General features: G+C 33.0%; 1 protein-coding gene across 1 annotated transcript; it reads left to right on the top strand.

Annotated features, from left to right (window-relative positions):
• Positions 1 to 51130: 51130 nt before the first annotated feature.
• On the top strand, positions 51131 to 138738 carry LOC118201630 (condensin-2 complex subunit H2-like). Its single transcript, XM_085822001.1, has 4 exons — positions 51131 to 51173; positions 104950 to 104986; positions 127082 to 127234; positions 131857 to 138738. Exons 2-4 carry the CDS (start codon positions 104966 to 104968, stop codon positions 131941 to 131943), a joined length of 261 nt encoding a protein of 86 aa, XP_085678127.1. The 5' UTR covers positions 51131 to 51173; positions 104950 to 104965; the 3' UTR covers positions 131944 to 138738.
• Positions 138739 to 144179: the final 5441 nt, after the last annotated feature.

The raw sequence follows: 144179 nt of genomic DNA, 5'->3' as shown, positions 1-144179 counted from the left end.
TTCGGCTGGCAATAGGGAAGTCCAGAATGCAAATCCTGGGGCGGTCATTCGCTGATATTTTCTATTTCAAATAAATACCTAAAGGCTCAACCAACTAACCAAGTGGTTCCCAAACTAAAATGTGGTAGACGATAATTCTTCACCACCAGCAGGTGGCGATTAGGTTACCACCTCCCCAACTGCCTTTTAAATGGGGAAGAATGTACGGAATTTTCTTTTTTCTCAACGCATGCTTTCATGATGTAATTAGAAGCACTTCTGGATGGCAGTCTTTAAGCCCAGATTTCGAATCCAGGATAGGTCATTTCTGATTTTTTTTTTTTTTTGGCTCCTAAATAAACCTAATATTATACATCACCGTTCTATGGTGCTCTACACTCATCTACAATAGCACAATCTCAAATAGAGCTACCAGTGCTTTAATATCGAGATTAGTGTACATAGTGACTCTGAAATTGCAGTTTCGATGGTAATGGTTCAGAGGCACATGTTCTACTGTAGTGTGGATTAGGTTAACATGTCTTTCTGGAGCTGTTTCCAAAGCAGAAGGGTGCTGATCATTCTACAGATTTAAGGCGAATGATAAGGCCTTTACCGAAGCTTATAAGTTGGGTAAATCAATGTCTACATGATCTTTTTTCTGATTACATACTTTTTGTTTTGTGTCATATGGGGACAAACTGTATACTAGTTTTTATGCCTGCTTTGAATCAGACACTAATTTTTGTTTGCAGCACCACTATAGGGTTTGCAGTCATACCCTGCTACACGACACTTGAACCATTAGCATCTATGTTCACATATTGCTCAATTGATTTATTAGTTATAGCTTATGTGCATACATTTCTTTGTCATATGTGTATGTATTTTAATATGAATCTTTTGTAAAAAATAAATTAGACTTACATATATGCATAGGCAAGCTAGTTTGCTATACGAAAATAAAATAAAATTAAAAACCCTGTTCCTTAGACCATATCAACTGGCTGTTTACCCAAGTCTCATATATTGCTATAGCACCAGATGTTAAATTTAAATCGACCACTTCATTTGAAAGTTATAAAATGGACATTTGTATACTATGTTATCTTTTAGTACATGCTCAGCTGTTGAATTTTTATGGCAAAGGTCCTGAGGGGTATCTGCTTAAAAGAAGAGATGCCCTTCTTTGAGCACTTTTTGAATGAAACTGACTTGTATTCATATTAAACATAGGGAAAACTGTAAAAACAGAAATGTAGCTAACCCATTTGATAGAATTCAAACCTAAATTGTATCACCTGTATTCTGTGTCTTATCTACGAGTTCTCGTATTCGAGAACCGACACCGGTGGGTATTCTTCTAAAGCAAGATTTTGGTTTATGTTTGCATATAGATATTACTTATGCAGTAGATCATTATCAGACATATAAAAATAGTGATATCATTGAATGAAATTTAAAAAAATAATAATTCCATTTTGCTACAAACTTCATACACAGGAAACAAGAGAAATAATGCTTTGAATTTTGCTCATCAGAAGAAGCATTAAATAATACAGCACTTTTGATGAGCACAGTTAATTGGTGTGTATATGTATTTTAATCAGTGAGCTGTTCTAAAAGATGTTTCATGGAATGGTCAGACTTTCTTAATTTCTCAACCAGACTAGCAGCATTGTTCATCTGACATGAGACAAACTTAAATTAAGATATACATAATTTTTAAAACAGGGCACATAAATTTCTATATAATGGCTAACATAAATTATATTTTATGTTAGCCATTATATAGAAAACTGGCTATATAAACAGAAAATCTAAAAAATACAGCCGCCTATTCCACAAACAAAAAAAGGACAAATAATCTTAAAATGAACTCAATGATTGCAGACTATAGTAATAACAATTTATTCAAAATGAATGTAGATACAATATTTTACTTTTAAACATGTCAAGAAACTTGTAGTGATCATCCAGCTAATTCAGTTTGCTTTTAAAAAAGTGTGCATTGAAATTAAAAAAAAAAAAAAAAAAAAAAAAAAAAAAAAAAAAAAAACAAGAATTTAAAGAAAAAAGAACAAGAGCTTTTCATTATTAAAAACTGTTATGACCTAGAAGAAATCTAATCATATCCTTTCACATTACCATCCATGCACACCAATCACATAATCATCCAGCTAGTTGGAGAAAAATGGTTTTAGGTAATGAATTATTTTGCTTTTTTAATTCCCCTGATATGAAACTCAGCCAGATCAGGTTCATGAATTTAATTGTAAAATACGGGTATTGAGAAGCAACTGTCATTGGCGAAGGGCTTGGGCATATTGTAGATGACAGTAGGAATCTGCCCCATAGTTATCCCTATGGGACGGACGGATAGAGGACTAATGTCAATTTCAAAAATATGTCTCTGCAATAATATTTTATTAAATTAATTATGTGAGGTTTGTTTGGTGCATTATGAAAAATGAGCACTATTTATGAACAACTTAAGATACTTAACAGTAAATTATCATCACATACATCACAAAAAAGAAATGTATCTCTTTGAGTGTGCATATAGTGAGCTTGGATATATATATATATAAAAGTATATTTTATTTAGTATTATAATATATTATTCTTTTTCATATTTTTATGTTAAATGATAATTCTTAAATAGATAAGAATGAATGAATTTATAAAAACAATCATCTCAACCTTTATAATAAATGACACCTAAAGGTTTTCTCAAAATTTAATAGTTATTCCCATACATGTTGATTTGGCATCCATAGTTGTTATGGCCAAACTATTATAATGCAAATAACAGAAGAAAAAAAAAATACAAAATGCATTTTAAATGAGAACAGGCCACATCATGCCAAAATAATTTGTACTAAAATTCCAATCATAAGCCAAAATATACAAGTATAAAATAAAAAAATTAAAAAAATATTGTTCTGACATCAAATACAAAACTGCTTACTTTGCTTATAGTACTTAACATTTTATTCAGGGTTAAATTAAAACATCAAAATTCTCAACATTAGAGATACAGAAAATATATTAAAAAAATGTATATGATATAGTATACAATCTCAGCATGCACAATTTATCAATTAAATTTGACTTCCTTTATACGTATTTTTCAAATCATGAGAAACAGTTTTTGGCTGATTTTTGTGATGAAACATTAGAAGATATTTTCCAAGAAGGGATGCTTTAAGGCAAACTGGCTTGCATTCATATTACACGTGGAAAAATCATGACGACGCTTATGCAGGCAGTCCATTCACCAGGATTCAAGCTATTAGTGTTCAGCTTCTCACCAGCTTGTCCACTGGCACACAACAGCCTCTTGTAATACATTATCTGCAGACATGAAATCCTGTATTTATATGAAAAGAAAAAGTTATACATTCAATATTAATTACAAAACCCATTTTCATACATGCCTACTGACAAATTATAAGTAATCCTCAACTCATGATGAGTATTGTTCCAATAGTTCCATCATAAGTTCATACTGATGTAACTCAGGGTCTTAATAAAATTATACCTTGGTATGTTTGATTATATTGTTATGAATAAGGCTTCTGTTTTACATGAAAATGGTTTAAGGAGGTATAAACTTATGTGACATTTATAAACAATTTATTTGCATACATTCACATGAATTTTATAAAATTAATACATATACATCCCTTTCATTAGTTGATAAGAACAAAAATATATACAAAATTCTTTTAATTAAAATAATGGATAAGTAACTGTTACTTATTTGAAAGAATTATTGTAAAATACAACTTAGTGAAAAATTATTATTCAGGTATGATCAGAATCCTATAAAAACAATGCATGTATGCATAAGCTGTTTATATTTTTCTGTAAAATAAACATTTGATCTGGACAACTGCATACTTTTATTTCAAGATGCTTTTTTTAGTTAGGACTACCTAATATACACTAATGTTTGTGAAAATCACAACCATGAAGGAATTATGCACTTTGAACCAAATTTACATGAAATGTAAAGTGAGTTAAGACATACAAATGATTAGAATTACAAAGGGATTATGCATGCATGAAACGAGAACTGGCAGTTGTAAAGGACTGTAAAGTTGTGCTGAAATCTGTTTATCATCCTCCATCTGCAGTGAACATTTAATTTGTGCTCAGTATGCCTCGTCAACAGCAGAGGATGCCATACCAACAAGTTTGAACGAGGCAACATCGTCTGTATGCAAGAGGGTGGACTTTCATATCAAACAATCACAGCCCGCACGCAGCACAATGCCACAACAGTGATGCATGTTTGGAAGAAATGGACAGCGAGAACCAAACAAGGTGAAATCCTGGCAATGGGGCACACAACAGCACAGGACGACAAACACCTCATCTGCATGGCTGTGATGGATTGTAGAGCATCCTCTCGTATGTTAGTACAATATTGGAGCACGGTTACAAGTGTTCGTCGCTGTCTGCTGCAACATGAACTGCATGTAAGGGTTCTTCTACGCAGGATTGCCCTGTCGCTGAGTAACATATGCCTCCGACTTCAGTGAGCACTGCAACTCAGTGTGTGGCGTGCTCTGTGGCAACAAGTTGCTTTCTCCAACAAATCTTGCTACAATCTGGAGTATAATGATGACAGAGTATGCATTATTTGATGCATTCCAGGCACTATATTTTAGGGGAAAATATGCCTGTGCACAAGCCTTCTTTAAGGTACAACAGGTTTTGCATCTTCCCCAGATATGTTGCTCAATCAGCATGCCTAGGATTTCATTGGTCAGCGACTCGCACGTACAGCTAGTGGGCCACACACTGAAACTGAACTTTCACATCAATTCAAAGCCATTCCCCAGGATTACATTCAGAACCTATACGATTCAATGCCACGATGTGTACAGGCTCTCGCTCAGCATGACAGAAACCCAAAGTACTGATTTTCCAACTTTCGTTTTTTTTTTTTTGTTTGTTTGTTTGTAAATGTGATCGTTTACTTGTATCACTATTGGTAATATGCGGAATAAATTTCATTCATTTCCGACAATTCCTTCATGGTGTTGCATTTTTCACAAACATTAGTGTGTCTACAGCATCCAGTGCCTGCTCAGCATCCTCTCGTATGTTACTGAAGATAAATGACTAACTGAAGACAATTTTTAATCTCTATTGAAATGCCCGTAATGATTCATTGCTAAGCACAGAATCTTAAATAACACTTGTCACTCCTAGCAATGCCTCATTCTGCCTCTAGTCCATCATCAGAAAACTCCATCAACCTGCTGTGGAGGAAGCTCCACGTTTATAAAATCATTGCCATCATCTTCAAAGGCAGAATTACAGATGTTCTGGGAATCCCATATTATCTTTAAATTCTTTCAAAGCTTTTCTCAAGCCTTTTCTTGTACAATGCAATCATAAAATGCTTGTTAAAATTCTACTCAGTATCAACTGTAACCTCCAAATGCGGCTTTATGAATTTGTGTCCATCATCTATACAAATTACACTGACCAAAAAAAAAAAAAAAAAAAGCATTATCTAATTTTTAAAATTACATTATCTTTCGGCTATGCCGAACTGGATGACGAAAGGGGCAATTCTCAGAACCCGCACATTTCCAGGAAACCCGTTATCGCTCAGATTGGGACCACGTGATCCTTCAGAAGCAGAACTTTCATCTGATTGGTTCATTTCTACCCAGGACAGAGTTTCAGCTGAAACATTTTTGGCGAGGTTTGAAGAAATATCACATAGCCGCTACATTGTTTCTGTAGCTAGGTGGGATTCTTTTTTTTTCTAAGAATCCTCCCATTTAAACCAGTGATACCAAAAACTTGTTTCTCAGGAAAGTCCCGTCTAGCAGAGACTGTTGATAGAAGTAAATAACCGCTTTAATCAACACTCACTAATAATATAGTAAAATCACAATGACCAAAATTAGCCTCAATCCACTATGTCTAATCCGTTTTCAAAACACATGTTTCACTTTTGTGATAAGAGGAGAGTGGAATGTGGAAATGAACATGAGCTCAGCATAAGAGCGTATAGGTAGTGATCACTTTAGGTTTTCTACAAATGACATTCAGTGGATGAGTTGAATGTTGCCTTTTTTTCCCTCTGAGATAGCTAGATGGCTTAAAGTACAGTCAAAAGTCTTTAATCTGGAATGATCTATAATCCGGACCTCAAAGCTACAAACTTTCTGCACATGCTTAAACGCATGCGCATATGCGTTTAATGTATAATGGACGGTATAAGCTAAGCTAAAATTATCTATTTCAGTTAATGTTGCAGATCGCATTGTTCCTTATTCTTCTAATTGGATCCGGCTTATTATTTTTTGCAGACTGTTAGAGCAATTTTATAAAAAGTAAGCTTGAACTTTCGATTATGTCAAAAAGAGTTTCCGATTCTGGAGATATCAAAGGTTTTACAAGCGAAAGCACGTTTTGATGTCCATGAAACAAAAAGTGAAATTGCTGCAAAAAATGGTTAAAGGCATGAAGAAAGTGACAGAGAGGTGATTTGTTTCTCTAACCATTCCGAAATCTGTTTATAATTTTCGCGCTGCTCTGCGGGAGAGGAGGGGGTACGTTGCAGCGCACAATGAACTGGAAGTTGATCTGTCAGCACTATCCTCATCTTCAGGGCAGATGTTTTCATTTTATTTGGCTTATAATTCCTCACTAAATGCAGTATTTCATCTCGATGTACTCCGTCTTTGATATGATTTAAATCAAATTCATCATTATAAATATCACGAATACACATGAAATAGTTTTCTGGTTGCAATTTTCTAATTTCAACTATGCGTAATGTATGCTTTACACATGCGCACGTTGAAAGAAAAGTTTATTAAAGTAAACAAATAAATATTAAACTTTTTTTTGTAAATTTTGATACCCTTTAGATCATAATTGCTCTTTATTTCATATTTTTAATTTTATAATTTCTGCATGCCATCTTAAAAGATTTAAACTGATGAGCTATAATACAAAAAAACCGATAATCCGAAATCGCCGAAGAGTCCAAATTAAAGACTTTTGACTGTTTATGATAACCAAATGAGCACCACAGCATTTAATGGGTTAATATATGACATAATTACACAGATTGGAATTTGCTAGCAAGTTTGTCCTTGAAACAGAAAAGAAAATTAAAAATCCTGCTCCAAAGGACATTCCAGCTGGCAACTTTATGAAATTTATATACTACTGTTACGAAATAATTTGATCCAGTTTTGTGAAATTAACAAAATATATGGCATTAATGAACTATACAATCATCTGATGCATATTTTAACTTTGAATGTCAAATCAGAATAGGGTTTTTTTTTTTTTTTTTTTTTTCACTGTGGCTGATTCTTACCTTTAGTCATAAAGATGATTATTATGATGCATGTTGCTTTATCGAAGACCTGCCAATGATGGATTACTATATTTCCACCCCACTTTACAGTGCTGAAATTTATTAAAAATATTTCCCTCATTTTCCACTTTTTTCAATAAATTAATTAGAACGAGCTTTCCTATAGTTTAAAATGTATTTGTTGATGTGGTAATCATTGTCTTACTTACAAAGACAAAATCCTATAAATACATACAAAGGTTACATTGAACCTTTCTTCTTGTAATTTTTTACCTTAATGCCAAATTAACACAAGAACTGTTGAAACACAGTGAAGCAAACACAAACTGACATTCATTCTATGATTTCAGCTGCATACTCAACTTCTTGCCTACGACTCTGCAGTTGTGCAATTCTAAGATGTTTCTTCAAGTAAAAAATTGGTCGATGTGTACATGGATACCGAGGATGTGTAATTCTTAAAAACGCACCAAGCAGTCGGTGATTTTTCATTGTTTTTCTTGAAGTCCTGTTCTAGATATTTTTGCATGTTTACAGAATTAATTCAAATTTGTAACCGGCGATATGATGAGTTAGCGATTTTCTAAAACACATGAAAACAATCGATTTGGCGACTTGGCAATTTTTTTAAAACTCGCCAATCTGGACCGTAATATCTAGTTTTACCATATTGCTGTTGTGAAAAGACATGTTTGAAGATGAGTACAAGTTTAACAATTTAAAAATACTGTAATCCTAAAAACAAATCATATGGACCATGGCAGACAAAAAAATAAGAAAGGCACTGCAAAAGCATATGGTTAGACATGGCCAGAATCTCATAAAAAATAGCACACATTAGCTTCTTGGCAAAACATACTTTGGCTCAACTTCGATGTTAATGTTTCTGGTTAAGCATAAGCAACATTAAAACTGGTTTGCAGTAAATGCTGCCAAATGAACACATAACTGAAATATTTGCTGATATTAAGAAAAATATTAATTTGTTCAGCTAGACATTTAGCACCAATGCTCATCCAATAACAACAACAAAATTGTAAATTTGTTCACAGAATGTAATAAGAAATTTGTGTAAATAAGTACATAAGCAACAACAACAACAAAAGGCACATCAATATCACTGCCACACCATACAATTACGTTTGAATAAGAAAACAGAGTTATGCGCACAGCATTGAAAGAATACCTTTGAAGTACACCATATTCATTTCTTATCCTGAATCGAGCAGAACCATGTAATTATTTAATCTGCAACTACATTTTGAAATTTAATAATACACACAAATTATATACATTTAATACACATTTTGTACTGAAATTAAATAATTACAAATATAGTTTTTACTAACCTATACATGCAGAAATTCAGGGAAAAAAGATCGCATTTACCAGTTTGCTTTAAAAAAATGAATTAACATAAATAATGTATTTTCCACTAAAAATATGTAAAATTTATAATGAAATACTTCGCTATTGTTAGTTTTTTGTTTTAAAGTTATAAAGATGTATATCCGTAATTTATTACATACAGAAAATCATTAAGAAATATTTCGAAATCTAAATGCATGTGCATAACATTAAAGCCTTTAAAAATAATGTTTAGGTTTTATTAGCAACTTGTTGGGTGTACTTTCCAGTTTTTTCCTTTAAGAAGTGATATTTCTGATTTATTCACAATATCATAATTTATTAAAGAATCATTTAAAATATATTTAGCCTGAAATTAATAGCAGATAATTATCTAAAAAATTGGTCACAGGTTGCATTTTTTTTTTTAAATGAAAGTTTTAAATAGATTCTTTTCACAACCAACAACCTTATAACAACAAGAATATAAATATTAATAAAATAAAACAGATTTATGTGAATTCAGTGATTTCAGCTTATGCGCGTTCCATATTTATGAATCTCAAAGAAATTGACTTACATTAAGCTGAATTACAGAAATATGTCTATACCTATATTTTTGGACACATCTTTCCACATGTTCAGTTGTGTAAATATTTTACTTACTTTTATCGCTATATTGCCCACAAATTTGTAAATTTATGCAAAAAAATTTGAACAACAGAAAAGTTAGTTTATCTTGATCAAATGCACAAATTATATTCTTAACAGTTCAAAAAACTTAAAAATGAATATTAAGTAATACATAAAGAAAATTATTACTTTATTTAACACCTTTATAATTCATAAAAATAGTAACAATTGGTGTCCTACTTTTCATGAAAATTATCAAACGAATTACCTAAAACGTTCAAATTATACAGTTTAAATCCTAGCATACATCATTGTATATTAAGGAACAAAGATACCAGCTATAAACAGAAACATTAAAATGTATTTAACATATTTTGATTATTTTTAAGTCCTTTTTTTCACATCTGAAAAGAAAACAGCATGACATTGTGATATTTTTTACCATAGTTATCAAATTACACAAAAAAAAGAAAATCAATACTTACGCGTGATAAGTAATCCAGGGAATCATTTTCGAAAATCTATTTGTGCATCCATATACAACCCAAGCTGACATGCTTCAAAAAGAAAAGAAAAAAATATTGCAATTACAGACTTCCTTGCACAAGTCACAGCGATAACAGGAACATGGCCGCGAAGCTTCACCGTTTGAGTTGAACCTTCTCTCCCTCTATTCTAACCTCCTTGGGTGAATCAGATGTCAGTTTTGATTTTGATATTTTTATCATTTTCTGTTAAAAATTTCCATATCTTTGTTATTTAAGAAGATCTGTATTATGTTTCAAACTGATTTAACAAAATTTTAAAATCGTGTTTTGATCAAATATTTAAAAGATCGGGAAACGAGCTACAATTCTGCAAATCGGAACCCGGAAGTGTGTTGTACGTCATTACCGGAAGTTTATCTACGTCATCGTTACATTATCTTTGCTGACCAATGGCATACGAGCAGGGTTAAAATAGTTCTAACAGTGGTTGCCCTACTCTTTGATTTATCACTGCTTGGCAATTACAATAGGTAAATAATATCGTAAACAAGCTCAGCAGTTAGGGACACGTTATTAACCGGACCTCTTCTCGCTCCTCCCACTAAATGGAACCCTCTCATTGGTTATAATGAAAGTCAATCAGGCATGACGTTGAGATGAAAAGTTTGGGCTCCGGGTTACTAGAAGAAGTACTTTATGTATGTCATAGTAATGAAGAGCAACTCAAATATCGCCAATTTGTCGTGATTTTGGGATCTTCGCGCATTTTCTTTGTTCTTTACTGAAATTTTTTGTTCGTATGCAGACAGAAATTTTCCATAAGCTAATCATTAATTTTAATGCTTTAACGTATTAAACGCTATTTTATAAGGAGAAGCATTTACAATATACTCTGAAATATTTTTTAATCACTTAATACTATAACAATAATTCGTATCACTGAAATAATTTTTCAGTATTTCCTGAATTAAGTTTTTATCAGGATCATCAAAAGTCTTTCGATATGAAGCATGGTTTATTAATCTTTGAACAAATGTAGTTTCAAAATATTAGTCGTAATTTTATTTTCTAACATCTCATAGTTAGATCTTTTATAATTTTGAACTTACGTTATCTTTTCTCAAATAAAATTCGTAAATTGTGAATGATCAGAATAGCTATTACTCTACACCGATTTCAGGAGGTTTTTATAACACAAAACAAGTATAATAATAAATGTTTAATAATTTTAATTTATCTTAATTTAATTTGATCTGTTTTTATATTGTAACAGATTTGCAACAACAAAATATCCTTGATTCAACTTACTTATGTAAACTTGTCATTGTGATATATAAATTATACTTTATAATTGAGATTTTCATCAAATTTCTATGCACCTCATACAACTAGTTAATAATAAGTAAATGGTGTATCATGTTGTATATGGTTAAACTTTGTAAAAAATTAAGAAATCATATTGCATGGTTTCAAATTATAAATAAACTGTTTAAATCTCCTTTAATTAGCAAATTAAAATGGTTTGGATAAATTTATGTTACTTTTGTTTTGGATAAGTAATTATCATTTCTTTTAGAATTTTCTGTTCAATAGCTCATTTTAATAATTAAACATATGTTTGATTTGGATCCCATCAGTGGCCAAGCAGTAAAGTTACTGAATACTAATAGTTTGACCTGAGTTGGATTTCAATCGAAAGGGTTGGCTACATGAGCATTTTTGCAAATTTCCAATGTGTAACTTGGATACCACTCTAGAAAGTCCTCCACAAAAGCACTCCTCCCTTTTGACAAATAGCACTCACATGCTGAAGAATTTTCTGTTGAATAGCTAGCTTCATTTATAAAGCAAACTGAACTATGTTTGATTTGAGATTAATTAAAAAATGAAAGGCAACTAAAAGCTAATTATCATTTATTTTAATTTTTTAATTTTTCTCTTCAAGTTAAACAGCAAAATACAACTAATAAGTTAATATAGTATAGAAACTAATACATAATGATCATACTGGGTATTTTCTGGGCACTTGATATAAGAAATACAAAAATAAACTGTTGATTGACTCCATAAAAATAAACAGATTTAAAGATTTTATTCCAGTTATTGAAAAATTAGTATATATATTGATTAAATGTGTGCAAATTAAAGATTAAAACTTTAACGTGAAACTGATTTAATAGCAGAGTAGGTAACACTGATTTCTTGAATTTATGGGTTCCTGTGCTAAACGAGAAAATGCTGACATCCTTAGCTATTTATAATTCATTCTAAGGAAGCATTAGATCTTTGTATAGTTAATTTTCTTTTTAAAAAAATGTACATTAAGATGGTAAATAATGATTTTATGTTTCTACTGGGTTACTAGAACTTGTATTTTAAGGTTATTTTAGTAATGAAGATCAACTCAAATATTACCAGTTTGTCCTGATATATTCTGTGTAGATGTATTCTGTTCCTTTCAAAATGTTTGTTGATCATTTACTTGTAAGATAGTTATAAAATAAAGTATTTTCTCCTGTCCTTCCACATGTCTTCATGGTGTAATTGAAAACAGACTCGATGCATATTCTAGAGTTTCAGGGTTCCTGTGAGAACATTGCACATTTTTCACACCTCCTGCTTTAAAATAATCTAATGATGTCACATAGTACTTAATTGTTCAAAAGCTAGTCAATAATTTTAATGCTTTTTGCCATTTTGAAGGGAGAAACATTTATATTATAATGTGAAATATTTTTATAATCACTTTAAATTATTGAAAAATTAGTAATTATATTTGCTATTTAATAGCTGATTTAATAACAGAATTGTTAGTGCTGTGGTTTCGTTAATTTTGGTTCCATTTCCAGCTGAGGAGATGCTGATGTCCTTAATTATTTATAATTCATTCTAAAAAAGCATTAGATCTGTGTACAATCAAGTTTCTTATTCAAAAATGTACATTAAAATGCTAAATAATGATTTAATGTGTCTGAGTTAAATTATAAAAATAATCCAATTTCTTTGTGATGATCTTGCATTTCATTATTAGCTTAAAATGTATTATGACATGGATATGTATTAGTTTACTACTCACACATTTAAAAAATAAATACCTTAAAACTCCCAAAGACTGATATAATTAAAAGTTCAAGATAGTGTGGTATCTTGATATTGTGCTTACATCAAAATTTTAACTAAGCTTTACACATTTGAGCAATATAATCACAAATTAAATAACTGACCTAAATTTCTGTAACATAACATTTAATGATTATGAAAAAGCACACAGTGACTTAACTATCTAAAGATAAAAATTACCTTTATGGCTGGTATTCTATTTAGGATCCAGAAAAACCACAAAGCCACCTTTACGGCTAGCCCATTTCTAATGATTTCAATGTGCTTTGAACTATTAATGTGTGGATGGAGAACCCCAACATACTGATTTTTTTTGCTCAAAAGACTTCTCCTTATCTAAGCAATTAAAATTTTTCTAAAAGACATATATTTCATACATAAAATATCAGTAAATGACACATTTAAGTTTTTTTTTATATATACATATATTAGATTTATTTAAAACATTTTAATGAACACTATATATTATACTTAGGTTCAAGTCATAGAATATCTAAATATTAATTCTGATTATTGATTTAGTCCCACACGTAGCTGAGTAGTTAAGACTGCTGAATGCTGGAAGTTTGATCATAGGTGAAAGTACTGGCTGTGTGGTTTTTCCTGTGTGTAACGTAAATGTGAGCCATTTTTCCTTAGGGGAGGGAGATAGCCCTCGTGTTCTTTGCTGTATTCAAATATCCTAATCTAAACTTTTATTCATTTTTTTCCATTTAGTGAATATGGCAGAGATAGTTATAATTCTTATGTATTACAGTGCAAGGATAAATTGTTGTTAATAAAAATAAACAAATAAGTTTCATCTTTACCCTCCCCCCTGTGTGTGTGTATGCATGCATAAAATTTTGATTTTTCCATCTAAATTTGTTTTTGCGTTTAATTATTAAACTTGAAATGTCAGTTTAATGCCATGTATGTAACTCAAGTGCATTTTTATCCAACCACAACTTTTTTTTTTAACTGCAGTGTGTGTACAAAACTTATTTCATTTTACTTTGGATTCACTAAAATTTTTAATTCGATACTGCCATTTTACCTCTGCAAGATGATTGTTTTCAGAGATAATCAAATCTTGAGCTTATGAGAAAACAAATCACTTGTGGTAGTTCTAAATTTTTTTTAGCTTAAGGAACAATGTAATAAAAAACATGAGAATTTCTTAATCTTTTTCTTGAATCTTCATTGGGCTACATTTTGTTATTCTATTGAAGTATTTATCATCCTTGCTGCATAATACAGTCAAAATTCATTAATCCGGACTCGTCGGGACTTCGGCGATTCCGGATTATAGATCATCAGTTTAAATCTGGTAAGATGGCATGCAGAAATTATAAAATTAAAAATATGAAACCGTAATTTATGAAATAAAGAGCAATTATTATCTAAAGGGTATCAAAATTTACAAAAAGAAAAAGCTAAATATTTATTTGTTAACTCTATTAAACATTTCTTTTAATGTAAGTTGTTTAATATGCTTCGTTTCATGTGATAATACTTTCTCTTTAATGCTATTAAACTGACATAATTTCTTGTTTAATTACAAAGTTCCGCTGTTCAAGTCCTATAATTGGTGTGTCGAGAATACCGACTAATTTGTCAATTGAAATGTTTTCGTTTTCAATAACCTCTGAGTCACTTTCTTCACTATCGAAGCGAATTATAATGACGAGGAACTTGATTTAAATCATATCAAAGACCGAGTACATCGAGATGAAATACTACATTTAGTAAAGAATTATAAGCCAAATAAAATAAAAACATCTGCCCTGAAGATAAGGATAGTGCTGACAGATCAACTTGCAATTCATTACGCGCTGTGTCGTTTCCTTTCCCCGCAGAGCAGCGTGAAATTGATAAACATATTTCGGAATGATTAGATAATCAAAGGATATGTCTTTGTCCATTTTTTGCAGCAATTCCACTTTCTGTTTAATGGACTTCGAAACATACTTTTGCTTTGTAGATCCTTTACATATTAGTAAATATATATCGGAAATTTTATTTGACATAATCGGAAGTTCAAGCTTACTTTTATAAAATTGCTCTAACAGTCTGCAAAAAATAATAAGCAGGATTCAATTCGAAGATTAAAGAACAACGCAATCTGCAACATTAACTGAAATAGATAATTAGATAATTTTAGCTTATACCATCCGTTATACATTAAACGCACATGTGTAAACGTATTATACGCATGCGCACATGTATATTCGCAGCCGTAAAGGTCTTACGCGCACGCGTAAACGCCTATGCGCATGCGTGAACGCGACGCATACGAAGAAAGTTTTTAGCTTTGAGGTTCGGATTATAGATCATTCCGGATTATGGGTGTCCGAATTAACGACTTTTGACTGTAATTGCCAGTTTTCAGAAGTTATAATTCAGTGTAGTGTAATATTTAATTTATCTTTCACATTAAAACTTCAAAAATAATGAGCATCCTTTTTTATATCTTTATTTCATTTTGATTTTTATAATAATTAAGAGATAGAAGTCTTCAAAGGAATATAACTGCAATTTGTTTTAAAATTTATTAAGATCTATAAAGAAGGCAATACAAGAACATGTCACATATGCATAAGAATTTTGGTCCTTGTTCAGTAGCAAGAGGCTTAAAAAAGGAAGAGAACGTTCTGAATGGCTTCCCAATGTAATTATATCTTCAAGATTTTGCCATCAAGTAATTTCCTGAATTCTAAAAATTACGTCACCTGTACTTCACCAGGTGACTAGTCCTGTGTTTTAGACACCATACACTGACAATACTGAAAGAGAATTGTCATTTCATTAAGCTCCAGAGTTTGAATGCTGTTTTCAACTTTGAATTAACAATTTATTTTATTAATTTGATCTGAAGTGTATGAAATCGGAAAAATTTATCTTATATTAAAATAAAAAAAGAAAAACAATATTTTTATTTGCATGCATAAAAGACCTGGGCAGTTTGGAAACATACACTAAAGTTTTAGCATTTTGCTAAAATATGATTAAATAAAAATAACCTCGACTTTACAATATCCTGATTTAATGAAAAATTTCATGAATTATGTCACACTTTGATTACTGTTAATTGTTTGAAATGATATTTTTGCATCCTTAATTGACAAACTTAATGACTATAGCACAGGGAATTTAAAAAAAAAAATTACTGAATTTAATTCAATGAACTTTTCATTAAGTCACTCGTGGGCAAAATTAAGAGAATTTGCAAATTATGTTTATTTTTAAGAAAAGTTTTGAATCTAAGGTACTAATTATGCCGCCAAAGAATTATGCAAATATTCAGAGTCGAATACGTAACCGTGCATGTGCGTATCTGCGGAGCTATGATCGTGAAAAGAATGTCAGCGCACGAGGGGTTATCAACAACACTGGATATTAATCTGCATTGTGATTGCACCTGTATGTATTTGTGTATATTTGATATCTCCTTTTTTAATATCTAAATTGTATTACACTTCATTTGTATTCTTATTTCATTGCCCCTTTGCTGTGTATATCAGAGACTTCGAGGATTTTTTCATCCCTCCATTTCATGTGTTCTATAACCACTAGTTGGCACCACATTACAGTAAATCACCTATCTGCATGTTGGAAAATTTTTTATCACCAGTTCGGACTAGCATCCACTTTTGCGATGGAATCAAAGAGTTAAATGCAATGGTAGCCACAGTAATTTGCTATAGAGTTTCGCCGATTACGGTGTGTATGTGTAAAGCCAATGGCCTAGAAGAGTTCTCCCAGATTCGGGTAAAAGCCAGTTAGTTACATGCCTGTTTCAAAGCCACGCTCGGCGATTAACGGTAGATTGTCGCCAGATCAATCAGAAGCGCAGGTAGTTAAAGAGCTCAATGTGACACCCAGTGTCGTCAGCAATTTATGGAAACAGTTTCAGGACTTTGAAAAGTTCAACCAAGATCCACAACCAAGGTCCAAAGCCGACCAAAATCCACAACGACAATTGAAACTCACTATTTGCCTCTTTCAGCGCTGCGACACAGAACTGCTACAGATTCACAACTCTCACCTGATCTCTATGCTGCCGCTGAAATCCGAGTTTCACGGTTTACAGTTGTCTGAAAGCTTCATGAGATAGGACTGTATGCCAAAAGACCTGCTATTTGCGTTCCGCTCACTTCAATACACAGACTTCAGTGCGTGCTTTTTACACGAGCCGAGATATGCCTGGCCATTGATTCTTATTGTGCCTGCATCTGGAAAGAGCCTGGAACACGATACCATCCCTCCCTCATCATGAGAAAGGATCATTACGGTGGTGGAGGTGTAATAATTGGGTAGATATTATGCTGAACGGCCCCACACCCCCCTTCATGTGTTTGACAAAGGCTTTCTGATTTCTATGAGGTATAGAGAGGCAATCTTAGATCGTATGTTTCAGGAGTGCAGTTGGTCCGGTGTTCCTGTTAATGGATGACAAAGCTCGTCCACATAGGGCTCAGCTGGTCAACAGTAACCTGGAAAGGAGTTTTACAGAATTCCGCAAATCGGAACCTGGAAGTGTGTTCTACGTCATCACCGGATATGTACCTTTGATATCTCTGTTGGCAACAAAGCTTGGCAAGCATTGAGGTTTGCAGATATATGCGACGACAAACGCTGAGAGTTTACGGAAGTTAGCGGGTCTCACGTGACCGATGGCAACACTAAGAGGTTACCGTAATTTGCGCCAAAATTGAAAAATGAAGCCAAATGTAATTTTTCGAAGTAAGCAATACACGTTTTCGCCATTTTGCTTGCACGTGCTGTTGTGGGGGAAGCAAGGTACGTAGTATTAGCGCTGATATTTTGTGTTTTAATTATCTTATTTTAGTTATGTGTTTGTCTAAGCAATCTGAAAAGATGAAAATACTCATAATCGAGGATTCTATGATTAAATATTTACAAGAATATTTGTCTGCGAATTTACCTGATTACGAAGTTGATTTTCGTTGCTTTTCAGGAGCTAGGATTGAAAGGTTGACACGTGAGATTGCCTTTATGAACAACCATTTTCATTTAGTTTTTGTCCACGTTGGTACCAATAATTCAAATGACGATTTAGATGAAATTCATCGTAAATATGGTTGTCTATATAAGGGAATTGAACGATTAAACCCGAAGGTCATTCTGTTTTCAGGTGTTCTCCCACGATGCCCGGATTTATATCGAGATTGTAACACGTATCACCTACAAGAACTTAATAGGAAGATACTAAACGTAAATTCTAGATTTCTCGCAACATACGAAGGTAAAGATGGGTTTTTCTTTTGCAGCTGTTTTGACTATTCTTGGAGTACTTGTTTATCCAGAGACGGTTTACACCTAAATCGGAGAGGTAATCAGCAGCTGGGGAAAATTTTTGTAAAAGATATCAGGATAAGTTTGACTGTTGCAGAGGTAAGCGCACCATTTTGTTCTACATCCCTTAGCAGTTTCCCAGCATTAACCAGTATTCCTTCTGTTCTGAGTACTCATTTGGGTAGTAATGTTGGTGCTTCTGTTTCCAAACCACTCTTTTCAGATGTTGTGAAACGTTCTTTAGTTTCCAGTGTTCGGGTTTGTAATTCTAGAAATTTTTTGTCCCCTGTTTCTTCTTCTAAACCGCTTTATTCAGATGTTTTAAAGCATGATTGTTTTACTAGCTCTGTTTTGAATACTAATCCCAGTATTCCGAGTTTATCAGATTTTCCACTTCTTGAATATTCACTTGGCACTAGTGTAAATTTTTTGGATCCACCTCCTAAGCCACTTTACTCAGATGTTTTAAAACATGGATTTTCTAGTATGATTTTGGATAGCAGTTCCAGTGTTTTGGATGTATTGGATTTTCCAACTCTCGAATGTACTGTCCACACTACATCAGGTGTTTTAAATTCTACTGGATCTCAACGTCCTGATACTGCAGCTATTTCTGAACTTCCTGGAAATTCAGTGTCTAATTCTCAACCTGCAGGCTCTTCGGATTCCAATTCATCATCATCTCATCTTGGTATCAGTTTCAATTCTTGTACTTCCATGGCGAATTTTCCAGTTTTTAAGGGTTCATTTGTTTGCTCTGATTCAGATTTGCAGAAGGCTACTATATCTGTATCTAAATTTTCTTTTATGTCGTTAGTCACTTCTCAGCCTACTGGCTTTTGAGGCTCTGTTTCATCTACTCAGCTTGTCACCAATTCCAATACTTGCCCATCAGTTGTTGGTTCTTGTGCAAATTTTAATTCTTACCATCCATATTTTCATTTTAACAAGTTTTCTATTCTTAAAAATTATTCAGAATGTTCTAACATTAAGTTTGGGGATGCAAATGATTCTAATCAGGGTGAAAGTAATGTACAGAAATCTGAAAATGGGTATGTTGAAGAAAACTACAAAGTTATTACTTCTGTTAACCCAAATATAAAGACTATAATTTGTCCATGTTGTAAGAAAGATTTCTCTTGTAAAGAAACTTTTATCAAGACACAAACGTAACTGTAAAATTTTAAATAAGGATAATTTATGTACTACCATAAAGAATGATGAAATAGAAAATAAATATCCAAGAACGTGCGAGGTATACATGAAGTCATATGCTTCAAGACAGTCATTTTTTAATCATAAAAAAAAGGTGTAAATCTGTGTCTTCTGAAATTGATTCAAAATCATATATATATTTGTGACAACTGTGAAATAGACTGTATAACCCACAGTAACCTTTTTCATCATAAGAAGTTTTGCTGTTCTAAAAATAATTTAAATATTCGTAAACCGTGTGTTTTTCCTGATTGCAAGGCATCCTTCCAGTTTATTAGTGATCATAATAAACATTTGGCTGAATTTCACAATTCTGAGATGGATGTGAAGGAGCTTACATTTTTATCAATGGTGGAGTTTCAGCTGTGGTTAGAATGTCATTCTAAGGAAACATTCAGTTCTTTTAAGAAGTGTTCTGGAAGTAAACATAAAGTTAATAAAGCATACCATTATTATTGTTGTCACTTCACTGTAACACAAAAAAAAAAAAAAAAAAAAAAAAAAAAAAAACAGTGTCAATTTCAAGTAGAAAAAATCTTAGTTTCTTTACCATTAGGCTTCAGATGTCCATCCAGAATTTTAGTTTCTGAGGAACAAGATCTTGCGACAGCTATTTTTTATTCAGGTCACAATCATGAGCTGTCATTTGAAAATACCAAATTTCAACAGCTTAGTCAGAATTGTCGTGATCAAATCAGAACTTATGCTCAGTTAGGTGTTTCTACCGATCAAATTCAAGAATTTATCCGAGATGGAAGTGGATCACATGATAATAGAGAGAGCTTAAGTATTAAAGATAATTTTGTAACATGTAGGACTATAAATTACTATGTAAAGCGTGTAATGATTTCTTCTCTTAGTGATGATTCACTTTCTGTTGCTGCCATAGTTGAGAAACTTAGGAATCGTATGACCCTATTCTTATTTACAAACCTCAAGGAAAACCAACATTGTATGGTCCGAAAGGCCTTCACACACTGTCTTTTGCACTAGGATTGCAGACAAAGGAGCAAAAAGAAATGATGATTGAAGGCTGTAGCAGGATTTTATGTATAGATTCTACTCACAAAACAAATCAGTATGGTTTTTATTTGCTAAATTTAATTGTCCCGGATGAATTTGGTAGTGGTTACCCCGTAGCACATTTTATTTCAAATCAGTTGGATCAGGATACGATGTACAATTTATTTCTTAGTATCAAATGTGTAATACCTGAGCTTAATATTAATTGTTAATGACAGATGATGATAAAACTACACATCCTGCATTTGAAAAACCATTTGGTCCAGGTATTAAACATATACTATGTAAATGGCATGTACATCGTGCACGGCAACGTAGTTTATTTCGAATGGTTTCAAGTCAAAAACTTAGGGATGAAATTTATTTTAATTTAGTTATATTGCTTGAAGAAACTAATTCTTTATTTATTTCTATGATGGATAATTTCCTTCAAAAGTTTCGAGCTGTTGCACCATCGTTCGTAAATTATTTTGAGGAGTATTATTATCTGTGGTCAATGGCATGCAGAAACTTCCCTCATGCATTCATAGATACTAACATGTATTGCGAGTCATTTCACAATAAATTGAAAACTGTACTTAAAACGTAAATTTAACAGACGCCTCGATAATTTAATTAATGTGCTTTTAAAAATTGAAGAAGATATTTACATGACTTATAAGTATAAAGTTGAAATTAACTGTAAAGAGAGCATCTACCCGCCAACTTATAATAAATGACATGAATCTGGAATGAAAATACCTGATAGTGATGTAACAGAAACACATCCTTGTTTGTGGTCTATAAAATTACAGACACGTAAAAATATTCAATATACAGTTAAGCGGTTGCATGAACTATGTTCAGAAACAGATCATTGTTATTCAAAGTGTATTAACCTCTCCTGTCTAAATCTGTGTCATCATTTATATAATTGTAATTGTCCAGACTTCAGCACACTATGTAAACACGTACATAAAATACACTCAATTACATGCAGGCAACCAAGTCCTTCTGTAATTGCAACAGATATCTTTAAAGAAGAAAACTCCTCCCCTCTAGAATTGATTAAAAAATCTAATGCTATTTCAGATACTGTTGTGTGTAACACTGAACCTAAAATTAACACTTGTAAGACTTTAATGTCTGAATTATTAGTTATGTTGCTGCATCCGACAATCCAAAAGATATTAATACCTAGTATAACAAAGAATTTAAAAGATATAGTTTCTAATTGTAGAGGTGCAATAAAATCAAACCATTTGAAAGATTTTTTTGATAAAATGCCATTTACTCAGGTTGCTCCAAATTTAAAATTATCACGTCAAAAGGTATAAAACGTAAAATTCTAGATTATCCCGATACTTATAATAAAAAAAAAAATGTCAAGGAAGGTTTGTTAGGGTTATCAAATAATATTAATTTGAATGATCATAAATCATCACAGGATACCACAATTAAGGTTAAGGGTAGCAATTTACTTAAATATAATTCTGTTACCTCTGAGCTTGTATCTGATATTTCAAAATGTGTTCTGTGAGCTGTGGAAACACTTCTAACATTTCTCGATATAAAATCTCTTGATCCTTATATTTCAAATGAAGAAATTTTAGCCCTGAAGACTGTAAATAATAATTTTTAGCTTGGCTGGCTTAGTGACAATATTATTGATGCTTTTTTTTTTTTTTTTTTTTTTTTTACTATTCTTCATAATACTTCTTCCATAGCTGCCAAATGTTACCATACACCATTTTTTCAGTCAGGTAATAAAACTCAAAATGTATGGGAAAAAGCTGATTTTGCATCTGTTGATTTCTTTTTTATTCCAGCTCTTATCAATAATAATCATTGGGTTTTACTTGTTGCAAAGATTAGAGATAGAATGTTTCAGTTTTATGATCCACTTGGTTTTAATGCTGTTCAAAATTCTGTGTATTCATTAATTCATTTGTGGCAAAGTATCCTTAATAATGTTTTAGATATATGTGATAATTGGTATTGTTCGTTTCCCAAACACGCTATTCAGAATGGTGGCATGAGTTGTGGAGTATTCATTTGTTATTATGCTTATCAGATTAGCAGAAATTTAGATGTTAAACAGGCTTTCAATTCATATGAATTTAGGAAGTTTATTTTTACACAATTAGGTGGAGAGATTGTGAAAATATAGATGTTAAATATATAATTCATTTGTTTTAAATATTATTTAATTTTTGTTTTCTGACCTATTGATATAGCATTAAACTCACGTAGATAGTATTTTATCTTGTGTTTCCTGTGCCCTAAGCTTTTTTATATATTTTACTGTCGTAACTTGTAAATTCAAAGACTGCATTTAGTATGAATTTTCTTTTTTCTTGCTTTAAACCTTGAATTGAGTGTCTGTAAAATTTTATTCCGAAATGTATTGAAAATTAAATTGGTCTTGTCTTGTTATTTTTAGTAACACTTGATGGTACTTAGCTTCAAAATTGGCTGTTTAAAGCGTTGTAACATAGTTTTTATATAGGCCTTAAATTATCATTTTTCTTTCAACTAGCTGATATAATTTTCTTTGAATGTTCAGAATTGACGTTACCAAAAGAGCAGCTATGTAAAAATGTTAGTTTAGGGGAACCAGCATGGTAACGAGCTTGCACAGTACCTCTTGGGTGGCATGGAAACCTGTGTATTTTTATATTGTCTCAATGGATTTGAAAAAAAAAAAAATTTAAGTATTCTTTATAGTTAATGCTTAAGTTAGATTTTCACAATGTGTTATGGGTTAAAATACTGTTTTTATGCTTTTCTAGTACTATAACCTTTTAACAGTGACAGGAGGATAAAAGCACCAAAAATTAACCCACTGTGGTTATTGCCTATGCGCAAAAGTAAATTCTTCTAGCTGTTGCCTATGATCTAAAGTGATACTTCGGTTCCTTTGCAAAGTAGTATAAACACAAAGTAAAATCCAATTGTAATTCAAAAAGTAAAAACTCAAAATATATGAAATACTAATTAAGAAAATTAGAAAATGGTGAAAGCTTAACTTGATTCAAAGTTAAAAGTTTATATGTATGTAGAATAAAGTTTAAGCTATCTCAAAACATATTAGAAAAAATACTACAAAAAATGTTAAAAAACAAAAACTACTACTAAGCAGCGGTAAATGGGAAAATGCAAGGCGACGCTGCTTAGCTGTAGTTTTTTTGGGAGGGTAGTATTTTTTCTAATGTGTTTTGAGATAGCTTAAACTTTATTCTACATATTAACTTTTAAGTTTAAATCAAGTTAAGCTTTCTAATTTTCTTAACTATTATTTCATATATTTTATGTTTTTACTTTTTGAATTACAATTGAATCTTTACTTTGTGTTTATACTACTTAGCAAAGGAACCAAAGTATCACTTTAGCTCATAGGCAATAGCTAGAAGAATTTACTTTTTTAATTTTATTTATATAAATATATTTAATGTACATGTAAAAATTCTTTTTCATACATTCTTAATGTTAAATTTTCATTTTTGTCTTATGAGAATATGTTTTTGTACACTTGTTTTTACAAAGTTTGCATTGTTTTTAAATAATCAAAGGCAGAAGTGTCATAAAGCAATTTTTTCAGGTAAGAAAATAAAACTTGCTCTTATAAGAATTATATATTCCGATTTGAAGATTGCATTTCAAGTTTGATAGAATGACCAGTTTGTTTTTTTATGAGCAATTTGAATAATTTTACTAAACAGCTTTTTAAATCTTGATTTTTGCTGGAGAAAAAGACGAAACTCTTTCGCATCTATTAATTATAAAAGTCAACTAATTTCTGGTCAGGACAATAATTACTTGGTTTGTTGATTGCACTTCGCTTTTAATAGAATTCTATTTTTATTTTTCAAAGAAGAAAATGTATTCAATAATCCCCCTGAGAAAATTCGTAATATCTCAATTTTTATTATTACTAATATTGGGAGAGTCAGCGGTGGTCCTAAACTGACTGAGTAGTCTTAATTTTTCACTTGTCAGATATACTTTCTTTACTCATTAGCAGATGTTATTTCGTTGACATTTTTAAATTAAGACAAGTTGTTAATCAAATCTATTATTTATAGCTATATATCAGAAGTGCATATACTAGTTTCAATTTTTTTTTTTTTTTTTTTAATGAACCATTTAAACTCAACAGGTAATCGAATATATGTTTATCAGTAGCTATCTGTAGAGTGAAACAGTAACTGCCAGCAGTGTGAAGCTAAAACACAACTTTTAAATGTTTTAATTTTAGTAAAATACAATAAGGTATTCGTATTTGCATAGAGTTGGGGATTATCATCAAGATAAAAAATTTGGCAATTAGGGCATTAATGTTTTAGAGCTTAGGATAAAAATGCAGATTTAAAATAGTTAATTTTCATCGTGTTCCAAATGGAGGAAATGTAGATTGTATTTATAAAACTACCTTTTAATACATTTTTTAATTGCCACAAGAAGGCATGCAGCTTCTCTTAAAAGATCACAAGATAAACTATTTCGTATTTCAAAATTTCACAAAGGACATTATATGACCTCTAATGCAAAAGGATATTGTCTGATTTTGACTTAGCAAGAAAGGAAGGTAAGAAAACAGTTATAAAGCAATTCAAGAAAGGGCCAGCTTACCAAAAATTTTAGTTCAAGGAATTCGACTTTCAAAAAGGATGACTCTTAGTTTGTAATAAGTACTATTTTCACAATAAAAACTTCTTAATATTCAGTTAATTGATTAAAAAAAAGCATACGACTGCTGTCACAAACATCCTGAGGGTGGTTGACCCTATCAGTTTTACCTGTGGCTAAGTGAATAAAACAGCTCTAAACTTTTATCACTTAACAAAGGTTTGAATGCTGGCAAAGAGGCTAGTTTCACACTGCTTTTATAGCTTTGCTCATACTGTGTATGTAAATATGAGCCAGTCTTTATGAAGTCTTCCATGCTGTGACGAATTCAGAAGGCAAGAGGTAGTGTAAATAAATTTATTGGGGTTCTTTCTAGGCTATATGCAAAAATAAATAAACTCACTGTAGGGTGAGGGGGGGGGAGAACTATAACAACCAGTATTGTGAATAAAGTTTCCATTTAGCACTGATTGTAGATAAAAGCTCCTGTTTCAAAATAATTCAAGACGAGGCTGTTTAGAATTAATCGTCTCTCCAAGTCAGTGGTTCCCGTACTGAGTTGGATGCTGTCTGGTAAGGTAACGCGAGCCCGGCTACCTCACTGTAAACTCTTGGCAGAGATACTAATGTCACTCTACGCAGAGCGAAATAAAATTTGCGCATGGCCAAGCTGGAAAAACCAAGATAATGTTTCTCTCTTCATTTATTGTAACTCACTCTCACTCCTTCTCTAAAACTGTATTCCGTGATTTTGTTCCATTTGTCCTGGGCATGTTGAAAAAATATTGAGGATCCTCATTTGTTCGTAATTTTAAAAGTGCCTCTTGACTGGCAAGAGAACCTTGATTAAAAACCGGATATAATGAAGACAGCCTGGGGACTCAAACCAGGTGGTCTGAGACAACGCACCTATAAACTGATGAAAGGGAACAGAACAATGTCTCCCTTCGGACAACTATAAGAGGAACAAAAACTTGAGTTTGTTTTGTGGCTGCTGGTCACTTTCTGAGAATTCGTTAAGAAATGCTCTGTCCATGGGAACTTTCAAAGCCGCCATTCTTTTTCTCAGAATGTTGTGGTGGTCGATACAATAGCTTAAGCCGTTACAATGCCCTGTTCTGTTAATCAGTTAAACATTAACTTTTGCAAAGTTCGAACATAGATAGAATTTTTTTTAACAGATCAGTGCATATTTTGCTGATTGGAGATTTTCCTCTCTGGGAGCTATAGAAAAAGTTATTTTTTTAATCAAAATCCTCAATGTCTTGGAGTCAGTCTTCATCTTATTTTGAAAAATTCCATAAGTGGACGAATGTATATTGGATCAGTTTTTAAGCTAATAAATCAGTTCATGTATACATAGGGTATGAAGAAATATGCTCTGTGTAAGTAAACTGAAAGCATTTTCCCAAATAACTTTAAAATAAGAATCACAAACGCTTCTTGAAGTGTTACATAGCAATAGGTAATAAAGAAGAAATATTAAGAATTATTTCCTTCAAGATTGAGCCAACTTGAATAAAATGTAAAATTATTTACTTCCAGGCATTCTTCCTTTCAAAATAAATCTGAGCATGTAACTTAAGTGAAGATTGAAATATAAAAAAATTCAGTACATAAATGAAATAAAATTTGTATATTCAGTAAGCATCAGGGATGTAATTTTTAAGCTTTCTCTTTTATATAGGCAACAAAAAAAAAATCTATCCCTAACTAAAGAAATATGTGAAAATAATTAAATTTCAATGAAATGGTAAAATTTGGTTTAACTGCAGTAATTAAGTTTGTATGATTTTATTGCTATTTTATTTGCACATTTACTAAAAATTTGTATATTCAGTAAGCGTCAGGGATGCAATTTTTAAGATTTCTCTTTTATCTATCCCTAACTAAGGAACAAAAAAAATCTATCCCTAACTAAAGGAATATGTGAAAATGATGATAAAATTTCAATGAAATGGTAAAAATCGGTTTAACTGCAGTAATTAAGTTTATGATTTTATTGCTATTTCATTAGCACATTTACTACTATAATAATACATATTTTGACTCTCGTATATATTACACAGTAAGAGATGGACTATGAAATGCTTGGGATATGCAAATTCTTGATAAATAAAATTTCCAGATAATAATATATAAAATGCAATTGGCAAAAAGTCCTGTTAATGGAGAAAGAAATTTCAGGTCTAATACTATAAAAACTGTCTTCTTATTTGTTATCAGCTTCTAATCAAAAGCCGACAATTAATTATGTAACATTTAAAAAAAACTTCACACATAAATTTGTTTGTATTTGCTATGCTTTTGGCATATGAAATTAAAATATCTTCTTATTAAATGTCATCATGAAAATTAAAGGAGATGTTGCCAAATTTGCACCATTCATTCCAGTGGGAGCTTAAAGAAAATGGCCAATTTTTATTTAATATCATGATTCAAGTTAAGGATATAGCATATCAAAAACTTAAATTTTGTATGATAATTTTGCACTTTGTATCACCATTGTTCATTCATTTTTTCCCAGTTTAATGTCATAAATTATAATTAATCCGATGCTAAAGTCTTTCATTAAATTTTGCTTGTTTTCACCTTTTTCAAAACTTAATTATTTTGTTTTTTATATGTTGAAGAATCTTCCATTTTTGCAGTCAAGTTCTGGCAAAGATTTTCAGTCAGTAGATGGATAATTAATCAAAATAGATACAATATTATTCCTGTCACACTAAAAGATGTTTAGAAATTGTTACCTATAGCCTATTCAACTTGAGGACCAATTTAATGAAAAATCTGTTAGTAAAACAGGTGAAAACAATTTCTGATAGAACACCTGTGTTCAAGTGCACTTCCAAATTCCACTCTATGCAGTGACCTTGGTCCTTTTTGCTCACCACAAGAAATCTATGTTCCCCTCTAGTACAGTCAAAAGTCGTTAATCCGGACTCGTCGGGACTTCGGCGATTCCGGATTATAGATCATCAGTTTAAATCTCGTAAGATGGCATGAAGAAATTCTAAAATTAAAAATATGAAATCGTAATTTATGAAATAAAGAACAATTATGATCTAAAGGATATCAAAATTTACAAAAAAAAAAAAAAAAGCTTAATATTTATTTGTTTACTTTATTAAACATTTCTTTCAATGTAAGTTGTTTAAGTTGCTTCGTTTTATGTGATAATACTTTCCCTTTAATTCTATAAACAGACATAATTTCTTGTTCAGTTACAAAGTTCCGCTGTTCAAGTCCTGTTAATTGCTGTGCCGAGAATACCGACTAACTTGTCAATCGAAATTTTTTCGTTTTCACTAACCTCTCTGTCACGTTCTTCATGTCTTTATCCATTTTTTGCAGCAATTCCACTTTTTGTCTGTTGGACATCAAAACATACTTTCGTTTTGTAGATCCTTTGGAAGTTCAAGTTTACTTTTATAAAATTGATCTTACAGTCTGCAAAAAATAATAAGCGGGATCCAATTCGAAGATTAAGGAACAACACAATCATTAACTGAAATAGATAATTTTAGCTTACACCGTCCGTTATACATTAAACGCGCAGGCGAAAACATATTCTGCACTAGCGCACAAGCATATGCGCAGTAGTCAAGGTCTTACGCGCACGCGTGAAATGCCTGTGCACATGTGCCAACGCGGCGCGTGCGCAGAAAGTTTTTAGCTTTGAGGTCCGGATTATGGGTGTCCGAATTAACGACTTTTGACTGTAGTAACAAAGGACTTCTAATGGGAACTGAACTATGTAACTTCCCACAACTGGTGAGAAGAATCAGAGCTAACAATAAGGACTATTATAGTTACTGTTAGCCTTGGGTGAGGCCTATTCTCTGGAGGAATTCTTAGAACAGTATGATGGATATAACAGTGGGGAAGAAGGAATGTAAGAAAGGTGTGTAAATGTAAATCTGTTCACAATTTAGAAGTTATCAGCAGGGTTTCTGGAGGCCTGTCCGTGCTTTATATGTCACTTAAATTTTCTGAAATTAAAAATTTTCCAGTTGATAGTCCAGCTTTTACTGTATTTTAACATTTAAATGTTATGGATATATAATACTGCTGTATTTAATAATTATTTAAGTAAATTATATTCATAAGTGTGTCACTGGCTGCTATCCACATAGGTATTTGTTGCACGGGCAAGTATCACAGTGGGATTTGTCCAGTGGTCTTTTATCCGGGAACCTATTTTAACTTGTTCTGGAATTTTCAAATATATTTTAGGAAATGACTGAAAAGAATTAAGCATAATTTCCTGCTTTTTATATGAAAACCAGATTTCTATTTTTCGGTAACTTATTGGGAATTTCTTCTTGTATGACTGGTTTCATAAAGGCTGATTACATACAAAATATACAGATGATTGATGAATTAGATATTAAGGAAGTTTTTAATTTGGTTTCATAAAGGCTGATTACATACAAAATATACAGATGATTGATGAATTAGATATTAATGAAGTTTTTAATGTAACAGGATATTTAATCTTGATTGTGCTGTTATTAAGGATTTAAATTTTGTGTAACATTAAAAGTGAAATTATAAATTTAAGTTTTATTGTCTTTATGTAACATATTTTTTATGCTTTAAAACACTTTTTTGTTGAAATAATTTTTTTTCTAGTTGCTTGGTAGCTGAATGATCTCTTATATGGATGGATGCCATGCCAGTATAAGAAGAGATTAAGTCCCAATGGCAATTGTTTTTGTGATTGACTGTGCAATATATTTGTAAAGCTTTCAGAAAATAATTGCTTTTAGGACATATAAAAATATGTTCCCCATATAGAATTTAAAGAACATCTGGTAACATTTGAATTCTTGTTTATTGTTAAAAAAGCAGATGGTATATTTCACAGAAGATGGATGATATGTTTCACTTGTTTTTATTTCAGATTTCTGTTATTTTCAAATATTGCAACTATAAATATTCCTCAGATTTAAGAAATGTGGCCAGCACATCTCTAACCATTTTGAGACGTGGAAGTGACAGAATAATAACGAGCTTTAAGTGAACTATCAGTATCTAGTTGATCATTTATAAATGAAATCTAATTAATTTGTTAACTTTATGGCTCAGTCTTAATTATAAACACTAGTCATTTTTTAGTATTCATTCCTCCCATCAAATATAAAAAAAAAATAATAATAATGATACATGAAGTCATCCTGTGGTCATATATGGTTTCGGATTCACAAATCAATCATATATTTCATAATCATATATTTTTTTAAATCTTTAGAATTCTCAATATAGTATCAACTATGTCAGTCCATTTCTTTGTGTAGTTGCTAAATTGTATCCTTAAAAATAACACATAACAGTAACATTTGGTGGAAGCATTTTTATTGGAAAAATGAAATAAATATGAAATTATGGACTAAGGCTAATACATTTAATTGCTTCATAATGAATTTATTCTCATAGCTTTTAGCACAATTCCAAAATACATTTAATGCTTATAAATATAATATGTTGTTCTCAATCACGTACCTATTTTAAATACCAAATTTCAGAAGTTTCTCTTGTCTTTTTACAAAAGTTTGTTCCAAGTGTTAAAAGTATCACTTCCAGTGTATTAATATTAAGAAAAATCTAGTTGTTCCCATTGATATAAAAGTCTTAAATGCCAAAACTGGAAAGTAAGAAGATGCAGATTTGATATAGTATGGAGAAAAACTGTAAAATTAAAAAAGATATGAATGGGTGCATTAAATACAAAGTAGTGGTTTTTGCTTATTATTAAAGCAAAAAGCATTACTTTGTATTTAATGCACCCATTCATATCTTTTTTTTAATTTATATCTTTTTTTATACTAAGTTCCAATACAGCTTGCAAAAGAATTTTTTTCCATTAAAAGAAAAAAAAGATAAGACCGGATTTTAACCATATTTAGGCATAAAACTCTTGAAGCAGTTCTAATTGAAAAGTTAACCCTTTAACTGTCAAGTTATTTTGATGATTTGGGTACACAAATTGTCAAATTTTTTTATTGGAAAAACCAAATGCATCCGAAATAAACATCTCCCGATATATATTCGGGTATGACAATACGATGCACTCAAAAAAAAAAAAAAAAATTACCCTGAGAAATACTCGGGCATGACATTTTCGAACACCAGTGAATCTCGGGCATGAAAGTTAAAAGGTTAAATATAATGGGAAAAGAAACTTTATTTAAAAAATTCCATAATTTAGAGCTTAATCTTACTAAGCATGCTACCTATAAATATTTATATTCATTATTTGTAAAGAAATTATAAGTAATTTTATGATCATTATATGTACTATTCTTCTGTATCTAAAATTCAATTTTTTTTTAATTTTATTTTTCTGTAGAAATCAGAATTCAGAAACCTAAATATATATGATTTATGGATTCTAATTTTCTCTATGATTATTTTTGATTTAAAATATTTGCATCAATAATGTTTTAGTAAATTTTGATATTTCTGCTTTAATAAAAGGAAAATTTCTAATAAAATATGCATATAATTTATAACATTTTTATTTATTCAATTTTATATAGAGAGATATTTTAAGCTAATCTAATTAAATGGATTACAATTAATGATTTAATTAAAAATTAATAAATGGGTAATAAAAATATGCTTTATTGGAAGTTCCAGCAAGCGTTATTGTTGATGAAAAAGTTTTCACACACAAACAGACATCATTCTAAAAACAGCTGAAACATGTTGTTGAGTTCCCTAATTCGCGCTTTTTCGTGGAAAACATCCTTTAGAACAGCGAAAAAAAGGTTGTAAAGCCCTTTAGAAAGGCACGATCCAAATCACTTTTCTGCCCTCCTTTATTACTGTTCCCTAATGAGAAGAGTCATTATAGGGGCCCACCAGCGGCCGAGCGCTAACGCCGCTGAACACTGGTAGTTCGGTCCGAGGTTCGAATCCCGCGAACGGGCTGGCTGCATGGGCGTTTTCGTGGTTTTCCCATGTTTACGAGCTAGTTTCCCATAAAAAGTCCTCCATGAAGGCATCCCTCCCTTAAGGCAGATAGCCCTCGAGTGCTTTGCCGTAATCTAATAAACCAAACCATTATAGTGGTTATTTGTGCCCTCCCCATGAAAGTAGTAAAATTTACAGAATGAAAAACATTCTAAAATTTCGTAACATCAGTTTGACATCTGAAGAGATATGTAGCTAGCCACTGCTCAGAAAAATGAAATGTAAGTGAAATATAAACGCATAAGCATAGGGCCCGTACGCACTTGGGGCTATAGGGCGTATGCACTTGAGGTTACGCATGTGTTCCTCAGCGGACACATGCGTTAGAACACATGCGTTAAGACGGCCTTGGCATAACTACACTGAAGTGCAAAATTAAGAAAATTTGCAAATTATGTCTATTTTTACAAAAAGTATTGAACCAAAGATACTAATTATGGCTCTAAAGAATTATGATGAAACATGTCGAATATAAAGCGTACGCATATCTGCGGAGGGTATCTAGGCCGCACGAAGGGTTTTCGGCGATTTGTGTACTTGTGCTTCTTCACAACATTTGCTGTGTTTCTCGCAAGAGTGGGGGTAAATTTTATGACGTATCAGGTAAAATTAGTAGCCAAAAATGTATAGATGATGGAATAAGGGGGGGGGGATTATCAGTAGATTGGAGATAGGACAGTCAAAAGCGCAGATGGCTGCAATGTAAAGTCCAGTGTCATTTGCAATTTCCGGAAGTAGTTTCAGTACAATGGATCTATATCGTTCCTATTTTATATGCACTTCCGAGAAGTACACAATGGATCTATATCAAGAAGACCTGGACAAGGTCCACCATCATTTAAAACGATGAAAGAATCATAATTTAGCACATTCAGGGTGGCGACACACGACCGCTACAGCTGTTACGTGAGATGTGTGCCGTCAATGTATCTCGAGGTTTACGGTCTACAGTTGCCTCAAAGCTTCGTGAGATAGGGCTGTATGCCAGGAAAATCTCTGGTTGCGTTCTGCTCACTGCAGCATGGAAGAGAGCATGTTTAGCATAGTATAGATGACACGTGCCTTGAGCCAGATTTCAGCGGAGCAGCGTGCTTTTTCACAGGTGAGCCGCGATTCATCCTGGGGCATTGATTCTTAGCGTATCTTTATCTGGAGAAAGTATGCAACAAGATACCACCCCCTCTTCATCAGAAAAAAGATCATTATGGTTGTGGAAGTGTAATGGTTTGAACAGGCATTATGTTGAATAGCCACACACCCTGCATGTGTTTGACAAATGCTTCCAGACTATTACAAGGTACAGAGAGACCTTAGAGCTCTCTTTTCGACTTTCCAGGAGCGCAGTTGGTGGTGGGTTCCTGTTAATAAACGATAACGGTCGTCTATAAAGGGCTCAGCTAGTCAACCATTACTTGTAAAGTAAAGTAAGTATATTTGTCAACATAGACTGGCCAGCTAGATGTCCTCACCTTAATCCTATAAAACATGTCTTCGACGACGCTTTTGGTAGTCCAGTTTAATCTCGCCATTTCCCCCTCCAAGAACTAAAGCGAAGTTGAAAACTGCCTTGCTGTAGAAGTGGGATCGCCTGACACAGGGATTCCTTAACTGCCTCATGTCCAGTATGGCGTCACCTTGCGCGACCTGTCTGGCTGTGAGAGGGACACATAGCCCATATTACACTTATTTTTAGTTCGATATCACAACGTGGATTTTCGAAATCCTTGCATCGTGAACTTTATTGACAATAGCGCATGTATGAAATGATTTTTGAATAGTACATCTCTTTCTCTGCTATAAATGTATATTCATAGCAAATTTCGTTAAAATCTGCTCATTAGTTTTCAGAAGTTCATTGCTAGTTGCCTAAAATATGGATACTTTTGTGGAGGAACCCACCAGCGAAAGAGTGGTAAGATCGCTGAACACTGGTAGGTCAACAGGGGTTAAAATTCAGGCGAACATGAAAGGTTTCATGGCTTTCCTCATATAAAACGTGAATGTGTGCCTGCTTTCCTTAGGAAGTCTTCTACGTCGGCATCTCTTCCCACACAGATAGTCCTCGAATTTCTTTAATTAATTAATTAAACTTTTAAGTTCGTCGAAGACTTCGAGAGAAAGCGGCTTATAAATCACGTTAGACACGAGGGAAAAGCAACAAGCTGCAATTTCGAGTTTTGACTTCCCAGCAGCTACACTGACTACCAATAAGTATTTGGACACCTGTGATAGAAAAGAAAAAATAATTTTATTCAAAATCAATAATTGGTAGAGCCTCCACGAGAGGTAATTACAGCGTGGACCCTCCAGGGCATACGTTTCACAAGTTTTTGTATGACAGCTAGTGGTATATTCTTCCACTCGGCTTGGAGAAAACATAGAAGTTCCTTCGCCAATTTTGCACGGGTATTGCACCCCTGAATTCGGCGATGCAACTCGTCCCAGAGGTTTTCGATAGGGCTCAGGTCTGGACTCTTGGCAGGCCAGTCCATTCGATGAACTCCATTGGCACCATACCAAGCCTTGGTTAACGTCGAAACATGACAACTGGCATTGTCGTCCTGAAAGTAACAGGGGTCCAACCCGTAAAACTGCCACAACGTAGGAAGCACATTGTCATCCAAAATAGTTCAGTAGGCATCGGAGTTGAGCTTACCATGAATGGGGACCAAGGGTCCCAGCCCATACCAGGAGAAACACCCCCAGACCATAATTCCATCTCCGCCGAACTTGACTGTTGGCACAATGCATTCTGGCAGGAGACGTTCTCCAGGTATACGCCAGACCCTGCCATCCGAACGGTAAAGGGTGAACCTTGATTCGTCACTCCAAAGAACCCGTTTCCACTGATCTACGGTCCAATTTCGATGTGCTTTGCACCACATTAATCGAACAGCGCAGTTGGACTTTGTGATCAAAGGCTCACGGGCAGCATCACGACCATTAAAACCAAGCAAATGTGCTTCCTTACGGATGGTATTCATTGAAACAATACTCCCGGATGCCTGTAGAAACTCCTCGCGGATGAGGGACATTGGTTGGGTGTGGTTCTTCCGAATTTCTCTGGACAGCACTCGTCGGTCTCTATCTTCCAGTTTCGTTGGTCTGCCGACTCGGGGCACATTCCGACAATCATTGCACACCTTACACTACTTAATCACATAGGCCACTGTCGATGTACTTCAGATCATTAGATATGTCCCTTAAGGATCGGCCACATTTGTGATACCCGATAATTATACCTTTCTCGAAATCAGAGAGCTCCGAACTGCGAGGCATCTTGCACGCGACTAAAGCCGATGCTGTTTCCTACACGATATATACCTGCGGAGTCCGTGACGTACCTTAGGACCGCAGATATCATCATTTGCATAGGTGTCCAAATACTTATTGGTAGTCAGTGTATAACCACTAGATTATGCATATGAATCAACATGAAAATGTCAAGCTTATTTTTCCAGCGTAGAGTTGTCATCCCATTTGTGAAACGCACTGTTCGTTTCTCCTCTATTCAGATATTTTTTCCCTTATATTATTTTGGATATGCTTCCTATACAGAATAATAGTTCAATATGCATTTGTTTTATTTTCATTTAATAAATTTTAAAAAAAGTTTGGGGGATGAAAAGAAATTACCCATCAATAATTTATGGCCTTTGTTTTTAAGTGCCACTCCTTTCTTTCACGACATTATAGGATACCAACAAAATGCTTCGTAACTTGCCCAGAAATATTATCAGTAAATTTGCCAGCATACTTAACGCCTGTTTCACACTAAATTACTTTCCTGATCTCTGTTATCAAGCAAAGACCTTTCTTCTCCCCAAACCTGACGGATATCGACCTATCAGTCTGTTATCCAGCCTAGGAAAAATTTAGGAACGAATTATACTTACAAGAATCGAGCCATATTTTCATCTTTTACCTAACGATCAATAAGGCTTCAGAAAAAATCTTAGCATGACTTGCCAACTCGTGAGAATTGTTGAATTCGCCGGATCTGCATTTCACAATAAGTGTTGCGCTCCTTATGCTGGACGTGGCAAAAGCATTTGACCGCCTCTGCCATGAGAGGCTCATCTTCAAGCTTATCAAACTAGGACTTCCTAGAGAACTTATTCTTCTGATCTTCTCCTTTTTGCAAAACTGAACATTCTTCGTTGCACAAGGAAATGAAAAATCAACTCCAAGACCTATAAGATCCAGTATCCCGCAAGGCAGTATCCTTGGTTCTGAGCTTTACCGCCGAATTTCGTGTTTTTTTAGGGATGCATGCCGCTCCAAATCTGCAAGAGTAACGATGATTTTCGCCAGCTAAACGCTTTTACTTACTGCTCAACAACGGCCTGTATCCCCTCAAAGCACACATATTCCATTACAAAATCTCTTTATTTCATCCCCTCTATCTGCCTTTCATTTTTGGCTGATATTTTTTAATCACTTTGTATATGTGTATGTTTGTATAAGATAAAAATTCTATTTATATTTCAGGCCCTTTAATTTTTAATATGGAAATTCTTCCTTTTTGAATTGCGTTATATACCAGGCTCTGTTTTATTTCAAATAAAATTTAAGAAGTAAACATTATTTGCCGATAGCTTTGAGGGAACGCTTTGATGATTCAAAATGTCTTATTGCAACATAATCTCTCTCCAAAAATTCAAAATATTTTAAAACGCGGCAAACTCTTCCAAGCCCGCATCTGTTAACATAATTAGTACCTAATTTACCTGCTGAAATCTACATGTGTGTGCAAATTAAATGCCCATCACTTGAAACTGTACGTTGCTAAAAACGAAGGATCAAATATTTCGAATCATAAATTCGTCACAATCAAGAATAACGCCATAATAAAAAAAAAAAAAAAAAAAAAAAAAAAAAAAAAAAAACTGAATGATTTTTTTTTAAAAAGTACAAATTTGGTAAATTACTTTAGAAGTTCCAAAAACTCTTGATTTGGAATATTATTTTTCGTCCTATCTAACGGTACAAAAATCGAAATTCTGCACTGTTTAAAACATGGATATGAGAGAAAATACATTACCCAACATTGGAAAATGCAGCACCAAGCAGGACAGGCCTAAAAATTACGCAAATTTCAGGGTAGACGCACCTCACCGAATTATGCGAATGATGTGAGATGTGCAGCTCTCCAACACACGTTGAAAAAGATATAAGGGAAGCAACCTGCAGAATGTTCAACTTTAGTGCCGTTATTTCTGCTAGGGAAATCATCGTACAAAATCTGTTCTTATCTTAGAGGACGCGTCTAATAGCAGAGAATGCCAGGCCGTCAACGGAGGCAGTTACAGCAGAATTTAAGAGGGGCATGGTGATCGGACTGAGAAAGGCAGGTTGGTCCATACGGCAAATCTCAGCTGACACACACCTTGATGCGTCCACAGTACCAGCTGTGGCAACGATGGTTGGAACAAGGAAATGTGCCAAGTTCGACGGGTGCCGGTGCAGCCAGAATGACGTCAGCACGTATGGACCGACGCATTCGACGACAGGAGGTGGTGCACTCGCAAGTCACTTCTACCTCCATTCTGCAGCATGTTCAAGACAACCTGCATGCTCCAATATCGACCAGAGCTATTTGCCGTCGATTGGTGGCTAGTGGCCTGCATTCGTGTCGTCCGCTAAGAAACTGCAATTGACCCCACATCATACACTCCAACGTCTGCAATGGTGCCGTGCTCGAGCGATGTGGACGACGGAATGGCACAAAGGTCGTGTTCTCAGGATGAGACAAGCTTCTGTTTCTCCAATGATAGTCTCCGCGTACGAGTGTGGCGTCGATGTGGAGACAGGTTCAATCCCGGCAGCAATTGTGGAACGCTCCACTGCGCGACATCATGGTTTGGTGGCCAACTGCTTACGATTCCAGGTCACCTCTAGTTCGTATTCAAAGCACTATGACGGCCCAATGATACGTGGATCATGTGCTGCGGCTGCTGACACTTCTGTACCTTCAGGGAGTGGCCAATGCCCTCTATCAGCAGTACAACGCCCGACCACACACTGCTCGCATGAGCCAACGTATTCTGGAAGGTATCTTTTTGTTAGTCAAATTGCGCTTTGCGACGCTGCCAACAGGCTCACAGGCCACAGAACAACCCTCTTTTCGGCCTGTGTTATTGAAGTAAATCCACTTTTCATCACAAGTGACGATCCGGTCCAGAATTTTGTCCTTGCGTTGATATTCGAGCAGATTAGTGCAGGCCCGAACACGTATATCCTTATCTTTTTTAGACAGTTCATGTGGCACCCAGCGATTGAACTTATACGGCAAGTTTATGCGACGTATAGCGCGGCTAATGGATATGGGACTAACGTCTAACTCCTTAGCAAGCTCTCGATGAGTTCTATACTGATTTTCTTCTACAAGTTCTCGCAAGCGGGCCTCATCAACGTCAGTAGGCCTGCCAGAGCGCTCTGCTTTTGAGTTTAGTGGTCAGCACGCTGGGCGCGTATTCCATAGGTCCGTGGTTCGATTACCGGCGAAGGTGTTGCTCATTTTTAACTTCTCCTGCTCCCAAAACATACCTAATATCTCTACAGTGGCGCCCGAACTAAAAGGGTGGTTGATGATGATTCTCCACACCCAGGATTTGGCGATTGGGTCCCCTAAAACCCCAGACGCCCTTTAAAAGGGAGAGTATATAAAGAATTTCTCCTGCCTTCGTAGTGTAGTGGTCAGCACACTCGGCGAGTATTCTAGAGGTCTGTGGTTCGATCCCCGGCCAAGGTGTTTGCTAATTTTTCCCTTGTTCTGCTTCCAAAAAATACCTAATATCTCTATGAGTGTTCTAAAACAAATCTCTTTTTTTCAAATGCCAAAAATCATTTGACAAAATATGATTAAACACGCCAGCGTATTATGTTTGCGAAGACGTTATTTGCGGTGGCGGGAAAGTTTCGTTAAAACCCAATATTGATGTATGTTATTGATTCCCCTTAAAAAGTCGGGATCTGTCCATGGAATCAGCAATAATTCTTCTGCTTTACTCTACTATTTAGTTTTTATTTACACTGCTGTACCTTTATTTATAATCTGGTAGCTTATATTCAAATCTAAAAATGCTTTCTTAATTGTCAATTATTACCACAATAGTCCACTTTTGCATTCTAAATTTCATTTCGAATTTCCCAGGAGAAAATTTCCTTTATTTTGCTTTGTTATTCTCCCTCCTTTCAGCATGCCTTCGTGATGTAACGGTTAGCACACTCGTTTCGTATTCGAAAGGATGAGGTTCGAGTCCTGACGACGAGGGTATTTCTCATTTTCCATATCCTCTTGCTCGAAAATAACCTAATGACTCTACAGTGGCCCCGACCTAAAAGATGGTGGATGATGATTCTTCGATCAGGATTTGGCGATTGGGTTCCCTAAGGTATTTTCCCCCCTCCTTTCTGCATGCTTTCGAGGTGTAATGGTAGTACACTCGGTGCGTATTCGAGAGGTCTAGGTTCGAGTCCCGGCGAATGCATTGCTAATTTTTCACATCTCCCATATCAAAGAAATCCTGACAATCTACAACTGAATTGAATTATTTATATAAATATAAAAAAGAGGGATTGTCATTGATTAGAATGAACACATAAAATTATTTCTGAAAACATTTTTTAGAAATTTGATATTTAGCTTTAAATATAAGTAACCTAATCTGAAGAGAAGGTGAAAATGTAATAAATTGATAAAAGAACTAATTTTGTAGGGGGGGAATTCTCGTAGTAGAAATGAAAGAAGTAATATACGTTTTAATTTTACAACAACAACAAACAAACAAACAAACAAACAAACAAACAAAAAAAACAAAAAAAAAAAAAAAAACTGAGATATGTAAATTTAACGAGTTATCTTTTGACTTTTTTGATTTGATTTTCTAATCAGTGAAAAATTAACATTAATAAAATTTAAGCTATCCAAATGAAGAAGCTTATAATTTAGCATTTAAATACCTAAATGATATACAAATAAAAATTTCATCACAACTTTCTAGCTTTAAAAAACAGTTATTTGAACAGTAAGACTGCTTTAAATCTTTTGAAGATAATTCTCTAAATACAGCCTAGTTCAATCATAATGAAATTTGAAGCTGAAATAAGGCTAATATTCCCAGTTACTGTTGCTGATGGTAAGAGAAGCTTCTATAATCTTAAAATAAGAAAAAATTATAAAACATCTTCATCTATTCTCTGTATAGAATATGAATTAAGCTATCAAATTCCTTCTGGAAAAAATATTGATGATTTTGTTTTATAAAGGTAAGGAGAATTAAATTATATACAGTCAAAAGTCTTTAATCCGGACTCGTCGGGACTTCGGCGATTCCGAATTATCGATTTTTCCAGATTATAGATCATCAGTTTAAATCTGGTAAGATGGCATGCAGAAGTTATAAAATTAAAAATATGAAACCGTAATTTATGAAATAAAGAACAATTATGATCTAAAGGATATCAAAATTGACAAAAAAAAAAAAAAAAAAAAAAAAAAAGCTTAATATTTATTTGTTTTTTTTTTTATTAAACATTTCTTTCAATGTAAGTTGTTTAAGTTGCTTTGTTTTATGTGATAATACTTTCTCTTTAATTCTATAAACAGACATAATTTCTTCTTCAGTTACAAAGTTCCGCTGTTCAAGTCCTATAATTGCTGTGTCGAGAATACCGACTAATTTGTCAATCGAAATTTTTCCGTTTTCAATAACCTCTGTGTCACTTTCTTCACTATCGGAAGCGAATTATAATGAGGAGGAATTTGATTTAAATCATATCAAAGACGGAGTACATGGAGATAAAATACTGCATTTAGTAAGGAATTATAAGACAAATAAAATAAAAACATCTGCCCTGAAGATAAGGATAGTGCTGACAGATCAACTTCCAATTCATTGCGCGCCGTGTCGTTTCCCTTCCCCCGCAGAGCAGCGTGAAATTGATAAACATATTTCGGAATGATTAGATAATCAAAGGATATGCCTTTATCCATTTTTTGCAGCAATTCCACTTTTGGTTTAATGGACTTCGAAACATACTTTCGCTTTGTAGATCCTTTACATATTAGTAAATATATATCGGAAATTCTATTTGACATAATCGAAAGTTCAAGCTTACTTTTATAAAATTGCTGTAACAGTCTGCAAAAAATAATAAGCCGGATCCAATTCGAAGATTAAGGAACAACGCAATCTGCAACATTACCTGAATTAGATAATTTCAGCTTAGCTTATACCGTCCGTTATACATTAAACGCGCTTGCGTAAACGTATTATGCGCATGCGCACACGCATATTCGCAGCCGTAAAGGTCTTACGCGCATGCGTCAAAGCGACGCATGCGCAGAAATTTTGTAGATTTGAGGTCCAGATTATAGATCATTCCGGATTATGGGTCTCCGAATTAACGACTTTTGACTGTATATAAAATTACATAATTAGTACAGCATTTTTTACATTGCTAACTATTCTGTTTCTTTGATATTTGCTATTTTTTAAACATTTCTCAGAAACACATCATAAATATAGATCATTAATTGTAACGTAATTTTTCTGAATATATAAAGCTATGATTGAACATATTATAAGTGTTAGAATGTTGTGATTTGAAATATTTATCTTCAATGAATATGAAAGCGTATAAATATCATTAATTTCAATAAACATAGGGGTATGCCTCTGCTTAAGGCAAAAAAATATCTATGTAATGCTCTACTTAGTTAGAGTCAGCATTGCAATATATGTTTTAAAAATTCCTCAGTGTAACCTCAAAAATATGTATTGATATTTATAATTATAAAAACACATAATTTCTAGACCTTTCACCAGAAAACGTTGAGGCATTATTTCCAATTCAATCAGTTCTTATGATTCAGAGAACGTAAAGAGATAATATAAAAATCAGCTCTGTGCTTCAAATCCTTAATGCATTATTTATGGAACTCCTAAATGTATTCTTTTCATGTGGTATCTATTGTCATGACTTTGAGCACACATGTTTGGGACAAGAATATTTGCATCTGATAAATGTTTGTTAATATAAATATTCAGTTTAAATTGAATTTTCAGAATATATTTTCATATGTGAAATTTTCAGAAATTTTTATACATGGAACCTACCTTCATCCACATTAAGAAACCTTATAATGTATTTTGCTTACATCATTTAATGACTATTATCTAAAAATATGTCGCATTACTTAGCATTCCTGACTGCATAACTTTTCTTCTGTTTTATCTTCTCAGAAACAAAATAAATCATTATATTTTAATGCTTTTCTGCATAAATTATTTTCGTTTATTTAGTCCCAGAAATAAAATAAACCAACTTACTTTAATATTTTTTTCTGAAATAATTTAAAGTAGTCTTTTAGATATTTTCAGTAACAATTTGGATATAAAAGTTCAGCTGAACTTTGGGAAGTGGCCATTACATGTTTTGCTATGCTTTTGTACACTAAAGCCTACATTTAATAATTTTATTGCATCGAATCTACTGTCTCTTATTTTAGATTACAAGTGAATCATTTCTTATGGGATTCACGATTAGGCCTTTTCAACACTAGATTTTTTTTCCACTTGTTGTAATCTCAACTATTTCTAAATGTTAGGTTAGGTTATTTAACTATGGCAAAGCCTTGAGGGCTATCTGCCTAAGGGGAGGGATGCCTTTGTGGAGGACTTTCTAAGGGAAACTGGCTCGTATACACGTTACACATGGGTAAAACCACGAAAACGGCCATGCAGCCAACCCATTTGCGGGATTCGAACCTTGGACCGAACTACCAGTGTTCAGCGACTTTACCGCTCGGCCGCTGGTGGGCCCCTATTTCTAAATAATGTCATCTGGTGTGACCGCACAGATTCTAGTGCAAGCTCTCATGAGGTTTCAGGTGGTTTATAGACGTCTTTTATTTCCTTTCAGAGGCAGATGTAAATGCTCCAAGTCCTTATATGCATCATAAGAGAGTGATTTTTTATTATTGCTAAAACAGAAGCAAAATGCATGGTCTTTTTCTTCACTATGATTAATTAATTATGATCTCCATTGTTCAAGTTCCTGATGCAATGATTTGGTGAATATTTTCTAAAATAAAATAATTATCCCCTTTCTCTAGCAGATCTTTCAGTTCTTTGGCATCACTTACAGAAGGATTCTATCTTATCACATCAATGTTGAAGTACATTACTCAATTTCTTTTATGAAGAGAAAAATGCTAAAGTAATGCAATTATTGCTCTCATTATTACTAATGTCAAAATTACTAGGATAACACATCCTGATTTTGGTGGGACAGTCCTGCTTTTTGGAGGACTATCCCGTGCCCCACAGATTTTTAAAAATGTCCCGCTTTTTTAGAAAACATCTGCATTTCTTATTTTAAATGTACTGTTAAAATATATTACCTATTATTTATTAATTATTATAGTAAATATAAAGAAATAAAAAATACATAAATAAAAAAACACATAAAATGTATGCAGAGTACACTAAAATAGGCGATGTAACGAGTTAGATTTACTCGGTGGTGTTCGATCATTGTCGTTACGTCTCGTCAAGGAATATCTATTGTTAATGGAGGAACAGCTAGCATTAGCTCAAGGGCTATTTGCTTTCCACACTATAAACCACACTCAAAGTTTCAGATCAATTGATTGTACATCGTAAATGATCAAAACACTGTACGACAAAAAATTTGCAGAAGCAACGACAAAAACTGAAGCAATTATTTGTAATGTTTTTTCACTATATTCGTTTTCACAATTGCAGAAACAATTAGATTTTAAATGCACATTTATATCCATATATTATGATGCTTCCAACCACAAAAATTTTAAATTATTTTCCACAATTGTTAAACTTTTTGATCTAGAAACAGAAATTAAAATTAGAATATTAGATTTTATTTCACTGCCAGGTGAAACTTCAGAAATAATTTTTGATTCAATAAGTACTATTTTAAAAAATAATAATTTGAACTATAAAATCATTGCCTATTGTGAGGATAACACTAATGCAAATTTTGGTGGAAAAGCTAGAAGAAGCATCAATAACGTTTTTACGAACTTAACGAACATTTGAACCACAAAATTATTAGAGTAGCTTGTTGGAAAGAAGGAACGGAAGACCCTCAGATGTATCCCCAGGGGTGTTCTCTATCAAAATTTGGATGGCTGCAGCATTAACGCAGTGGAATTATACCTGTATTACCAACAGTTTAATTTGCATATTCCACCACATGATGAAATGATGCTTGGTACTGAATTTGGAAAGAAATGAAGGACAGAAGATATGCTTCTAGTTCCATATAATTTGATATTAGTCTAACACTGACATACAGTGTGTTCATTTTAAAGCAGGTAAGAAACAAAATCATTATTTCAGTCTTGTATCTCTATTATTACAGTTGTTTTAAAGGGAGAATCAAGTAATAGAAAATAAAATAAAAAATAGAAATGCAAAACTCAAATAATGATTTTTTTAAATGATCTGTCTTATAATAAATGCACTGTGTTATGAATAACACAACATATTGCATTACACTTTACTCATATCTCATCACAAGCAACTTCAGTCCCGTCTTCCCTAGGATACTATGTTCAGCTGTTTCTTTGTAATATACATGTCAACAACCTTATATTTATGTTAGAAGATAGGGATGTAAATGTATTGATGTATGCTGAAAATTTGGTGACATGGTCTTCCATCCTCAAAAAAGGTACACAGAAATAGTTAATTAAATGATGTCATGAAGACTTGAGTACTTGGTGCCAATTAAATAACATGCATAGAAACAGAAAAGCCTGCCTGTATAACTTTTGTATTGTGTCACAAGCCTTTTGACTTGGAGTTTTATATAATAATATCCATGTGCCTCAATACTAAACTTTTAACTAAATGGGAATTGTCTTAAATAGAAATTTGTCTTGGAATTAATGGATTGGAGGAATTATCATTGAAATAATTGTTTCTAAACTTTTAACTACATGGTAATTGTCTTAAATAGGAATTGGTCTTGGAATTAATGGGTGGAGGAACTAATGTTAAAGATTAATAATTTTTTCAATGTAATTAAACAACAGGAGTAAGGTGGGGATATGCGACTTCCACTTTATTTACAACTTACAAACCTACTTACTGTTATGAAATATTCCAGCACTCAATTAATAACTGCCTTTGAGGATTTGAAGAACAAATTGGAACAAATGCAAAATCAGATTCTTCACCTTGACTGGCATTGAAAAAAACAACCCTAAGAGTTACTTTTATACTGAACTGGACAACTGTGCATGTCTCATGAGATACAAATTTTCAACTCAAGTTTCAACAACATTCTTAGACTTTCATAGATGTCTCAGATAAACTTTGAGCCACAAAGCTTAAAATTCAGCAGGGTTTTGTTTAATTTACATTGAGGGAAAAACTCAAGGATTTTGATGATTTACTAGACTGGTGCCCTAGTGAAGATACAATAGTTGTGTTTTGATTAGCAGTGGAATATCATTGCTGGGCTGTTCACATGAGTAAGACTGGAATTTTTAATAGTCTTGATTATCTCTGCCATTCTGGCTTTATGGATAGTGATCACTTCCTTCTTTGTCCTGCTCTAACAAAGAATTCTCTACTTAAACATAATTGGGAAGCTCGAAATAACATGAGACTTTTTTCACACTATTTTAAACTTTAGTAATTTAAATTTAGCATTTTAAACTTTAGTAATTTAAATTCTGGCTTGGCTATTGAATTCTAATTTTATGCTTATATGCTATATTTTAATATTGTTTTATCACCTAAGGACAAATTTTCAAAGGTTTTTCTTTTTAAGTATATAGTTTACGAAATTTAACTCATAATATCCTAAAATATGATTTCAACTAACAAGGAATAAATAACATTTTTATGACTTGAGCATCAAGTATAATAACTGAAATTCAAATATTTCTTATTCGTAACATATTTTACTTGTATTCACTATCAAACATGCCAAACTTGAATAACACTGAATCTTGAAGGATCTTAATATCCAGTACTGTAAGCCTGAATACAGTTGATACTGTAAGCAGCTTCTGTTTTATTACTTGATAAATACAAAGTTCTAAGATTGAAAACGAGGAAAAAAAAAAAAAAAAAAAAAAGATTAAAAACCTAGGAATTGAAATACCACAACATATAAGGGAGAGTTAAATAAGCACGTAACTAAAAAAATAAGAAAACTGTAGCATGTTTTTCTTTAGTACTACTACTTTAATACATTTTATTACCTGTTACAAGTTTGATTGTTATGGCATTTGGATTTACAAAGTAGATCAGCTGATTTGCACAAACAGATGTTCGTAGTGCACTTTTTTTAACAGCTGCATTTTCTAAGTCCTTGTACCCCAACTAAAGAATTTTTTTTTTTTTTTTTTTTACTATTTCACATACACTTACTTCTTCTATACCAACTTCTTCAATGTTCAAAAAATTTTTCTTTACAAAAAATAAACTGCTTTCCTGTTTACAATGATTTTAATTTACCGAACTTACTATCAAAAACATAAAAACTCATCATCTTAAATATCTCTAATAACGGCTATTATTGATTTTGGATCCATTTTTGATCTATCAATATCAGGTACTTTTATTTTAACATTTTTCCAAAAATAGGTTTTGGAAAGTTTTTAGTAGACACAGTCTTCATCTTCTTTGCCTGCTTCTGAAGTCCTTCCTTAACTGTCTCTCGAAACACTTTCACATTTTGAGTTTTCTTGATAATTGCACCCGTTGTGTCAGAGCATATATCTGGTTCTTTCATTTCAATTCAAACTTTAGTATCTGCTTCCATTGTTATGTCTGATTATTTTTCATATGCATTATTATTATCTTGCAATTCTAAATCAACTGTTGATTCGAGATTAGTTTTCCCATTTTCTGTATTAATCACACATTCATTAGTAATACATACTTATAACTTTTTTCTAAATCCTGTTCAGTGGTCATGTTACTAATCAAATTATGTGGCAAAACTGAGTTAGCAAGTCCTAGCTTCATAAGACAACTTTGCAGGACATCAGGATAGCTTCATTAAGATGAACATTTCAATCCTTCCTGATATGCTTTGTTTTTTATTTTTGAACAAATTTTAATCCTTCTGACCAATTTCCTATCTTATTTCTTTCCAACATGTTCTCAACATCTTGGTTCACCCGTTCGACAGAACTTTGTGACTGACTGTGTCTCGGTTTTCAGTGAGCTATTTTTATATCACTCCACATTTCACATAAACTGTTTATGATTTGATTTGGTTGCAAAATTCCCTCCTATTATCAGAGTGAAGAATGCTCAGGGATCCAAAAGCTATGAAAATATCCAGAAAGTGATATGCTACTTCAACAATTCTTTTACTGTGTAAACATCGGAGTAGGACAAATTGTGTAAGATGATCTTGATGCACTCAAATGAATTTCATATCATGATCAGTATTGGACTGCATATCTATTAGGTTGACTTGGCATCGAGAATTCATTTCACTATGCACAACTGATTTAATTACAATCCCATCTTTCACAGTTTTTTGTTTCTTCTGACATGGTTCGCATAGTCTTAAATATGTGAAAATAGGTTCTACTGTTACATTCTTGTACTTACGATTCAGTTCTTTAATCATGCAAGTTCTTTCACCATGGCCAATTGCAATATGAGTGCTGTGTTGAAGACTTCATCAGTTGTAACATAATATAGGATTTTTGCAAATAGTGATATTATAAGTTTGTCCTTTCCTCCAATTAGAATACGACAGCATTTCAACCTTCTGTAATGAACTGTGTGTTTCTCCATCACATATTTCTCACTTGCTAAATAAAAGCAGTTATCAGGCTTATTTTTTACAAATTCAGACAAAATGTCATAATCTTTTTCCGCATATCATCACTCATTTCCCATCAGCAAAATAAAAAAAGCAAAGTATGTAAAAATGGAAACAAACTTCAGGGAAAGTGCAGAATCACCCCTGTTTAGCGCATTTCTCAAAATCGCCAACTTGAAAATAACAAGTCTAAGAATTGCACAAACTCAGTGTCCATGTACACAACAACCTATTTTTGCTTAAAATAACATCAGAGAATTACACAAACTCGGCACTAAGCACTCCCTTGACTTTGTCCATGTGAACATCGATAAGTGGGCGATTCTGCACTTGCGCCCAAACTTTTTCTTTTTTAGATCGTAGTTGCTTACACTTGTTTAAATTATGTCCAAGTTAGACTGCGAATGGTGCAAATAAGGAGAGGCAGGAACAGAAAAGTGTCATGACGGAATTTGTGTGCGGAGGCTTATTCAAGGTTGATTTAAATCCCTCGTTTCAGGATTTTACCAGAAGGCATTGGTAACTCCTCGGTTTTACCTCAAAGGCTGAAGTGGAATCATATTAAAGCATACTTCGAGCTTTTAACAAGCTACTTTGGTAAAAGCTAGGTTTTACTGGTAAAACCTAGGATTTACCAGACTTTAGGATCTTACAGTAACATATCTCCATTCATACTGCGTATAATATTTTACTCATAAAATGTATACGATTCTCTTATATTCTTATATATATTGATTCAAATAATGAATAAAACTTAAATGCAATAATGAAAAACATGTGCAAATGATTTTTTAAAAAGTACGTAGCTTTTTCATAATATTTATTAAATTATAAAATGAACAAATATAATTTTTTCACAATTTTTATTTATTAAATTATAAAATGAACAAATATCATTATTTCACAATTCACAAAATTACACATATATACAATAGTTAATATATATTATTAGTAATCTTCCTTTTACTTACTGTTTATTCCTAACCTACTTTGTTTTTTTCTTTATTACAGATACTTTAATAATCCCATTAAAATATTCTCGTGCTTTCATGAAAAGCAGTATTCAGCAGAATTACTAGATTTTATTTTAAATGACTTTATTTTAAATTAGATTTTATTTTAAATGATGTTATGATCATCAGTTATGTTATGATCATGTTATCAAAAACAGCAGTAATATTAAAGAATATGAAGATTTAAAAATTATTAGAACACTGCTCGTATTTTGTTATACTTTTAACTCGGAAAAAAAAATCTTCCGGATTCTACAATTCTGAAGTTTTAGTAACATGCTCCATTACATAACGCATTTGTAATCTAAGTTTGTTTTATTTGGTTATTAATGCAGTTATATGTAATCATGTCGAAACATTTATCAATACGTAATGGATGTAGTTACCAAATAATTTTTTGCCATCGGTGTTTGTTTACATGATGATATTAAGGATTTTCTATAAACTAAACTTCTCGAAATTCACATAAAAAAGTGGAAAACAGCCAATTATAGTAACCCAGACAAATAGTTTGTGACGTATTGTTGCCACCAGTCACGTGAGACCCGCTAACTTCCGTAAACCGTCAGCGTTTGTAGTCGCATAATTGTAACGGACTTGCAAGCATTTGGCGTTATTTTTTTTTTCCGTAAATTTTTCCACAAGCTGAAGAATTGGCGCGGTGTTTCATTTCATCACCGAGGCAAGCGGCAGCACGATCGCTGCGCTCCGTAAAAAAGTGAAAATATTTCCTTTCCTCTTGGTGATTATCAATTAAATTTCTTTGAAAAATGTTTATTTTCCCCCTACAAAACCTATATCATTCCAATGAATTTCGGCTCCGATGTTGACGAGAATAAAACAGCGGACAATGTAAGGATGTACTCCAAAAGCCTGGAATTTTAAGATAAGTACTTTTCTTTCATCTAAACTAAATCAAATTTCTATAAATAAGTGCCTTTAAATCAATAAATCTTAATTTTTCATCAGTTTAAAGCATTAAAAAATACTTGAAATTGCCATTGCTTGTGGCTTCCTTTGTGTATCAACTCGAAACAGACGCCAGCGTTATCAGTTCACGTCTGTCAACACTTACAAACAAAGCCCTTAAGGAATCTCGAGAGAGGGAAAATTTGGGGATGAGAGGGATAATTTGGGCATCGCGCTATTTCCCTCTCGGATCTTCTGGATTCTCTTTTCTTTCTAGATCGCTTGAATATAGTTTCGCCTTTAAATAATATTATACCTCACCGATTTTTTCTCATACTGTTCTTTGCTATCTGTTAAATGTCCATATGTAAGGGATGGTTTATTCTTCACCGACTTAAATGAATTTTTAGAACGATGAGCTTATATAAATAACAGTGTGCCTCATTGTGTTATATTAACATTATTTAACTAGTAATACATTATGATAGTAAAATAATTAATCTTGTAATAAATTATGATAGTTAAATTAATAAATACTGTTTAATTTGTGTTTTTAATACATATACTTAGTAATTTACACACACACATATATATATATATATTTGGTGTGTGCGGTTGTGGTCTTGTATTGTATATGGTTCTATGTTGTTAGTCTGCTGCTGCTTTTTGAAAAATGTATGAAAATGTTGAGAATGAAAGTAGCATAAGTTACTTTGGTTAAATTAATATATACTTTTGTTTGATGACCTTTGTTGATATCTCAGGATACAAGCGTACATATTACTTTATATTCCATGCTAAATACCTTGATACGAAGCATTTTAACACCGTCAATATTTGTTTTTTCCCCAGTAACACATCTATTCACCATTACCAAACATACTCACTACACAAACACACCTGTGAGACACCATTTATTGTAAATGAAGACAGTTTCTTCTCCTTTTAACTACACTCATGGACACAATCGTATTTTAGGATATTTTCTACTTCCTTTCCTTTTCTATAGGCCCTTTTTTTATTTTTTTAAATTTTTTTTTATTTTCTATTTATTTTTTATTTTTCCCTCTATTATTTTTGGGCCATTTATTTTAAATTTTATTTTGTCCCATCTTTTCTTCCTGGCCTTTTGAACTCGTACAAGATGTACGAAGTTCCTTTTTACTCTCCTCAAATACGAAATTGTCCCTCTTTCTATATACCTTTCGTTCGCACCTATGCTTGATTTTTCGCCCATCGGTGCAGAAAGACTTAGCGCGTGCAAAACAAGACATCTGTCTACTTTGTCTGTCTGTCTGTCTGAAGAATTGGCGCGAATTTGGTTCACGTGTTAATATTAGCGGGAGTGAGGTGTGTATTTTTTGCGCCATTTTTCTCGCATTACTTGAGCTATTTACTTTTTTTTCTATTAATAATTATTTGTATTTTGTTATATTTATGATTAGTGTTTGATTTGATTTTCATTTAATTTATAGTTGCATTTTATTTACAGTATATATTACCAATTTATTGATCTGTGTTTCGATTTGTAGTTGTGTTTGTTTTGCCGATACGCAACCAAAAAAGATGAAATTGCTTATAATTGGAGATTCAATGGTTAAATATTTGGATGAATATTTACCTGCGAATCTTCTGAATTATTAAGTAGATTTACATTCTTTTCCTGGTGCAATGATAGAAAAGTTAAATCCTTTTTGGACAATCGATACCATTTGATTTTGGTACATGTTGGTACCAACAATTCGAATGACAGTGTTGAAGTTATTCTTAAAAAGTACGATTGCCTCTCTAAGGATATTAAACTTTGAACCCGAATATCAATGTTGTCATTTCAGATATCCTACCACGTGGTGAAGATTTTTTCACAACTTTAAATCAGCGAGTAGCAGCTTTAAACCGTTTACAGGTAATTAATAGAAAAATTGTAGAAATTAATTCTCAACTTGAAAATTAATGCCAAAATCGAGAAGCTTTTTTTTGTTTGCACGTCGTCTCATCAATTTGGAGCTAGGTTATTGGCTAGGGATGGATTATGCCTAAACCGTCTGGGGAACAAGAATCTTGTGGCAGTTTTCCTGGATAATATCAAGACTGTTTTGACTTCAAAGCCAGTTTCTGCAAAGGTAAGTCATTTTGTATTGTCTTGTGTTTCATTTACTGCGTTGGATTTTCCACCTCTGAGTGATTCTTTTGTTTCTGCAAGCCCTTCTTATCCTCTTTATTCAACTGATTTGAAGCATGGTTGTGCTGTAGATGCTACTAAAAAGGCTAATTCTGATTTGAGAAATGCTGCTAAAGCTGCTTCTGGCTCTTGACTGAAGAGTGTTGCTATTCCTGGTGCTGGATCGCGTTTTAAATGTGTTGTCCATGGTGGTGACTTTAATTCAAGGAATGCTGTTAACCCCACAGATGGTTCTAGTTTGCATCTGCAAAATGATACCACTCATGGCTCACATCCTAAAAACGTTGCCAACCCAGATGCTAGCTCTTGGTCTCATTACATGGTGGTGGATCACTCTGTAGAACTGATTCTGGTTTGCTTGTAAGGAATGAGACTAAACCTAGATGTCATTCTAGAAATGTTGCCATACGTAGTGTTGGCTCTCATTTTAAGTATGTTTCTGTCCATGGTTTTGGTTCACATCCGAGGAATGCTGCCGTCCCTTGCTCTGGTTCTGATTTGCATCCAAGGAACATTGCTACCCCTGGCCCATGTCCTAAGAATGTTGTCATACCTGTTGTTGGTGTTCATGGTACTGGCGATCATCTGAAGAAGCTGCTTTTGGTTTGCATTCAAGGAATAATGTCACTCCCAGCCCCTGTCGTAGAAATGACACCCTTGCTGATGTTGACACCTCCAGACGTGTTGCAGTCCGTGGTTCTGGCCGTTTTCTGAGGAGCAGTGCTAGTTTCACTGTTAATTCTTCTACGAATACTACTGTCCAATTGCTAGCTTTCAGAAGAATCCAATTTGTGCTTTTGGTGATGGTGGCGTCCAAGGAAAGATTTAACTGTAAGTGGCGGTTTGCGTCTGAAGAATGCTGCTTCAGCTGTTTTGCGCCTAAAAAGTGTAATGGCCTACACGGGACCATTACTAAAAAATGCAGTCGCTGCTGCTGGTTGTAGTGTACAGCAGGCAAGTGCTGTTTCTTTCAGTGATTGTTATCCATTGTATTGTTCTTCTGTTAGTGGCAAAGGGATTTTAAAAAATGATTCAACAAATTTTGATATTTCACAACCTAAATTGTGTACAAAAGATGACTTTTACTCTGCCTCTAGTTATGCTTTGCAGGAAAAGAACATTTCTATGACCAGAGAAAGCACTTGTAGTTCTGGCCTAAGTTTCTTTCACTTTAATAAATTTTGTTTACTAAAAGATCACATAGAAAGCAGTGAAATTAATTGTCAAGAGAGGGAAAATAAGTCTATGTGTCCTATTCTGACTGGAGGGGGTTTCAATGGCTGATTTAAATATCAGCCATTGAAACAAAGTACGCGATGTTTGATAAAAGCAAATTTACGTTTGTCTGTGCCTCCACAAAAAATAGGGATATCTTACAAGATGGATCAGGAAATCGCGAGAATAGAAATAATTTCCCTGTAAAGGAAAGCTTTGTCTCCCGTAAAGCTATTTGTGCTTATTCTAGATATTTAAACAATTCATTGCGTCCAAGTAGTGATGCAATTTCTATTAATTCAATCATTGAAACTTTAAAATGTGAAGCATACAATCCTGTGTTATTATAATATATATTATAAGCCTCAGAATAATTCAACTTTGTACGGTCCAACTGATCTAGATAATCTTACAAATCATAAAGTATCGTTTGCTTTTGGTCTTCAGACACGTGAACAGAAAGAAATGATGATAAAAGGTTGTACAGAGATTCTATGTATCGATTCTCTGCATAAGACTAACCAGTATGATTTTTACCTTCTTAATCTTATAGAACCTGATGAATTTGGTTTTGGCTATCCAGTTGCTTATTTTATTACTAATTTTCTAGATGCTGACACTCTTTATTGTTTATTTAATAGTTTAAAGTGTCGTGTACCAAATTTATATGTAAACTGCATAATGACAGATGACAAAGTTACATATCCTGCATTTTCAAAGGTATTTGGCCAAAACGTTAAGCATCTTTTATGTTCGTGGCACGTACGCCAAAGTTGGTTCTGACAACTTAATTCTAAAGTGGTAGATAAGGAAGTACGACAAAAAATGCTAGGAGAATTAACAAAAATATTACATGAAAGAAACCAGATCACTTTTCATGATCAAATAAGGAAATTTTTGAATGACTATTCTAGGAAAAGTAGAGATTTTATTGAATATTTTTCTGAAAATTATAAAAATAATTAGAAGAATGGGCTTTATGTTATCGAAACTTTCCACATGCATTTACTGATACTAACATGTACTGTGAATCTTTTCACAATCAGTTGAAAACTGTTTATTTTAAGCAGAGACATAATAGATGATTAGATATTTTAATTTCTACACTTCTGACAATTGAGAAAGATAAATATTTAAAGCATACCTATAAATTATACACTAATGTATCTCCCAGAAATTCAATTTTTTGTTTAAGTAGGCATCAGAGAGGACTAAAAATTAGGGACAGTGATGTAAATAAATGCTCTGATAATTCTTGGGCTGTTTGCTCCCAGGCAAAAAATAAAATATATACTGTGCAGCATCTTTTTGAAATTTGGCCGTGTCAGGATTTTTGCTTTTATAGATGCCCTAAAGTATTGTGTCTCATTGTGTAGTCACTTGTATCACAGCAATTGCTTAGATAAATTGCTGTGCAAACATATACATAAGGTTCATTTCCTAGTAGACAAAATGATTGTATGTTTAATCCCTCAGGGATTAATCTTGAATCGAATCAGAAATTCAATGAAAATATGAAATCAATAAATGTGTATTCTGTTAATCATTACATTCCACAAAGTATTGAACAGAGAGTAAATGCATGTGAAAAGTTTGTAGAAGAATTACTGCGATTAATAAGACAACCAAAAGTCCAAAATGTCATGTTAAAGTGAGTTCATATAACATTAAATTCATTAGTTGCAGAATGTAGGGGAATTTTAAACTCGAATGAAAATTCAAGAGCAGTTTCAAGTGCATCATGTCCAATTTCACCAAATCAAAAACTTAACCCACAATTGTTTAAAACTTCTAAAAAAAGAAAATTGCAGAAACGTCAGCAGAACAAGAATCGAAGATTTTAATGATAGTGTAGATGACCCAGAAATAAATGAATGTGTGGAAAAGAAAATTAGGTTGATCTTTACAATATGGTAACTGGTAGTTTGGCGACATTTTGGAGGCGATAAAGGTTACTACCTGGGACTTTGGTAATAATGTGAGCAGTACTCAGTTCCGATTACGCATTATTTTGCGTGAGGGAAATGAGAGATCATGGGATATGTCATGTGATATTAATGGACGAATTACATTTCTTTAATCGGAAAAGGGGGGGAAATCGGGAAAAAATGTGGAAATTTTGTATTTAGCTTTATTCTGTGTTGTGTGAAACAGTGTTGTTTAATTTTTGGATCCCATGGCCCTAACTAAAGTGAATTCGAAATGGGTATTTAGGCTTTGTGATAAAGAGAAGTTTGCTTTTTATTTAGCGGAGGAAATATGGAGGAAAAATTCGCAGAAAAAATCTTTCAATAATTTTATTGAATGAATTAGAAAAGTGTATCCACCACGTAATCAAGATTCTGAAGAAGATTAGGTAAGTTAGTATTTTTAATTATTTGAGGATATTATTTTTATGCATTGTTCTAAATGTAAGGTAGACAGGAATTTGGTATTATTGGGAAAATTGTTATTAGCAATGATTTAGTTTAAAGTAATTAGGATTGTAAGGTAATTTTTATTAATTTAATGTATGTACTCATTTATATTTTAAGTAGTGTTTTTGAATTTAATTATATTTTAATGAAATGATAGTTATTTTGTGAATTTTATGTTTGTAGGAATTTGGTATACGTTTTAGTTGAAGTAAACGTGCGTGGAAATAATTTAAATATCTGACACTAAGTATTTGTAATGGTTGCGGTATCAATTCGTTGGTGACGTTTATAATATAATAGATGATTTAGAGGTAAAAGTTTTTGGATATTTTCTTTATTTTATATGTGGAAATGTTCATATTTGGAAAGGGTAAATACTTTTTCGCGATCAGGTAATTTCATATATGTTCTTTTTACCGGGTTTAAAGATTGAGAAAATTGTCATGTATTTTCTTAAAATTTTTCTAATTTACGAGAAAAAAGCAGTGTACATGGATATAGTGAAGAGTGTGCGCAATGCCATTTTTGTGCAATTCTGGGATGTTTTTTTAAGTAAAAATAAGTCGACGTGTGCATGGTTTAGTGATATTTTAATTAAATGATAGTTATTTTGTGAATTTTATGTTTGTAGGAATTTGGTATAAGTTTAAGTTGAAATAAACGTGCATGGAAATAATTTAAATATTTGATACTAAGTATTTGTAATGCTTGCGGTATGAATTCGTTGGTGACGTGTATAATGTAATAGATGATTTAGAGGTAAAAGTTTTTGGATATTTTATTTATTTTATATGTGGAAATGTTCATATTTGTAAAAGGTAAATACTTTTTCGCGATCAGGTAATTTCATATATGTTCTTTTTACCGGGTTTAAAGATTGAGAAAATTGTCATGTATTTTCATGAAATTTTTTTAATTTATGAGAAAAAAGCAGTGTACATGGATATAGTGAAGTGTGCGCAATGCCATTTTTGTGCAATTCTGGGATTTTTTTTAAGTAAAAATAAGTCGGCGTGTACATGGTTTATGTGTATGTGTTATTTTGAAAAACGCGTAAGGAGTATGGTATTGTGCACTTTTTCCCAATTTTGCAGTGAATATTTGTCATGATTAAGCAGTTTTGTTTGATAAAATTTCTAGCGTAAGTGCAATTCGGCTAGTAGATTGTTGGAAGAAGTGTTCAGTAGATAAAAAGAAAAGAAACATGTCTTTACTTCGTGAAGACAAAATGGCGGCGGGGAAAAAAAATAGAGGGTTGCTGTAGGAGAGTTGGTTGCCAAATTTTCACCAAAAAATCGCCAAGTTACCATAATGTAAAAATCAACTGAAAATTAAATTTAAAGCCATAGCATTTGATTTAAATAACAGTGATCAATATCTGTGTGATTTAACCAGAATTGATCAAAATAAATCATTTCCCCTTCCATTAAAGTCTAGCAAAGATATTTCTAAAAGAATTTTTCAATTTGGTTGCTATAGTATCAATCGTATTGCTTTAAAGTCTTTAGATTCTTATATCATTACAAGTGAAGAAATTTTTATAAAATCGGTTTGTGCAGATTTTGTTAGGGGGTGGTTATTTGATGTAATCATAAATGCATTTTTATACAAAATTTTAGAAAGTGATGATGAATATACTTTTGCTGATTCCTCGATTACCCAGCTTATCATATCTGACGCATTATCACTTGGAAATGTTTTCCCCATTTCTTTGAATTCTTTCAAATATTTATTGATTCCTGCTTGCATTGATTCTCATTGGGTTCTGATCATAGCAGATTTAAAGAAAAATACCTTTTATTTATATGACTCTTTAATAAATTCATGCAATCCAAAATACATAAACTTAACTAATAAATGGTCTAATGTAATTAACAGTTTATGGGATATTCAGTGTCCACCACATGCTTTACGGAATGATGAAAGCAGTTTTGTGGTGTCTTCATCTGTTGTTATGCATTTCAACATGTAAATAAATTAGGCTTATATCTTCCTTTAGATACCCTTCAATTTAGAAAATTTATTTATATTTTAACTGAGAATGTTTCACCTCACACACGGGAAAAGATAAATGCATCTTTAGCAGAGCAAAACTTTTCAGTAAATGTTAGAATGAATGAAGATTTCACCAAATCATGTTTAAAAACACATGATATTGAAATTACACCATATATGTTAAAATCTATAGATCCTTTTATAAGTAATGAAGAAGAACACTTGTTTAAATCTTATCTTTGTGTTTTCGAAAAGGATGGCTCTATAATACTATAATTGATGCTTTTTTTTAAAAAAAATATTAAAGTTATGAAGATTTTGCCTTTGTTAAGTCTAATTTACAAATACATAAAGCAAATTCCTGTATTAAAGATCTGTTATTAACAAGATTAAAATCAGCAAAATTATTTTTTATCCCTGCAAATTTAAATTGTCATTGGATATTAATAATAGTAAATATTCCAGATATGGTATTTGAATTTTATGATCCGCAAAATAAATCATGTGTGCAAGAGTATCAAATTTTAATTCATACATGGTGTAAGGTTTTAGCTAAAATATTTGCTACTAGCACTAAATGGAAAATAATTTGTCCTTTGCATATTTTCAAACTGATAATATGAGCTGTGGTGTTTTAGTATGTTACTATGCTTATCAGAGGATTAAAAATCAAAGTTTAAATATGCCAGTAATTATAACTGAATTCCGGAAAATGATATACGAGCATATAATTTTAAGTGATTGATATATTTAAAGAAATTAAAAATAAGAAATGTTTTTCAAGACGGCATTCCATTCCTTTGGTAATGCTTGAAAAATATAAAGTATAATGGACAAATATTTTGCAGTTCATCTGTTGCCATACAGTTTCTAAAAAAGAAGTGTTTCTCCCCCCTTAGTTTGCTTTATTTTGTAATTTTTTTTTGGGGGGGGCCTTAGTTTGCTTTATTTTGTAATATTATATGGCTAATAAACAAATAAAAATGCTTATGTTTGTATGTAACTTGGTAGTATAATAATAGTATAAGAGAAAATTGTTAAAGTAGGCAACAATGAGCCCTTTTGGCCAGGGTGATACCCCCAATTGTGGATAATAGAGAATAGTTCATTTTATGTTAACAATGCATTCTCGGGGACCTACATGCCAAAATTTTCTCTTATTTTTAAAGAGGAATCAGAAAATTTGTACTTAACACTTTATCCCATTGACTGTGAAGGATTTCCTCAGGAATGATTGGTGGGTCTGCACCAATTTTCATGGCCAATGGGGTAGTATGTAAGTACTGAAAATTTTCCTGTTCATAATTAATCTCATAACATATCTGATCATTTTTAATATTTCAGGTTTATGTTTGCAAAATGAATAGTGCATTGTTTTCAGTGATCTCGTGTTTCACAATTGAAATTAGTCTTCTTTATTTTTCAGTAAACAATGGGCAGGAATCTGGTATGTATAAAGAGTCAAGAGCAAGCTCTGCCAGCAGAATTTTCTGAAACTGAAACTAGTACTCATAAATTTTGAAATAATATGGTTGAATAATAATATTTATACTCTATTCAAGGAATTTTATCTTGTAGGGTTTATATTTATTTTAACTAACATTTATTTTAAGTTTAAACTATCTTTCCTGTCAACCCTTACTTTCCCCTGGAACTGCCAATGCCAGAATATGTAAATTTTAGTAGAACGCGCAAGGATTCAAATTATCAGCGGAAGTATTATGATTTAAATAGGAAGGAAATGAGTTCGGTGTGTGATATTCTTACTTCACGAGCACGGAGGTAGTTAGCGAGAAATTGAAGAACCCCGCGTTTCGGCCTATGTGCTTGCCGGGAAGTAGTGTTACTCGTTCAAGTGAGCTTCAAGTCTGCTGAATTAGCAGCGGTATTGTAAAACGCGGTGAGTTAGTTATTTTAGAGAGCCTCGTAGTTAGAGTCTTGTCTTTAGTTCCTTTCCAGGTTATTATTTTTATTTGACCGCCGAGTTGGCGCAGTCTGTGAGCGTCAAGAGCACGCAATTGTAATTTTTACGTTGAATAAAAAGGGACTTAAACCCTTCACAAGACTCTGTATTTTATCCAGTTTTCACAGTCACCTCTTGGTTGCGTGCAAGTTGGAGGCGCGCACCGTTACATTGGCGCCCGAACACTTATCGAACTGAAATGGCCGAAAATTGGATGGAAACCGCTGGACAACACCAAGAAATGACAAGCCAGTTGGAAGGATTTGGATACCTGGTCCAGACTTTGAGAGCGTCAATCAAGCCAAACGTCCATTTCGACGGAAAAAATTCGGTGGCGGTATTTCTAGAAGCTCTAGAAAACCACTTTCAGCTCTACCCTGTTCCTGAAAGACAAAAAGTTGCCATCGCCACATCAGCACTAAGAGGACAGGCCGCGCTATGGTGGAAAAATATAGGCAAATTTTTATTAGGGGAATTTGGAAGCCAGACATATATATTTGAAAATTTCAAAAAATCATTAGTAAAGGCCTTCCCCATAGTGAAAGATCGCGCACGGCTGGAAGCCGAACTATATAGTTTCTATCAACGGGATATAGCAGAATTGACGGACTTTATTCTACGAAAAATCAAGCTAACGGATATGCTGTATGGAAAGAAACCCGATGCGGAGATTATTGAAATAATATTACCAAGATTACTACCTGCTGTTCAAGATTACTTTGAAATTAGAAACCCAAGCACATTGCAGGAACTCTTCGAATTGGCAGTGAAGTTTCAAAATCGCAGAATAGCGGAAAAAGCGAGAGGGGAAACATATTCTCAAAGTACCCGAAGGAAATCTTCAAATGAGGAAACCAGAAATGGAAATCGCTCTTATGGGGGAAAGAACTATCAAGCTAACGCATCGAAACTCGAAGGTCAAGGCCCAAAAAGAAAATTTGAAAATAAACATCCGCGTACCCAGAAGACACAGATTGAAAGGAAAGCTTTAAATGAGTAGAGGGGCCTGTGAAAGGGAGGGTCCAAACCCCGGAAGTTTTAAAAAAACCCTCAAATAGACATTTAAATACGGTCATCGTAAGAAACTCACAGCTACCAATTATACAAGTCCTGGTTGGCGATGTACCAGTAGAAGCCCTCATCGATACAGGAGCAGAAGGAAATTTTATGAGTGAAAATTTCTTCAAAAAGAATTTTTATAGGGTACGATTATTTAAAACGAAAAATACGGAAATTATAGCGGCGCAAGGAAAAACATGTCACTGCATCGGGAAATTATCATTAAACTTACAGGTAAAAGAGGAAAGTCTCAAAGTATTAATTTTTGTGGTGAAAGATCTGCAACATTCTCTTATTTTAGGTATGGAGTTTTTAAGGGCCGCGAGGGCCACATTAAATTTTCAAGATAGTTCCGTGGTGTTGGAGATGGACCAGAGGGTGGTGGAACCTGTGGAGACACCGCAAGTGGACCTTAGCCATCTGAATGACCATGAAAGGAAAGCAATACAGCAAGTGGTGAGTAATTTTTCTCATTTGTTTTCAGAAAAACCAGGAAACTGCCAAATAGTTACGCACAAGATTCAATTAAATGCCGAAAAACCTTGTAGGACTAAACCTTATCGGTATGAGAAACAAAAAGACGTAATCATTGAAGAACATATTCAGGAGATGTTAAAGAATTAAATAATAACACCCATAAATAGTGAGTACGCGAGTCCAGTCGTACTATGTAGGAAAAAGAACGAGTTTCCTCCTTCGGATAAAAGGGCTTGGAGGTTTGCTATTGATTACAGAAAACTAAATAGTATTACCAAATTTCCAGTTTACCCTTTGCCGGTTATAGACAAGATCATTAGACAGATCAAATCGACAAGATATATGTCTACTTTGGACTTAACGTCTGGCTACTATCAAATAGCTATGAGACCCGAAGATGTACATAAAACCGCGTTTATAACAAAATCGGGCAATTAAGCATTTTTACGCATGCCTTTTGGGTTGTGTGGTGCCCCATCAACATTCCAGAGAGCTATGGACATTGTTCTAAAGCCTGTCCTAGGAAAGTCAACTTTAATTTATCTAGATGATATAATTATAACAAGTAGTACGTTGGAACAACACATTAATGATCTAGAACAAGTTTTTAAATTATTAAAAGAGGCCGGTCTTACAATTAACGCCTCAAAATGCAAGTTCGCAACTAAAGAACTTAAAAATCTCGGTTATAAAATTTCTCAAAAAGGGTATAGAAACGCAAGATTCAAAAATAAAAGCTATTAAGAATTTCCCACCGCCCAACACCGCCAAGAAACTTTCTTCTTTCCTTGGGTTATGTTCTTGCTATCGATCTTTCATAAAAGATTTCGCTAATATTGTTGAACCACTCTTAGTTATCAAAAGAAAAAGGGCTAAATTTACGTGGACAGCGGAAGCTATTTGAAAGATTAAAAGAAGCGCTCATTAATGCCCCTGTTTTAAAATTCCCGGAGGGGGACGAAAACCTGGAAATTGCAGCAGATGCGTCAGACTATGCGGTGGGTGCGGTTCTTATGCAAAATAACCATCCTCTGGCATTTTTTAGTAAAACGTTGAATCAGACACAAAGGAATTATACAGCTACAGAAAGAGAAACATTAGCCGTATTAATGGCTGTACACAAATTTCGAGTTTATTTCGGCAAATCGCCAGTAACAGTCTTTTCGGATCATGCGGCTGTTGGTAGACTTTACTCGGGGAAAAACCTAACGCCCAGGTTAATAAGATGGGCTCTAAAACTCCAAGAATATAATATCACAATAAAATATAAACCGGGTAAGGAAAACAATGTAGCTGACGCACTTTCTCGTATAAAACTGGACGATGAAGGAAATGAACTTAAATGCGCTGTGTTGACTCCAAAAATTTTAGATTCTAGAGATACGGTTATTACTGAACTGAAAGCTGATCCTGAATTTGGAAATATCTATGCTTATTTGAAAGACCCTGAAAGCTTCGAGCACACAGATATCGATGCGATAAGAAATAGAGCAAAAAACTATGAAATAATAGATAATTTATTATTTTATACGAAAACAACAAACGAAAATCTTGAGTATAAACCAGTCATCCCAGCCTCGCTTCGATTAAGCATTTTGAAGGAATTACATGAAGCAAAAACAGCGGGCCATTTAGGGGTCAGAAAGACTTTAAAAAGGGTACGCGAGGTGGTATATTTCCCGCAATTATACAAAATAGTAACGGCGTATGTCAGGTCCTGCAATCAATGTCAGTTAATAAATGATATTAATTACAGCCCGGCCGGGTACTTAAAGAGCATTCGCGCTACATTTCCGAATGAAATTTTAGGCATAGATCTTCTTGGTCCCTTCCCCCAGAGCGAGTTAAATAAAAATCGTTTTCTTTTAGTAATAGTAGATCATTTTTCAAAATGGACAGAAATTGTTCCACTTAAACGTGCGTCAGCCAAAACAGTCGCAGATGCATTCTTACACAGATACATTTTAAAATACGGTGCACCGATAAAAGTCATTAGCGATAACGGAAAACAATTCATTAGTCAAATATTTGAAAACATATGCAATGGACTTGGCATACGCCATATCAAAATGGTTCCGTATAGACCACAGGCTAACATAGCAGAAAGAGTTAATAAAAATATAGTAAAAATAATTTGCAGTTACGTGAGCACACATCACAAGCGCTGGGATGGCTACATAAATGAATTAGCTTATGCTTTAAGAACAGCAAATCATGATACTACAGGAAAAACTCCAGCAGAATTATTTTTAGGCAGAAAGTTAATTACGCCTTTAGATAAATTATTCTTTGTGCAACAAAGAGAGCAGGAGTTTAAACAAAAAGATGTGCAAAAGCTGATTGATCAGGCGCTTAAAAGCTCGGATACGGCAAGAAATAGGCAGAAAATATATTATGATAGAAAACGCCGTGAAGCAGATTTTAAAGTTGGGGATAAAGTATTGAAGCGGAAATTTTCTTTATCAAGTGCCCCAGACAATTTTACGGCAAAGCTAGCTCCAAAGTTTGAAGGCCCCTATGTAATTCAGGAAATCAAAGGAGTAGTATTATATCTTAAGAACGAGAGAGGGGAAATCTGTAAAGCAAGTCCCGACCAGGTGAAAAAATACTATAATCCAAATGATTTTGAAATCCTTAAAAGTTTCTTGCAGGACTCAAGTCTAAACGAAGTAGAAGGTCCAGAGACTACAACAACTATTCCACCACCCAAGAAACAGAGAACTGAAGAGAGACCTATACAACCCGGACGTCGGTATCAAAAAGAAAAAATAATTTTCAGACTCCAGCGTTTAAGAAAAACAAAAATACAGATGCACCGGGTAAAGAAACCGTGGTAAAGAGAAAAACACCACCTACAAAGGATTGCAGGAAAAATTATACATCAAGGAGAACGCGCACACGGCCACAGAGTCAGGTGCCAGCAAGGCCGCCGTTCTGGAAACTGAAACGCCAGCAGGAGGCACAAAAATACGAGGAACAGAAGAAATTCAAGAAGGACTCCAGACCGGAGGACGTCAAGACCAGTCGTCCCAGGGAAAAACGGAAATGCCAACCACCAGACGATTACTCCGCCAAGAGGCCAGCATGTAGAGGACGCAAAAGAAAAAGTAATGTGGACGACACTCGGAGGGCAGTAAGGAGAAGATTAACATCCATGAAACCTCTAACTTGGGACCAATTTTGCCAAAAACGAATGACGGAGTTTCAAGCATCGAAAACTCAAAGAGAAGTTAAAACCTTCTATAAATTTTTTTTCTCTTTTGTTCCGAAATGTTATGCATAAGTACGAAGTTCTATGTTTTGACGAAAGTCAATATGTCTCGGTTGAGACTTAGTTTTGTTTTACTTTATTTAGCTAAGGCAAAAGTATTATTTCCTTTAAGTATAAAAGCTAAAAACAAGCATTTTTGTTGGTCGAAAGACTAATTCTGTTATGTTAAAGCCAAAATTTGGCCGAAGATAAAAATAACTTCGTATTCTTGTACTAATAAGAATTTTAGTTTCAGTGCCGCCAGCTTGGTGAAGAATGAGTAAAGTAAAAAATTATTTTTTCTTATTCATTTTATGGTAAATTGTAAAAATCATGTATTAAAATTTTGTAAATGTACGTAAATACTTGAAGGTTATGTAAAAGTAGAATTTAGTCTAGAAGCATAAAATTGTAGATGCTAAAAGTGAATGCTTAAAAGCAATGAAGTCAAAATTTAAGTATTAAATTGTAGATAAAGTCATGCTTTAGAGCGAAACCCTGCATGTTTAAAGATGAATGAGGGGGAAGTTAGAATGAATGTGTTTTGTAGGGTTCTCCACCTACATTTGAATTTTTAAGAATATTAAAGTAGCTCATTGAATTGTAGAATGTCGAGTAAGGTGTGTCTATTTGGTCGTTGAATTCTAACAAATCATGGTGGTTAGGGGAAGTGTTGGAAGACTAAAACACAAATATTCCCGTTTGACACCACACACGGTGGAGAGCCAGGGTAAAGTTAAATTAATGCTTGAAAAATTGAATGAATGTGAAGTAAGCAATAAGTAAGAAAAACGAATCGTTTAAAAACAAAAATTTATTGTGTCAAGAAAGTGTAAATTATAATGTATTCAGAAAGATACTGATACTTATTCCTTCCAGATGCTGGAAGGAAAGACCAAGATTGATTGATGAAGTCCAGGAAAAGTTGCTGTAAGAAGAGAGCTTTATAACGATCAACAGAATTTTAGTACACAATTTGTTACATAAGATTTTTTTTTTTGTGTAAACGAGGTTCTCGCCAGTTAGTTCAGAATTAGAGAAACTTACAACAGGTTGTTTGTAGGACCTGCTTCCAAGTTTTCCAAATTCTGGCAGCGGCAAATGTAGGGTTTATATTTATTTTAACTAATATTTATTTTAAGTTTAAACTATCTTTCCTGTCAAGCCTTACTTTCCCCTGGAACTGCCAATGCCAGAATATGTGAATTTTAGTAGAACGCGCAAGGATTCAAATTATCAGCGGAAGTATTATGATTTAAATAGGAAGGAAACGAGTTCGGTGTGTGATATTCTTACTTCACGAGCGCGGAGGTAGTTAGCGAGAAATTGAAGAACCCCACGTTTCGGCCTATGTGCTTGCCGGGAAGTAGTGTTAATCGTTCAAGTGAGCTCCAAGTCTGCTGAATTAGCAGCGGTATTGTAAAACGCGGTGAGTTAGTTATTTTAGAGAGCCTCGTAGTTAGAGTCTTGTCTTTAGTTCCTTTCCAGGTTATTATTTTTATTTGACCGCCGAGTTGGCGCAGTCTCTGAGCGTCAAGAGCACGCAATTGTAATTTTTACGTTGAATAAAAAGGGACTTAAACCCTTCACAAGACTCTGTATTTTATCCAGTTTTCACAGTCACCTCTTGGTTGCGTGCAAGTTGGAGGCGCGCAACGTTACAATCTGATATGTCTTTATTTTCAGAAATAAAAGATGAATAAAGGCTATGTAAAATAATTATGTATTCTGAATAAAGTCTGGGAAAAATTCTCCATTTTTGAATTATTTTTTACTGAAAATTGCTCCACATATTATGAATTAGTCATCTGTGAAGCATAATATAATATATGTATTGTTTCTTACGAGACATGAACAATACATTATCCCTTCTTAAATAAAACATATTTTCATTCTTTATTTCATCATCCATGATATCAATTGATTTTCATTAAGATTAAAAAACATTATAGTCACTTAAAAATGTGGACACTTTTGTTTCCTGGTTAATAAGAGTACTTGCATATTTGTAAGTTTCAGTACGCAAAGCCATATACAAATTAAACTTTCACACATTCCAATAACAGAAAAGGTCCAGCTCCCAATAATTAGATATTTTAATTTTTCAACATTCAGAAACAAAGAAATACGAGTGAACTTTCTGCTAATCAAAAAGATGAATATACTGGTCTTATAATAGTTATGGAAAATGAGTGCTGAAGTTACAGCCCATTTTTTAAATTTTTAACTGTTGCAAAATAAGGAGGCATAAAAATTTATGTGCCAGGCAAAAGGCTTGCGGTCTTTCACACAGAAGAGTTTAGCCAGATTTATCTAAAGCATTCAGGTAATTAAATATCTTGTAATTTTAATTCTAGAATAAGTCTTATCATTACTTAATAGTTAGATAATGCCTATTATTATTTTCTGTCATTACAGAAGTACTTGCTGAAATTTCTTTGTTTAGCATTTGCATCGATGGTTTTAAAGAATTGAATTTTTTGCAGAACTCCAATATCCATAAATTGTTTGACACATTAAAAATAAGAGAATATTTGCTCTAAGCATATACATAAAATCCAGATTTGATTTAAACATTCATAACTAAAGAACAAACACTGCTTTTACAAAAGGCCATGTTTTCTCCCATTTTGCATCAGTTACAATTATTTTCATGCACATGAGTGTTTTGAAGTGTTAAATTAATTAATTATCATTTCTATTCTTGGATGCTCTATGCCTGAGAAAATAAAACTTAATGCTAATCTGTATCCAAAATCTGATATCTAATTATTAATCTACTAAACCAAAATAATGAGGTTTTATAGTGCATGAATTGGGCAAAAGTGTGCAGTTAAATTCAAACTTGTAATATTCTGTAGCAACCATTTAAAGTCACGTTTCCTAATGTTTTCATTAAACGTAAAACTTAAAAATTTTTAACACATTCATAAATCTCTTAAATTATTTGTATCATAATATATTAGGAATGATTCTTGGAATTTAAGTGTTAATTATTTCATCAATGTTAAACTGTGCTGTTTTTATCTAACAGTGTGAATAAATGTGACTGATTATAACAGTAACTAATATTGTGATATGCAAAATAGGGGTGTAAAAGGCCTACAACAACAAGCAATTCTAAAAATTGGGTCTAGTTAAACACTATTACTGATTAAAAACATCAGTGTCAGAAGTATATGGAATAAAACCTGCATTTTTAGAAAATGAGAGGCTTCATAAATGAATACTGTAATGATATACGTAAGGAACCAAAAAAATATTTTTTAGAAACGAGATACTGTTCTGTATTGGTGTGTATGATTTATACTGAGAAACATGACATAAAAATTTAGATTATTTCAGATAGGATTTCACCAGAATATTTTGTGTTATGGTATATCATTTGTGTATGTGGAAGTGATCTGTTCAAGATATTTTGTATTTTCATGCCAAAGATTACACCTACGAAACATGAAACATATCCTATGAACTTTGCAAGGTATGAACGAAACGTTAAAATAAGAATTGGTTTTATTGGTGCAAATTTAAATGCAGTATACAGTATCAAATATATACCAAACATTTTCCAGATTATCTAAACTGATCAATCGTATTGCTTTCCAGATTATCTAAAGACAAGAATACATCCAAGTACAATTTTAAAATACTACTAGTACATGTAAAATAAAATTGTTGTGAACTGTTGAAAAAAACTACAGAAAAATTTTAGATTTTGCTATGTTAAACCATGTTGCTTTGTTTATAGAAGTATAAAAATTAAACGTGGCTTCTTCACAAACTTAATATATCTATAAAAAAGATTTTGTACTTTTCAAAAACGTTATCATAGGTTCAATGCCATATAAGCTATTTAAAGTTGTGTTGTATTATACATAACAGCCAAACCAATGTGATTAGGGAACCTAGAAACATTTGTATAGACTGGAATATAACTATTATATTCTCTGGATTCATAAAAATGCTGCAGTTAATAACATCACTGTTATCTTTAATAAAATTCTGAAATTATTCAGATAATAATTAATAAAGTTTCATATGTGCAGAGGGGGTATTTCTAGATCTATTCAGGCATAAGAATAGTTGTGTTATCTTTTGGACGTGAGATCCAAAGGCAGGAGTGCAGAATGGACGCATTTAGTACCAAGAATGATAGTTACTAAGCACTGGATGATCAGATTTCCAAAACATTTTTAAATCAAAGAGAACTTTTTTAACTTAGGTGGAGTGATTGGTAAAAGCAAACCACATAGTCTGAATAGATGTTCCAAATCTTCAAGTAATGTGAAGCTTGTTTCCCTGAGAAAGATATCCCTCCAACTAGGCAGATAGCCCGTACATAATTTATAACATTCGATCAAAAAAAGTTAAAGCTTGGTTGTCACTTGTTAACAGATTCACTAGTACAAAGTAGTGTACTAAATTTAGATAGCATTTTTAATAATAATTATATTGAAGAACATAGATGCCTGCCAATGCTGTTGATCGCCAGAAACCTACAAGTAAAGATCACTGATACGTGATATTGCAGTAAATTTACATACTTTTTAAAATTAAATCCAAGAATACTTGTACCCATGAAGATCAATTTTATAAGAGATCCTTCTCTGGTGAGATTTTAGCTATTAAGAATAGGACTATGAAACAAATTTATGAATGTGTTATTGCTCCTATTATAATGTATGGTGTTGGAGCTTGGGTTCTAGGGCAGCGGAGTTGCTGAAACTAGGAACAAATTGAATTCTATCCAGAGAGGCTGGATGCTGGCAATCACAAGACGCTTTAGAACTGCTCCTATGGAAATTGCTAATATACTTGCGGGCATTCCGCCCATCTCGTTGTCCTATGACTTTTATTATAAAAAGTTTTTATTGAGATCAAATAAGATTGACTTTTATACATATACAGATGATATTGTTTTTAACACTGCTTTTTATATTTTTAATTGTCATCTTTTACATCCAAGGGAAAGAAGATCAATTACTTTTAATAGATGCATTCCTGTATTTAATGATATTGATGTCTATACAGATGGCTCGGGGTTAGAGGGAAAAATTGGCTTAGCATTTGTAGTGTTCTATCATGGACTGGAGATTAAACATGCAAAGTTTAAATTAGAAAAATATAATTCGGTGTATCAAGCCAAACTGATTGCTATACAAAAGCCTTGGAGTGGCTTGTAAGAAATCTGAATGAATCACATATAATTACAATACATTCTGATTGTATGTCAGTTCTTCAAGCACTCTCTGACCCCGAGCAGCAAAATTTAAATATTCAAATTATTAAAAATTTGGGGATACAATTGGAGGTATGGCATCAATTGAATTTTAATTGGGTTAAAGCCCATACTGGTTGTTTGGGCAAGGAGAGGGCGGATGTCTTATAAGGTGTTTTCTCCCACTTGCCCAGCGTGCCTTCATGGTGTAGTGGTTCTGCACACTGAGCCGGTATTCCAGAGGTCCGTGGTTCGATTCCCGGCGAAGCCTGTTGCTAATTTTTCATCTCTCTGGCTTCCAAAAAATCCTAATGTCTCTATAGTCTTAGCAAAAGAGGCAACAATGAGTAATATTGAAACTGTCGATGTACAAGCCTCCAGGAGAAGATGCATTAACATTATGAAGTGTGACATTGTAGATAAACGGCGGACTCAATGGGAAAACTGTGCTTAAAATAATATGTTCATGAAGGTTTTTGTTCCTAAAGAAAATATGAATATTAACAATGACAATGACTTGAATCAGTTACTTACAGGTCATGGGAGATTTCCCTTTTATCTGAAAAGATTCCATGTTCAAGATAATGATTTATGTAAAGTATGTACAAAAGTAGGAGACAATGTCCACTTTATTACAGAATGTAAGTTAACCAGATGCATTGATGGAGCGAACATAGATTTTATGAAAAATGGTTTGCTTAAGGCAAGAGAGAATCTTATGCTTAAGGCGCATAAGATTATGAAGATTATTAACAACAATAAAGAAGCCATTATCAGTGTGTGATTCGTGTGTTGTATAGTTGTGTGGTGATTTTGTACTGGCGTAGCCCGTATAGGGTCATAAGGCAAACTTTGTTTTGCAAGGTGGACCGGGCTGCGCCCTAACATAACATAACCCATGAAGATCACTACTGACCTCTGAATTGGCAGCCAGTGGAGATGACCGCCTAGCTAGCTTACCAGTGTAAGACAGTGGAAAAAAGACTGAACAGATTTTAAAACTAAACTAAAGAACAGCAGTGCCCATCAAAACTATTGATGGTTATTGCAGTCATCCAAAAGGTTACTGGTGTCGGACACTGCAAATAATTTAATAAGCTATGTGTTATGACATAACATAACACTCTGAAAATTTTGGAAAGAGTTAATGACTTAAAAAAACAAAGTATCAGTTTTTATGAGAAACAGCCAGTCCTTCGAGAAATTTTTGTTTAAAAATTGGAAGGTCTCTGCAAACAACAATGAACAGATCTTAGAGAACTCCAAGTCATACACTTTTTTCTTTGTCACAAAAATATTGACATCAAGTGATTCCTCTTAAAAAAAGCAGAACTGAACAAAGCTCTGAACAGAAGTACATTATCAGTATTGATCTTTTTTTCTAGAAAACCATTGTGATTAGGAAAGGTATCATTTTCTTCTAACTAATGATTAAGGCTGCAGTATGCCATCCTCCCCCAGAAGTTTGCGTAGGTGATTCGTTAGTGCAAAATTCTGGCAATTTCGTTCGGTTTGTTTGGTTGCAGCTAAACACTCAAGGGCTATTTGACTAAAGGGAGGGATGCCTTCTTGGAGGACTCGGTAAAGGAAACAGGCTCTCATACACGTTACACATGGGGAAAATCAAGAAAACACCCATGCAGCCAGCCCATTTTCCGAGATTCGAACCACGGACCGAACTATCAATGTTCAGTGATTTTACCGCTCGCCTGCTAGTGGGCAAATATAGTAAAAAGCATTTTTTAACATATAACGGAACATTATTGAAATTCTGGCTTTTTTAAGTTTTGCTTTTCGGATTTCTCTATGCCAAACATTAAATGCCCTGCTACAACCTCTATTACAAAGAGTAAGAAGGGAAACTAATAAAAGACTCAGTCAACGAATGCTTCAGCATGGAATTGCTAATATTCTCGGACTAGGGTTTGTCATAAGTCTTAACTAAACTTCTCTTTATATGGTTCTGTTATGATTTTAGATATGTATCTAAGAAGTCTGTCTGATGACGTAAGAACACAGATTTGTGGTTTCTGGACGCCTGGACAACAGATCAGTAACGGTCTCCACAGTATTATCTATTTTTACACACCTTACTTTTTCATTCGTAAGAAAAGCTGGAGATAGAAGTCCGACACGCATATTCCTTTAAAAGACGCAAATATTGGGAAATATTCAGTATTAAATGCAGAGTCGTAGCTAGGGTTTTCAGCGCCCAGGGACAACTGAAGATTTCGCACCCCCTACTGCTTGCCAAGGATGGAAAACATTTAATTCTAAAATGTCGTAACATCAGTTTGGCACCCCTTGGATTCTGCGCCCGGGGACAGATGCCCCCCTTGCCCCCCCCTCTAGCTGCGCCCCTGATTAAATGGGTCATTCTAGATTCTAAATGTATAAAATGATAGATGTAATGGCATACATATAACCAGATCAGTGCTGTGAAGTAGCCTTTTAAGTTGGTAGATATGGGTTTGCTATCTATCGTTATGGAGGCATACGCAGTGACATACTTAGTTGCTCTGTTTACATATTTAAGTTTTTATCCTTACTTCCTTAAAGAGGATTCTCGTCATTAAAATCATCGGTTAGAACGAATGATGCAGATAAGTGCTATCTTAAACGTTTTCGGTTGATATTATCTATGAGTCCATTAGAAGGCAGATAAAATCGATACCAGATATATAATATCAGTCTGTACAGGTTGAAGACAGTAGTGAGCCAAACACATAGATGTTCCAGAAGGAAAGCATTTTCCGTCGGACATCGAAATGCACAATGGCAGTCAGCCTGTCCAGTTCTGCAAGAATTGATAAGTAGTGTACCTGTGGAGCCTGCCTCAGCAACAATACAGAATATAGTAAATTAAAAAATTCGGGAATTTACAATGAATAAAATCCATTTGTTTTCCAAATAGTTCTTATACGTGAGTAGTACCGTCTTCGCGAGATGTCAGAAGACAGAGAGAGACGGTGAGGATGTCAAAAGGATCTGGAGAACCATCTCATCTCGAGAAGTCGAGTAAAAAGATGTTTCTACATCTTGATACTCGAGAATAAAATACGATCTGTGTGTGGAAACTGCACCACTATGAAATGGAAAGCAAAGGCAATGAACAATGAGAGAAAGAGAGTAGGCGAAGAGGTAGTTAGGATACGTGTAAAACGGTACAAAATTCTTAGACTGGTCCGTTCTACCTTTTGAAAAGCAACTTGCTGTGTCACACAATCACGTGATGCTGATGCAGTTCGACTACCTGAGCAGTTTAGGATAGATAAATACAGATTTCGGAAGCTTTTTGTAGGTCTTTATAAGATAGTCCATGAGAACCACATGCAAAACCACATTAAAACTTCTATCTTGGATGATTGGTCAGAAATGACTTCTAGCTTCTAAAACTTAAATTATGGCTGATTCTAAATTGTTATGGACTAATTTGACTCTTTATGAAAACAAGAGGCATAAAGTAATAATATCAGATGAAACATGTTACTAAGAATTTCACTAAAACAGAGGGCTGGAAATTCAGACGAGCGACAAAGGTGCTCAGTTCTTTCCACCTGCACTTTGAAGGTTTTATGAGACTTTCACATGCTGAATGATTAAGACTACTGAATACTGGTAGTATCACCCATGCGAATGCTGGTTGCATGATAGGTTTTCACAGTTTTTACATCTGCAGCATGAATTTGATCCAGTTTTCATTAGAAAGTCCTCATTTCCCCTCAGCAGATAGGACTAGCATGCTTTCCCGTATTCAAATAAGCTATCTTATTCGTCAGGAGGTCTGTCATGTCTTTTACATTATATAAATAGATCAGTGAATGCTCATGAATATTTCTGAATACATACATGTATTTTTCTGTAAGTACATGGCCGGACAGACATGTTTATAAGATTACATTTCTGTGGTAGGTAAATAAATATTAATTAAGACACAATAACACGCCGAATAAATACTAATTCAGAAGTCAAACAACAAAAATCAGCGTTATACCTACAAAATTTTCACAGGACTAGTTTCGATGGTTTTACCGAACCATCATCTTCAGCTGCAAAACCGCAAATGATTTGCGGTTTTGCAGCTGAAGATGATGGTTCGGTAAAACCATCGAAACTAGTCCTGTGAAAATTTTGTAGGTATAACGCTGATTTTTGTTGTTTGACTTCTGAATTAGTAAATATTAATTGTTGAAATTTCTATAAATATTTACAATCATTTTATTCTTATATAGATAATTTCTTACGTGCAATTGTAGATATTTCAATTCTGAGTTCGAAAATATTTAAACTGTAAAAATAGCTTAAATAATACGTTAAGTATGAACAACTATGCTCCTAACGCATCTTGCTGCTGACTTGCTTGCTTGCTTTTGAAGCCCCAAGACTAATTTTTTTACAGAACTCGTGCTGCACCATATACACTGGTCATCAAAATTAAAGGGTAATGAGGAAAAAATATGCTCACTAAGTTAATCTTGCAACCAATGCCCGATGCTATAATTATTTACATTAATTAACAGTGGCGTAACTAGGGTGGGGCAAGGGGGATATCCGTCCCAGGGGGCAGCACATTGATGATAAACATTTCAGAATGAAATGTTTTCCATTCTTGGAACACAGAAAGGGACGCAAAATCTTTAGGTGTACCCGGTCGATGAAAACCTTAGCTACGCCTCTGTTAATTAAATACATTTGAACACAAAATTGCACTTCCGCGCATACTTCAGCGCCAGAAATATGCAAATTCGATGACTGACAATGGGGTGCGCAATGGATGCCTGTTGGAAAGTTTAAATTGAATATGGTTTCTGAGACCAATCAGTATTCAGTAGTTATGGCTCAAAGCATCATTTAAGTGAAGGTCAAAGGCTTATTCACAAAGCCTACAGGCCGTTTCTACTGCTGTTTGCTCCGATTGGTTGAAACAGGAAACGTAGGGTTACAGAACCTAGTGCTTGGCGACTTTTGGTTCATCACCTTTAGAATTTGTATTTAAGTGTGGTATATCAAAAATTGAGCATAACTAACCGGCGAAACCGCAGCTCAGCAGTAACGAGAGCGGAAAAAGCTCTCAGACTTCTAGACCGCCGGCTCTATCCCCTCTCGTAGCTCTTTACACGGATGTTTTTTTATTTTAACATTATTGAATGACTTCGCCATTATTTGTTTGGGTACGGTGTTAAAAATTAAACGCCTTTATTTTCTCTATTTTTGTTAATTTTTCTTACTTTTATTTACTGGTTTGTACTCTTTGTAGTAGGTACTAGTAGCAAGATTACGATCCAAGATCCCGAAAAGCGTTTCAATAGAAATAGCGCATAAAATGTAATTTTAGTTATACTTACTTTTCATAATTTAGGTAAAAAAGAATAGGTATCCGACACCCTTAAATGTTTACTGAATGTTTTCATTTGGTTTATTTTTTAATATTCCTTTATTTGTATAAATTAATGCGCTATGGAAATTTACACAACAGGCTCTTTCTAACAGAAATGACGAAAAGTACATATGCTATATCCATGTAAACACCTTTTTCTTGTAAAACAATTACGTACTTTTAAAAGTTTAAATTCAAATACAAATAAACTATTAATAAGATCAGTAAGTTATATAAAATATATTCCACACAATTCCTCTAAGCTTTCATTCATAAACTAAAAAAATATCGAATGAAATAAACGCTGTTTCCGTTTGTTTGGCGTTAATTACCACGCCTATAGGGCGATAACTCGCCATTCCAAATATGACCGCCAAGCAGATGTTTCATCCAATGAGAGCAGACCTTAGAGAAATGGTCTGTAGGCTTTGTGAATATGCAGGTCAAAGTGGCGAACTATGGTATAATCGAGAGAAGTCAGTATGGAGGTCGAAAAAGATTTGAATCTGGAGCTGCTTTTTAAGCAATGAATGGGTTGACAGACAGCCTTGGTCAACGGCGACCAAGAGCAACAAGTACATCAAAAGAGCGTTTTATATCCTTGTTGGCAAGAAGAAACTGCAAGGGATTTGGTTTTAGAACTTCATGCTGCCATAGGAACTCGAATTAGCCGTTCTGCTGCTGCATGAAGGCTTAACGAGGTTGGACTGTATGGAAGAAAACCAATGGTTTGTGTCCCATTCACTCCATCTTCCAGAGGGGGCCTGTTTAAACTGGTACCGTCGTCATGTTCAGTGAAGCCAAAACGACTGATCCCGAGTATTGTTTACTGAGAAGTCCAAACATAGTCTAAGCAGTGATTGTAGATGTGTGTTGATCTGGAAAGAGAAAGGAACAAACAACTTCCCTTCTCTTGTCCGTGAAATATACCGTTTCCGCGGTTTAATGCTTTGGGGAGGAATTACGACCAGTGGCCGCATTGGAATCTTTCAAGCATATCTTTCAAGGAGGTTCTGTAACCGCTCGGAGATATGTTGACGAGCTACTAGAACCCCAAGTTAGACTGTTTAGGAGTGCTATTGGCCCAGAAGTTTTGCTAATGGGTGAAAATTTTTGGTCTCGTCGAGTATATATGGTGTAAGAATACTTGTAAACAGAAGATATCACTCAAATGTATTGACCACTTTACTCACCCGACTTGAGCATGTGTGGGATGCCTTAGCACGCCGAATTCGTCCGCGGACCTTCCAAGAGCTGACAAGTCAACTTTTAGATCACTGGCGTGCAATTCTACAAGACTAAAGTCTATGAAATCAAGATGTCAGATATGCAAACTTGCCCTAGGTGACCATACACCATATTAAAGAAAAATATTTTCTGCAAGAGGGGCTTAATTTTCCCATCAATTTGGTTTTAATTTAAATATTTTGTGAATAATCAACTGCCAAATATTGTAATTTATGTTAACTAATGATTTTGTACAAATTTCTATTAATAATTTTTCATTAAGTATCAGCTACTTTTATTTCTGTCATTATCCTTAAATTTTGATGACAGTGTAAATACAGCTCTGAAAGACGGGACGAATTAGTTGTTAATCAGCTGTAAGACTTTGAGGTTTAAAATAATGTTAGCGTTTTATAGTTGATTCATGCAGTGGCGTAGCTAGGGTGGGGCAAGGGGGGACATCCGTCCCCGGGCGCTGCATCCAGGGGGTGCCAAATTGATGATACACATTTCAGAATGAAATGTTTTCCATTCCATTTAATTTCTTGCTGCTCATCTGAAGTTACTGTTTAAAGAGACAACCATATGTATTCATATGCATATGATAAATGAGATTCTCATATGTATTATGGCATATGAGACAGATGAGTATTGCCATATGTATATGACAAGGATCAGTTTCTTACAGTTGTTTATAGACTAGAAGACTGGCCTGACAAGTAGTTAAAGCCTCAAACACTTGTATTTTTCCTGAAGTTTATTCTGGTAGCTGGAAGAAACTGCTTGCATGCATTTCTGTAGATTTTATTTTGTGTAATGATGTATCAGCTAGTTTTTCTTAGAAAAATCTTCACAAAGCCATTCTGCTTGATAAACAAATAATAGTATATTTTGTCATACTTAAAAAAAAAAAAAAAAAAAAAAAAAAAACTAGACTAATCAGTTCTTTCCTTTCGGACCCAGAAGTAAAAGCTGGGATCATAGTGTTTCCTACATACAACATGAATATGAGACAGTTTCTTTTAGAAATTCCTCCACGAAGGCATCCCTTCATTTAAGCAGATAGCTGTAATGTAATTTGCTATATTCAAACAAATAAAACAAACAATTTAATGACTTCTGTTTCTACAGCATCTAGTCCCTCCCAATAGTTAGAATTTGCTGAATATTTTTTCATGATGCATTCAACAGTGTCTCTAGTTTCCTTGCGAAGGTCATTTCAAAAATAAACATGGCGCATAGTACCTTTCAGCAATTCGCAGAAAACCATTTAGTTTTTTTTTTTTTTTCATATTAATGATGAATTTTGAGATTTTTAGCACATTTTATGCATTAACCTGAATGAAGCAGGTGGATAGATAATTTATTGTGACAAATTATATAAAAGATATGCCTTTATGAGAAATTTTTTAAAGACAGTTAGCCTAAATTTCTATAGGAATAAACACAGCTTTTTTGAAGCTGCATTTATTTGCTGCATTGCATTTATTTATTTGAAGTAATTTGTATTTTTATGGGAAAGCCATGAAAACCATGTGTTTCCAATCTATTTATCTACTGGTTATTGAATCTGGAACAAACTAATAGCATTCCATGGCTTCAAACAACATTCGACCCATGATGAGCCTTTTTTTTTTAATACAGTAAAACATGGGTAATTTTTATTAATGGGTAATGATAAATGATGACCTTTCAGTAAATTTATGAAAATTAATACATGTATGTGTACAGTTGGTTGAATACAAAATGAAGAGCAAAATATTAATGTAATTTATTGTATACAAGACATATACAAAATTTTATAACTATTTCACAATAAAAAGGAATGGAAAAATTTATTTGAATAAAAATTTTAATTTTAAAAATGCATAAGCCAGGCTATTTTCCATATAAACGTTTATACTATGGTATTGAGCAACTAATTGAACTGGGAGACAAGAGTTCATATCTACTTTGTAACATACTTCTGTCACCAGTCTATTGATTGAACAGTAAGTAAGTGACAATCAAAATCATCCATTATCAGTCAATGATGTGTGCTAATTTAAGTTTGTATTTATATGAAGCGACACCTGCTTGATTTTTACTCACTAGAAATATTCTTTCATGTGAAATTAAATATCAAATTACGGAAGTTTATGAAGTTGACCTGCTAAAAAATCAAAAATGAGACAGTGACATGGAAAGCTCTTGGGCGAAAGAGATGACATGCATGATTAAGAATGTCCTGGAAAGACATCTATTATTTTGAATGAATTATAACATAGAATAGATAAAGTTGAACTTTGTGACTAGCATTACACCATTCATGAATTCCATACACTATTCTCATATAACACATATAACACTATTCTCATATGTGTTATATGAGAATAGTGATATGAACATTATGTGTTATATGAGAATCATGAATTCCATACACTATTCTCATATATCCATTATGCATGATATCATTGCCTGTCATCTGCTTTAGTGAAAAATTGTGTGCTAAGTAATAACAATATATGCTTACCAAAGAATATACCAAATATAAAGTGGGGAACCTTTCATTTAGAGCTGCACTGATATTGGCACACTAAGCAAATAAAGATGCTTATTTATTTTCTTATATCATGCCTTAGAAAACAAATCGAGTTGTCTGTTACACCCAAATGCAAACAATGATGTGTAGCACGTTAGATTAAACAATAACTTATGGCATGGCATCATGCACACTATTAATCAAGCCAAAGTGCAGCTAAGCAGATGACCACTGCATTGTGGTACAATAATTGCTCCACTTCTGCTCGTGAAACATTGAATACACTGAGCAGATCCTTTTGAAATTACAAGAAATGCTTCTTGGCTGACAGCATGAACTTAAGGATAAATTCATAACAGCTACTTCAGAAATTGTGATTACAGGTTTGGGATCAATTGGTCAATAACCTCAATCTCATCCTAAATATTTACTGTTTTTTCAACAGTTAAACAAATTTTTGGGCAAAAATTACTTTACAACTACAAAGTATTCCAGAAAATAGTATCTTCATTTCTAAATGAACTGCTAACAAATGTGTATGATTAGCGTTAACAGAATCTTGTATCCTTGTAAAATAAGTATCTCAGTGCCACAGATACCTATATGGAATGATGGCCAAATTTACTTTAATATAAGGTGGTGTGGTGTGGTGTATTTAATTATGGCAAAGCACACTAGTGTTATCTGCCCAAGGGGAGGGATGCCTTCGTGGAGAACTTTCTAATGGAAACTCGCTCATATACACGTTACACATGGGGAAAACCACAAAAACACCCATGCAGCCAGCCCGTTCGCCTTTAATATAAGGTTAGGTACTTTTAATATAAAAAGATTTTACTAAACTAACAGTCTTTATCTTTTTCTTTTAAATATTTTATTTCTAAATGGATACTGCTTTTTGGATTTTTTCATGTATTCATGAATAAATATTTTTATGCTTCAGTTTTATATGCTTGGATACTGAGCTGTCATTTTTTGAAGTTAATTAACTAAACCATAATTTTTCATCTTTAGGTATCTGATATATAACATTTTAGTAAATTTAAAAAAAAAAAAAAAAAAAAAAAAAACACCCTGATATTATCATAGATTTGTTTAATGGATAAAGTCATGAACAGGTTTAAGAAATAATTATGTCTATACTTCTCATAGTATCATAGCATATAAAAAAGATAAAAATCTATTAATCAGATCTTAATATAGAAAATGCATAATTTTTGTAAACTCACCAAAGGTTCTTCACTAGTTGTTAAACAAATAAAATCTGTTCATAATTTTAATTCAAAATTCAGAAAGAAAATGAAATTTTATGTGGTTTCTGCATATATGTGATTCATGCATATTAATGATTCTAACTAAAATTTAACAAAATCCTCCATTAAGAATAATAATGATGAACTTTATCTCTTACAAGAATCTCAAAGATATATTTTACTATTTTATTACATAAGTGTTACTTTATAACAGCTGCACATTTAAATAACCCCCATGTTCTCAACAATTTTAGTACAGAAATTATCTTCAAAGTAAGAACCCCGAAATTAATCTCTAAGAATTCGTAATTCAATCCAGGTTAGACTATTGGTGCACAATTTGTCTTCATAATTTTTTCTATGTGCACAGTTAATATGAATGTAACATAATCTTTCACGAAGGAAAGATTCCTCTTAAGCAGATAGCCTTCATGCACTTTGCCATAAATTGACTAACAAATACATCTTCATAAAATAAGTAATTAGGGAAATATGAATAAAATAGCCATCAGTCAATTTTTTAATGTTTTTCTTAAAAAATAATTATATTTTCAATTTTAGGACAAGTACATTTCAGAAAATATTGAATGAACTGAAATATTGTAATGAAGGTTCATTGTGTTCTCGATGAAATTAAATAATGCAGAATTTTTAATGTAATACTATATTGAATGCTTTAAAGTCTTTTAATTAAGTTAGCATAAAAATATTCAAATTAATTGTATTTTTATTTGAAATTCCAACAAGCAAACTTAAAACTGTAGTTACTTAAACTGTTTTTAAGAATTTTAAAATTTTAAATGCATTTATTTGCAACAAATATTTTAACTGTAGTAATTAGCTTTATAAAATTGAATTTTAATTCTTGTTTTTAATGGAAAATCAAAATCCTTAAAGAAGTATAGAAACAGACATCTATGTATAAATATTTACAGCACTAGAGAAAAGTACTCAAAGAAACTCTGTTTCACATTAAATTTACTAGGAGTTAATAAACAAAAACTAAATTTTGACAAAACAAATAAATTTACATTAATTGATGTAATAAATAAACAGAATATCAGAATGAAATGGGTAACAATGCAAAATATACGAAAATATGCATATCAATACATGCAAATTATAAAAATAATGAACAGCCAATGAGAAATATATACACTGCATGAATTACAAAAGAGGGAAAAGAAGAAGATGCATGAAATATGCTTTAGTTTCTTCCTTTATTTACTTTTAGTATTATAGTTTTTCAGTTATACAATGAAAATTTAAACAATGTCTGGAAATAATTAAAAAACTAATTATATGAGCCCAAACTGTTAGTATTGTGATAAGTAATATAAAATTATATAATCAAATTAATAAATCTGAATCAAAATAATACAAAATATAATAAAAGAATAGATAGAATTACAGGAAAATTAGTTCATTTGAAATATGAAAACAGCCTACAGTATAGTATCACATTAAAACATTAGAAGGGTACCTTGGATTGTAAGAAGTTATTAATATAAATTAGAATATAGAGGAAAGGATGAAATGATAAGACTGGAATTTTAGAAAATTTGTTATTTAGTGACAGATTACATTCTTTTGTTCAAAATGTTTTCTAAATCTGGAACACTGCACCACTAGGTAAGGTTTGAGACTGTATATCCCAGAATGAAAATAGTAATTAAAATGTAACTGAAATAATAATACAGTAATTTTATTATAATTCAATAAATGCACAAAATTGTGAGATAATTACTTCAAAGTAAATCAAATTTAGAACTACAGTATACAAAAGTTTGGAATACAAAAGATCCCAAGTGTGAATGAAAAGAGTACCAGCTACACAAAATTCTTTGCTGAAACTAGACGTATACAGACATTTTATAATGAAAAAATTATTTTTAAAACATTCTGATAGAAAAATATGAAACTCTTTGATGAGATCTAATGAAAATATCAACAGAATCAACTTGAAGATGTTTATAAGTTTTTGCAAAACAGTACGTTTTCTATGAAAAATTAAATAATATTTCTTAATTTCTTGTAGAGTTTTAACCCATAGAAATAAAAGTCAAATATTATTGTCCCAGCAGTTCGTACATGTGGTATATAAATATTGTTAAGAATTACCTCGATTTTCTATTCCTTTTCATTCATTACATCAGTTAATGAGAAATAATTATTTTGCTAATAATCGAAATATGAAATGTAAAATATTTTTCGATGCCGTTTAATTACTTTTTCTTACTGTTATTTATTTCACTTAGAGTGCAAGTAGATGCGTAGCAATACAATAACAACAGTACTCAAATTACAATAATTTAATTCAATATAAGTCACAGAGTAATATCATATGTAAATTTTCTGTCAAACATTGTGAATTATATGTAATAGGGAATGTTTACAAACTAAGAACAATATCTGTGAATTTAAAAATGTTCTGCCCAAAAAACACTGAAGATGTATAGTTTTCCTACATCAAATTCTTACCGATAACTACTGTGCTTGTTTACGATATTATTTAGCCCACCAGCGGCCGAGCGGTAAAGTCGCTGAACACTGGTAGTTCGGTCCGAGGTTCGAATCCCGCGAACGGGCTGGCTGCATGGGCGTTTTCGTGGTTTTCCCCATGTGTAACGTGTATACGAGCCAGTTTCCCTTAGAAAGTCCTCCACGAAGGCATCCCTCCTCTTAGGCAGATAGCCCTAGTGTGCTTTGCCGTGCCGAGATAGCCCTCGAGGATTTGCCATAATTACACACACACACAATACGATATGTAACGATGACGTAGGTACACTTCCGGTGATGACGTACAACATACTTCCGGGTTCCGATTTGCAGAATTGTAGCTCGTTCCTCAAGATCGGGCGGTACGTTGCAGTGGGAAATGGATAAAATGAGTATTATGAATACATCAATAACTCATCATTAAACTAGTCTTTGAGAACTGAAAAAAATATTTAAAATTAAAAAAAAATGTAAACGCTGAATTTTAATAATAATCCCTACGATAATAAACAGCTTGTGGAATTTAGTTGCTATGGTAACAATGATGCATTGTCAGTTTACGTTTTTATTCAGTGGCATTACGCCGGTAACGTTTCTTTAGAAGAGAGCGTTTTTTACTGTCATTTAAATATATTTCAACTTTTGTTTTTCATTCGTAAAACGCTTTTTGTATGTTTCTTTTGGAAAATAGCTGTTTTTCGTCATTATTTTGTATCTAATTTTACATATGAATGAGTATTAATTTCTGATTGAAGACTAGTGTGTGAAAACTTTCACCTAAGCCTACTTTGTGGAAATTTTCTAGGTAAGTATTTCATGACTTCTAGAAGCGAAAAATTATTATCAGTTTGCTAGATGATGCCATTGATGTACACTGTACTAAAAATAAACTATGAGATATGTTATACCTACAAATATAATTTTCTAAGCAAAATCGCGTCATCAAATTTTTTATTGCAATCACTACATTTAGCGAAATGTTTTAGCTGCTAATTGTTTTCTGCAAATCGTGCATTTAGCTGTGATAGTTTAATATACCTAACTATTATTTTTAACTCCATTAAAACCATGTAGTTTTAAAGTACATTTTAAACCTTGGAGGTGAATGAATGTCTGAACATAATAAGGAGCCAAATGCTTATCTCTTTGTAGAGAAAGTGGTAGAGTTATTTTATATTTAATGTTTACTGTACTGTATATTGTTGCATTTTGGTTAAAAAAAGTTATAAAATTATGAATGCTGAAAAGTTGCACTGACAAAAACATCCGTTCTGCCCGTAGAATAAAGTATCTTTAACTGACATGTATAGAAAAATATTTTCATATAACTGGTATCAAATACATGAAAAATAATGGTTGATCTTTAGATTATGGTAACTTGGCGATTTTTTGGCGACCAACTCTCCTACAGCAACCCTCTATTTTTTTTTTTTCCCGCCGCCATTTTGTCTTCACTAAGTAAAGACATGTTTCTTTTCTTTTTATCTACTGAGCACTTATCCCAACAATCTACTAGCCGAATAACACTTATGCTAGAAATTTTATCTAACAAAACTGCTTAATAATGACAAATATTCACTGCAAAATTGGGAAAAAGTGCACAATACCATACTCCTTATGCATTTTTCAAAATAACACATACACATAAACCATGTACACGTCGACTTATTTTTACTTAAAAAAACATCCCAGAATTACACAAAAATGGCATTGCTCTTCACTATATCCATGTACACTGCTTTTTTCTCATAAATTAAAAAAATTTCATGAAAATACATGACAATTTTCTCAATCTTTAAACCCGGTAAAAAGAACATATATGAAATTGCCTGATCGCGAAAAAGTATATGCCCTTTCCAAGTATGAACATTTCCATGTATAAAATAAATAAAATATCCAAAAACTTTTACCTCTAAATCATCTATTATATTATAAACGTCACCAACGAATTCATACCGCAAACATTACAAATACTTAGTGTCAAATATTTAAATTATTTCCATGCACGTTTACTTCAACTAAAATGTATACCAAATTCCTACAAACATAAAATTCACAAAATAACTATCATTTAATTAAAATATAATTAAATTCAAAAACACTACTTAAAATATAAATAAGCACATACATTAAATTAATAAAAATTAGCTTACAATCATAATTACTTTAAACTAAATCATTGCTAATAACAATTTTCCCAATAATACCAAATTACTTTACTTCCACCTTACATTTAGAACTATGCATAAAAATAATATCCTCAAATAATTAAAAATACTAACTTACCTAATCTTCTTCAGAATCTTGCTTACATGGTGGATACACTTTTATTATGGATTCAATAAAATTATTGAACGATTTTTTCTGCGAACTTTTCCTCCACACTTCCTCCGCTAAATAAAAAGCAAAATTCTCTTTATCACAATGCCTCGGAATGGCGCTTTTTATAGCACTCCAAAATAATATTTGTGGTTCACAGCAAGATGTTTAAAACCTTCATCTTCCAAACATTCATACGATTTCCAGCAATCTGAAATAATTATAGTACCCGGTAGAATATATTTTTTTATAGAACTTAATAAACAATCTTTACTTCTATCTTGCACAACCTTAAAAAAATATTTATTACTACCCCTTTCAATCCCACCAAAAACATTTTCCTTCCACTCTCCTACCTCTCTGATACTTCCGCTTCCCAAACTTACTCTCATCAATTTCCACAATTACATTCATACCACCAAGCATACCCATATCATTTTCGCGAAATTCCACGCACACTTCCCTACAAAAAGAATTCCAATCAGCTGCAGTCCTACTGCTAATTTCTAAATCCGAAATCCAATAGTCAACTGGCAATCTATTCACCCAATAATAAGAAATCAACAAAATCTCACCCATACTCAAACGACTTTCAGCAAACCACGTACCCTTCCTTACACTCCGTTTCACAAAATGTCCATTTTCACCAGATTTCTTGCACCGCCATTCAAACTTATCAGCAATATCCTTCCTTTCACACAATCTCATTTCATTCCCACATTTTGGACATTCATACTTATCCGCAATTAAACCTACACTCATGCACCATTCAACCAATTCTTTTGAATTATCACACAAACGCATTAAAAATCTAGAATTCACTTTAGACAGCGCCATACAATCCCAAAATTATTCAACCCTACTTCACACAACACACAATGAAGCTTAATACAAAATAATATACAGCCACAGATATTTTTCCAAATTCCCCCCTTTTCTGATTAAAGAACCGTAATTCGTTCGTTAATATCACATGACATATCCCATGATCTCTCATTTCCCTCACACAAAATAATGCGTAATCGGAACTGAGTACTGCTCACATTATTACCAAAGTCCCAGGTAGTAACTATCGCCTCCAAAATGTCGCCAAACTACCAGTTACCATATTCTAAAGATCAGCCAATATAATTTTCATTCTTAGTAGCAGCAGTTTATCAGCTGTAGTTACTCCAATGTATTAAACCAAGAAATTACTTTCTTGAGTGCATTATCAACCAATACGTTCTTTATCATTGCCATGCAATATGGTTTCTTGGCTAATCTTTGGAACATGGTAACAGGTAGTTTGGCGACATTTTGGTAAGGCGATAAAGGTTACTACCTAGGACTTTAGCAGTGTACATGGATAAGAGTGTGCGCAATGCCATTTTTGTGCAATTCTGGGATTTTTTTTAAGTGAAAATAGGTCGATGTGTACATAGTTACCGTGTATGTGCAATTCTTAAAAACGCGGCAAGCAGTTTGCGATTCTGCACTTTCTCCCAATTTCGCCCCTAATCTTCGTCATGATTAAGCACTTTTGTTCCATAAAAGTTCTAGCATAAGCGTAATTCGGCTAGCAGATTGTTGGGGGGGAAAAAATGCCTTTACTTCGTGAAAGCAAAATGGAGTCCAAACAAGAACTAGCAGGTTGCTGTAGCAGTGTTGGTTGCCAAACAATCGCCAAGTTACCATAATCCAAAGATTAAACGGTTTCTTATATGAATATTGAGGAATATAGGTTGTGAATAATAGCTAACTGTTGAAATGGTTGCATTCAGTGCAAAGTAAATAGTATTTAGCTGTATTAAATAAATAATGCACATATGTGCCAAGAAAGTATTTAATTGTAAATTATGTCATCTTACAAATGTTTGATATTCCGGCTCTACTCTTATATGCACCCTAATTTCATCAAATGTGGCGATATGTGTTTTGCACTGGTTTTTGGCACGATTGGGTGTTGTATGACAACCCTGTTGACGTTGAAAAATCTTTTCCCGGAGTGGTTTAATTGCCTGTTGGTTCATGTTTTGAAATAGCCCATGTTGCAATGATAGACGTGTTGGGAAGATTTTAGTCGCGTATTTTAAATTGTGTGGAAAGTAAATTTAGTATTAAAAGGTACGATGTTGGAGTTGCTAACGAGTCTTTTGTTCACGTATGTGTTTATGAGGATTGAAGTGTATTTTTGGAATTTCTGTGTGACTTTTAAAACGGAGTGCAAAATGCGGAGCTGCTATGAGAACTCGGACGAAGAAGGGTGTTTCTGATAGTTCTTGTGTGGATTTGCAGTTAAATGGTTCAGCAGAGTTTAAGATTTGTATTGTGGTTTTGGTGTAGTAAGTAGTAGGAAGCTTTTATCATTACTTTCGAAATTTTGAATCTCGGAAAGACATGATATAGCAAAATCGTGGCACTTTTGTTCAAAGACGTTGCGTGACTGGCGAAATTTTATTCAGGATTGTATTATGGTAAGTGCATTTTATTTTGCTGTTTTTATTTTGGGCACAGCTTTAGTATTCGTCTTTTTTGGCACGATACTATTTGGCGACTTTTTTCATGAAATTAATGACAAATTATGATAACCCTGTTGTTTACGGTAGTCCTAAAACTGGAGTCCACAATTTCAGTTTAGTATAACTTTTTTTTTTTTTTTTTTTTTTTGTGCAGTGAGCGCGGGATCATTCGATTGAGGGGTTTATTATTTTTTATGGTTTCTATTTCAGGTAAGTTTTTTCTATTTTTTCAGTATATCTTCCATTCTAAGTGTATTTATTAAGTATCAGGATTTGCTAGGAGTACGATTAGTTGGACTTATTCCAATTACAGGCCAACATTGGGAAAACAGGGATTTCCAAATAGGAATTCTGTTACTGCTTTGTATAACAACAGGGATTTATTTCTTGACTTCTTAAGGGAAGCTGATTTAGTGAAAAGCGATTTAATTTGCTTAAAGTGTGGAGGGCTTATGAAGCTTGTTCCTAAAAAGACTGTTTCGGATGGTTGCAGGAATTTGCGGGAAAGTTAATGAGGGAAAGGTTTGTAGGGCTCAAAAGTCCTATAGGTATGGCTCTTGGTTTTTGTGCAGTAAGCTGAAGCTGGAGGAGATATTTACTTTAACAGTTGGAATAGTGAGGGGAATGCGAACGTGAGATATTGCTGACGATTTTGGCTTCTCGTCAGCTACTCTTACTGATTGGCATCAGTTCGTTAATGAAGTGATTCTCAATCATGTTGAGCTGACGTCTGAGAAAATAGGTGGTGTAGGCAAGATTGACGAATTTAAATTTGGCAAGAGGAAGTATCATAAAGGACGCTGTGTGGAGGATCAGTGGGTTTTTGGTGGGGTGGAGAGAGGATCAGGTGAGTTTTTTCTGGTTGCAGTACCCGATCAAACACTGGATACATTATTGAATGCCATGGAACTACTCTGATATGCGCCCTCAAGGCACCAAATTTCTCGCCAAATATTTTTGGCGAGAAACTCCACGCTGCCATATTGCTATCTAAATTTTTTGTCTACATTTCGAACTTTAAGCCTAAAATGTCTCCAAAAACACGGTTTTCGTGAATGCAAAAACCACGTTTTGAACACACAATTTAAACTAAAAATCCGAAACAAAAACAAAAAATTTAGATAGCAAAACCGTGAAGTTTCTAACTAAAATTATTTTACAAGAGTCCATGTACACAGCGATATGTTTTAATTTAAAAAAACATCTACGAATTGCACAATTTAGGCAACAAACGAATTTACGAACTACACGCACCTCGCTTTAATAAATTAACATAACAACAATAAATTTCAAAGAATACCATGTACACAGCGTTCTGTTTCAACTTTAAAAAACATCTACGAATTGCACAATTCAGATAGTACGCACTAATCAACAAAATAACTAAAATAAATTTCAAACAATTCAAAAAAACAACAATAACGACAGAAATTCATACTAAAAAAAACAATGAACATTATATTCTACAAAATAAGAACAAGAATAAAATAAAATGCACTTACCATTAATGCTTTTTCAAAGAGCAGATATACCAATTTCATACCGCCTTTAACATGCCGCCACGTAATCACTAGTATCGTATTTATATGACAGCCAGACACACTATCCAGAAAATTCATACTATGGTTCACAAATAAATAAAATAACAAATAATCACAAATCCCTACTTCTATCATGCACAACCACTAAAAATAATCTCCCATACCTTCTTTCCACACCTCCAAATACCCATTGCCCCTCAACAGGATGACCACGATGATATTTCCTTATGCCGAACGTCAATTCAACAACTTTCACCATTAAATCTTTTCTACCTAGCTTCTCAGACACAAAGCATGACGGGAACCAACGAACTCCAGCGAAAGACTTTTCAACGTCAACAGGGTTGCCATACAACATGCAATCGTGCCAAAAACCAGCGCAGAACACATATCGCCACATTTGGTGAAATTAGGGCGTACCAATGCCATTAAAGAATGGATAGAACTGGGTACACTAATTTACAGTGACTGCTGGAAGGCATATGACGTTATTTCAAGGGAAGGTTTTAATCATTTAAAAGTGAATCACTCGATCCATTTTAAGGATCCTGCGACAGTGTCACACGAACAAAATGGAAAGCACATGGAAGCATGTGAAAATTTCTTTGCCATCTTATAATCAGCAAGATGACTTCTCCTTTTATTTAGCCGTGTACATGTTTAGGCATTCGTGCAAGGAGAATATAAATGCGTTTATTGCATTTCTGGAAATTATCAGGGAAGTAAATTGGGAGAATGTTAGGTATATCCTTTAGTGGAGGATGATTTGATAAATTTTATGTTTACATTTGCTTTCCATTCTATTAATGATTAAATGTTATAATTTGTTAATTAGTTATTAAATTGATAATTTGTGCAATATGAGTATTCAGTATATAATCAAGAGTTTATTTTTTAAGATTGTTATTTAGTATAGATTTAATTTGTGCAATATTATAATCAAGATTTTATATTGTAAGATTGTTATTTAGTATAGATCTAATTTCTATTGGCTTTCCATGATAAATGTGATAATTTGTGCAATATTATAATCAAGAGTTTATTTTTTAAGATTGTTATTTAGTTTCAGTGGCAGTCCTTCGTAAATGTGATAATTTGTGAAATATAATCAAGAGTTTATTTTTTATAATTTCGTTGAGTCTGGAAACAGTATTTTTACTTTGATAATTTTTGGAGTATACAATAAAGAGCTTATGTTTTAAGAATGTTATTTAGTCAAGATATATTTTTTGTTGAACGGTTTTGTTGACCATCCATAATTTTTTCCAGTCGTCATTGTCGGGTCTGCCTTAGTGACAAATTTTTGTCACCAAATCAAAAAATCTCCAAAAGGACCAATATTAAAACTGTACCTTATTTTGTAGAATGTTATGTTCATTTATGTTGTTCATTGTTTTTTTTACTATGAATTTTTGTTATTATTGTTATATATATCATAATCTATTAAAATACTCAGGTGAAAAAAGTATGTAGATTAACTTAACCACATCAGTAACTAAATTAGTTCTATGTGCATTGTTTACCTTTTTTAACGCAAATGAGTTACTGTATTTAGCCTCGGGTGATTTTCGCCTAGCATGGGTTTCTCTCCTATATCGGGCTCAAGAGGGAAATTTTGGAAAGTGCCTTTTGACGCCATTTCCTTCTTGGCGTCAAAAAAATCCTTCCGAGGATTTGGCGATTTTCACCGATTCAAGATGGCGGAAAAAATTGCACCAAGTGCCGGTTATCTGAGTCTTCCCTTATTTTTTGTAATTTAGTTTACTTTATTTGGTTGATTTGTGCCAGATTGTGCAATTCGTAGATTTTTTTAAAGTTTAAACAGTATGCTGTGTACATGGTATTCATTGAAATTTGTTATGTTAATTTATTAAAGCGAGGTGTGCGTAGTTTGTAGATTCATTCGTTGCCTAGATTGTGAAATTCGTAGATGTTTTTTTAAGTTAAAATATATTGCTGTACACATGGATTCGTCAAATATTTTTAGTTAGAAACTTTACGTTTTTGCTATCTAAATTTTTTTGTTTGGTAAAAGTATAGTTTAGGGTACCCCTTGGTGATTTTTGGCGGTACATGGATACTGATTTTGTGCAATTCTTTGACTCGTTATTTTGGCTTGCAAAGCGGCGATTTTGGCGCAAAAATAGCCACTACACAAAGCCAAAATAACGAGTCAAACAATTGCACAAACTCGGTATCCATATACACATCGACTTATTTTCACTTAAAAAAAAAATCCCCGAATTGCACAAAAATGGCATTGTGCACTCCTTTGGCTTTATCTATGTACACGTCGACCTATTTTCACTTGAAAAGTCAAAGGAGCACCAATTTCTACAATATAGGCAAACAAAAAATGCATAATCTCAATAAAATACATTTTAAACCAAACAATAAAATAACATAAAAAAAGGAAAAACATGTTATACATTTAAGCACTACCAAAAGCAAATATTCACTTACCATGATTTTCGAGTTCGCTTCGTACACCCAGAGCCACGTAAAAATCAAAATATCAATCATACTCAAATGACTTTTTTCAAACCAGGTACTCTTTCTGATCGAACGCTTCGCATAGTGACCATCTGAACCTTTCTTCCTACAAACCCATTCAAATTCATCTAAACGGTTTTTACGTTCGACTAAACGCATATGCTTCCTACATACAGGACACTTATAATGGCTACTACGTAAACCTTCATTTACACACCAGTCAATTAAAGCTCTTTTCCCCTTTCGCTACAAATCATACAGAAACTTCAAATTAATCTTACTACATTCAGCCATTCTACCGTCTAAAGAATCAAACCAACAGACACCACAAAAATGCTTACAAAACATCCCATGATTCAAAGTTTCCCAGAATCATGCACCCAATTACATCACAATATAGTTTCCATAACATTCAACTACTCAGGCTACCATAAATGAAACAACAACTTGGCGATAAATCAAACAACAATTTTTCCATAATACAAGGCGTACCTTAAAGTCTACTCTACCCTTTTGTTTTTGTTTCGGATTTTTAGCTTAAATTGTGTGTTCAAAATGTGGGTTTTGCATGTGCGAAAGCCACATTTTTAGAGATATTTTAGGCTTAAAGTTTGAAATGTAGACAAAAAATTTAGATAGTAATATGGCAGCATGGAGTTTCTCACCAAAAATGTTTGGTGAGAAATTTGGCGACCTGAGGGTGCATATAAGCGTAGTTCCAATATTACAAATCGTATAATTAAAACTTTAAAAAGAGGGGGAGAAACTCTTATTTATGATTTTTTATTATATTGCATGCAGTTTCATTAACAGAAATTTTTAATATCTAGTTCTAATGAAAATTTTCCTCCAAAAACCATTTTTAATAAATTTAGGGAGGAAAAACGTGAAAAGCAGTACCTTAAGTGCGGGTAGTAATCACCACCCAAATCTATGATTTTCTGCCAACATTTTGGTAGTTTTTCAAAGCCTTTTGCCCAGAATCTTCATGGCCCCGTCCAAAAACAGATGAATCTCATTTTGGACGTCCTGAGCAGATAGCACAAGCAAGATGTAGCTGCAGATGTGAAAAAAAGGTGTAAGTTTGAAGGAGTGATATTGGGACTATATGGCGGTAGTGGCAAATGATTCCATTTGAGTCCATATAGAGTCTTGCCGATGAATGCAGATACATGCTCCTGCATTATCTTGAAGGAACCTTACCTTTATGTACCTGCTATTACCTTTATGGGCTCACCGGGTACAGACCTTTTTGCCTTTTGTAAATTCACTTTTCATCACAAGCAACGATCCGGTCTAGAATTTTGTCCTTGTGATGATATTTGAGCAAATTAGTGCAGGTCAAACATGGCTGTCCTTGTCTGCTTGAGTCAGTTCATGTGGCACCCGACAATTGAACTTGTACGTCAAGTTTATGCAACGCATAGCATGACTAATGGACGCTCATATGAAATTTTGTCTGACTCTTATATTTGCTCTCAGGTCGCAAAATGTGGCGATTATGTGTTCTGCGCTGGTTTTTAGTGCGATTGTGTGTTCTGTGATCATTACTTTCGAAATTTTGAATTGCCAAAAGACGTGTGATATAGGAAAATCATGGCACTTTTGTTCACAGATGTTGTGTGGCAGGCGAAATTTTATTTCATGAATGTATGCTCTGTATCTCAGAAGATGGGGAAGGATAAAGTGGTGGAAATTGATGAATTTTCCTGATGTTTGAAATTGATATTTCTGCTGTTTCAAGAAGCGTTCATAGGAAGTGCATTTTATTTTATTGTTGTTCTTATTTTGTAGAATGCTATGTTGATTGTTCTTTGCTATGAATTTTTGTCGTTATTGCTGTTTTTTGAATTGTTTGTAATTTATTCTAGTGTAGTTTGTTGATTTGTGTGCAATGCCTAGATTGTGCAGTTCGCTGATGTTTTTTCAAGTTAAAACAGAATGCTGTATACATGGTATAGTTTGAAATTTATTAGTCCAAAGGGGCTTTGTCCCTGAAGGACTATTGTTTTCGTTTTACGATTTTGTGTTGAATTACTATAAAGCTGTGGTCACACGTTCGTGCGTAAAGTGTTAAACAATCAGAAGCGAGTTCAGAGGTGGCATTGGCTGGAGACCGCGGGAGTTGACTCAACTTCAACTGTTTGACGCTTGACGCGTCAGTTTCAGGCATCTTTTTTAAAACATCCAGTTTATACCATGGTTTCTAAATGATTGCACTTTCAAAAATTCTTATGGATGGGAAAAAAAGTCAAATGGACTAATCTTAATAAAAATTTCAGATCAAATAAAAAAAATGCATACGCTAATAGAATAAATAGCTTTATAAATTATTTAGAGAAAAATTCTCAAGTTTATTAGTAGTACAGTCAAATACCGAAAATCCGCGTTGCCTCTCAAAATATAAACATCGAGTTTATATAAGGTGACCAGACGTCCCGATTTCAGACTTCATGTCCCAATGTCCCTCGATTGTCCCGCTTTTCTGCAGAAGAGACTTTTAGCATCAATTAACTCGAATTGGACGCCACGACGCATTGGTGACGCCTTGCTGATGCTTGCTTCCGATAAAGCTATGATGTCATCGCTCAGAAACGCGGGTGGCGACCCTATTGGCGGTTAACACAAGAATTACGAAAAGGGTCATTTTGACACGTAGCGAACTTTTGTCTCTGACCAGCTCTTCTTTTTTTCGCAAATATCTTAATCATTTCTCGACTTTTCCTAAATCATCGTGATTTATGAAAAGGTAAGGATTTCAAGAAAATCGTATTTTTATTTTAGCCCAAACAAATGGTTATACCTAGAAATAAGGCAGGTGTCATTTTGACCCCTTTGAAAGAAAAGAAATGTGAATGAATACATTCCATTGTATTATCTGAACACTGTTACTTCTGTAAACTGTTTTTATTTGCACCTTCTAAACAAAATACAAACAAAGTAAAAGAATGTGGTGGGTCTGTGTAGTTTCACATCTGCCAGTCACATGATTTGAAATATATGCAATACTTTTCTTTGTGGAAAGAAAACAGAGAAAAGAGATTATTAGAGCTGAATGTTTGTAGATTTTTCGTAGATATTTTGTTTATTATTCATAACAAGTTTTAGTGGAAAATTTTATTCTATTTATATGAATTTATTATAGTGACATACTAATGTCGCGTAGAAAAGGACTAGCGCATGACGAAATCGTGTAACTGATGCGAGAACTATCTGATGCCGATTCCGGTTCTGAAATCGAAAATAATTCTACAGATAAAGATAAAGATGAAGCATCTTGTGATTCTGAATTTATTATAGAGAGTAATCAGGCAATATCATCCTCTAGTTCAAGTGAAAGTACAAATGGATTTGTTTCTACAAGTTCAAATTCTACCGTACCTAAGAATGCCAAAGCAGGAACTAGTAAAAGCTCAAAAGGGAATATGAAATACAACGTAATTCAGACTAACACTTGTAAAGAAATTGCTAGTGATGGAACTGTAATGGAAAGTAGAAAATACTTCAAATACTTCTGGTCGGCGACCCTTGCAAAATATCTTGCAAGAAAATGCAGGACTGACATCCTATGCTAAACGTCACATTTGTTCTGGTAAAGCTCTTAGTACGTGGAAGTTAATAATAAATTAACAAATTTTACGCGTCATAAAGGAGTGTACTGATGCTGAAGCCAAGCATAAACTTCATAATGACTCTCACTATTTTATTAGCAGAACTGGAAGCATTCATAGTGTAGTTGTATGTAAGTGAGGCATTAGCTGCCAAGGACTTACCAATTCTTAGTTTGTGGTCCAAGAATTGGGGACCAAAGTTTTTTCATGAAACTATGAGTAGAGATAGGTTTCTCGAAATCATGATATTTCTTCATTTTGATAATAAGCTAACAAAGTCTTCACGTTTGCAGTGATAAATTTGCGCTAATATCCGAGGTATGGAATACTTTTATAGAAAACTGTAAGCTTTGCTACAAACCAAATGAAACATTGATTGATGAACAGTTATTTCCTATAAAAACAAGATGCCGTTTTTTGCAGTATATGCCTAACAAGCCCGATAAATTCGGAATAAAAATTTGGCTAGCAGTAGATGTTAGGACAAAATACTTGTTAAACGGATTTCCATATTTAGGAAAAGATAAAATGAGACCAAGTGATCAAAGTTTAGGAAAGAATGTAGTAAATCGTTTAGTTGATTCTTACAAAAATACTGGCCGAAATATAACTACAGACAGTTTCTTTACATCAGTAAAACTTGCAAAATCCCTAAAATCAAAAGGATTGAGTCATGTTGGAGCAGTAAATCGTGCAAAAAGTGAAATTCCCTCTAGTTTCAAAAATGTAAGAAACGAACTTTTTTCTTCAGTTGTGATGAAACACAACTATATAACACTTATCATATCAAGGTAAAAGGAACAAAAATGTAATTTTGTTAAGGACACTTCATTGAATCTAATGAAAAGAAGGTTCCTGATGTAATACAGTTTTACAATTCTACAAAATTCGGGGTAGATGTTTTGGATCAAATGGCAAGAAAGTACTCCGTGAAAGCACTATCACGCCGTTGGCCAGTACATGTATTCTACAATATTTTGGACTTGGCAGGCATAAATGAGTGGATTCTGTATAAGGCAGTTACAAAAGAAAATATCAGCAGAATGTTTTTTCTATTGCATTTGGCAGAAGAACTAAGAGAAGAATATACATCTAGTAAAAACAAATTTGTTCTCTCTTCAAGTGACTTTGTGGATGGACAAGATTCAATAGAATTTTTTTTTAAAAAAAAGGGCCGGGGAAATGTCAAGTAAGGAAATGCAAAGGTAACAAAACTTCTAATATTCGCAACATTAATAATTATGTATGCGGATATGGTACACAAAAAATCAGAAAGATAAGTGTGTGTGCTAATTGCTGCGCTAATTAATATATTATTTGTAAATAAAATATTTCTATATATTTCTATTTCTATGTACTCTTTATAGCAACAAGTTTGTTTTAAAATACATTTGGATTAAAAACCACTTTTTTTTGGAAAAATTTGTGTAAATATTTATGCATTTTATTTTTAGTATTTCATTTCTGAAATGTAAGCTGTCAAAAATGGGGGGGGGGGGAATTATATTTTCCAATGGAAATATTTAAATGCTTGTTCATTATTTGACTACATACCTGCAAAGTCTCTATATTCTTTAAAATAAACTGTAGTTGTCATAATTTGTGTTATTTTAATTTCTTTTTCACAAATATTTTATATTATATAGAGAAATATGCAGATATCTTATCAAGGGGTTATAATGACACCCGCCGTAATTCTAGGTATATGAAGACCGCTGTAATTCTAGTATTAAGGCAAAGAAACAGCATGCACGAAATATCTGTCGCCAAAGCTCCAAGCCAGCGTCGAAGTTCGAAGGTCACGTTTATCAAGAGTCCATAAAATGAATATCGTTTTAAATTTCTTTAAACTTTAAAGCAAAAGAAAACATTTTTTCGCACAAGTAAATTAATTATTGGATTAGTTATTGTGAGGAAAAAAAGTGTGAAAATCCGAGTTTAAATTATCATGAAAATTCAAAGAAGCATTTTGTCAAAGAACATTTCTTCTTAATACCACGTTCCTCAATTTCCTGTACACATCGCGGAGAGGTAAATTCTCACTGCCAATTTCCGTCGCCAAATCTCTTGGTGAATTTTCCCTCCGCTTTCCAGCGACGTAATTATTTCTTATTGGTTATTTTTTTCTTGTGACTGACATTACCCGAGTCTCCATTGAGCATCAGTCATATCAAAACGAAAGTCGAAATTCAACGATCAATTGCAAGGCGAGTTTCCATTCATAAAGAAGGTTAAAAGCAATACCGATAGTGATGTGAGGTGCGACAAATGTGAATCACATTTCTCTGTCGCTCACAGCGGGCGTGGAGATAGAATGAAGCATTTAAATACGGATCGTCAAAAAAAGGCCCTAAAATTGTTGGCATCGTCAGGTACAATTACGAACTATATTTCAAGATCTGAGTTAGATGAAAAGGAAGCTCGGTTGGCTGCTACAGAAGGTACCTTTGCCTACCACACGATTTATCATAATCACAGCTTTAGGTTGATGGACTGTACTTCCAAATTAATGCAAAAGTGTTTAAATCCAAACACTTGCGCACGAACAAAATGTGAAGCCATTGTCATGAATGTACTTTTTTCATACTTGATGAACCAAGTCAAGGCAGAATTAAATGTTGTGAATTTTGTGACAGTGTCTACAGATGAGTCGAACCATAAGGATGTCAAGCTATTTCTTGTGATAGTAAGATATTTTGTGCCACTGTCAGGTGTGAAAGTTAAAATCCTGGACCTGCAATCTCTTTCTGGAGAAACAGCACAGACGATTTGCAATTTTCTTGTAAATGTATTATAACGGCATGGTCTGACAAAAAAGGTTGTTGGCTTCTGCACAGACAATGCTACCACGAATTTCGGAGGATGAAAAAGAAGAGGTAGAAACAACGTTTTTGCAATATTACAAGATGCCCTCGGGAGGAAACTGGTAGGTATTGGTTGTGTTGCTCATATCGTCCACAATGCAATCCAAGCAGCAGGAGATTACTTGAAAATTTATTATTATTTCTATATCTACACTGTTCATGTTGAGTAATTCAAAGAATTTTGCGACTTTGCCTGTGTAGAATATCAGCGCATTTTAGGATATGGGTAAACTAGATGTTCATCACTGATGCCTGCAGTAGAGAGAGTTTTAAAATAGCTTCCTGAACTGGAATCCTATTTCTTGTAGGAAGGGAAGTGCCCTACCCTAATCCGCAACTTTTTTGAGAATCCCTCTGTGTGCAACTTTTTGGACGGAAGATTCCCAAGGTTGACATCGATGATAACAAGTTATTTGACGAATTAAGCTACATTAGGTGATATACTTCACCACAAAAGACTGCAGATTGGAATTGTCAGAAAACTAGTCTCGACTGTCGATGTGCTGAAATTTTTTGTCATTTCAAAGATAAAAACGTGCCATGTGTCTTCCAGAAACAAACGCCGCCAGTGAAATTCAGTCTGAGATATGGATAAATTGTATGTTTTCTTTCAAAATCTCGAGTCTGTTTCACGAGTCTGTTTAACACACACGCTAATTCGCAAATGATGGATAGTTCTTTAAAAGACAATATGACTTCACTAAATATTTTGCATTCCGTATTTTCACCTTCAGAGCCCCCCTCCGTCCCCACCACCCAAATTTGCATCCCTGCATCCCGCTTTGACGTCCGGAAAATCTGGTCACCTTAGTTTATAGGTTCCGGAAGCCACAACATGGAGTACGAAATATCGAAGAAAAAATACTTACCGAATAATGATATCATAATTACTGAATAATAATGAGTCATAACAGAAATAGCAAATTATTGACATCACGATAAAAGTGTTTTTTTTTTCTGCAATCTGGATCGAGGTAAAAAAGCAGATGATTCACTCTTCTTTCAAGTTACGATTCACATTGTTGTATTTTCTGAACTTTGTTATTTCACGAGATTGTTTAATGCTGCCGTTTTTTTTATCCGGATATTTTGTGGATAAATTAAGAATATTTTAAATTTCAACACTTTTTAATATAATGACAGGTAAGAAATGCACTCTTGATTTTACTGCTTGCAATGTTGAAAAACGTAAACAAGTTGCATTGATGGTAATGCAAAAAGTGGAAATTCTGCAAAAGATGGAGGCAGGTGCTACTCCTCGCTTTATAACAGAATCGTATAGAATAGTGACATGGACTGTGTATGATATACGGAAAAATAAAGAAAAACTGTTGAAATTTTACAGCAACAGTGATTCCGAAACTGGAAATCTTTGCATGAGGCGAAATCGGCAAACCTCAATGCTGTCTTGTATGAGTGGTTCCGGCAGTGGCAGAGTGATGGGTTACCAATTTCAGGACAGTTTTTGAGAGAAAAGGCGAAGCAGATTTGTGCTGATTTAAAAATAGAGGAGCCGTGCAATTTCAGCGGCGGTTGGCTGAACAGGTTTAAACAGAAACATGGTATACGTTATCTGAAACCATATGGGGGGAAACTTTCATCAGATAAAGATGCTGCAGAGGAGTTTATTGATGAATTTTCTGTATTAGTGGCAGAAGAAAATCTTAGCCCAGAATAGGTTTTCAATATGGACGAGACTGGACTTTTTTGGCGATGTTTGCCAAGAAAGACATGTGACAAGTGAAGAAAGTGCACCGTCAGGGGTGAAAGATGCTAAAGAAAGAGTATGTAAATCAGTGGTAGTGGGTAAGAGCACAAGAAACTTGCACTTATTTTTCATTTCATTCATCATTCATACAAAACTAATTTTCGCTCGGCATTTTGTGCATTATCCTTTTTTCGACAGCGAGCCTTTGGTATAATTCAAGATCTGACTACTATGATCTGATTCTATTTCGGCTGACACAAGACCAGCAAAAGCGATATTCGTGTTAGTATAAAGTTTTTTTTTTCATCTAATTAAAAAACATAGTGAGTTATGAATTTTAAACGAGTGACAAGTAAACCATTTGTTTAAAAAAGTTAAGAAAACTGTTATTTATACAGAAAAGAAACTCTCTAGTGTGTATCTGATTTCATGGAATACTTTTATGCATTTTAATGGCTTCACGTTTGTGTTTCTTAACATGCATCACCACTTTTCGACAGGTTTATTCTTGATGATAATTTTTCATTAATTTTAAAAACTTTTGCATGAGCATAAGCAAATTTGCTAATTGGAATTCAATTTTTAACGCAGAAGAAGCATTATATAAAATGCAGTTACTTCAACGAGTTTTAGATAATAATGACCTTATAAAATAAACCTTTAGATAGTGGCTATTCATTAATATATGAATGACTAATTGAAGTAATTACTGTTACATTTAAGGTAAAAAATGTACATAAGCCAGAAACTAAAATATGTTTTTAAAAATTGATGTTGTTTATTACCTTAAAAATAACTGCTTTTTTTAAGTGTATTGCTGTAAATCCTACATATATTTAAACAAAATATACTTTTTTTTTTTTTTGCATTATTTAAACCAGTTAAGGGAAGTTTATTTAATGAAGCATTTAAGGGAAGTTCATACATCACGCGAAAACATTTATGGTATTCTACCACATGAAAAATTTACTCTTCAAAATAGAATCTTGCAATTAGGATTTTTTAATTATCATTCAACAAAATTCATAAATAAAATTAATTAGATATGTACCGCGTTTGGTATATACAACGATCCTTTTCTGGGATATCCTATTCCTATAGTTCAAATGATTCTTTTCTGAGATATTCTGACAAAAATTAGTGTTCTGCTTTTGAATAAATAGTTCTATGAGCACTAGAAATTCATTGAATTAATGAGGTGTCATGCAAAAGTAATTAAAAGAAATTTCGTTTCGTTCAAGTGCATTTCTTCAATTAAATTATTTGCGTCTCCTTACTGTAGTCATCTCTCACATATTAATATAAACCACTGTATTCTGCTTCTCTTACCCAAAGAAGTAAAATAAGTTTTAATCAAACAGAAATTTAATCCATTTCAATTTTAAAATGTAATCGTAAAAAGTCAAAATACCACATAAAAATTTCACATTTTCCCCTAAGTTTCAGATATGAGTGCGAGTATATGACCATGTAGTGCGGGTATATGACAACTTTTAAAGCGAAAGTTGTCGCACTGGTGTGAAGTCACATACGCGGAAAGCGTTTTTTTACGCTTTGATGCTTGATGCCCCAACGGACCAGTGTGAACGTAGCTTAAATGTCTGTTGCACTTTTCAAACTGCTGTCACCAAATGTTAGAGCCCTGCATTATATTTGAAGACATTAAATAATGAAAAAGCTGTATAAATGTATGTATATTTCTCATGTTGTAATAAAACAAACTGAAGGATTTCAAAGCGAGCAATGGCAACACCCTATGGGGGAAGGAAAAAAATCCTTTTTATCTCCAGCACGCGGAACTGTGTATCGGAAATTCTAAAGATATGCTCAATTTAAAATTATTTTGTGACATTGCCCCTTTGTTAATGTTAAAAAATGTTTTGTTAACGTTTAAAACGTTAAAAGAAACGCCCATTTGGATGTAATTTAAAATGTGAAACCTTTCAGATTTTTTTTTTTATTAGTTATTTTTGTTGTTATGTTAGTTTATATTAGCGAGGTGTGTGTAGAGTTTGGAACGAGTTTAGGCTCAAGCTTGATACTCAGTAATTTTAGGCTCAAGCTTGATACTCAGTAATTTTTGGTCATTTTTGAGTACTCAATACTTGAATCAAAGCCCGGCGGGCTTTCAAGCTCTGTAAATACAAAATGATTTTCGTTCTGCATTTTATTTTTAATTTATTTGTCAACATATTTCTTAAGAATCCTAGAAGACATTTTATTGGTGTCATAAAACTGCTCCTTTTTAAGTACATAAAAACTAAAACTTTTATAATTGCATTACGGATAAGTAAGGTTAAACAATAAAAGGATTATAAATATATACAGTAAAATAATGCTTTTTACTTTTACCTGAACAGTGTTGAAACTTGTTTTAGTAAAGAGATGAATTTGTTGCCGCCTACAGTACATAGAAATGCAAGGATTTTTAATCTTTACCGATAGAAAAAATACTTTTAATTTTTAGTAGTAACGTGTATGTAATGTTAAATAATGATTTTCTTAGTATCAGTAAAAAAACAAAATTAGAAATTGTTGAACATGGAAAATGCCGTGTTTCGCAAAACAAGCATTTATTACAGAATAATACGCAGAGACACAAGCAGAAATACAAACAAAGATAAAAGCAGATCATTTTTTAACAAATCCATAAACAAATAGAATGGGATTAAGTTTCGGAATACTTCAGACCTGATAGAAAGCTAATGCATCGGATGTGACAGAAAGCTGTACTTCCTTTTAACCAATAAGAATGCGACTATTAATATCTCAATACAAATTTAGTCAAAATTTTATCAATATTTTGGTAAAAATAGTTAATATTATTGGAGTCACAGCCGTGAATAGATGCATATTCTAGAATAGTATGTTCTTTTTTGATTATAATCATGCCAAAAAAGCAAAGATCAACCATTTGGAGTCATTTCGGCAAGACAGATCAAAATTATGCATGCTGCAATGAATGCAATAAAAAAATTTCCATTTTAAATGGAAATACATCAACAATGCATCGTCATCTAAGCAGCGTTCATAACATTGACGTTGACAAAGCAGAGGCAAAATTGACAGTTAAAAAAACAAGAACTTTGGATAATTTCGTAATCAAAACATCAATTGAAGAGATTGTTCCAAAAATGGCTGCAGTAAATGGTTTATCAATTCATCAAATCTCTCAGTCAGAGTTTATTTGACAATCATTGGCCTTAAGAGGTATAAAGCTTCCAGCTAACGAAAAATCTGTAATGGCTCTTGTTCATAACCATATGGATACTGTGAAACAAAAACTCAAAAAGGATATTAAAAAAGGTATTGCCGAATCAAAGAAATTCTCCATTACCATGGATGAATGGACCAGCATCGGTAACCGGAGATTCCTGAATATAAATCTGCATACCGCCTGCCAAAAATGCATCAATCTTGGACTGGTAAGAATTTTTGGAAGTTGTGATGAAAAAAAAAAAAAAAAAAAAAAGTAAGAACTCATAGAAGAGCACCTCGAATCTTTTTGTTTTATCATTTAAGCATGATATTGTATCCATTGCTGGGGATGGAGCAAGTGTTATGATCAAGTTCGGAAAAGAATCACCTTTTTATCAAACATGTCTTGCGCATGCCCTTGCATTCGACTGTTACAAAAACATTTTATAAAGAAAAATTAGGGACAGAAGAAAGTATAGATGAAAGTTTAGGAAAGACTGAGGATTTTGATGATGTTGATAATGGTTTGAGCATTAATGAAACTGAATTACAGAATGAATCATTCAAGGAAATCATAAATATTGTGAGACAAGTTGTAATTTTTTTCAAAAATTCTGTTGTGTGTTCAGATTTGTTTAATTTTAAATGTAGAGAAAAATTACAGATAGAGCAACAACTCTCTCTGGATTGTAAAACCAGATGGAATTCAACGCTGAAAATGCTTGAAACATTTGTAAAATTGTGTGACGTTACAAAGGATGTACTCATTAAACTTGGATCTGAGCGTCTTTTAACAAATTTAAATCTGGAATTAATAAAATAGATAGTCTTGGCATTAAAACCAATTGAAGTGGCACTTAACGCTGTGGGTGAAAAACAAGCCACTTTACAAACAGCATATATTTCTATCAACTTTATGCAAGAGAAGTTAACTGAACAAGAATCTGAAATAAGTAGTTCTCTTTCTAAAAATATCGATTTTTTACATCAATAGCAGGATCAACAAAAATATCGTAGATTTGATGAATTTACTAAACAATTTAAATGAAACGCCATCAAAAGCTTAATAGAACTAGCTGCTGCTTTGATGAAGCGTTTATTTCCGTCACCAGAATCATCACCAAATTCATCAAATGAAAAATCAAACAGTGAAGCAGAAACAACTATCAAAGTTGGTGCTGCTCTTGAAGAACAACTTAGAGTACTATTAGAAGCTCCAACCAGCAAACTACCGGAAGGTGACTGCTTTAAAAAATTAAGTCAAGAATTTACTTTGTCAAAAAGTAATGATGAATTGACTGTAAATTTAAAGCTGTTACTTGAAGCTATTTACAGTATAAAACCAACGTCTGTTGATTCTGAGAGGGCATTTTCCGTTGCCAACAATTTTTGCACCAAAATTAGGTCGAAGCTATCGGATAAACCACTACATGCACTTGTGTTTTTAAAGTATTTTTTCATTAATATAAATGCATAAATAAATGTATAAGTAAAGAAAAATTTTCTTTTAAATTTCTAAAATATATTATTTTGACTATGTCTTTTGATAATGTAAGTATGTCAACTTCAAATGCTCGAAAAAACAATCGAGTTCGAGCTTAACCAAGCTTCAAATCATCAAGCTTTACCAAACCCTAGGTGTGCATAATTCCTAGATTCCTTCGCTGCATAGATTGTGCAGTTCTCTAATTTTTTTCAAGTTAAAACAGATTGCTGTGTACATGGATTCTTGTCAAATATATTTGATTAGAAACTTTACATTTATGCTATCTAAATTTTTTGTTTTTATTTTGGATTTTTGGTGTAAATTGTGTGTTAAATACATGATTTTCAGACAGTTTGTATAAGAGTAGTTCCGAAATTTTAAAAGGTACTATAATTTGGCTAGTATGTTAAGCCATACTGACAAAGAAATATTTAAATTTCTGTAGAATTAAAACCAAAAATAGCATCTTTGAGATTAATACCCGTAGCCTTTTTTTTTTTTTTTTTTTTTTGTTTGAATCTTCATTTTTTGCTTTTTGAAAAAATATATTTTTGTCAGATTCGTTCAAAATGCTAAGTGCTTTTCTATAAACCAGAGTAAATCTTAAGATGAAACTTTGCCCAATTTTGCAAGTCAGATTGATATACATTTTGTTCATTTGTTCTTTTCAGTAGCTCCACTGATAAAGTTGTTTTATTGCATGCTGATATTATTTTTTTGTAAATTTTGTCTTATAGTTTTTTTCTTTTTAGGTACCTCAGTTTAATCATGCCTGGTTTATTGAAAAATGTAAGTTAGCATAACTTGAATTTTATTAAGTAGCTTTATTTTGTTGAAGATTTTGTATATACTATAACTATTACAAAAGCGTTTTGTAAAATCATATTGGAAAATTCAAATTAAAGATTTCGGTATAGAAATTTTACCCAGATAGTTCAATTTTATGCCCTAAGGCCATTCGCGATAATTAGTCAATTAGGATGCAATCACATTGCTCATCTGAAGGTGATGTGTAATGTGTATACGAGCCAGTTTCCCTTAGACAGTCCTCCACGAAGGCATCCTTCCCCTTAGAGAGATAGCCCTTGAGGCTTTGCCATAATAACACACACACCAGAAGGTGAAAATATAGAAAATGCAAAGTTGAGGTTTAAATTCACGAGTTCTAAGGAGAATGCACTAGCGAAGTAAAACACTTTACATAATTTCTGAGTAAGCTATTCGTATCAGTTGAAATAATTCTTGCATTTAAATTTATATTCCAAATTAAGATTTGACTTGAAATTAATGTAAATAATTACTGAGAGAATTAGATTTATGTGGCGTAGTTTACGAGAGATGATATCACTTAGGATTACATGATATCAAACGGCGAATCAGGATGTTGTACCATGAAAGCATCTAGTAAATTCTTAAATTAATATCTTTTTACAAATTTATCGGCTTTATTTATTGTCTTTTTACAAAATTTTAAACAATATTAAAATGTTTATGCCTTCAAAATAAAAATTTCTTAGAACTAACATTTGTTAACATTTTTATGTGTATACTATGTGTTGTCGTCAATAAAGTCTGCTTGGTGAGATTTGCGCCAGCGAAACGGAAAAGTACCAAGATTTCTTTATATGCATTATTTTTAACAACAGTGTGAAAGAAATTAGTACTTGTGATATGAATTTTGATCTATTCCATTAAAGTTTATAATCAAAACTTAAAATCAGTTGCAGCCACATCAAAGTATCATATATATCCCAAAGTTTGAGAATTTAGAATAACATATCTCTGATTTTGTAAATATTTAGGGCTGAAATTTTTGTCTTTTAATTTTGTCATTTGTAGACTTTTGCTGATTTTGCTGTAGGATTTTGTTTATGAATTATAAGAAACAATGTACAAATGAAACTAACAAAAATGTATTTTAAGTAAAAATTTAGTGCTTATTGTAAGGCTGCTGTCATCCATAACATACTGCCAAAAAAAAGTCTCTAATATGATATTGTTTTAGTTAATCCATGTTTTCAAAATTAGATTGTATCATAATATTAAAGAATTCCATACTTTTTGGAACCCTACCAAAATGTTGCAGGTTTATTGGTGACTAATTTTTTGTCAACCTAATGTGCAAAAGGCAACAGCCATTTTTCTAAATGGCAGTGCATTAAGAATGCCATGCAAGAGCAACAGTCAGTAAATTGTAAATGAAACATCGGTAATAAAGCGCCTCTTTTGAGGAATTCCTTTTTTAGCCCAAATAGCGTACTAGTCTTGAAACTGGATTTTGCATTTAAACCCTATAAATTGCACTTTTCAAATTGTTGCCATCAAATGTTATCACCTTGTATTATTTGTAAAGAAATTAAATAATGAAAGTGTTATACAGTGTGAAAAATGATGGTATCTAGAGTCATCAAAGTTTGAATAACATAGTCCTCAACCCGAACATGTGGATCTGAAGTCTAAATTTTGAACTTTTTTTATTATCTGTTTCATATTTTGTAAAACTTTATTGATTTTTTAATTAACAAATTCAATGGTTTGAAAGCAAGCGCTGGCAACATTGTATAGAATAAGTTGTATAGAATTGTATAAAATGCCTTCAGTTCATGAGATTGTGTGTGGAAAATTCTAAAGATAAAGCTGTTCTTAAATATCTGGGAATTTGCTGTTGAATTGAATTTTATGTACTGTAAGTGCAAAAAATCATGATATTTAATAAATAAAGTTAACATACAAAATGTTGATAATAAAAAGACAAAAAAATACATTTTCTGCCCATCTTACTAAGAAAACTAAACACTGATATGATGAACTGAGAAAAAATATAAAAATGTATGTGAACATTTAACACTGCATCAGGAATTCTAAATTTTATTAAATTAAATAATTTTTTTGTGATATTCCTGTTTAATTGTATGTGGCATAAATGTTAAAAAAATGATTCTTAATACAGTCAAAAGTCTTTAATTCGGACGTCCATAATCCGGAATGATCCATAATCCGTACCTCAAAGCTACAAACTTTCTGCGCATGCGTAAGCGCATAATGCGTCTGATGCAAAAGCAAAGTTTAAAGTTGTAAAATTAAACATTTAGCAGCAGTAGCAATAGAAGCTCCCTAAGGTTATGTGCTGTACAGACATTGAAGACAAAAAAAAAAAAAAAAAAAAAAAAAGCTTTTAAACTTAACCAATTTATTAACAATATACAGTCAAAAGTCGTTAATCCGGACTCGTCGGGACTTCGGCGATTCCGGATTATCGATTTTTCCGGATTATAGATCATCAGTTTAAATCTCGTAAGATGGCATGCAGAAATTCTAAAATTAAAAATATGAAACCGTAATTTATGAAATAAAGAACAATTATGATCTAAAGGGTATCAAAATTTGCAAAAAGAAAAAGCTTAATATTTATTTGTTTACTTTATTAAACATTTCTTTCAGTGTAAGTTGTTTAAGTTTTGCTTCGTTTCATGTGATAATACTTTCTCTTTAATTCTATTAAACAGACATAATTTCTTGTTCAGTTACAAAGTTACGCTGTTCAAGTCCTATAATTGCTGTGTGGAGAACACCGACTAATTTGTCAATCGAAATTTTTTCGTTTTCAATAACCTCTGTCACTTTTCTTCGCTATCGGAAGCGAATTATAATGACGAGGAACTTGTTTTAAATCATATCAAAGACGGAGCATATCGAGATGAAATACTACATTTGGTAAAGAAATTATAAGCCAAATAAAATAAAAACATCTGCGCTGAAGATAAGGATAGTGTTGACAGATCAACTTCCAATTCATTACGTCGCGGCGTTCCCCCGGCGAGCAGCGTGAAATTGATAAACAGATTTCGGATTTCAAAACATACTTTCGCTTTAGATCCTTTACATATTAACAAATATATATCGGAAATTCTATTTGATATAATCGAAAGTTTAAGCTTACTTTTATAAAATTGCTCTTACAGTCTGCAAAAAATAATAAGCCGGATCCAATTCGAAAATTAAGGAACAACGCAATCATCAACATTAACTGAAATAGATAATTAGATAATTTTAGCTTATACGTCCATTATACATAAAACGCGCACGCGAAAACGTATTCTGCACTTGCGCACACTCATATGCGCAGTAAAAGGTCTTACGCGCATGCGCAGAAAGTTTTTAGGTCCGGATTATAGATCATTCCGAATTATGGGTGTCCGAATTAACGACTTTTGACTGTATAAAAATAAAAATACAATGAATTTAAACAATATCAGAAACTTGAAAATTATAATATAACCATTATAAAAAAATTCACATATTAAATAATATTTTACCTGATCTCCAAAATACTGGCGTTCAATACGCGAAAAAACATATCCTAAACAGAAATTATGCGGTTTTAATGAAATTAGCTACACTATTAATAAGTCCATGCTTAATGGTCAAGAAGGCACCTGAAAATTAAATTAAATCCTTCAGAGCATTTAAAACCGGCCTAACACCGCTCACTGTAGTTAAACAGGAGGAATCGCAGCTTAGAAAATAAAACATTGCCCCTAACTTGTATTAAATGCCGCCTTCATGAAGAACATGGATGCCGCCCACGGCAGTCACTCACATCGTAGCCTCTTTTGAGAATCCAGGAAAAGTAATCTTGTAGACTGGAACCACGGCACTTATCACCAGACTGCACGCATCGCAAGACGTCTTCCAATAGGGGCTGTAAACTGCACACCAAGGAGCCAAGAAAATAGGAACTAGAAGGGATGAGCCATCCATCCATCCATGTCGATATTGCGGGTGTGCAGCGAGTATATGCCGGTTTACCGGCTCCTGGTGAGTGAGGGTACCTGACATTTGATGGTCCTGAAGAGTGGCGGTGGAACTGAAGGTCAGGAAAAGGGGGTGACCCTGCATCACAGAGTACAAACCAGACAATTGATTTTGGAGAGCATGGTGATGATGATTTAAATTTCATTCCTGATAAATAAGGTGAAAGTAAAAATAAGGATACATGATAATACATAAAAACATAAGGATATATAAAAAGTTTTCTTGCATAATTAGTATATAATCTGAAATAAATATGAATTGAGCAGAGTAGAAATCAATACAATAAGTTCTTAAAAATAAACAGAGAATTGATTATGATACATATGTACAAAACAATGCAAAATAATAAGAATAATTTCAGGAGTTCAGTACCTGAAAAGGAATTACATGATAAGTTATGCTACGTATAAACAAGATGCTAGATTAAATAATGCAATAAAATCTTGGTTAAATATAGAGAACAACATACGTAAAATAAAATATATTACAGCTATGTACAAGAATAATTACGTGGGAAAATTTTGGTCACAGACGTAGGCCGCCCAGGATCTCAGGTCTCTATCTTCTGGAAGAACCGTGTAGTTAAGCACTTGAAAATATTGCATAAAGAGACAAGTAATGGCCTTGCGGAAGAAGTTGTCATTAGTTTTTATTATGTGATCTTTGATAAAATCAATTTTTTAAGTCTCGATGAAGGGTGGCATTCGAAACATAGTAGTGCGCATTCGTTATAAGTCGAAGAAATTTGTTCTGAACAGTTTGAATTTTCTTGATGTCACTGTTCTTCACTGTAGCCCAGACAGGAGAGGCGTAGCAGAGAGTAGGTCTGACAATAGCTGTGTAAATATGTTTCTTTCTTTTCAAATCAAGACTAGAGAATTTTCCTAGGAGTGGCATAAGGTTTTTCATGTTCCCATAGGCTTTTCCTTTAATAATATTAATGTGATCAGTCCAAGTGAGTATTGTTTATAGTAATACCTAGGTATTTTGCTTTCTTTCCAATTGGAATATTTTTGTCGAAGAGTTTTAAACTATTGTGGATGACTTGATGGGTTTTTCTGTTACGGCTGATGATAAGGAGTTATGATTTCTCCGCATTAATAGCAATTCTCCATTTTTTACACCAGTTTTCAATGGTAGGCATGATACTTTGAAGTTTTTGAATGGCAGTGTTGGGGCTAAGGGATTTTACTGCAAGAGCCGTATAGCATCCAAGGAATCTATTAATTTCATTATTTGGATGAGGGAAGTCAGAAACATAAAATAAATAGAGAATCGGGCCTAGAATTGAGCCTTGGGCCACAGAAGCAGGAATATATTTGAAGTCTGAATTCTCCTGGCCGAAAGAAACGTAAAATTTTCTATTTTTGATGAATGAGTATAGGAGTCATTTCCGGAGAAAAGTTGTGCTTGATTAATTTGAAGATAAGCCCCTCATGCCAGACGCGATCAAAAGCCTTAGGTATGAGCCAGAGCGACGTGAGATACTTATACCAGAAGTAGGCATGACATCATCTCACGGCAACCAATCAGCTATTGGCACGACTCGGCTTTCCAGATGACGTAACATCAAGTTTCGTTTTTGCATCTTAATTAGGCTGAAACAGTCCGTTCTCAATACAAACAGTGACAGTGAAAAACGAAGTAGAAGTAACTACTATAACCCTTTAAAATAAGAACTAAACTAGATAAATATTTCAAGGAGGAGAGATGATGCAGAAAAAGGGTTTACAATAGGTCATATTTTCCAACAAATGCCCCCCACATCATCATCTCCGACCTGAAATAAAACTGAACGCCAGTATCTTTACAAAATTCAGAACAAAAATAAATAAATATCACAACTCCATTCAATTCATAAATTTTTAAGAAAAAAAAAATTTTCCTTTGGGAACATCTTATCCTATTTTTCAAAGTTTTACCATAACAAAGTCCAACATGTTACAAAACAATACAAAGACATATGTATGATCATACATTCAATACATTTACCCAGGGCCCTGGTCAATCATACAACATTCTACACTATACAGTTTTACATTATCTAATACTCATCATAATATGATTTATAACATATTATTTTCAACTAAACAAAACTCTTAATTTAAAATTAAATACACACAAAAACAAGTTTCACAAGAAAATTGCTCCACAAAATCTTATCAAGTTATGCTTAGTCAGCGGTTTTGTCATGGGATCAGCCAGATTATCTTTACTTGGAACATATTTTAGATAAAAAATTTCCCTGTTCAATAGATCACGAATGAAAAATAGTTTTACATCTATATGTTTTGTCCTTGAGTTTTCAATGGGTGATTTTGTAAAACATATAGCAGCCATGTTATCTGCAAACAATATTGGTTTTGAAACATAGTTACTTGCAATCTCAAACTGAATGCATTCATCCAAAATGTTTTTAAACCAAACTAATTCTTTTGCTGATTCAGTCATGGAGATAAATTCAGCCTCCATAGTAGACAAACTCACTCCCCTTTCTTTAAATGTACGCCAAGATACAGGTGATTCTCCCAACAAAGCTATTTGTCCACCAATAGACACCATATCATCCCTGCTTGAAGCAAAATCCGAATCTGAATATATATTGAGTTTCAGTTCCTTGCATACCAGTTTAAGTTTGTTATGTCTGGTATTGGAAAAGTATCCTAAAAGTTTAAGTAATCCTTCTCAGTGAAACTTACCAGGATTGCTTTGAAATGGAGAAAATATATTAACAGCATAGGCTATATCCGGACGAGTACGATTTCACAGAAACGAGAGACATCCCAAACCATTTCTATAAGGATAATTCATCATTTCAGTCATTTCTTCTTGTGTACTGAGACTTTGAGTATTTCACACCTTTAACTATTGGAAGGGAAGTAATTTGTATTTTAAAAGACTTGAATCGATCAACTATGTCTTCTATATATAACTGCTGGTGAATCAAAACACTATTGTTCTCATATTCAAATTTCACACCTAAAAGCTTTCTTGTTTTACCCAAAATTTTCAAATCAAAATGTGAATTCAGGACTTTTAATATCCTTTTAGTCTGAACTTCACTTTTTCCAAACACAACAATAGCATCAACATAAACCAACAGAATGACAAAATCTTTAAAACGATAGATACAATTACACCACTCAAACTTGATAAACCCTAGGTTACATAGTGTTCTATCCAACTCGTAGTACTATAATCGCCCACTCTGATGCAGACCATACAAGGCTCTATCTAAACGACACACAAAAGTTTCTTTATCTCGCTCTACAAAACCCTGAGGTTGGGACATGTAAATTTCCTCTGATAAAGGAGCCTAGAGATAGGCACTTTTTACGTCGCACTGTATATTTGCCCATCCAAGGTGTGCAACTAAAAGAGAGAAAAAGAGCCTTATTACTGAAAAGTTGACTACAGGCGAGTAGGTTTCATCATAGGTATCGTATTTAATTTGCCAATAACCCTGAGCCACTAAACGAGCTTTAAAACGAATAATGTTTCCAAATTAGTCACGTTTAATGTTGAAAATCCACCTGCAACCTAGTGGAGTCTTGTCTTTAGGAAGTGGAACAAGATGCCATACCTTATGCTTTCGCATGCTGGCCATTTCCTCTTCCATTGCCTCTATCCATTTATGCTTTTCTGTGGATTTCATTGCCTGGTTATAAGTGTTTGGAATTGAAACCTCTAGTCAGCTGTCTTGGGTATATGACGTTGAAGGAGTGCCAGTTGGGTCGATTTCACCATTTTAAGTATTGCTTCCCTTGAAATCAAACAAGGTAGGATCATGCTAAATACGAGGGCCATCCAGGAAGTAGATTACGTTTCCGTCTGTGTCCGCTAGGGGCGGGGCTAGCGCGGCCATCTTGGGGTCAGAGCGTTGCGCAGCTCAGTCTGCATCTAGCCGTGCTGTGCTCCGTTCAGATACTGTGACGGTTTGAAATGTCTGCGTTAATTGAAAATCCCACGAGCTGCGAGGTGCGCTCAGTAATAAGGTTCCTGACTGCAAAAAACTGTAAACCGATAGAAATCTATCGGCAGCTTCGTGAAGTGTATGGGGACAACATTATCACTGAAGGTGGAGTGCGTCATAAGATTTCAAAATGGCCGAACCAATGTTCACGACGAAGATCGAAGTGGGAGACCCAGCATAGTGACCGCCGAACTTCTCGAAAAAGTCGATGCTAAAGTCCGTGAAAATCAAAATTTCACAATAACGGAACTTTCTTTGAGTTTTCCACAAATTTCGCGAAGTTTGTTGCACGAAATCATCAGCGAAAAGCTTGGTTACCACAAGTTTTGTGCAAGATGGAAGGCAAGAAGAGGTAACGAAGTGGTTGAAGGCGCAGGCGGCCGAATTTTTCGACGAAGGAATTTCCAAGCTCGTACATCGCTACGATAAATGCCTTAATTTGTATGGTGACTATGTAGAAAAGTAGTATTTGAGTATGGCTTTCATCTGTATATAATAAAATTTGTTTCCTATACTTTGTTTATTTTTTTATTCCAAAACGTAATCTACTTTCTGGATAGCCCTCGTATTATGCTCAGTGCAATACCTTTCTACGTCATTTGATGATCGTAGTCTTTGATTAGACCCCCCTCTCAAAATAGTACACATCCGTACGAGTGCCGTCTGGCCTTGGAACAGGTTTACGAAGCCAAGTTACCTGTCTCAATGTAGCTTAATGTAATTGAGTGTCAGTGCTAGGTATAGAAGAGGGTACACTGGTATCGATTCTTTCCTCTATTTCAGGAAAATAGCCAACTGGAGGATCAGTAGATTGAAACTCAACCCTCTCTTCAGATTCCAAATTAGGAAGGGTGCCCAGTGCAATTCCACTGCCACTTCTCTGCATTCCAATTGACTCTTTAAAAGTAGCATTTAGGGTTTCTACGACCCTTTGTTCATTTTCCAACCAAATCTTGTACCCTTTTGTTCATACACTGTATCCAATCAATCGGCTCTTTGTTGCCTTTGGATCAAGCTTAGAATTTCTTTTAGCCTTTGGAATTCCCACATAGGCAATTGTTCCAAATGCCTTAAGGTGACGCACTGATGGTTTCCGCTTAGTATACATTTCGAATGGGGTTCTGTCTTGGCCCTTATGACAAATTCTATTAAATGAATATGCAAAATACATCACTGCATCTGACCAAAATTCAGGACTCATTCCACTATCATGTAAAATTGCACGTACATTGTTGAGAGCTGTCTGATTGAATCTCTCACAAACTCCATTTTGTTCCAGAGTAAATGCATCTGTAAATTCGTGCTTTGCACCATTTTTATTACAATATGACCTGAATTGTTCATTGTCATATTCTCGTCCATTATCAGTCCTAAAGTATTTCAACTTAAGGTTCAGAGATCTTTCAGCATGTGCTATATGCCTTTCATATACTTCAAACACCTGACTTTTCTCTGCAATGGGGTACACTACCACATAACGAGAATATTCGTCAATAAAGGAAACGAAATAACGTTCACTGTTCCTACCTGGAATGTTAATAAGTCCCCATACATCAGAAAAAACCCTTTCAAGCCATCTCTTCACTTGAATACCTTCTAAAGGTCTATAGGAGATTCGTCTTTGCTTATTGATTTGGCAATGTTCACAAAACAAATTAGGTGAGTTCTTTAACACTGGAAGACCTCGAACTGAATGTCTCTTACTATCCTGACAATAGCACCATAATTTATATGACCAAACTGACCATGCCATAATTCACTGTTGTTATGCTGTACTATGGATTCCTCAAATTTCACAGATTTGCCCCCCTTTTTCACTATTTTCGGGAAAACATGATAGTTACTTCCTATCAACTTAGCCTTGAACATAGTTTCATTTTCATCATTAGTAATTTTAATTTGCCCATTTTTACCATAAAATCTCGCTCTACTGATATCCATCTTAGGTCCAGATATTAAATTTCGTCTTAGTTCAGGTTAGTATAAAACATCTTTAAACAAAATAATTCTAGCACCGAATTTCATTTTAACAGTACCTTTCCCATGAATATGAAAAGTTGCCCCATCAGCAGCTACTAGCATATTCTTGTTCTTCACAGGAGAAAAGGTATCGTACAATTCACGATTTTTACAAAAATGATGAGATGCAGCAGTATCAAAAATCCAACTATCATCATTTTCCTCCAAATTGTTAACATTAGCTTGAGCTATAAAATGGGACTGAGCATGGGAATTATTTTTACCTTTACACAACTTGGGTAAATTCTTACACTTAGGGGATGTTTTATTACTACTAGATACAGCTGAGGAAACAGAAGAAGCAGGCGAGGGTGATCTGGAAAAATTACCTTTCATTCTACAGTACTTTTGAATATGACCTGGATGGCCACATTTATAACACTTGAGCCCTTTGATCTGCTTAAATTTAGGTTCAAAGTGAGTACTTTGAACTTCTATAGTCTTATTGGAATTTTCTCTATATATATCTCTTAAATTAAGACGCGTTTCCTCTGCTATATTTCCAGTTCAACATTTTTAAATGTGAACTTTTCATCTGGCCACCTCAAAACATTCTGAACTACCTGATCATATTTTTCTGGAAGGAACCTAAGAAACTGAAAACATATGTATACATCTCTTACAGCCTGATTAATATCAGCTAATTGTTCAGTTACCCGTTTTAATCTAGAAGAAAACAAACTAATACTTTCATTTGGCTTGATTTTACAATTTAAGAACTCTGAAAACAAGGATATATGTCTAGATCGATAATCTGGCTGGAAAGATTTAGCAAGTGTATTCCATGCAATTACCGGGTCATCAATTTCACATATTAAGTTTCTATATTCAGTGCTTACATTCATATAAATCAAAGATAATGCCAAACGACTTCTATTTTGATAGTTGGCAACAATTTCTTTCAATGTCCTTAACATCATTTAAATCCGGACATTTTTCAATACCTTTAACCAAAAGCCATGCATTTTTCTCATTTAAGACAAACTTCATATCTTTAGACCATGTAAAATAATTACATGCATCAAGTTTAGCAATATTATGCATAACATTAACAGTAGCCATATTTGAATTTCAACAAAAACCGCCCCCAGTGTCTTAAGTCCTAAATTAATTTTTAAACTTCAAAAGTCTGCACTAAAGATAACACAGGGGCTGGGCCTATAACCAAAATGATGCAAAAGCAAAGTTTAAAGTTGTAAAATTAAACATTTAGCAGCAGTAGCAATAGAAGCTCCCTAAGGTTATGTGCTGTGCAGACACTGAAGACAAAAAAAAGTTTTTAAACTTAACCCATTTATTAATAATATATAAAAATAAAAACACAATTAATAAATTTAAACAATATCAGAAACTTAAAAATTATAATATAACCATTATAAAAAAATTCACATATTAAATAATATTTTACCTGATCTCCAAAATACTGGCATTCGATACGCGAAAAACATATCCTAAACAGAAATTATGCGGTTTTAATGAAATTAGCTACGCTATCAATAAGTCTATGCTTAATGGTCAAGAAGGCACCTGAAAATTAAATTAAATCCTTGAGAGCACTTAAAACCGGCCTAACGTCGCTTACTGTAGTTAAACATGAGGAATCACAGCTTAGAAAAAAAACACTGTCGCTAACTTGTATTAAATGCCGCCTTCATGAAGAACATGGATGCCGCCCATGGCAGTCACTCACATCATAGCCTCTTTTGAGAATCCAGGAAAAGTCATCTTGTAGACTGAAACCACGGCACTTATCCAGGAAAAGTCATCTTGTAGACTGGAACCACGGCACTTATCACCGGACTGCACGCATCGCAAGATGTCTTCCAATAGGGGCTGGAAACTGCACACCAAGGAGCCAAGAAAACAGGAACTAGAAGCGATGAGCCAGAGCGACACGATATGCTTATACCAGAAGTAGGCATGACATCATCTCACGGTATTGCGAAAGGTGGTTCTAATTCTAAATGAAACGAAATACTTCAACAATCTACAAAAATAATCATTTTATTTACAAAGCAACTTTGATTGCATCGAAGGTTCACTGCTAACTAACTACGTCGCAAACTAAAAACTAACATTCCTTTTCAGAAGCGAAGCGCCCTCTAACGGCGATACATAAATCATTTGGGGGATTTTTCCACACTCCCCACCTGATAATTTCTGCAAAAATTATCACTATTTCAGCATACAAATAATAAAATATAAGAAAGCAACTTACATATCAAATACATTCAACTGATGTAAATATAAACTGCAAAAGGAAATTCTATAAAATAAACAAATATAGTTAACTGCATCAACTCAAATGTTACTCAATACGTAAATATTAATTCAAATTACAAACAGTAAATTATTAGTAATAACTAAACTAATTATCTAAAATTAATGTTAGTGAATATGAAATACAAGAAGTAAAATTAAAAGGTTACAAAATTAGTTCATTTTCAGTCTGATAGTTCAAGGGGGTAAATCAATTGTACAGGTCTCTTAAGGTCCCCTTTTTTAGTTTTTACCACACATGATCGTACAAGACCATCACGTCCTTTGAAGACTTGAATTACTCGACCTAAATCCCAGAGGAACTTAGATTTAGTTGTTCCTTCAAGTAAAACTATATCACCAATTTTAAGATTTTTCTTGGCTTCTGGTGTACCGAAGAAGTGAGCATTTCTTAACTCAAGAAGATACTGATTTTTCCATTTTTTCCAGAACTGTTTTATAAGTGTTGTCTGATATTCTTTTCGTTTTATTAGACTCTTTCTTGTTGGAGAGTTATTCAGGATCTCAGCAAAGTTGTATGGATATTCATCCTTATGTCCGATCAATAGAAAATCAGCCGGTGCAAGCGGTTCAGGTTCATGTAAATCGTTGTAAACGTAGGTCAAAGGACGTCTATTCACAATATTTTCAACCTCTGTCAACACAGTCATAAATTCTTCAAAATTCAATTGAGCTCTGCCTAATATCTTTTTCAATGGTTCCTTTATGGTTTTCATAAGGCGTTCATAAAAAGCTCCCCACCATGGAGCAAGCTCAACGATAAATTTCCAAGTCAAGCCTTCATTTGCTAGAAAATTTTGAAACTCTGTACCTTTAATTATGCTGTAAAAATACTGTAAATCTTTGGCAGCATATTTGAAAGTTTTCGCGTTATCTGAATAAAAGCTGCGACAGTTTCCTCTTCTCGAAATGAAACGTCTGAGAGCCAAAATGAATTTGTTTGCAGACATATTGGAAATGAGTTCTAGATGTAATGCTCGTGTAGCAGCGCACGTAAACAATACGATGTATGATTTCTGAATGTCGTTTCCAGACCTGATGTAAACTGGACCTGTGAAATCCACGCCTGTAACATAGAAAGGTGGAGTTTCAACAATTCGATCTTTAGGTAACTGAGCTGTCATTTGTTTCGCTGGTTTTACTGCGTATTTCCGACAAATTAAACAGTTCCCTAAGACTTTTTTTACCAACTGACGGCCTTTAGGAATCCAAAATTTCTGTCTTAGTTTGGCTAAAGTTGCTGCAACTCCCGCATGCAGAACGTTATTATGTTCCCTTTTTACAATTAATTCAGTAAATTTGGTATCTTTAGGAAGAAGAACTGGATGCTTCTCGTCAACTGTATATTCGGTTTCTTCTAATCTTCCCTTAATTCGGAGAATTTTATTTTCATCAAGAAACGGTGCCAAGCTGAATATATCAGAGCTTGGAGAAATTGACTTGTTAGATTGAAGAGCCTTAATTTCAGGTGTGAAGAAATCCATATGGGATTTACGAACACAAAAAATTTCAGTGTCCTGAATTTCAAAGGCACTTAATGTTCCACTATTAGCAGGCAGTTTTCTTGTCTTAGCAACGAAACGTCTAACCCATGCCATAATTCTGAGATATTTCAGCACATTACTGAATTTTGTTATATCCAATAGTTGATCATCTCTTTTCACAACAACGTCATAAACAGATATCTTACCACGGAGTTCTAGTTGCTTATCGTTTCCCACGTCAAACTTCGGTTGAACTGGCCAGTCTATACGTTTGTTTTGCAACCATTCTGGTCCAAACCACCAAAGTGAACAATTTCTTAAATTAGCAACAGTAGTTCCTCGTGATACGAGGTCGGAGGGGTTATCTTTCCCACGGCAATAATGCCAATTATTGCTTTCAGTTAGTTTCTGAATTTCATAAACTCTGTTTTTGATGAAAGATTTAAATCTTTCGGGAGATCCCTGAATCCAAAAATACGTTATTTGAGAATCAGTCCAGTGGAAGGGGATTACTTCGTAATTAAAATATTTTGCTATTTTATCACTCAATCTAGCGGATAAAAGCGCACCCAAAAGCTCCAATCTAGGAAGTGTTAGGGATTTCAGAGGAGCAACTCTACTCTTGGAAGCAACAAAAACTGTTTGAAAAGTTCCATTGTTCAAAACTATTCTCAGATATACCACGCATCCATAAGCTTTTAAACTAGCATCAGAAAAGCTATGGAGTTCTATTTGTTTCACATCTGCATCTAATATTCCTTCTAAATAGTAGCGGGGAATTCTGAGGTGGTTCAGTTCTTCAATTTCTTCGTACCAGGCTTTCCATTTATAACTAAGATCAGGTGGAAGTTCATCGTCCCAATCAATTTTGGCAGACCAGATTTCCTGAATCAGACACTTTATTCTTATAGTGAAAGGGCCATAAAATCCGACAGGATCAAAAATACGGCCTGCGGTCTGCAATAGAAAACGTTTTGAGTTGATTGACGAGGAAATGAAATTTGTCAAGTGCTGAGTGTCAAAATAAAAATTATCATTATCCGTATCCCAATTAATTCCTAACACTTTGATCGGGACAACTTCAGGAGATTCTTGCATCGAAAATTCTTTGCGATGCCAAATATCTTTGAGTTCTTTGGAATTAGTATGCCACTTATGTAGTGACATGCTAGCTTCATTAAAAATGTTCACAATTTCTAAACTTGTTTTCAGGGCTTGTTCTAAATTTTGTTGACCACCAATAATGTCATCAACATACAGGCAGTTCTTTAAGAGTTCTACTGTTTCAGGATATATTTCTGAATATTTTTTAAGGTGATGCTTAATAGTAGCAGCTAGGAGAAAGGGACTAGATTTTACTCCAAACAAAACTCTTGTAAATCTAAAGATTTTCAAACTCTCATTATTATCATTAGGATCATCTTTCCAAACGAATCGTGTAACGTCCCTGTCTTCTTCATTTAACTCTATCTGTAAGAATGCTTGTGTAATGTCCGCTGTAAAGGCTATCGAATTTTGTCTAAATTTTATCAATAAATCAAAAATATCAGGATATAGGTTCGGACCAGTGTATAAACAGTCATTTAGAGAGAGTGTTTTTGGTTTATGGACTGAAGCATCATAAACTATTCTTAGTTTGCTAGTTGCTCTATCATTTCTGATGACTGCTCTATGAGGTAAATAAAATAGGGTCTTATCATTTTGATTGTCTTCTTGAACTGGTTCAATAATATGTTTTAACTCGTAATCCTTTAAAACCTCTGTGTATTGAACAAACAAAGAGTTATCAATTTTAAATTTGTTATTCAATTTATTAAATCTTTCAAGTGCTATATCCCTATTATCTTCCATTAAATGTTTTGAATTCGGTTTCCAAGGTAATTTTACTTGGTATCTGCAGTTCTTATACCTGATATCAGATTCGAAAGATTTCATAATTTCTAAATCAACAGTTTTGTCGTTTTGAGTATCACTTTCCAAACCCAAGTTTTCTAGCTTCCAAAACTGTTGTAACTGATCTGATATCAAGTTTTCATTTACAATTACTTTCATAGTTAATAATTCACTATGATCATTATTTACTTTACCCTGCAAACACCACCCAAATAAAGATTCTGTGGCTACTACATTTCTTGAAATTCTTTTAATTTTACCAGTAATTATAGAATAGTAGAAATCTACCCCTATGAGAATATCAATTTTGTCACTTTTTCTACAACAATCTGCTAATTGTAGATTTTGTAAAATTTTATTTTTCTTAGCAAAGTTAAAATCTGGAGGAGAGATAACAGTATTGGATATATTTTCGGTTTCAAGAAGCTCAATATATATATTAAGATTAGGATCGTTTACATTTTCTAGTTTTGCTCTAACAACATTAAAGGTTTTTTCTAACGCAGTTTTATCACCAAAGGAATAAACAGAAAGTGATTCTTTTCTAACAATCGGAAGTTCCATTTTAGTGGATACATCTTTAGTTATGAAAGATCTCATTGAGCCATTATCAAAAAGAATTCTGACATTTTCAGATTTATCATTATTTCGGATCAATGCAGAAGCCGTTTGTAATAATATTTTATTAGATCTATTTTCATCGGAATTATATGACGAAACAGCGGAAATAACGCTCGAATCCGACGTTTTCTTTTCAGGTTTTTCATTATCTTTTTTCTGATGGAATGAATAACAAATGACTTTCGAGTGTTTATTAAAGCAGAAGGCACAGTTTATTTTTTGTTTACAATTTTGGATCCGGTGATACCGACCTAAACATAAAAAACACCGCGATTCACTTTTTAAGATGTCCTTTTTCTTTTCTACACTTAAAACTTCGCAATCCGCAGATTTATGATTTGTGTTCCTGCAGAACAGACACTGTGATTCGGATGACGCCGCTAATAACTCAACTGTAGACAGCTTGCTCGTTATGGCTGGAGAATGTTTATGTTTGAAGGGCAAATGCTTTTTTCCAATCGCGAATATTTTTCTCTAGAATTATAATTAACAGAAGCCGCGCGTTCTCTACTGAATACTTCGTTCCTTAAAAAGGCTAACAAACCTTTTAAATCCCAATTTTCGTCTTTAATTTTTCGGCTATAATCAAGAACGAATTCATTAGGAAGTAATTTCAAAATTAAAGGCGTTAAGAGATTTCCGTAGGTATCAGAGTCTATTTTTAATGCTTCAAGATTTCTTATCTGTACTTCGGCGTGATCTAAAAGTTTTCTTAATCCGTTTATATCATTAGGATTTCTAACAGGTGAAGTACTTAAGAGTTGTCCTAAATGCGAATTAATTAAGATGTTCTTTTGACCAAATCTGGAACGTAACAGTTCAAGAGCAGCTTCGTAATTATTTTCGATGAGAGTGAAACCAGAAATAGCTTTGGCGGCTGAGCCACCAAGAAAGCTTTTTAAGTAAATTAATTTTTCTATTTTTGATAAATTCGGATTTTTATCAATCGCATTTTCGAACTGACCTATGAATTCTAACCAATCCGAAGAATCACCATAAAATTTAGAGATCGTTAATTTTGGAAGACGAGTGAATTTGTTACTTTCGTTTTGGGATTCTGTAACGGTTTCATTAGAAGTGTATCTATTTGCATTGTCCGAATTTTCCAACTTACTCAACTCTTTCAACTTTTTCTTTCCTCTAAACTGCCACACTTGTATTTTCTCTTCATATTCCAAAGCGGATGAGATTTCAAGTTCAAATTCGTCTTCTTCGACTTTTAATTCTCGTTCTATTTCAGCGTCTAAATTGCTCAAGGATTTTGATTTTTCGTTTAACTGGTCTAAAATTTCTTCTAATACATTTACATTTATACTACTATCATCTTTATTCAGTTCGGTTTCAATTTTCTTTAATATCTTGGACACTCCGGTCCTCAGTACCTTTCGTTTCGATTTCAGTTTAGCAATAAGATCTTCCATATTATATAAAAATAGAAAATACAGGCTTACCTTGGCTGTCTTCGCATAAAATGATATCCAAAATTAAAAAACACAAACTTCTAAATTGGCCAAAGGTTCTCGGCACCGATGCGCCATATTGCGAAAGGTGGTTCTAATTCTAAATGAAGTGAAATACTTCAACAATCTACAAAAATAATCATTTTATTTACAAAGCAACTTTGATTGCATCGAAGGTTCACTGCTAACTAACTACGTCGCAAACTAAAAACTAACATTCCTTTTCAGAAGCGAAGCGCCCTCTAACGGCGATACATAAATCATTTGGGGGATTTTTCCACACACGGCAACCAATCAGCTATCGGCACGACTCGGCTTTCCAGAGGACGTAATATCAAGTTTCGTTTTTGCATCTTAATTATGCTGAAACAGTCCGTTCTCAATACAAACAGTAGCAGTGAAACTACTATATCCCTTTAAAATAAGAACTAAACTAGATAAATATTTCAAGGAGGAGAGATGATGCAGAAAAAGGGTTACAATAGGTCATATTTTCCAACAGCATCTACGCATGCGCATAATACCTTTACGCATGCGCATATGCATTTAGGCATGCACATAATACATTTACGCATACACATTTAATGTATAACGAACCGTATAAGCTAAGCTAGAATTATGTAATTATCTATTTCAGTTAATTTTGCAGATTGCGTTGTTCTTTAGTCTTCTAATTGGATCCGGCTTATTATTTTTTGTAGACTGTTAGAGGAATTTTATAAAAGTAAGCTTGAACTTTCGATTATGTCAAAAAGAATTTTCGATTCTGGAGCTGCCAAAGGATCTACAAAGCGAAAGCAAGTTTCGATGTCCATCAAACAAAAAGTGGAATTGCTGCAAAAAATGGATAAAGGCATATCCTTTGTTTCTCTAACCATTCCAAAATCTGTTTATCAATTTGATGCTGCTTTGCGGGGGGGGGGGGGAAGACGTCGCAGCACGCAATGAACTGGAAGTTTATCTGTCAGCACTATCCTTATCTTCTGAGCAGATGTTTTTATTTTACTCGGCTTATAATTCGTTACTAAATGTAGTATTTCAACTCCGTCTTTGATATGATTTAAATCAAATTCCTCATCATTTTAAATATTACAAATGCACATCAAATAGTTTTCTGGTTGCAATTTTCTAATTTCGACTATGCGTAATATATGCTTTACGCATGCGCATGGTTGAAAGAAATGTTTAATAAAGTAAAAAAATAAATATTAAGCTTTTTTTTTTTTTGTAAATGTTGATACCCTTTAGATCATAATTGCTTTTTATTTCATAAATTACAGTTTCACATTTTTAATTTTATAATTTCTGCAAGTCATCTTTTCAGATTTAAACTGATGATCTATAATCCGGAATCGCCGAAGTCCCGACGAGTCCGAATTAAAGACTTTTGACCGTAATGAAGTTAAAAATGAAAAATAAATCTGTTAGCAGAAGTGAGTACAACAGCGGACTGAGTAGACTCCGAGCTCAGCAAGAGTGTAAAAAAAATTTAGCGAATCCTTTTGAGCAACCGTTAAAATATGAAACCTTTCATATTTTTTTTGGGGGGGGGCACTGTAGATTATCAGCTATAATGTGGTGAATTTAAATTTTATTCTTTGTCTTTTTAGAAATCTAACAGGATCACTTGTGGTCCCTAGGTCACACTTTGAAAAATGCTATAGTAGAACATAGTTATCTATTAGAACAAGCAAAAATGAGCTTCTTCCCCCTTCCCTCCTCCGCCCCTCAAAAAATATACTTGCATGCAGAATAAAAAAAAGGTAATCTTCTCTTATTGGGACCAGATTTAGAAATGTATGTAGGTTTGTGTCAGTTTGGATTTTTTACTTGATATTGCCGTTTGAAACAGACAACACACGATAGCGTCCGAGAGACATTACCAAACAGCCATTCAGAAATGTATATATGCATGTGTGCATGTAAGTGCGTATATATGTGTACTTCCATACATGCATATATGAACACATACATTCATACATACATACATTTCTGAATTCGTTCCCAATAACAGAAGTGTATCTTAATAGGGCAAGAAAATCATGGCTGAAGCATATAGAGACATTTCATTTTGCAGTGGTGATGCTTTGCATGATATACTTGAGCAAAGCATTTAGGAGATAAAACTGTGTGCTTAGTAAAAGATTTAAAAGTGAATTAGTTATCTGAATTTTTAGTACTTTCTGATTATCAACACCTACATGAAAAAGCACCACATATTTCCTGTATAGTGTGAGAATTTTTGGAATTTTTCTTAAAGCTAATGAGCATAACATTTAGGGGGAAAACTGTGTTCTTAATAGAAAATTTAAAAGTGAATTATGCTATTTGAATTTAGGCACTTTCTGATTATCAACATGCACACAGAAAAGTCATGAAAAAGTACTGCATATTTCTGTGCGTAAGCTGAGAATTTTTCCTAAAGTTAATTTGCAGTGGCCGTCTTATATATGTTATTATTATTAAATAATAATATAGATCCATATATAAGCTGGCCAGTTTCTATAGGGATCTATATTATTATTTAATAATAATAAATGGATCTATAAATCATGCAAAAGATGTAGGTTATGGATTAGTTATGCTAAGTGGAGCAGAATTAACTGATACCAAATGTCATGAAAGCGAAAGGCCTTTTTCTTAAGAGATAAAATTCAAATCTGAAAAGAATTTGATTAGAATACTAGTTAGACAAAAGCATAGCTAACAAAGAAACAGGATATTTCTGTCACAGCACTAAAAATTATTGTTTATGATAGAAAAAAATCTGAAGAGCAGAAATTTGTGGACAGTTAGCTTTAAAGAAATTACATGTTGAAGATGGAAAGTTTCCTGAGGTTGAAACTATTTTCTAAAATTTTTGATTCATTGTCATCCATCCAATACTGCAGTGAATGATTCCATATTAATTGAGGAGTCAAAAGAAATAGCACTTTGAATGAATGTGAAGGAAGCTTGTTTTTCAAGTGAATGGCTGCATAAATTTAAACTGTGATGTGGAATTTCATGTCATAGAATAAATGGAGAATCAAAAAGTGCTCCTGTTGAATCGGTTGAAGTGGGGTTCAAGAATTTATCCACTAAAATAGATGGATATGAATTAAGACATTTCTAATGTTGACAAAACTGCTCCCTTTCCCCCCAACTTATGTTTGCAAGAACCCTAGCTTTCAAAAGTGACCAAGGTCATGCAACCAAACAAAGTAAAGAATGTCTCACTGTTTTACTTTGTGCAAATGCTAATGGTACAGAAAAAATTGACTCCTTTAGGAAGGTCGCAAAAACTGAAGTGCTTCAAACAGGTTAAAAACTCTGTCATAAGAATAATATAATGCAAATATATATTTAATGACATTTTTACAGAATGGCTCAAAAAATAGGAGAAACTATAAAGAGACAAAATGCAAAATTTGCCTTTTATGGCTCGGTATACTGCCCATCCTCAAACGACAAATTTCTTGCAAAATGTGAAAGATAAAGATAAAATTATGGATAAAGAAGACTAGAAATTGTTAGGGTTGAACATAACAATCAAGGAATACATAAACTGTGGTGCCAATGTAATGATATCAGACATATGTATAGTTGAAGAAATAATTGAAAGCATTTTATCAGACAAACTTTCAAGTAGCGGGGATGAAGAGGAAAATGAAGAAAATCCCACCTTCTTTTCTAAATGCTATCTACTACATTGACACCCTCTGAAATTTCTTTGTATGCAATAATAAAAGTCAGAAAACACTGAATATTGTTTACATTTTAAACAAATTGAAAGTACGATAATAAAATTATGTAATATCAATAGTAGATTAGTAGTATCAAAATTGTGCAGCTAATATATATATATATAATTTGTTTTAAAATAAACAAAATTTTAATTTATGGTGTGAAACATGAAAAGTTTAAATAATTAAAGCTTATATATATATATATATATATATATAAAGCTTTTACATAAATTAAAATTTTGTTTATTTTAAAACAAATTATTTCACTTTCTCATTTATGCATAGTTTGAGAATGTTTCATTGAAAGACGTATAAACAGTGCTCCATTGTAGTAAACTTTTTCTCTAAATTATTAATATAAGTTTTTATTTTAATAACTTTTCATGCATGTTTTTTGTTAAGATGCATATATGATACTCTTCTGTTATCAGAACCGGATTCAGAAATGTGTGCATGTATGTATGAATGCATGTATATATGTAAGTATGAATGTGTGTGTATACACATACAAATATATGCACATACATATATACTTCTGAATCCAGTCCCGATAACAGAAGAGTACTGCATCTTCATTTACCAAATTCATAACATGTTTATTTGCATTTCAGAATGAAAGAGAACCTTTTGAAGTTCACGTTTATGGGCATCGAATAATGAAATTTTTCTCTGATAACAACAGAAACATCATATCATTTGCAGAATTTTGTGAAGGCAAAGAACATTGGGAAGTTTGTAGATACTTTTTTGCCTGTTTGCACCTTGTAAGTTACATATATATATATATTTTTTTGAGTATTTTAAAATTGTATTAAGTTATAAACTATTTGCTTGGTTATTTGAAGTTTCAGATAAATTAATAATTTTATAACTTTGACTATGAATTTAGGAAAAAAAAAAGTTTATAATGGCATTTGGCAGGAAAATATTTAGTGCCAACTGTGTAACAAAAGATGAAGCATGCATAACTCATTTGATTCTATGACTGGGGTGCGTTACATTGAGTTTCTAAGTACTTTTTAACCCACTATTAATTTTTTAACTTTTAGTGGGACATAAATGTCCCGTTAGTAGTCAAAGGGTTAAAAGGAAATGGGTCTATGACACATTATTCCTTTTATAATATCTACTGATGTTGGTTTTAATGGCTTCATTTACCAAATTCATAACATGTTTATTTTCACTATTATTGCATCTTCTGCCTTTAATCTGAATTACAAATGTTGTTACTTTACTCGGTACATTTTTTTGGAGGGCGGGTATTTTTGTCTATCCTCTGAACCTTAGTTTTCTTTTGTAGGAAATACAAACTGCAATTGTTTCCCAACCCTGTTGTTTTTAAACGTGCTGAAAAATTCTTGACCTTTTTGCTAATAATGAATGCCTGCCTGTCCTTGCAAGCAGTTATTAGTTTCTATCATTTTCTGCCCATCGTGCGCTTAGCTGACCGACCAGCTTGTAGTTAGTTTACCTCATATAATAAAACATTATTGTGATGTTCATATCTTGTTGACCATCTTACTTACTAAGTAAATAAGACCATCTTACTGGTAAGTAATTACAAAGTATTTATAACCCATTTGTAATATTTTCGTCCACCTGTGGCTAAAATTGCTGAAAATCAATAGTTTGAGATCCATTCAATTCCTAGCAAATGGGCTAGCAATATGAAGTTTTCTTGGTTCCATCCTCCCATGTGCATCAAGAACATAAGCTATCCTTTAGTATGCATCCCTTTCCGTAGGCAGATAGTCCCTGAATATTCAACTTTAATCAAACACGCAAGCAAGGTATAAGATTTTGACTCAGGATGGAACATTTCCCATATTTAACAAAGATAAAAGGGAAGTGGTAAATCATTTGGCAATAAAAAACATAATAAAAGCAAGTTCTGTTGCCTCTCAGAAAAACTTGTTTTAAAAGTGAGAAAATTAGGATTTTTTATATAATAATATAGAACTAAATTAATATTGGGTAGTGAATTCATAGTTTTAGTAATTAATGACTCAGTGCTGGTGCTGACTGGACATCCCACACACACTCACCTGAAAACGCAACAGCAAGGGGTGTCTTTCTGCTATACGGTCATCAGATTTGGTGAACGAGTATTTAAGCTTTTGTGAATATTTGTTTTACTAGTTCGAGGTTCTGTTATTATTACAGTACAAAGTCTGAAATCCGGACGTCCATTATCCAGAATGATCTAAAATCCGGACCTCAAAACCACCAACAAAATTTTTCTTGTAGGCTTTATGCATGCGCATTTTTGATTTTTCCCTCCACACATAATAAAACATCTGGAGAGTCCTGATTTTTAATTTCACTTCAACACTAAATAAAATACCTTATTACTGAAGAAGCAATCATTTTAGCATAAATTTGTATGATCAGTAATTTGACTCCATTGCTGCATATTTGCTTGGCACACATCCTCAAACTGAAACATTCCACATAGATGCATCGTTGATCTGACGCCAACCTGGCGAATCATTATTTATTATACTTTTCCTTTCATAACCGCATGTTTATCAAAACATGACAACTTAAGTAATGACTCATGTAGCTATGCCTAAACAATTTTTTATGTTGGCATTTGAATAATAAAGGAGTATAAGCTTTTATGTTGACATTACACTTGGCGATGATTACAGATTTCAGTTAAATGCTAAAAAATATTGACGAGGAAAAATTTCTTTCCATATGCTAAAAACAGATTTTGTTGATGATACTCATAGACTCAAAGATTACATTTAGGGCTGTTTGAATTAAGAGTAACCGATTTGTTATTCGCAAAAACCCAGAACCAGCGCCAGGGTTCACATGGCCGTGCCGAGTCTAAGAATTTAGGACCCACATCAGGCAGTAAGATATCTAGCGCCGGCCCTCAATAAAGCTTAAGTATATGTGGGAATTTATTTATTCAGAACTCAAATATGTGCAAGAAATAGACATAAATATAATAAATAACTAAACTAATATAATTCAGGCTTAATTGTCTCAGTGTGCGATAGAAGCATGATAAAATGTAACGGAACAACTTGTCGTTAGTCGCCAAGCTCATGATGCATAGCCAAATACGTATAATGAAGGATAGCTAAATTTGATGATGACAGCCGCTAATTTTAATGGTTTTCTAATATCGCAAAACAAAGGTGAAATTTTCCAGTTAACAGTTGTGAAATAAAAAAAGGAGAAGAAAATTCATTGGCTAATAACAGTGATAATAGATTATGTGATAGTATTTAGGAATTGTTTTTATCTATATCAGTACATAATTTAATAGTATATAATCCAGATTATATAAACATTGTTAAATAGAAATTGCTGGGTTTTAAAAATAAATTAGTTATATAAACCTTTAATGTTCTGTTTCTAATTCACATATTGAAATATTAAATGTGATTTTCTCCTGCATGCCTTCATGGTGTAGCAGTAGCACACTCGGTGCATATTCGAGAATTCTAGGTTCGAATCCTGGAAGCACAGCACATTTTTCATGACTTTTTAAAATAAACTAATGTCTCTATACTATAATAAACAAAAACGTTCTTTCTGACTTAATGTGTGCTCTTCTGTTTTAAATACTTATATACATAACAATGGAATTTTATTCTCTAACTTAAATTTCTTAAAAATTCAGTGAATTGTAAATATTTTCTCTCCTAATTATAGTTTGGGTTAATAACCTTGGATATTGTCCTTAGTTAACTTCCGTACTGCATATCCAAACTCTTTTTGGGGGGGAAGTTGCATTTTCCTTTTTCATTAGAGGATGTTTTAGGCTAAATCAGTGCTGTATAGAGATGGAAAGCAAATTACCACAGCCTGGTTCTCATGAAGAGCTTGCTTTGGCCTTTCCATTATTTTAATAAAAAACTTTGGGTGTAGCAGTATATGTGTAAAGCTTACTAGTTAAAATAATTAACAAATAGAAAAGTTGTTTAAAAAAAAAATTCATTATAAAATTTGCTGTTATAGTAAAACATAACTCAGTTATGGAGCTTTTGGCCATTAATTTTAATTATTATTATGATGATTTAGTAATTGTTGAAATAGCATTTTCTAAATTTTAAGCAGATATGCATTATTTTCTAATAAAGTAATCACTGAACAAGCTGATTTTCTTCAATCATACATAAGTACCCGCATTATTCATTACTGAGATCTGCACCTCTGCAGTACTGTTTAAAAGAGCAGTTTTTACATTGTTTTAAACCTTAAAAATAACTTTGTTCTGATGAAGCACCTAGCACAGAGTATCTAGATATTATGAAGTATATGTCTTTGATACCAAATAAGCATAGCTATTCAGATGTTATGCACGTGATATTTAGATTAAATGATTTATGTTGAGTATTGTATGAAACCCAAAAGAATATTATTAGAATAATAAAAAAAATGAGAATTAGCTACTTTTATACATTAACTAAACCTTTGTTTAATAAAGGACATGAACTCTGATATTTTTTTGGTAGTTGATAGACTTGAAATTAATTTATTATAATTTGAATTTTATTCTTACTGAACTCTTATGCTGAGCTATAAAATCTTGCAACATAAAAAATTAAGTTTTTAAACCTGTTCTTAATTGATGTCAAAATGTTCCAGTATATGCATTTTTGGTAGATAGAAAGCATATTTTTAACATTATCAACAAATATACCAGAGGGGCTGCATGAAGTGAGCAAAAATAAGGCCTTCATTTGCATGACATAGTACAAAAGTTCATGAATTCTAACCTAGAAATGCTACATCCATATTTCATCATTCATTTGTTTTTTCTTAAATAGTGTGCTGTATTATTTATTGGGTTACAGAGTGAAGATTAAGTTTTCTTTTACAAAAAAAAAAATATTGGAAATGACCACCATCTTCGTCAGTGTAAAAGTCCACATGCATTCTGCACTACTTTGTCAAAAGTGTGCTGACTGAGATATCAATATATTGTTGTTTAGGATGTTGAAATGCTGAGCTTTCAACTTCTAACATGCTCTTAATGCTGCAAAGTGTTCTTATATGAGACTCGGGCATAGTGACTGTCGTCTTTTCACATTACTGTTTGTTGTTTCTGCCTGTGTACTGTATCACTTCACTGAAAATCGAGCACGTTCCTCCTAAACAGCAATGTTACCAAATATTTGGTATTAATATTTATGATGAGAATTCAGGGACTTCTGAATTGCTCTATATAAAATGCATTTGGAAAGAGTAGGCTGAGTACATTGAAAATTTCTTTGGGAATATCTTAAAGAATGTAAAAGAGATTGTGTTTCACAAGTTATGCTACGCGACTTCTGTAATCTAAACGCATACTTATTTTAATATCTATGTTTCATCTAAATTATTCTGTATCTTCTATTATTTCCTGTTTCTTTTTTTTATGTAGGCTGCAAGTGAAAAAGTTGGAATAACAAACATAAAAAAAGAGGATGGAACTGATGTTCTGTTGTTGACTTTGCTTTCAAAAGATTGAATTTTGAGTTCACTGAACTTTGATTAATTTTGTTCCATTGTGTAGTTAAATTTTATTGTTTGTAAATATGTATTTTCTCTACTTAAGAAGTGTGCAAAGAAGTGCTTTCGACTTGTAAACTTATGTTGATTTGTGTTTTATTTTATTTTAAATGTGTATATGTATAGTACAACTGTATCAGATTTGTTTGTGACATGCGTTTTCACTTGATACGATATCTATGCAATAAAGCAACTGTATAAAATTTTGTATAGTGAATTTAAAAAAAAAAAATTCCAAGTTTATCGTTGCTTAGTATATTTGCAAAGATGCAGCTTCAAAATATTTCATTTATATTTAGAGTAAAGTAAAGAATTTTTCATCTTTTAAAATGCCGTGTTTAAAAAATGTTATGATATTGAGTCATATGAAATTCGTCAAAATAAAATATGAAATAATTATTATGATTTATTTATATGCAATGTTAAATTATTTTAAAATCATAACATCTTTATATGTGTCTCTCTTATAATTATATTAATTCCAGTTTATTGAATCTGATAATTTTTCTTAAAGATGTAACTGATATTGCTAATTTTATCATGAAAAAACTTATTCCAATTTTTGTCAAAAGAACAGAATTTCCTCTCTCTCTCTTTTTTTTTTATTTTTATTTTTTTTTTTTTATTTTTATTTTTAAAAAGTCAAAAAAAAAAAGTTTCTGCTTTCTCCTTTTATAATATCCACAAATATAATTAAAGAATAGATAAATACATTTCTGTAGAAACATTACTTCTCAAATTTCTTGTTTTGAATTTAAATAGTTACTGCAAATTATAGTCATAAAATACATTAATATTAAAAAAAAATTTCAGTAATCAAAATTCGTAACTGTATGATTGATATTTATTAATTCAAATGTGTGTTGCCGTGGATGCAAGACCATTCCATGCAGATGACAATGCATTTTTTTTTTTAATGGAGGCGGTGGCTTAATAAGTTAAAGGCTTCCTATAAGAAGAAGAATTGTTTTATTATATTTTGAAGTAAAACTAATTAGGTATTTTATATCTTAAGTAAAGGAATAAAGGCTGGTAAATTATCTTAATGTCTTATTTTTTTTTTTTTTTTTTATATGTTAAGTACGTATAAGATAAATACAGTTTTGATAAGAATATGTTTAAGTGAAGTGAATAGGATCCAACCCTCTATAGTATTTATAATTTATATATTGTGATCCCTGAATTGCTTAATATTCTCAGGGAGAATATAATTAAATATTTTCTGTATTTCTTTGTGTATGTTATGCCTTTTTAAATGTAGAGCTGAAGTTCAAATATAATGCTTTAATTCCTTCTTTGCATTCTGAAAAATACATTTTACTGTATTTATTCAGATTTCTGGTGGATATTAAATTTTATTTTAGATAATGATATCTTCATTATAATTTCAGATTTCAATATTAAGAAAAATATGATTTACTGACTTTTGTTATTATATTATAAGTAAATGCTTTTTTCTCATTCCAGGAGTGTGTGGGGGGATTTGTTTCAAATTAAACAGTAACTTCATCGGTGATTAAAGCTATAATAAATCAATCCATTTTAATGCTATAGGGAGTCCATTTTTGCAGATTATTTTACATTAAATTACCCTTAACTTTGTAAACTAAAATAATAATAATCATAATTAAGATGTTTGAATAGAATACCCTAGCAGATCATATATATTGTTGTTTGAAAACCATTAATGATATACCCAAAAAAATTCCTGAATTACATATTTATGCATATTCTGCATTTTTTCTAACCTGTACAGTTTGTCTGCAAGTTTTTTAAATTGTCAAAAATCTCTCAAAAGTCTTGCAGTATATGGTCAAACTTAAGTAATAATTTATGACATCATATTTAAAAATTATTCAAATGTTTTTATGTGCACAGAAATTTGAATTAGTCAAAAATTACTTTAAAATCAGGCTGATATTTTTTCTTTAAAAATTAGCAAATCTCTTTTAATTATTGATTGTATTAAAATGTTCTTCAGTAGTATCAAATGTTATTAGAAATCTTTTTACAACAGTAAATATGCCTAATGCACCACTTTGGGGCCCACCAGCGGCCTAGCGGTAAAGACGCTGAACACTGGTAGTTCAGTCCGAGGTTCGAATCCTGCGAACAGGCTGGCTGCATGGGCGTTTTCGTGGTTTTACACATGTGTAACATGTATACGAGCCAGTTTCCCTTAGAAAGCCCTCCACGAAGTCATCCCTTCCTTTAGGCAGATAGCCCTCATGTGCTTTGCCATAACTGAATAACCCAACCCAACCCCCTCCCCCACTTTGGGTATTGTTGGTTTTTATTGAGATTTTCATCTTTGTTCATGGCATCAGAAACCTCATCAATTTAAAAAAAAATATCGAAGTAGTGCCATTAGAATTATAATGTTTGACAAACTGAAGCATTGTAATTAATTAAGAATTGCAACTTCACTTCCAGAGATATTCAGCCATTTCAGGAGGAGTACTATTATAGTCTGTTTTCCTGTGATTAGATAAATATGTTCATTACAAAAATTTTGAAATTTAAACAATTTGAAATGAAATGCATGATTATCAAATTCTGCTTTTTATTGATGTGGAATGGAAATTCCTTTTTAGTATAAACTGTTTTTAAGAAGTAGCTTATAATATTTGACTGCCATGTTTTGAATTACATGTGCGAATTCATGTACTGCAAAACATTGAAACAACTCCTATTATAGTTACAATAGTAATAGTAATATTGCGGATAAGTCATAGTTAATTGCCAAATTTTTGTTATTTCAAGTGGTACTATAATTAATTTACCTCTCAGTGCTGCCAATGGGCATTACGCGGATAGACTGGAATTTTCTTAAAACACCTGGAAAAGTCAGGAAATTTCAATCTCCTGTTTAAGTAGCAACCCTGTAATGTTCAATATAAATCAGTATTTATATTCTGAAATATACTGGCCACTGCCAGATTTGGTGGTGGTCTTAAAGAAGTGCCATTACTAGAATATTCACTGTTTTAAAAATGTATTGCTATAAGTACAGGGCTCTCATAATGTGGTTTGACTGTATTTTTCGAAAAATATCTGCATATAAGGGGAGGTGTGCAATTAAAATCCACTATATTAGATATACATATATTTTTAATGATTAGGTTAATAAAATCTGCATTTTTATTTCTAAAATTTATTTCTTTAATTGAAACAAGTACCTTACTTTTAACTTTATTTATTTTTTTAAAGGAGGTGGTGTATTGAGAAATACGGCAAAGCACACTAGGGCTATCTGCCTAAGGGGAGGGATGCCTTCGTGGAGGACTTTCTAAGGGAAACTGTTTTTTAAAGGAGGAAAATAGATATTATAGTTGATTCACAGCAGTGGATATCTGAACAGCTAAGTTTGCAGAATCAGTTATAGAATTTGTAACTAACATTAAATCAAAAGAATGATCTTTTATTTTTTTCTCATCAATTTCTTGTGCATAGAAAAGCTATATTTTTGTGTCTTTGATTACCATTTTGGTTTAAATTGGTTACCAATTTAGCTGTCAAAATTTAATTACTTTAATTCTAAAATTCAGTGTTAAATTTGGGCCTGTTTTAGAAAGCTCAGTTGCTTTATGTCTGGTCGTATTTCACTTAGTTTTAACCATAAATTAGGATTCACTTTTAATTTTATTCCGTATTTATTTTTCAAATAACGACATGGAAGGAAATCCTTGTTCACACAAATAGGTTGTGCAAAAAGGCAATAAAATTTTAATAGCTTTATCTAAAATGTCTTAAAATTCTTTTTCTTTTTTTCCAATTCAGCCAAAAGTTCACAAATATTTTATTTTTGAAGTCATTAGCTAGAGTTCGATCACAGTAAATTTCTATCAAGACAAAATTTCAGGTATATATGAACAAAATTGATTTCTAATGCAATTTTCTTTATCATAATCCTCAGAAAAATACATGTTTAAATTATTCATCAATGAAAAACAATGATTTTTAATGTCAGATGCTAATTCTTCTTTTATTTTCAAATTATTTAGGTTAGAAAACTTTCCAAATGTGGTAAAAAGCTTAAAATATTATTATCAAATTCTTTGATTAATAGTTCAAGTTTTTTTTATCATTGCATTTATTTTATCTCTAATGGTAAACAAATTAATGTTTTGTCCTTGTAATCCTAAATTAATTCAAAATTCCAAAAATATCAGCTAAAATATGCTGAACCCGCTAACTATAATTCACTAAATAAAAATCTTTGTCCTGTTAAAGCCCGAGCTTTGTCACTGCATACAGTAATGTACTTATTCCAAGGACTATCATTCTCAGACATAAAAATGTCAGTTATATTGAAAATTTCATTTGCAGTTGCTCATGAAGACATTCACAAAATAAGTATTCTTTGGCACTTAATTTATCTTTTTCGAAATGTCTGTAAATTAATAATTGAACAAATTTCATTATATCAGTATAGTGTCTCTTTATGGAAGTTGCCATTTCATGAATTTGTCGACTTACTGTATCATTTGATAATGGAATATTAATAAGTTCATTAGCAGCTTTTTCATTGAATGATGCCAAACCGATATCTTTAGCTGCTGATAATATATGGTTTTCTCCAATAGTGTGAGCTTGCTCAGTGTTGGCAATCCTTGGGAATACTAAGAAACTAGCTTCTAAGTTTTTCACTTGAAGTAACTATACCTTTCATTACTTGCTTACTATTTAGTTCACCACAAACAACACATTGATGCTGAGGGTCCATTTCTCCTCCATTCTAAGTAAACCCAAATGATATGTAACTTTCATTATGTTTTATGTAAACACTTTTTCCTTTCTTTTCAATATTCATAGTTCTAGTAGAATGTCCTGGATCCATCACTTTTCCGCATAGTCAATCCTAGCCGTTTTTCCATTTTGAAAATCTAGGTTTGTTTTATTATTTTTCACAAATATTTAAATGCTCAATATATTATGACTTCTTCAAAACAATGATGATATTCTCAAGTCCCGTAGAAAAATAAAGAATATAAAGCAACAAGAAGACAAAATACCTGCTGTTAGAGATAGCAAATCGATGTAAAAAAGAATTATTCTAATTGAAAATGATGGCGACATAAAGTGTAGACATGCTAATAAATGGATTAACCCTAAAAGAATTAATGAGATACTGTTATCTTTTTATAGGAACTTATTTTTATTTCCTATTAAATGCAATAGCTATTTCTGCTGATCCTTTTAAAAAGATAATTACGATTTATTTTGCTAAATTCTTTGAGCGGCTATTGAGCTTGAACAAAGTTCAGATTGCACAAATTCACGAGTGTTAGAGAAAAAATTTAAACAAGATGTTGGGATATTTAATTTTTGTATTTAATAGTTAAAAATACTTTGTGTACCACCAGTTGAGAATCGTTGGTCTATATTGAATACCTAAGACATAATCGTAATCTCTAAATATTGTATGAAAATTGAAGTATATGTATCTTTTATATTTCATCTTAAATAAATTTCTATTTTATAATAAAGGCAGTAAGTGATTATTTAAATCCAGTATCCAAAAAATATTTCATTAAAATAAAAATACTTTTAGTATATTTTCTGATTTTCAATGTAAAATTGTAAATTTTCAAAAAGCAGTTGTTATTAAATTTCATACATAAAATAGCTTATTTTTATAGGAAATAAAAGTTAATATGTTTCATTTCTCAAGGTATTTGCATCAAAGTAAAATTAACTTATATCGCATTGAAATTTATTAGGCTAGGTTGAAAATGTAGTATATTATGAAATTATTGATAGCTTAAAGCAACAATTTCAAGAACTAATAAATAGGTAAATACTTTGAGAAAGAATTTGCTGTTATGAAATCAAAATAAATGCAGAATAAATTATTCATATATCTTGAGATTGAGTGATTAATGACAAATAAGATTATTCAACTTTAATATCAGATTAATGTAGTTTTATTTTGGGAGCTAAACAGTTTATTTAAAAAGTTATTTTAAAATTATGTATGTATTTGCATGTATCTGAATTCAGTAATTTTGATGAAATATTTTTGTAGTGTTTAAACAATTAGACACTGAATTCTTATTATAGTCATAGCTGTTTATGTATTTATCATTAATATATTTGGTGCTATTTATATTTTAATGTGACAACATTGCCATATATACATTGAATATTTATAACTTTTTTATTCTACTGTTTTTAATTATTTTTAAACTGTGTAATGAACTAATAACCTTTATGCATAGGCTGTTATGCTATGTTTCTTGTCATGGTTTGACATTTGCACTGCCACAAACCTTTTTTGTACTACAGCATATGTATTCAGCTTTTACTCCACTTCTTAAAATACTGTTTGTTATAACTTTTGTATTTTATACAATATTTCACAAAGTGTTAACTGTATATTTATATGAATGAAATTATTAAAATTATGCATAACATAACGAAGGAAACTTAAATACTTTATGGATGTGCATGCCTAATATTAATATAGCATAATTTACCTCTGAATGAGCATATTCATGAATGATTTTTCCTATTCCAATATGCATTTATGGAGTATAATCTTCTAGATTTATATCTGTATGGACTTACTGGAGTTTGAAGTGTGTGATTTTTGAAATCTCATAATAATTAGGTGGCCAGTATTAAAACATGTCAAATATTATCTTAGTATTTAAAATAAAATATAATTCATTGATGTATTGATCATTGTGTATATGATTTTCATAAAAATAATTTTTTGTTTTATAATAAAGTAAAGTTCTATTGAACCTAGTGTTGTTGTTCAGAATGTCATAATTTCAGAATATTTAATTCTTATGAATATGGGACACATCATAATTTCTTAATATATCCTTTTATTTGAGAAGATGGATTTTAATTTGACTATATGAGGCAGAAAACTATATATATTAAATGTAGGGTCAATTAACCTAAAAATGGCATAATTAACTAATCTGTTGCTGTGTTTTAGCTACATGAAAAATAACTCCAATACAGTCAAAAGTCTTTAATCTGGACTCGTCGGGACTTCGGCGATTCCGGATTATAGATCATCAGTTTAAATCTGGTCAGATGGCATGAAGAAATTATAAAATTAAAAATATGAAACCGTAATTTATAAAATAATGAGCAATTATGATCTAAACGGTATCAAAATTTACAAAAAAAGGAGCTTAATATTTATTTGTTTACTTTATTAAACATTTCTTTCAACGCGCGCATGCCTAAAGCATACATTACGCATAGTTGAAATTAGAAAATTGCAACCAGAAAACTATTTGATGTGTATTCGTGATATTTATAATGATGAGGAATTTGATTTAAATCAAAGACGGAGTACATCGAGATGAAATACTACATTTAGTAAGGAATTATAAGCTGAATAAAATAAAAACATCTGCCCTGAAGATAACGATAGTGCTGACAGATCAACTTCCAGTTCACTGCGTGCCGCAACGTTCTTCCTCCCCCCCTGCAGAGCAGCGTGAAATTGATAAACAGATTTCGGAACGGTTAGATAAACAAAGGATATGCCTTTATCCATTTTTTGTAGCAATTCCACTTTTTGTTTGATGGACATCGAAACATACTTTCCATTTGTAGATCCTTTGGGAGCTCCAGCATCGGAAATTTGACATAATCGAAAGTTCAAGCTTACTTTTATAAAATTGCTCTTACAGTCTGCAAAAAATAATAAGCCGGATCCAATTCGAAGATTAAGGAACAACGCAGTCATCAACATTAACTGAAATAGATAATTAGATAATTTTAGCTTATACCGTCTGTTATACATTAAACGCACACGCGAAAACGTATTCTGCGCTTGCGCAGACGCATATGCACAGTCGTAAAGGTCTTGCGCGCACGCGTAAACGTTTATGCGCATGCGTCAAAGCAGCACATGCGCAGAAAGATTTTAGCTTTGAGGTCCGGATGAGATCATTCCGGATTATCCTTCAGACTTGTGATCCATGGGCTGCACCCAAGAAATTTTATGCAGCCTGCAAACACGTATCAAGTATGCATTTGTTGCAGGTATAGTGTAGGTTTAGTGATATTGATTGAGCTTATGTGCATGACTGCTATTGAAGGCAAAAAAAGATGGAATAATAAGTTTGGGCTTTGTCTTTGCCACTGTGTGCTCGTATATCAATCCATGTGACTAGGGTAAAGTGGGAGGACCTGCCACATAGGTGCAATCAGTAAATTTTGTTTTGGAAATCAACAGGTAGTGGCACTTCAGGAATCTGGTATATCTGTTTCCCTCCTCCTTTTGTGTTGATATTTCTGATATCTATATATGTAGGAAGTATACTCATCGGTGACTGATGCTTAGTTATGTAACACGTGATCTACTGCCAGCCCCTTGTAGGGCAGTGGAGGTGTGGAGATAACACCAGATACAGACGAGTATAAGACCTAGTAGGGAACAAACAGGCTCCTTAGAGGGGTTTGGTTCCAGGCGGACAATGTCTGAGTATAGCTAGCCATGGATGAGAGCAGACATAATCTTTCAAGGTTTATGTGTAAGATGAAACCACAATAGTTGGAGGGACTGCTAGAGATTGATAATTCTGTGAGAATTAAGAAACTGTTATGGACTGAGCTTTATTAACCAACGCTAATGTCAATTTCATCTATTACCCGCTATAATGTTCATTTCATCTTTTCATCCCATCTTAGTAAATTTATAAATAAAACTTACCTTGTCCTCCATGTGCTCTTAACTATATATATATATATATATATACTTTCCTGGAGTCAGTCTCTAGTTGTTTAACTAGATGTGAAGTTCATATTGCTATTTAAATGGAGAATAAGCTGACATATGCATTATGCAAATTGTTTATTTTTGCTTGTTTTTAGAAGAGCATAATACAGTTAAAAAATCTTTAATCCGAACTCGTCGGTACTATGGTGATTCCGGATTATAGATCATCAGTTTAATGGCATGCAGAAATCATGGTAAGATGGCATGCAGAAATTATAAAATTAAAAATATGAAACCGTAATTTACGAAATAAAGACCAATTATGATCTAAAGGGTATCAAAATTTACAAAAAAAAAGCTTAATATTTATTTGTTTACTTTATTAAATATTTCTTTCAACGCGCGCATGGGTAAAGCATACATTATGCATAGTCGAAATTAAAAAATTGCAACCAGAAAACTATTTGATGTGTATTTGTGATATTTATAATGATGAGGAAATTGATTTAAATTATATCGGAGTACATCAAGATTAAACACTACATTTAGTGAGGAATTATAAGCCGAATAAAATAAAAACATCTGCCCTGAAGATGAGAATAGTGCCGACAAATCAACTTCCGATTCATTGCGCACGCGCGACGTCCCCCCCCCTCCGGCAGAGCAGCGTGAAATTGATGAACAGATTTCGGAATGGTTAGAGAAACAAATCACCTCTCTGTCACTTTCTTCATGCCCTTATCTTTTTTTTTTCAGCAATTCCACGTTTTGTTTGGACATCGAAACATGCTTTCGCTTTGTAGATCCTTTGGCAGCTCCAGAATTGGAAACTCTTTTTGACATAATTAAAAGTTCAAGCTTACTTTTTATAAAATTGCTCCAACAGTCTGCAAAAAATAATAAGCCGGGATCCAATTCGAAGATTAAGGAACAACGCAATCTGCAACATTAACTGTAGATAATTAGAATGCGTTTACGCATGCTCAGAAAGTTTGTAGCTTTGAGGTTCGTATTATAGATCATTCTAGATTAAAGACTTTTGACTGTATAATGTTAGAAATGTGCATAATTTTTCAGCGTTGGCTTTCATATAAAAATTCATCTTGTTGAATTAAAGTTGTAAATAAAATTATAATACAGTACAGTATCCGAAGTCCGGACGTCCATTATCCGGAATGATCTAAAATCTGGACCTCAAAACCACCAATAAAGCTTTTATCGTAGGGTTTATGCATGCACATTTGATTCACCCTTCCCCGCATAAAAAAAAATCTGGAGAGTCTCGATCTTAATTTCACTTCGACACTAAATAAAATACCTTATTATTGAAGAAACAATGATATTAGCATAAATTTGTACGATCAGTAATTTGACTCCGTTGCTGCGTATCTGCTTGGCACACATCTCAAACCAAAACATTACACATAGATACGTCATTGATCTGACGCAAACCTGGTGAATCATTATTATACTTTCGTTTTATCACCGCATGTTTCTCAAGACATGACAATTTGAGTAATGAATCATGTAGTGAAGCCTAAACCATTTTTTATGTCAGTAATTGAATAATAAAGGAGTGGTAACCTTTTATGTTGACATTACGCTTGGCGATGATTACAGATTTAAGTTAAATGTGCTAAAAAAAGTTGACGAAGAAAAATTTACCAAAACTTTCTTTCCCTATGCTAAAAATAGATTTTGTTGATGATACTCATAGACCCAAAGATTACATTTAGGGCTATTTGAATTAAGAATAATTTATTTGCTATTTACATAGTGACAACGTACCTATTTTAATTAATATAAGGGTAAAACAGCACATTCAAATTATCAGAGAATCTTTCTAGAACTTTGCTAATAGAGGGACTCCAGGCGTCACAAGAATCAGACAGACCCTATCAGTAACATCTGGAGTCCCTGTATCATTTGCTGTCTAGGCCAGGCGTATTCAAATAATAAATAGAATGATAGATAGAAGTCACCTAGTTCCCATAGCAACGTCTGCTGGGAAATGGAGAAGCATTGTAACTATTTTTTAAGAGCTAACCCGAAAAATTAACTTTGGGCCATCCTGGACAAATGAAATAATTCAAATTAATATGGAAAAAAAAAAAAAAAAAAAAAGAGCCAGGTGACTCAATACGTAAAAACGTGTGGTGATTGTGTGAGATAAAGGAATATTTAATTGATTTCATAGACGTTGATGGAAAGATAGGAGAATGTATTTCTGAACGCACTGTAGAAAATTAGTGTCTTAATTGACACTTGATGGTTTAAATATTGGACAATGTCGTTATCAGTCTAACGACAACGGGTCTAATATGGCTGGCATTTCTAAAACATTACAAGCTAGAATTACAGAAATGAATAAGCTGGATGAATTTGTGCCATGTTTGGCTCACTCCTCGTATTTTGTCAGTATGCATTCTGCTTCTTAGTGCCCGGAAGCAGTTAATCTGTTTGGAATTACTCAGAAAATACTTCACTTTTTTGTCGGATGCACTAGTCGACAGTATATTATTAAAAAATGTACAAAATACAACTTAAAAGGAATCAGCCAGACGAGATGGTCGGAAAAATATGTGGCTATGAAAGTCCTAATGAATTTACTGGAAATATTCAAATATTTAAAAGAAATTAAAGATATTTTTCTTGATACGGAATCAAAGCATGAGGTAGGACATCTGTTACATGCTGTGAAAAATTTGAATTTACTCAACCTGAATATTTGAGCAAATATTTTTCCAGAATTCAATCGAGTAAATATAAAAATTCAAAAGGAATTCCTCTTCCGCGTTCTGTGTAGTTAACGAAAGAACTAACGAAAACTGAGGAATTATAAAAAATGAGAGAAAAATCCTATGGAATATCGGGTACAAGAGTCTAAAACAGTAGCCGAAAAAATCGCAGTTGAGTCTATTCTAACAAATAAAGAATTCTAAAGCTCAAAAAGCAATCTGATGAACTGTTTGAGGACGAATCACGAACACTTCAACCTGTTCAGATCGAAGTTTCAGCTAATTAAAACGTATTAAAAAATATCTACGATCATCGGTGAGCAAGAGCGTTTATTAAGTCTCGCGATTCTGGCAACCGAAAATCAAACCGCAGATCAAATTATGACGATTTCATGCACTTATTTGCAGAACAAAAGGCTTACAGAGTAAAATTTTAATTTTCGTTACTTATTCCGTGATATTTTAATAGCATTAAGGCAGGTAAGAATTTAAAATTACTTATGACATAGGAAGTATGAAAAACAAGACAGGAAGCACGAATACTCTCAGTAATAGCCCATATTCTGTATAATCGTTTCAGAATACTTCCTTTCGGCAATAGTCCATATTTTGTATGCAATGGTTCCATTAGTGGGTGAGCAATAAAAGCCGCTGAGCACTAGTAGTTTGGTCCGAGGGTCAAGTATAGGTGAATGTGCTGGCTGTATGAGTATTTCCGTGATTTCCCTGTGTGTAACATAGATACAAGCCAGTTGTTCCTTACAA

Source organism: Stegodyphus dumicola, chromosome 8 (genome assembly GCF_044657685.1).
Source record: "Stegodyphus dumicola isolate Sdum_Otavi_A_Nest chromosome 8, ASM4465768v1".
NCBI lineage: Eukaryota > Metazoa > Arthropoda > Arachnida > Araneae > Eresidae > Stegodyphus > Stegodyphus dumicola.
This window is presented reverse-complemented; position numbering and strand designations above follow the sequence as displayed.

Coding starts and splice junctions, on each gene's coding strand:
- LOC118201630 (XM_085822001.1), top strand. CDS start 104,966: ATGCCTGGTTTATTGAAAAAT. Junction 104,987..127,081: donor TGCCTGGTTTATTGAAAAAT/GTAAGTTAGCAT, acceptor TTTGCATTTCAG/AATGAAAGAGAACCTTTTGA. Junction 127,235..131,856: donor TTTTTGCCTGTTTGCACCTT/GTAAGTTACATA, acceptor TTTTTTATGTAG/GCTGCAAGTGAAAAAGTTGG.